General features: G+C 36.0%; 3 protein-coding genes across 18 annotated transcripts; 2 read left to right on the plus strand and 1 right to left on the minus strand.

Annotated features, from left to right (window-relative positions):
• Positions 1-3,355: 3,355 nt before the first annotated feature.
• Positions 3,356-36,101, plus strand: LOC127845097 (uncharacterized). 7 transcript variants are annotated; one of them, XM_052375792.1, is made up of 14 exons: positions 12,921-12,983; positions 19,105-19,164; positions 19,913-19,957; positions 20,674-20,748; positions 21,372-21,431; positions 23,281-23,340; positions 25,184-25,219; positions 26,726-26,755; positions 29,107-29,241; positions 31,841-32,007; positions 33,158-33,243; positions 33,810-33,941; positions 34,416-34,550; positions 35,166-36,101. In XM_052375792.1, the coding sequence occupies exons 1-14, from the start codon at positions 12,948-12,950 to the stop codon at positions 35,252-35,254; spliced, it is 1,146 nt and encodes a 381-aa protein (XP_052231752.1). In that variant the 5' UTR covers positions 12,921-12,947; the 3' UTR covers positions 35,255-36,101. The 7 variants fall into 7 exon arrangements, with proteins under 7 accessions (XP_052231755.1, XP_052231748.1, XP_052231749.1 ...); XM_052375795.1 differs by lacking the exons at positions 12,921-12,983; positions 19,105-19,164; positions 19,913-19,957 and adding exons at positions 3,356-3,598; positions 11,268-11,457; XM_052375788.1 differs by lacking the exons at positions 12,921-12,983; positions 19,105-19,164; positions 19,913-19,957 and adding exons at positions 9,520-9,754; positions 11,268-11,457.
• A 6,065-nt stretch (positions 36,102-42,166) lies between these two features.
• On the plus strand, positions 42,167-68,964 carry LOC127845326 (uncharacterized). Of its 10 annotated transcripts, none has more exons than XM_052376176.1 (13): positions 42,176-42,477; positions 48,115-48,158; positions 49,763-49,786; positions 50,333-50,455; positions 54,255-54,296; positions 55,483-55,629; positions 59,629-59,652; positions 61,341-61,451; positions 63,917-64,051; positions 64,957-65,203; positions 65,987-66,121; positions 66,580-66,762; positions 67,812-68,964. In XM_052376176.1, exons 2-13 carry the CDS (start codon positions 48,141-48,143, stop codon positions 67,907-67,909), a joined length of 1,287 nt encoding a protein of 428 aa, XP_052232136.1. In that variant the 5' UTR covers positions 42,176-42,477; positions 48,115-48,140; the 3' UTR covers positions 67,910-68,964. The 10 variants fall into 10 exon arrangements, with proteins under 10 accessions (XP_052232139.1, XP_052232138.1, XP_052232136.1 ...); XM_052376177.1 differs by lacking the exon at positions 42,176-42,477 and adding an exon at positions 47,764-47,781; XM_052376179.1 differs by lacking the exon at positions 59,629-59,652 and having other exon boundaries at positions 42,167-42,477.
• A 3,634-nt stretch (positions 68,965-72,598) lies between these two features.
• On the minus strand, positions 72,599-100,843 carry LOC127844917 (uncharacterized). Its single transcript, XM_052375466.1, has 12 exons — positions 100,684-100,843; positions 87,787-88,004; positions 85,235-85,341; positions 84,777-84,947; positions 84,032-84,143; positions 83,341-83,424; positions 81,620-81,657; positions 80,045-80,086; positions 78,369-78,507; positions 77,350-77,470; positions 75,419-75,556; positions 72,599-74,869 (listed from the first exon to the last, which is right to left on the minus strand). The coding sequence occupies exons 2-12, from the start codon at positions 87,871-87,873 to the stop codon at positions 74,706-74,708; spliced, it is 1,203 nt and encodes a 400-aa protein (XP_052231426.1). The 5' UTR covers positions 87,874-88,004; positions 100,684-100,843; the 3' UTR covers positions 72,599-74,705.
• Positions 100,844-144,179: the final 43,336 nt, after the last annotated feature.

The raw sequence follows: 144,179 nt of genomic DNA on the forward strand, positions 1-144,179 counted from the left end.
TCTTTTGTTGATGCTTACTTCCCTTTTTATAAAGATCAACACGAACGACCATATGGAACAATTTAATTGGCTGACTAAATCGTGGCCACGAGTTAGTTAAGTCGGGATCTCGAGATCTCGAACTTCTCTCCTCTTTTGTTTAATGCACCATTCCTTTATTTACTGCACTGCTCTTTTTTCATTGCGCTTCTCTTTTATTTAGTTTTGCACTCCTCTTTTTTTTCTCTCTCGTGGCCACGACATAGCTAACTCGTGGCCACGAGTTACTAAGTCGAGGCAACAAGACAAAAAAAAGATGCCACCGTAGGAAAGTCTTCAAAACAAGAACTTAGATTTTATAGTATTATTCCAACTTTAAAAACGTTTATTTTCTTCAAGTACACGTGTATAATGTGAAATGACTACTTATTCTGAACGATAATTCTATGCTTTGTAGGTTGAAGGAAACACAACTGTACGTATATGGGGTGATTCGCAGTGGCAGTTCGAGGACTTGCGGTTGGGAGGGGGGGGGGGTAGCGTAAACGTTAATCATTTCACAGTTGTAAACTTATTCCAGCGACAAAATTAGTGCCTGTGTCAGAGAGAAGAATATGACGCTGTTGGGACAATACACCCTTGAATCGGACGAGCAAAGATGTATTTACAGGCCTTTGCATTTGTAATAATGGATACTTCATCAACACGTGATATTACACACGTGTATCTTCCGTCTTACATATCAATAATTTCTAAATTTTAAGTAGTTCTCCCTTATTTAATGACATGCCCTTGTGGACAAACATCGACGATACAGCATTTAATCGATACTGTCCTCATTTGCACCAATGAAATTCTAAATAACAATAAATCTCAAAGTTGAGTTAGCCCCTTGTATATTTTCTCTAGTCACAGGCCGTTAATAGCTATAATACAATATATACTTATGATTTATTTTGACCTAAAACATGCATCCACTACACTTGCAAAGAGCATCTGCCAAATGAGGCTTTTTCAGGTTGTCTGATTGACGATCTGAGACTATTCCGTGTCTGATATTTACGCTGCTTCAACCATAAGGAACCCATCGAAAGTTTTTTTGTAATCGTTCATGAACACGGTGAGTTTATAGTTTAATACTTTAAAATTTAACGCCAACTGTTCAAATCGTCACGGTTCGGGTTGTTCGCCAAATCATCAAAATTCATTAGGAACGTTTTTGTCACCTATCGATATTGACGCATTATCTTCAGAAAGCCTTCTGCCAAATTTCTTGATACTTATTCCCCCGAGCAGATCCTGCAGTATAGCACGATGATGTCGATTATTTGTACACAACGTCGCTAGTGACTAAGGGCATCTTCGGAGAGTCTTCTGAAAGGCTTCGTTACGTTCATTTGCTCTGAGGGTACCAGAACACTTCAACTCGTCATCTTCGTGGAGCTTTCTGCTGTCATTCCGCATCTCAGGGTTTGACACAACATTAAGTAGCCCTGAAGAAGGCTGTCCGAAGTTGCCGAGACAATAGTGACGGGTTTCAGAACATTCCGAACTGTTTCATTTAGAGTTTTCAAACCAGTTGTTATACTTACTTTTATTTGATATTTATTTCAAATGTCAAAAACAACTTTCATACTTTTTGTAGCGATCATACTTAAATATATCTGTCAATAATTCAATTCGGGTTTCGAAATACAAGTCGGACTAAATTGAGAGGAAAAGATTTACATTCTTAAATGCCTTGTTTGCTAGAATTCTTTCGAAGGAACAAATATCTTTCGGCGCCGTGGGTCGCTATGTTTTCAGGCAATTTAAAAATCGGAAAATCGAGCGTTGTATCCAGAGACGGTGAAAGAAGCAATGCACAACAATTATTTTCAGACTCAGTTGTTTTTCATGATAACAAAAGCGATCATCGAATGACACGCGTGCAAATAAATCAAGAACACAAGCAGAAGAATGTTGCAAGAGGTTATTTAAATATGGATGATATAAATAAATAATATATATATATATATATATATATAATTTGTTACGAATTTTTGAAGAAATTATCAATAATAAAGATGTAGGCTGCACACAAAAACAAGTTATATTCATCTAATTTGTAAAAAGTCACTTTTAAGTTTTTATTTTTTTTTTCAAATAAAAATCGCTCATTTAAATAATTTAAATTAAAAAAAATGTATTTGTTATTTTTCTGCTCGCTCTTTCCATTAATTTGTAGATTAAATCCGATGACCAAGACTTCACTTTGGTGTGGCCTTAGATATTATTTTACGATCTATGTGAATACTTAAGCACCAATGTATAACTTTTGATACGATTAAGTTCACACATACAATAGGTATTAAAGTGATTTACTTCCAAATAATCCGCGCCCAATTGGACAATAAAGAGCAAATATGGTGACTTCATTAGGCTGTCATATTCACAAAGTAGAATCTGTATTATGAATACCGGTATATTTCGTCTCGCTCTGGGAAAACCAGTTTTATTTCATGTGCGTAAAGTGTCGTCCCAAATTATCCCGAGAAGTCCGCACTTGGACTACACTTTCTCGACTGGATTTTCGTTTAGAAGAGACTCCCTTAAAATATTAAATTCCATTAAAGCGGAAAGTGTCGTCCCTGATTAGCCATGCGTACTGCACAGGCTTATCTGGGACGACGTTTTACGCACATGAATTACATCACGTTTTTTCCAGAGCGGGGCCCGTTTTTTGTGATTTTCGTAATTGGCGTCAGCATGGGTGGGATGTTTTCCTCGTCAGGCGAAAAACGCATCATTGATTCGTGTATGATCGTATGTGAGTCACTTAATTACAGAATGTTAAAATGTATTCATTTCGCTGAGACACGTAGACTTATTAAATGTAAGGTCATCATAAAACAACATCAACAACGCACCTCATAAAACTATAATGTTCAGGCTGAATAGTGATATATAATCGTTCAGGCTGGTAAGGTTTCGTGGTCTGATTAACGCACAGGGAAGCTCCTGACCAGACTGAGCGGCTTCGCAGGCTGAGCTGGAGCTACACTCGTCACATATGGCATAAGACCCATTTTCGCACAACGCGGCTCATTTCTATAACTTCATAAACTGCAGGTAAAGACAAAATTAAATTGTGTAAAAAAAAGAAACATATTACGAACACTGAATTAAACCATTAACATTTATTTTAATGCACTAGACCTTACATATTTGCAGTCTCTTTCAGAAACATGTGCATACTGATATATACCGACGCTAACTTGGCAGCCTATGAAAAATCTGTAAATATTGTCACTAATTATGAACACTAATTTCAATCATTGAAGATTCAACAAGTTATAACCCATTGAATTACCCCTTTAATTTAAAGCTATTCAGGAATTAAACACGGGTCTTCGATATCGGCAATATTTATTTACGTTAAGGCTAAAACCAACTTACCGTTCTGTGTAAACGGTTTTTGATTGTCAAAGAAAGTTAAAACCAATCGAGAGTGATTGATCTGAACTCAGAAGAAACATTGGATATCTTAACAACAAGGGAAGTAGATACTACTGCAAACAACATCTCCAACAATATTTCAACTTACATTTGGATGTACATGAATTGGAATAGTTTTCACGTAAGTTGCTGCTGATACTGTTTGATTTCATGTGTCGAATGTTTATTAAAGGTCTGACTGTTTGCACCAAGTTTAAATCTTCATGCAGACACTTGATATCTTCTCGCTTTGGTAAAACAATAGCGGGCCACGTTTGGTGTAATATTTTGTTCACATTCATAAACTGTGACAGTGTGTCCGGTGTACAAACACTTAAAGAAACTGGTATACATTTCTAGACATAATAGCTAAAAAAACATCAACGATACACTTGTTCCAATGACAATTTTTAAGTAAATATAATTTCTGCAACTTTGTTTCAAATCGTTCGAATAAACAAGGTTGTTGTTTTATTTCTAAGACAGATCAACCATGCTTATTATTTAAGCCGCGTTATGTGAAAACTGAACTTAATGCATGTGCGTAAAATGTCAACCCAGATTAGCCTTTGCAGTCTCAACTGGCTTATCAGGGACGAAACATTCCGCTCTGATGGAATTTTTCGTTTAAAGAAAGTTTCTTCTAAAAGAAAATCCATTCTGGGCGGAGAGTGTCGTCCCAGATGAGGACTGCACATGCTCATTTGAGACGACATTTTAACCACAAGCATAGCGCTCAGTTTTACCAGAACGAGACCCATATAAGAACGTTTTGCATATCCATGTCCCAAAAAGGTTGAGGGGAATATCTATAGCAAATAAACATTTTTACTTGTGCTCTAATGTTTGAAGAAACACGTATAGCGATAGACGATGTTCAATGACTCACAACATCGCATCAACTATTGGTTATAAAGAAGAGCAAACGAAGCAAAAAATCAGGTTAGAATCAACAATAAGACCAATAGAAACGTTATGAATTCGCACACTGAATATGAAGAGTTTTTGTGATCTATCAGCTGGTATTGTAATTTGATAACATTTTATCATAATACTTTATATGCCTTATCACTTCGTACCGATGGTATAAAAGATTATGCTGTTAGGATACAGTTTTGTTTGACAAATATTTTAACTATTTGCTCGTTGTCCTTGATAAACAATTATGAATTGTTTCTTTTCATGGCAAGGGAGTATATTTCACCCATTTATGCCTAGTGGACTTTCCCATCCTTTTAAATTGGATCAATTTATTTCCAAACTTAGGAATGTCTAGTATATTTATTTCTATATTTAGAATATTTCTTACAGAAATTCCTTTAAGCAAGCATCATGCGGCGTCTCATCTGGTCTACGCTGTTTGCCAAGGCCTTTTTTCTAGAAGCTTGGCATAAATGGGTTAAAGGCACGGAACATAAAATAAAACGTAGCGATTAATGAAAGGTCTTTTTCTAAATATTTAGACATAAACGCTAAAAAGTAATGCTCTTTTTCCAGTTAAAACACCATTCATGTAGTTTGATCCATGCGCATGTTAAAACGCTCCTCTCTTTTACTCAAACATCGATTCATCTTTATGAATAGCTTCATACCTTCACCGTCAAATTGAAAGTTGCAGGTGGACGTTGAGCTATAAGATTTGCATTAATCGATGATGTCAATATTTTGATGATTGCACACTGAAGCTTTCTTTACAGACTCGGCTTAAAGGGGTATACCGCTTTTTAAAGAACAATAGAGCCCCTCTCTTGGAAAGCCGGGCTTAATGCCTGTGCGTAATGATAAGCCTGCGCAGTCCGTCAATGGTAACATGATTTTGTCCCTAGTGTCGAAAGTGTTTTTTCACGAACGTCAAGAGAAGACATATTATCAAAGAATGACAATGTATGAAATGCTTTAAATAAGAGGCAGTCCAAAAGTCCTTTCAAATATCAATAAAAAAAGTCATTTATATCGATATCTGTTTTTTTATATTTGATATTTACTTCGAGTGTCCAAAACAGCTATTATCTTTTCTTTGTAACGACCGTACTGATATATCAGTGTCAATAATGGAATCCGGGTTTCGAAAGTCTATTCGAGCTAAAATCAACAGAAAAGATTCACATTCTTGAGCGCCTTGTTTGCCATTCTACTTTAGAAGGACCATATATCTTTCTGCGTCTTGAAGTACCATGTTTTCATGCAATTTGATAATCGATCGTTTTATCAAGAGACAGTGATAGCGGCAATTATATTTTTTTGGACTCAGTCTTTATTTATGATAACAGACACGCTTAACAAAATGACACGCATTCAAATAAAATAAAAACAACACCGACTGCTTTATGGCGGCTTATTGAATATGAGATATATTTAAAAAATATGGTTTATTATAAATAAAATAAATGTATAAATAATTTCGGAATTAGGTATATTTAAAATGTATAAACTGTATTTCTATTTTATCACCGCGTGCAAGAAAAGACTTAAGTCATGAAAAATGAACGATGTTCAACCATCTTTAATAATACATATCTTAGGTCAATGGAAAGCAGTTTTAATGTATTGCTATACATGTATCATTATAAAACTGAGGTTATCGCGCTTATCGTACTGGCAGTTATAGTTTTTTTGTATGTATACTGTAGCCGATAAAATTGAATTGCAAATTAACCACTTCAAATGTGTTTATTATTATTTGATGAAGTAAAACTTTAAACGCAAGTCCTCAAAATATCAAAACAAAGTGTTTACACCCATTTTACCAAATAAACAATATTAAGAAGCAAACTATCCCTTATACTAGATACACAATCCTCTGCCGTTACATGGGATTAATGTGAGGTTATATCCTTGCGTGAAATACATGTCTGCGATTTATTAAATTTTTAAATATGATATTTACCCGATTAGCTCGATAACGCTTATTATAGCGCGATAAAAGGTCGAAAATAACTGGCAGGTATGGCGTGAAAGATTTGCAGATATTTCAATGTACAACCTGTAACATGATATGCACACGAAAAATTAAATCACTGAAATGTTACAAAAGTGTTTATAAATCAAAGATCAAATTCAGATCCGTTCATTGCATTGTACACTAGTCGTGCAATAATATTTATATCGCAATATGTCAACGGCCGTAAGATATGGGTAAAAAAGAGCAATACGACGAAATGACAGCTGACAGCGCTTTAACCTACAGCAAGAAATAAATATCTAAATCACAATAAGAATTTAAATCTATGCACAATTTATACCAGTACCCCATGTAATCTAACACTTAGCCGCACAATTTATACCAGTACCCCATGTAATCTAACACTTAGCCACGCGTCAAGATGGTTCACAGCAAGTATTGAGCAGTGTACTATTAGCCACTCTTGCGGCCTGCCGGTGCTCCTCGTAACCGGGCTTGTTAAGAGGAGCTTGTTTACAAACAGATAAGCGTGTGTACTTTTTGCTTAACAAATATAGGCCTTGGTTCGCCACTGCGAATGTGCTCATCTTGTGATCCGCGACAACGGCACAAACACTAACATTACAGTAAAAATAGAGATGAGCCTCGCTCTGGGAAAAAGGGGCTTAATGCATGTACGTAAAATGTCGTCCCAGATTAGCCTGTGCCGTTTGAAAAGCTAGTCAGGGACGATATTTTCCGCCTTAACGATATTTTCACTAAGATGAGGCTTTCAACGAAAAACACCATAAAACCGGAAAGTTTATTCCCGGATTAGCCTGTGTAAAATTACAAATAGAAAGTTCTAGGAAGAATGCCCTTGATATTGACTCTAGTACATTTTTTATTATAAATACTGGTTGCAACAACTGTTAGCATTGCGATATTTATAATCGTAAACAGAAGGTTTTATGCCCCCCCGAAAGAGGGCATATAGTGATCGCACAGTCCGTCTGTCCGTCCGTCTGTCAGTCTGTCCGCCTGTCCGTCACACTTTGCGTTTAGGTTTCGAAAACTGCTCATAACTTCAATGTCGCTTCAGATGTAACATTCATATTTGGTATGCATTTGTATATGGACAAAGCCTTTCCATACGCACACACATTTTGACCCCTTTGACCTTGACCTTGAACTTAGGGTCCGCATTTAGGTTTCGAAAAAAGCGTTTAGGTTTCGAAACATGCTCATAACTTCTATCAAAGCGTTTATCGGGGGCATATGTCATGCTACGGAGACAGCTCTTGTTTATTAAACAAATTGTTCAACAAGAATTCCTTCATACAGTTAACTGCAGCTGTGCACAAATATAATTCTTGTTGTTTGTATTGCGTTTTGACAAAAACATAACCTATACAAATGTTTATTTAAAAAAATATGTTTGTATCTTGAAGTTTTGAAGTATCTAATGCGACTTCAGTTCGCTACGAAATATGCCGCCTCGTTTAACCGGATTACTGAATTTGGGAGTGAAACCTGTTGCAGGATCAGTGTCATAATCATATCTTATCTTTGTTCAAACTTAATTGACCGTTCTTATCAAAATATTTATGTTCAAATGGGATAGAATCATGCCTAAAAACGTTTCTCATATTGGTAAATACGTGACTGGATTAACGTAAAAATATGGAGCCTAACAACGCGGCTGTAAATATTTATCATGAGAAGGATGAATTTTTAATAAAATCGGGTCATTTGCATAAATCAAAATAGGCAAATTGCATTTAAGAATAGGCTTGTGATCTTTATAGTCATGGGCACAGAGCCGCTATAGGAGTTGTATACGCACATTTCCACTATAAGGTTTGTATGCGCACATTGCCGCTATAAGGTTGGTATGCGCATATTACCGCTATAAGATTGGTATGTGCACATTACCGCTATAGGGAAAGAATCCGCACCAAACTCTTATATGAGTGGACATGCTCACACTGCCGCTTTAGAAGACGACATGCGCAACCAGTACGGCTATTGGAGAGGGCATGCGCACATTACCGGTTTAAGAGAGGGAATGTTCGAAAAGTACTGCTATATGAGAGGGAATGCGCACATTGCCGTTATCAGAGTGGGCATTCGTTTACTGCTGTAGGCGAGGGCATGCGTACATATCCGCGATAGGAGAGATCATGCGCACATAAACGCGAAAGGAGTTGGCATGCGCAGAAAATCGCTATATGGAAGGTCATGTCTAACGTTGTAAAGGCACATGAAAGGCTCGGTCAAAAATTGAATAAACAGATTGGTTGTGTTATTTACTCACAATAATGGATCTTAACACGAACAAAGAAGCATACAATACCTAGAAATTCAGCTAAACATTCAAACGTGAACATAACATGATCAAACACAACGCAAAGAAAAACACAGCAATACATACGAATGCGAAAAGAGCGTACACCAATGTTTCTTTCAAAAGTAACATTAACCTATGTATGCCTAGCGTCTAGAAAAAAGGCATTGGCAAACAGCGTAGACCAAGATGAGACGCCGCATGGTGCGGTGTCTCATCAGGGTCTGCGCTGTTTGCTTAAAGGAATTTCCGGAAGAAATATGATAAATACAGAAATAAATATACTAGACATCCCTAATTTTGAAAATAAATTGATCCAGTTTAGAAGGATTGGAGAGTCCACTAGGCATAAATGGGTTAATTCGGCCAGCTGTCCGTGGTGTTGCTTCTTTCGTTCGGCTTATCTTACAACGACGTGCTTAAGCACGCCATGTTTATTTATGTTTAAACCACGCGGACTTGTTACTCTTCGACATAAATATTTAACCACTTCATCAGTTGACAGCAGAAGCCATTTGTATCCCCACCAAATCTCTAAGTGACGGGCGCCTAATAAAGGAGATACATCTGATTATTCTAACCCTCTTCTTCAGATCTTATGAATCAACATGATCTTTATAAATGGCTACTCCTACTTCTTTATAGATGGGTTTCTTTCATCGCTTTCAAATCATCTTCATTTATTACTGGATCTATGAATGACATTAAATATTGATGTTTGATCCACACAACTTTTCTTGTCAATAAAATCAATCCTTTACTGTTTGCTCGGCTTTCGGAAAATTCCGGAGTTGTTATTTTAAGAAATATAAATCTGAATAAAACGAGCATATCCGCATTTCGTATATTAAGCCCAATATGTAAGGTATTGTTGAGAGTGTTTGATAATCTTGTGTTTATTGATAGATGCCCTAGATACAGCGGGTTAGGATTTTAATTAAATTACTTGAACGGCTGTGCGTGTAGATCTAGATAAGACAATACGAAACAATGGAGGACAAACCTAAATTGTGGAATAGTGCATATGATTATGAAAAATATGAACAAGAAGGTTACAAAACACCAGCAAGGTATAGTCACATGGATCAGTAGTTGATAAAATATACGACCGAGTTTCATTTGCGATGATAATAACAAGTGATATAATCATAATTATAATTTTAATCAAATATCTAATGATATCATTAAGTTCGAGGTCATGATGTCATGATGCGTAGCACAGTCACTTTCACGCTTGATTTGATCAATGATTTAAAGGGGCCTTTTCACAGATTTTGGCATTTTTTAACTTATTCATTAAATGCTTTATATCGATAAATGTAAACATTGGATCGTAAAAGCTCCAGTAAAAAATCAAGAATAAAATTAAAAAAAAGGAAAAGAACATTGCCCGGACCAGGTTTCGAACCAGTGACCCCTGGAGTCCTGCCAGAGTCCTGAAGTAAAAACGCTTTAGCATACTGAGCTATTCCGCCGAGTAGATATACTTCAAATATTTTATACCTTATATAAGCAATCTTCGTAATTTCACAAAATTTAACGACAAAAACAGAACTCTCCAAATTATTCAATCGTTTCGCGTTGCAACGCTTTATAATTTTTAGGTTTTAAAATCGTCAAAAGATGCATATAATGGCTATATTAGACCATGGTAAATGTTCAGTATTACTGTTTCCTCACAAATATCATAACTAAAACGAAAATTTGCGAATCTGAAACAACTTTTTTCAATTTTGTCAATTTACCAAAGCGTGAAAAGATCCCTTTAAAAGAGTCTGTGTACTCAATAAATTGTTACATCCTCACGTGACCACTATGTCTACAATTTTTTTAGCATTTGTAGTAAGTTTACGTACGGCGTCCGCCGTCATGTTGGGTGATTCGCGTGGGCCAACTTTTAGCTCGGTAGTACAGTTTTCGCACAGGAAGCAAATTTTATAACTAACCCTCGATAAACATTATCAGAGTTTTTATTTTGAGAATATTAATACCATGTTTGAATCGGGGTCAAGTGGGGGGTAAAAACTAGGTCACCAGGTAAAGTCTAAAATCGGTGTACCTAGCTAGAACTCAAGTGAGCGCTTTATGGCTATAGTGGACATCGTGTTTGTAATAAGTTCGAATGTGAACATTTTATATTAAACATACAACACTATGCAAAATATGAAGAAAATACAAAAAACACCTTTTAACTGATGTTGAACGTCCCAGAAGGGTCAATGCACATTAAAATGTAAACCGACTTGAAACATTTAACATATACAAGTCATTCAACTCCAGATTGGAACAACACACTACTTGTGTCACTATATATGGGTCTTGCTCTGTGATTACGGGGCTTAATGCATGTGCGTGAAGTGTTATCCCAGATTAGCCTGTGCAGTTCGCACAGGCTAATCAGAGACGACGCTTTCCGCTTTTATGACTTTTTCGTTTAAATGAAGTTTCTTCTTAGAAAATATCCAACTTAGGCGGAAAGTGTCGTCCCTGATTAGCCTGCACGCTAATATGGGACGACACTTTACGCACATACATTATGCCTAATTTTCTCAGAACGCGACTCATATATATTAATGTGCACAGTTTCAGTACAAAGCGAACACTGAACAATCAAGCGCCGAGGACAGCACAAGCACACGCGGCCGAGCGTGGACCGGGAAAGAAAGGAACTCAGTCTCTTAGGGAACAGTCTCGCTCTCCAGACGACAAATTAGAAGAATCGACCGATCGAGACGCAGAAGAATCGACCGATCGAGACGCAGACATGTCTAATGTAAGCAATCGTTGTTTAAATTGACATGTAGTAGACAAAAACGTGCATGATTTTTTTTATGATTTTGATAGATTTTCCGTTTTCTGTCCGTCCGTCCGTCGGGGTTTTGCTAGAGTGATAACAAGTGACAAACACATCAACCAGCATGTGAACTTGTATAACTGTTTTTTACTAGTGTTGGGCTTAACCGGAAATTTTGGCTTTTTCGCAAAAAATGACGATTTTGAAAACCATAACTCCTGTTACTAAAATAAAATTGCGCTGTAACAGTCAAAAAAACTTAAATATATATTAAACTACAATGGAACATGTGCACATTGATATGTTGGTGCATTGTTTGCAATGCAAGTGTTATTTCTAGACAAACGTGGAAAACGTGGAATGTCCAGTTTTTTTAATAATATAAATGTTTACAATTCTCAATTCTTCAGTATTTCAAACATCAACTTGTATTCATTTCAATATGATTGAAATTGTAACGCTAAAAGTAATTATTAATATCAATGTCCTATTTCTTATTTCTGAAAACGCATTGAAATAACTTATTTTCAGGTATTGCCTTTATGTATAATAGCGGCTCAATAATAAGATTTTAGGTTTTTGGTAAAAATATCCTCATGAAACCAAGTCCATTTGGATTTGAGTTGGCACTATCAGATCGTTAAGAATTATTTTAAATGGACTGTTTCATAATGGCAAATATAAATATAGCAATACAATACATTTATTTCATTTGCAAATGGTGGGAAAAGGTATCGAAATCGTTGACAATATTGTAAATCTTTCACAACGTTCATGATATGACATAATAAGAAGCCACTATTCAAATTATCTTACCCCTTTTATATGAAAGGATCATAAATACACATAGATTTGATATAACTAGAAACTTCTCTTAGCTTTGTCCGCAATGATAACAAAAGCGTTTCTTCAAGTCCTTTATCTGAAAGATTTCTTCTCAACTGCACTATGTGTTGGCATTTGGTACCACCTATCCGCTATTGAAGAATTGTAAATGTTAGCTTTGAGAAACGGCTTAATCAAACAAATGAATCTAATTATCAACTTGGTTACAGTAAATAAACGGTACACATTTAAGGTCATCCTCTTGAAATCAGTGTCAAATTACTGATTGTTCAATTGGTAGCGAACAGAAAGTGAACTGCATATAAAGCTGTTTGGAAGTCAGTTTATATTTTGTTGAATATCCAGCATTGTTGCTGAAAGATAGAACGAGTTAATAAATTGAAGTGAATCAAAATGATACTGTCGTAAGGTGCTTTACTAATTATCATAAGCAATTATGTTATTAAACTAAATTCTTTATGTTTAAAGTTTCCACACTTCAATGTTATTTATATACATGCATACAAATGCTCTCTCGTAGTATATTGCTTACCTAGATTTTAGTTAGTTCATTCGAGTTTTGCGAAACGACAACAAATGTTTACATTGTGATATTTCAGCCATATATAGATAAAGGCTACTCGATGCCGTATCAGATCTCTCAAAACAAATATAGGGAGGTTTGTATGTGCACGTCTTTACTGTGACGTCATGTGTGATGTCTAGAACACAAGGGTAGGCTTCTTTAAATGTGCACTGTGACGGTATGTGTGATCAATAGAAAACTAGGATAGGCTCTTGTAAAGGGGCACTGTGACGTCATGTGTGGCCCATAAGACACTAAGGTAGGCTCCTGAAAATGTGCACTGTGACGTCATGAGTGGTCAATAGAACACTAGGATTGGCTCCTGTAAATGTGAACTGTGACGTCATGAGTGGTCAATAGAACACTAGCATTGGCTCATGTAAATGTGCACTGTGACGTCATGTGTGGCCCATAAGACACTAAGGTAGGCTCCTGTAAATGTGCACTGTGACGTCATGAGTGGTCAATAGAACACTAGGATTTGCTCCTGTAAATGTGAACTGTGACGTCATGTGTGGCCCATAAAACACTAAGGTAGGCTCCTGTAAATGTGCACTGTGACGTCTTGAGTGGTCAATAGAACACTAGGATCGGCTCCTGTAAATTTGCACTGTGACGTCATGTGTGGCCCATAAGACACTAAGGTAGGCTCCTGTAAATGTGCGCTGTGACGTCATGAGTGGTCAATAGAACACTAGGATTGGCTCCTGTAAATGTGCACTGTGACGTCATGTGTGGCCCATAAGACACTGAGGTAGGCTCCTGTAAATGTGCACTGTGACGTCATGAGTGGTCAATAGAACACTAGGATTTGCTCCTGTAAATGTGCACTGTGGCGTCATGTGTGACCCATAAGACACTAAGGTAGGCTCCTGTAAATGTGCTCTGTGACGTCATGAGTGGTCAATAGAACACTGGGATTGGCTCCTGTAAGTGTGCACTGTGACGTCATGTGTGACCCATAAGCCACTATGGTAGGCTCCTGTAAATGTGCACTGTGGCGTCATGAGTGGTCAATAGATCACTAGGATTGGCTCCTGTAATTATGCACTGTGACGTCATGAGTGGTCAATAGAACACTAGGATTGGCTCCTGTAAATGTGCAATGTGACGTCATGTGTGGCCCATAAGACACTAAGGTATGCTACTATGTTAAGCTCGTAAAAATGTTGAATGTAGCACTGAAGCGTCATATCTGGTACATGAGCCACTAGTGTATATGTGGTGATGTAATATACAAGGAGGATGCAAACATTTTTAAAGAGAATAATGGTAATCATGAAAGTGAATGTAAAGTAATCAGACTGAAACAGGACAATAGCATCGATTTTGACTTTAAGTATTGCGAGTGTGAATTCAGTGTTCAATATTTTAAACATGCATTTGGGCCGTGCTCTGTGAAAAAGGGGTTTGATGCATGTGCGTAAAGTGTCGTCCAAGATTAGCCTTTGCAGTCCGCACAGGCTTATAAGGGACGACACTTTACACCTAAACTCGAGTTTTATTAAGAAAAGACATTCTTTAAACGAAAAATATCATAAACGCGGAAGGTGTCGTCCCTGATCAGCCTGTGCGGACTGAATAGGCTAATCTATGAAGGCACTTTACGCACATGTATTAAACCCCTTTTCACAGGGCACGGCCCATTTTTAATACAGTGAATTAATTGGTGAGGGTATCGAATGCCTTTCGTAGAAATCGAATTATTCATCAAAAGAAGCATGCTTTTCATTTACCATTCTAATGCGGCTATCGTAGTGTTTACCATAATTTTATGTTTAGTGTCGTTTTGCATGTTTGTCCTAAATTAACAATAATATATTCCCTTTAATATCTTTTAGATAGTTTCATTTATTAACAATTAAACACTGGAATGCATTAAAGATTAGACACGGTCTTTTATTAAGCATAATACAGTGTCATGTATTAAACAGTAAACGGTGTCATGTGTTAAACATCAGACGCTGTCAATTATTTATAATTAGACCGTTAAATGTATTAAAAATTAGAAAGTGTCCTTTATTAAACATGAGACATATCATGTATTAAACATTAGACAGTGCCAAGAATTAACCGTTAGAGTGTCATGTATTCACAACAAGACAGTGTCCTGTATAAACTGTAAAAACATGTCCTGTTCATATCATAAGAGATTGTTCTGTATTAACTTTTAGAAAGTGTCCTGTTTTAGGAATTAAACAGTGTCATGTTTTAACCATAGAGCAGCGTCCTGTATTAACCACTGGAGAGTTTTCTGTATTAACCATTAGATATTGTATTGAATAAGCCATTCGAAAGTGCTCTGTATTAATCATTATACAGTGTCCTGTATAAATCATTAGATTATACATTAGACAATGTCCTGTATTAATCATTATACAGTGCCTTGTATTAACCATTGGGTAATGTCCTGTATTAACCATTAGACAGTGCACTGTTAACCATAAGATAGGGTCCTGCTTTATTCATTAGACAATGTCCTGTATTAACCATTCGAAAGATTCCTGTGATAGGCATTCGACAGAATCCTGTATAAGAGAGAGAGTCCTGTTTAACCCATTTGACTATGTCCTGTATAAATCAGAAGACAGTGTCCTGTATTAATCGTTAGACAGTGTCCTGTATTAAGTGTTAGACAGTGTCCTGTATTAATCGTTAGACAGTGTCCTGTATAAATCGTTAGAAAATGTCATGTATTAATCATTATACAGTGTCCTGCATTAATCATTATATAGTGTCTTGTATTAATCGTTAGCCAGTGTCTTGTATTAATCATTAGCCAGTGCCACGTATTAATCATTAGATAGTGTCCTTTATTAATCAATAGACATTGTCCTTTTTAAATCATTAGACGGTGTCCTTTATTAATCATTAGACAGTGTCATGCATAAATCATTAAACAGGATCCTTTATAAATCATAAGACAGTGTCTTGCATTAATCATTAGACAGTGTCCTGTATTAATCATTAGACAGTGTTCTGTATTCATCATTAGACAGTGTCCTTTATTAATCATTAGACAGTGTTCTTTATTAATAATTAGACAGTGTCATGTATTAATCATTAGACAGCGTCCTTTATTAATCATTAGACAGTGTCTTGCATTAAACATTAGACAGTGTCCTGTATTAATCATAAGACAGTGTCCTTTATTAATAATGAGACATTGTCATGTATTAATCATTAAACAGCGTCCTTTATTAATCATTAGACAGTGTCTTGCATTAATCATTAGACAGTGTCCTGTATTAATCATTAGACAGTGTTCTGTATTCATCATTAGACAGTGTCTTGTATTAATCTTAGACAGTGTCCTTTATTAATCTATACACAGTGTCATGTATTAATCATTAGACAGTTTCCTTTATTAATCATTATACAGTGTCCTGTATTCATCATTATACAGTGTCCTGTATGAATCTTAGACAGTATCATGTATTTATCATTACACAGTGGCATGTGTTAATCATTAGACAGTTTCCTTTATTAATCATTATACAGTGTCATGTATTAACCATTAGACAATGTCCTTTATTAATCATTATACAGTGCCCTGTACTAATCATTATACAGTGCCCTGTATTAATCATTATACAGTGTCCTGTGCTAATCATTAGACAGTTTCCTTTATTAATCATTATACAGTGTCATGTATTAATCATTAGACAATGTCCTTTATTTATCATTGTACAGTGTCCTGTATTCATCATTAGACAGTGTCCTGTATTAATCTTAGACAGTGTTCTGTATTAATCATTATACAGTGCCCTGTATTAATCATTATACAGTATCCTGTATTAATCATTATGCAGTGTCATTAATTAATCATTAATATACAGTGTCATTTATTAATCATTAGACAGTGGCATGTGCTAATCATTAGACAGGTTCCTTTATTAATAATTATACAGTGTCATGTATTAATCATTAGACAATGTCCTTTATTAATCATTATACAGTGTCATGTATTAATCATAAGACAATGTCACGTATTAATCATTAGACAATGTCCTTTATTAATCATTATACAGTATCCTGTATTCATCATTAGACAGTGTCCTGTATTAATCTAAGATAGTGTCCTGTATTAATCATTATACAGTGCCCTGTATTAATCATTATACAGTATCCTGTATTAATCATTATACAGTGTCATTTATTAATCATTATACAGTGTTATTTATAAATCATAAGACAGTGCCCTGCATTAATGATTATACAGTGTCATTTATAAATCATTAGACAGTGTCCTGTATTAATCTTAGACAGTGTCCTGTATTAATCATTACACAGTGGCATGTGCTAATCATTAGACAGTTTCCTTTATTAATCACTATACAGTGTCATGTATTAATCATTAGACAATGTCCTTTATTAATCATTATACAGTGTCATGTATTGATCGTTAGACAATGTCCTTTATTAATCATTATACAGTGTCCTGTATTAATCATTAGACATTGTCATTTATTAATCATTCGACAGTGGCCTGTATTTATCATTACACAGTGGCATGTGCTAATCATTAGACAGTTTCCTTTATTAATCATCAGACAGTGTCATGTATTAATCATTAGACAATGTCCTTTATTAATCATTATACAGTGTCCTGTATTCATCATTAGACAGTGTCCTGTATTAATCTTAGACAGTGTCCTGTATTAATCATTATACAGTGCCCTGTATTAATCATTATACAGTATCCTGTATTAATTAATATACAGCGTCATTTATTAATCATTATACAGTGTCCTGTATTCATCATTAGACAGTGTCCTGTATTAATCTTAGACAGTGTCCTGTATTAATCATTATACAGTGCCCTGTATTAATTATTATACAGTATCCTATATTAATCATTATACAGTGTCATTTATTAATCATTAGACAGTGCCCTGCACGAAACATTAGACAGTGACCTGTATTAATCGTTAGATAGTGCCCTTTATTAATCATTAGACAGTGTCCTTTATTAATCATTAGATAGTGCCCTTTATGAATCAATAGACAGTGTCCTTTATTAATCATTAGATAGTGGCCTTTATTAATCACCAGACAGTGTCCTTTATTAATCATTAGAAAGTGTATTGTATTAATCATAAGAAAGTGCCCTTAATTAATCATTAGACAGTGCCCTGTATTTATCGTTAGACAGTGTCCTATATAAATCATTAGACTGTGTCCTTTATTAATCATTAGACAGTGCCCTGTTTTAATCATTAGACAGTGTCCTGTATTAATGATTAGACAGTGTCCTGTATTAATCATTAGACAGTGTCCTGCATTAATCATAGGCTGTGTATTAATCATTTGACAGTGTCCTCTTTGCGAGTGCGAACACTTGGAAAATGCGATAACATTAAAAAATAAAACTATATTCAAGAGCACAATTAGGTGTTATTAAACGTGGCCATCTTTATTGCAGAAGTTTAAACTGCTCTAAGTTTGTGCCGCCAAGTTCTTCCACCATTCTCAGGCAATTGATTGAAATAGGAAATATATGTAATCATTAAGACGTGTAGATTTGATGTGCAAAACACAGTTTTCACACTCAGCGGTCAAATGCGTTTTGATTTGCTCGTAAAAAATCGGTGCGGAGGTTATTTTTAGTCAAGTTGATGAATAAGCCCTAGTAGATTTTTGCGAGCGGACTTATTTGAAAGACGCTTCTGAAATATGATATCCTATATTTAATTTCAATTTTCAGGTGCTTAAATTAGGGCTTGTTTTGGTAGAGGATTGCGTTCATATAACTGTTATACGCTAAAGTGTGTTTAGCAATTTGTGTTGGTATTATAAAATAGTCAAATTTGTGTTGTTTGTTGTTTTCATTCACATAATGGAGCGTGACGACATATATCTAAAACACATACTAACTTTGAGAATCAAAATAGGGCAACACTAATAACCTAAAAACAATTGTATATTATTTCACCGTTAAAACATTTCTAACATGTTCAAGTATCGGAAATTAATGAAGTGGATGTAATTTATACATATATAGCCATTTGTAAATCGTAAATAAGTCATATTATAGATTCCTGGTTATAAATTCTTGCGAATCCACTTGATCTATTTTTAAATATGTTATAGCATCGCTAATATGTGCCTTTAATTTAAAACAAAAACGCTTAAGTATATCAATTTAAATGAATTATATAACGTACATGTATATACGATATTTGTTATTGTACTTTCTCGTCCGTGCGTTACAGCAAGTATTCGGAGAAACAAATGGTCAACAAGGTGGTAAACCGGAGCCACTGGACGGACGGGTAAACATGTGTGCATTTATGATTTTGTTTGTTGTGTCTATGAATATAAATTTGTGTTGGTCCCCGAACAAATGTTTCGCTTGATGAAACTCTTTGTTTGCCATATGACCATCCGTCTGTCCCTTTACTTGAAAGTACGAAACGTTTTCCCTGTGTACCTCCGTCTGTTCCCGAACCATTGTTTCACTGGAGAGAACTCCACTTTGCCGTGTGTTCCCCGTACCAATGTTCTACTGGATCGAACTTTAAGTTTTTCATTTGACAATCAGTCTTTTCCCGTACCAATGTTTACACACATGAGTAATTACAGGATTTCAAACTTACAGAACACATGCATATAAAGTAAGGTTTACGCGCAGCATGATTTTCAAAAGAGATAAAATGTTTGCTGAATTATACAAAAGCAAACAACAACAAAATATGGCACATTTATGAGCATCCTTCTGTGAAAACCGGGCTAAGTGCACGCTCTGGTTTTATTGTATTGTTTGTTTCAAATGAGGTCTCTTCTAAAAGAAAATCAAGCCTAGGCGGAAAATCGCCCATTATTAGCCTTTGCGGAGACTCATATATGTGAACATGGCATCATTTCCAAAATTTAAATACCAAAGATTGCAGGAGAGGCAAAATAAATTATAAACGTATATTAAGAGAAAACACGAACACAGTATTTGACAACGTTGAACGCATGTCATACACGGCAGTAAGCCTGTCACTTCATCATTTCCTAAAACTTCTCTGATTTTAGATCCATCCTCCCAGGAACTTCCGACCGAACAGTTACACTTACGGCGTAAGAACCTCGCACTAATGCACATCGAATGTTTACTTCTTAAATTTCGTCTGCGATAGAAACTATTTCTCACTTTATAATGCGGAATGATTACTGCTTTTGTGAGTCTATGAACTTCAATCGTCTCGATTTGAAATGAACGTTTTTATGAGTAACTGTAGAAATAATGTCGAGTAATGTACGCGTAATGTACATATTTAGATAAAATAGTGCTTTGTAACTTTACCAATTATGAATATCAAAGTTAAAAATTGATACATGAAAAATGTCAAAAATATTTTGCATAGTGATTGGTGTAAAAGCAGACATCTGCCTTAATTATCTTGTAGAGGTGGTGATTATTGGGTGTTGGTATGTGATATTTCTTTCTATATCCTCGCTCCTTCCTTTATACTGTTACCCTATCTTTACAATGGTTTCAGGTGTGAATTCATAGGAACCTCCATCTATTTCAAAAACTTTAAAACCAATGTATATTCGTCGGCACAATATGTATTAAAAAAGGAGAATTTTTGTGCACACGTACATTCGCGGTTTTCTGACTTCGGAAAAAAATGAATATGTGTCCGTAATTTTGCGATGTGTTGGTTTTAAATGTGTGGATACACCCGGGAAAGTAACGCAAAGTATTGTCCCAGAATAATAAAGATACCACAGAAGATAGTAAGCAGTTATCCTATCTTTTTTATTATTGTTGTATTCTTTGCTTTTTGCAGGATCGCCAAAAAGAGGAGCAGCTGTACTACCAGCAGCAACAACAGCAATCTCCTAGACAGCAGTATGCGCCAAGGGTAGGTATTTGGAACACTCGATCACTGTCCAATTTCAATTTTTACCAAGTATATTGGTTATACTCGTGTTATGGTCAGCATGTGGTTTGCGTCAATTTGATAAAAAAAATGGTATTCCTTTTCGTAACGGGAAATGCTTAAAGATTTTTTTTTAATCTTACTAAATATTTTTGTAATGTTTTGAATTGTCTTAAATTATTAAAATGGCAAGAAAAAAGATTAAAGCATTTTTCATCCCAGGATTTAAAACCGGGTGTGCTGCCACTGTGCACAGCGAATTATAATAACATTATTAGTAATAAACGTGCTTACTAAAAAGCTACCGAAGAAAAGCGTTACACACGCTTTATTATTTAACAAACTTCAAATGACGATTATCGATCGATGAACCAATATTTTTAACATTTTTCTTTGACAGAATTTCTCTTGTGTAAACATAATGTTTACATTCTTTTGAGGTTATCTATGACGATTTTGTTTTTTGAAAATCGTCCTCTTTTTCCGAACTGTGAACAAGTCCCTTTATGTTTATTTGTGTCATCTTAAAATAGGACAGGCTACGGCATCAACAAAATCAGTTCATTAATTAATTAAAAAATCTTTGTGGACACGCTTGTTTTCAGACGTATCGGTCGGGTCGGCCCGATATGGGCTTCGAACCCTTATCGGATATCCACGTGCCGGTGAGTCTGTCGCACTGTGCCGTTGCTTATTGTTAACACGTGTTGATTTAGTGTTACTGTAGAAACATGTACACAGGCACGCTTGCGCAGGGATTTAATAGTGTACGTTAATAATAGGCTTAAGTTTTTATAGAAGTTTGAAACAACGATGATTGAATATAAATCATATGCATAGAACTAACATTTACGGAACACTGTTTGCAATTTATTTGCTCAATCATAAATGCAGCAATCGTGTATAATTTTGGCTCAAAAATGACATTTTCATTGACACATTTTTTGCATTTCTGATTCGGAAAAAATAATGAATTTCGTTGGTGATTTTCCGATGAGGTTGCTTTCGATTCGTGGATCGGTCAATACACGAAAACAACGAAAATATGTGTACCAATAGTTTTGAATGACTTTACAATATGTATTTTAACTATTTGTATTACTATCACTATTAATATCATTTACCGTATAAGATATAAGATTCGGTATAGTATGACACTAGTACTACTTTACCGAATGAAATTAATAAAAGTTTTCCGTTTTATGTTCTTCACTGTATAATGTATAAATGACATCATTTTCATTAATAATATGTCTGTCACCATCATAATATGTTTAAACTATCGCGAGGAAAAGACCCACATTGAACTTTAGTTCTTACCCTTGTTCCATAATGTATGTATGGGAAAATGTATACATTGTACAATGTAATTATTTGCTTTTGGAAGTAAAATATGTTTTAAGTAAAAGTATTTCTGAAGACGGCTTCTGTCTTAAAATTACTAATAACAGTTTGTCTAAATATTAAATAAAGTGTCATCTCATCATCGCATTCAGCATGTATTTATCAACGAATCATCAAAGTAAATTAAACACTTTATTGTTATGTATTTATGTTGACTTCACAATAGTTGGCAATAATATATTCCTAGAATTGCCACTAAAAATAAATTAGAAATATTGGCATGTAAAATACTCGTAGAGAGGACAGTCACTAGCAGTAGACACTAACAAAGACAAAACAATGAATTTACAACAACATTTTATGTGTTTTAGATAAAATAAACGTAAGTCGCACGCAAATAGCAAAACAATAGACCACTGCTTCATTGTTTGTGTTTTTATTTCCACTGTGTTTTGAAATTTGTTATAAGTCTTTAGGTTATGAATCGCCATAAATCTTTACGGACTAGATAGTTGCATATGGAACAATTAAAAACAGTTGTTGAAATAATTTTTCTTCATAATTAAAGTGTTATCTAAGAATTGTGTTTTATTCACAATCAAACGTCTATTGCTGTCCTGTACGTGTATTGTTTGTTTTTAAATACGCCGTGAAATACATACTATGACTTGAAAACGATGCGTTAATTATAAATAATACATAATAAGGCAATATTTAGACGAGCTTTATTTACATAATAAAGCTTCTTAGATTTTATTTTTTTCAACTTGATAGATCGCACTGCTAACTTTACCAATAAGCATTCATTAGGAGAGTTTGTATAGTAAAATTGTTGTACTAATGTATAATGGTATCTGCAATACATGCGTGATTTAAGCCGCGCTCTCGTAAAACGTGTATTAATGCTCACGCGGAATGTGTCGTCCAAGAATTATCATGTGCTGACAGCAAAGGCTAATCAGGGACGACGCTTTCTACCTGTAGAAGGTTTTGTTTAAAACAGACTTCCTTTAAACGAAAAAAAATCCTTAAAAGCGGAAAGTATCGTCATGGATTAGCATCTGCTGACTAAACAAACAAATCTGGGACGACACTTTACGCGCATGTATTAAGCCCGGTTTTCCCAGAGCAAGGCTCATTAAGGCAGTTGCTTATCATTTCCATTTCCAGTATCCACAGGAGCCCATTAGGCGTCGCCGCAACGAATACGAACAGCCTCCGGATATTGGGGTAGGTTGGAGTGTGCTCTCTTTATATTCATTTTATAAACAGCATATTCATGTGTTATGAATAAGACATTAGCCTCGCCCTAGGAAAATAGGGCTAAATGTTCGTGCGTATAGTGTCGTTCCAGATTAGCCTGTGCTGTCCGCAGACACTGATTAGGTACGATACTTTCCGCTTTTATTGTATTTTTCGTTTCAATGAAGTCTCTTCTTAGCAAAAATCGAGTTTATGCGGAAAGTGCCGTCCCTTGTAAGCCTTTGCTGACTGCACAGGCTAATCTGGGACGGCGCTTTACGTACATGCATTAAATCCCGTTTTCCCAGATCGAGGCTCACATGTTTGTATATGTTTCATATGTCTCTATGTATTTGTCTCGAGGCTTACATGTCTCTATGTATTTGTCAATCTCTTTTCGAGAAAAAAGCACCATTGGCAGATGTGCATTAGCAAAACTTTCAGACGTTAAGAAAACACGAAAGAACCATATAGGTTGTACTGAATATTTTTGCGAAGTAAATTCTGAAAGGGTTTATGTAGCGACTTTTAGTTTGGCTCTAAACATAATAGTATACCACGTGCTTAATGTTTAAACGTTTATCTGTTCTTAAAATTGCTATGCAACTCACTTAAAAACAGTATGAAACAAAACACAGCAAATGTTTGTAAATGCTTTGTGGAATGTTGTTCCTATTTGATTTTGAATGCCATTTGTTCTTGAGCGTATTACCGGTACTTCTCAAAAAAAAAATATACATAAAGTACGACTATATTTTTGATTTTCTTGTTACACGTTTACAGTACGGAATAAAGGTATCAACATTTATATTTATTTTGGCTCCAACACATTCTGAAACCTTTTCCATACCTTTCAACACCTGACATTTCTTAGTTTTCTAATCGTTCAAAATTAAGAACTTTCGTAGATATTTTGGATTCTTAACTTACATATTCCCGTAGATTAATGAAGCAACGAGAGCTGCTAATTCGCTTAAATTTGCGATTCCCAATGAAAAGAACTTATGTTTGAAATATTATTATAAGTTACACATTTGAGAACAAAAACGTTCTTATTTATTTCTGTCTAAACAAACTTAGTAAGGAAGCCATATTATACTTACATCGAAAATTTAACACACTCAGATGTGTATTGCACGAAGTTATGAATTAGTGGGCATACAGATTGTTTAACATTAAAATGAGTACTGATTAAGGAAACAGCATGTATTAATCTACATGTTAAAGTTTGCATGAAGACGTGTTAACATTACGATAAGTCTAGAATGCAGAAGTTGTTTGAATGAGTTTTTCCATTAAAAAGTGGACTGCCTTGTGAGCTACATAGACCATAGAATGCTTGCTGTACATTCTCTTTCAACGCATATTCAACAAATGCAGAATAACTGTATTTTTAGTAATTTAAATTTATAAATAATAAACTATTTGAAACCTAAATTGAACAGTTTTATTTCAATACAACTTTGGTGCTTTCATATTAATTTTTTATATTGTTTTACAAATAAATTGCCTTGTGAATTGCATGCATCGGGTATTTGTTATGTGTTTTTTTCACTTATGTAAAACTGTATTCCTTTAATATGGGAACTCATTGTTTAGCTAGGTTACCTGCAAATTATTGTTGCTATTAAAACACAAGTAATTCAATAAGTGTTACATTTTACAATAACACTATTACTTCTGCGGATTCTTTAAAAAAAATCGTATAAAATGTACTTTCTGAAAATCGATTTCCGAACTTTATGCTATAAAATATAGCCTGTATCTTGATATAATAAGTATTGCTCTTTGGACGCTGTTCTGTGTTATGTATCGTGATTTTGTTTTACAGTACGATCCATACGCTGCCGAACAGCAAAACTCTAAGGTAAGGACGATTACACAGTCTTGTATTCGAGGCTTGCCTTTCAAAAAAAACAGGCGTAATGTACGCGCAAATATTGTCCGAAATCAATCTGTATATTTCAAATAGGGAGATCCGGCACGACAATTTCCGTTGTTATGGCATTTTCTAATTTAATCTTATTACTTTGAATTAAAATTCAAAGTAGGCGGATATTTCCTTTGTGAATCAGCCTTTTTCGGACATTAAAAAGCTGACTTTACCTTATGGTCAGGGATAGCACAAAATAACCGTGCATGGAGTTTGAGTTTCATACGTCAACCCTTGTTTCTTGTTTACCCATTTATGCCTAGTGGACTATCCCATACTTCTAAATTGGATCAATTTATTTCCAAAATTAGGGATGTCTAGTATATTTATTTCTATATTTAGAATATTTCTTACAGAAATTCCTTTAAGCAAACAGCGCAGACCCATCATGCCAAGGCCTTTTTTTCTAGACGCTATGCATAAATGGGTTTATGTATGTTAAAAATATTTGATGGCATATAACCAACAAAAAGCAGATACATTATACAAATAACCATATATTTGAAAGAACACAGCAGTAATTGTCCATATATTGAAACAAAAAGAATTCGCACAATATGTATTTTCGGTAAATCAAATCTATATCGTTTATAATAGCTTGTTTCTCATTTTATTTTCTTAGTATGACTCAGTAAGTATATACCACTTCAGTCCTAGGTCTGCGTCTCCTTCCGTACCCCCTCCCTGTAATTTATTTACCTTTTTTACCATGGTTCGGTAATTCTAACATGTCTTTCAATAGAAATTAACCTGCGTCTTCATCGATAGAACATCATTCCAACTGTCAAACTGTCTGTCGTTGAACATTATAATAAATAACTAATAATACATATGAGTCGTGTTCTGAGAAAACTGGGCAAAATGCATGTGCGTAAAGTGTCGTCCCAGATTAGCCTGTGCAGTTCGCACAGGCTAATCAGGGACGACACTTTACGCTGTTATGACATTTTTCGTTTTAATGGAGTCTCTTCTTAGCAAAAATCCAATTAAGGCGGAAAGTGTCGTCCCTGATTAGCCTGTGCGGACTGCACAGGCTAATCTAGGACGACACTTTACGCACATGCATTATGCCCAGTTTTCTCAGAACACGACTCATATATTATACATAATATTATAACAAACCATATTTCTCTATATGTTGTTCGTATATCTTGCAGTGCTAGTAATATACTATTTTTTGTTCATGATATATTAATAACTTTCGAATTGAATACTTTGTAGTTAAATTATTATTAAATCATTATTTAAATTTGGTAAAGATCATATTTATAACATACTCGAGCCCAAACGAAATACCGGACTTAAAATTCCGTACCTCTTTACGACAGCTCACGAAATTTACGCAACGCATTTATGCACCGTAACTATGAATGCGGTGTTATATTAGTCGTAAGTTTTGTCTTTAAATGTAAACACTTTTCTGACATTTCGTTTTAATAGCGACGTGACGCATCATCAAAAGGGGGCGAAGTAAGTATATGCATGGGTAATTGGGACATGCTAATAAACATATAACCTTCTTTTAACGTCAATAAACTTTTTTTTCTTTCTTTCTTTTAATTATCACTGAGCAAGGCATATACTTAGACTATGACATGGTAAGAATATAATATGGTTTCATTATTTGAATAATTATCACTGCATTATAAGTATTATTAAGTCAGAAGTGCTAGCCTATATGCATATTGATATTAAGATATAAGATGTGATGTCTTGTTATTTAGGATGACATGTATTAAGTATACCGGTACATTTCAAATGAAGACGTATACTCAGAAATCATGCCGTAAAATTTAAGACATATTGTGTTGAATGATACTTTAGCTATTTCATCGTTGAACGATTCTATTAAGGCATGATATTGTTATTTATGTAAGGTTGTCATAAAACATTTTTTCTTACTCAACAAACAAATAAATACTCTGCCGTTAACTCATTCTAAGCACTATTCATTTCTCATAAAAAGTATCCTGTCTTATTTACGGATCAGTGATTTCTTGACCCCGTTATTGTTCTTCCGTGATCCCGTCGGCGTCATTTATCTGTATATGTCAGTCTTCTACCATTTTCTCCAAGTCTTCTCGCGATCTCTCGCTGTCTTCTCGCGATCTCTCGCTGGAAGATGGGCATGGAGTGAGTATGAGCAAGCGTGTGTCGTGACGATTATAACCTACTTATTCGGAAAATGTTCAGCTAGTTATTTAACAAAACACAAATTTATATATTCATTTCCTGAACACAAACACCAAGAACTCGCACAGCTGTGGACATGTTTGGTACAAATTGCGGATGCTTCATGACTTGTACACAACAATGGAAATGTGTGATTTTGCAATTTAATAGAATAGTTTCAAAGGGCATAAATAAATGAAAGTGTCTTTCATTAGATGGTGGTGATGGACCATAGCTGAGTTTGGGTGTGAACAACGTGTTACTGGCAGAAGTGTACGAGTGTTGATAGAGTGTGCACCCAAATGATGATATTGTGATACAACTAGAATGCCAACTTAAAATAATAAGCATTTCATCTAGTCTTATTACAATGTATACCGTTCGGTCTTGTTGTTTTTAAGTGTTTTTTTATGGTAATAAACTCTTCTTTAACAACTATGAAGAAAGTTTCATGCTTTTGATTTCAAGCCTAACTCTTATCGCATCTTCTTTTAATTCGTGAAAAAAACACTCATATGTTCATAGACCTTTAACATATATATTTACCAAAGCAATCAATCATACGTTTGCATCTGTGGTAATTTTTGGAGTGTGTTTTGGTTGTGGTAAATACATTTAAATTATTTTCCATGCCATGTGTTACAAACGATATTTATTTTTATAATGAATGATGGTACTATGATTGTTTAAATTCTCGAAAGAAAGTCATATAGATTTGTTTGGCATTTTATCTCTTCCTTTTGTAAGCCTTCGTCATCAACGTATCTTTATCCAATAATGTATGATGAATGAAATGTTCATAAATACGCTTTTATCACTGCTATCGTATTTTGCATTATACATTGATTTAAATCATATTGAAGAGTACGCCATGCATTCATTATAACAATAAACATACATTTGCATCCACCACATATTCATTACATGTCAGAACCATTGCACGTTGTGGCATATAAAGTGATGATGAGGTTCTTAAATATCGATACTTCTTTGACCAGTCGTGCAGCCATGATTCATTACACGCATGATTTTCTCAAAGTCAACATACACATTATTACGGAATCCAGATAGTGCCATCTATAATCTCGCACTTCTTTCATCAAGCGCGACACTAGACACACGAAGCGATACTTGATCTTTTTCTTGACAGTCGCGGCGATACTTGATATTTTTCTCAAGTATCAAGTATCGCCGCGACTGTCAAGGAAAAAGATAAAGTATCGCTTCGTGTGTCTAGTGTCGCCATTGATGAAAGAAGTGCGAGATTATAGATGGCCCTATCCGGATTCCGTACATTATAGCACTCGCCACTCTGAATAAGCAGACGATCTGTGAAATGAAATTTATCTTACGGAGAATTCCGAAGATATTCGATGTATCACGATTGATCTAACGGAAGATTCCTGATATATTCGGTGTATCCCGATTGATTTTAATGAGATAGTCGGTGTAACTTTATTCATGTTATGGAGGATTTCGGAGATAGTCGATGTACCGCGATTTATCTTACGAATGTTTCCGGAGATAGTCTATGTATCACGGCATATCTTACGGAGGATTCCGGAGTTAGTGGATGTTTGACGATTGATATAACGAGGGAATCCGGAGATAGTCGATGTATCACGATTTTTGCACTGACCTCATTGCAGCCTCATCCCGGTTGGATCCTGCTTCTCCGCTTCCATCGAGACGGTATCGCGCAGGTGAAGCGGGCTCTCCTCATGTGTCAGAAGCATATCGAACAGGACATGGGCAGAATCATGGGCATAGCTCTCTCTTATGGTGTAAGTAAAATCATGGGCATAGCTGTATCTTATGGTGTAAGTAGAATCATGGGCATATCTCTCTTTAATGGTGTAAGTAATATCATGGACAAAACTCTCTCTAATGGTGTAAGTAGAATCATGGGCATAGCTCTCTCTTATGGTGTAAGTAGAATCATGGGCATAGCTCTCTCTTATGGTGTAAGTTGAATCATGGGCATAGCTCTCTCTTATGGTGTAAGTTGAATCATGGGCATAGCTCTCTCTTATGGTGTAAGTAGAATCATGGGCATAGCTCTCTTTAATGGTTTAAGTAGAAAGATGGGCATAGCTCTCTTTAATGGTGTAAGTAATATCATAGACATAGCTCTCTCTTATGGTGTAAGTAGAATCATGGGCATAGCTCTCTGTAATGGTGTAAGTAGAATCATGGGCATAGCTGTATCTTATGGTGTAAGTAGAATCATGGGCATATCTCTCTTTAATGGTGTAAGTAATATCATGGACAAAGCTCTCTCTAATGGTGTAAGTAGAATCATGGGCATAGCTCTCTCTTATGGTGTAAGTTGAATCATGGGCATAGCTCTCTCTTATGGTGTAAGTAGAAAGATGGGCATAGCTCTCTTTAATGGTGTAAGTAGAAAGATGGGCATAGCTCTCTTTAATGGTGTAAGTAATATCATGGACAAAGCTCTCTCTTATGGTGTTAGTAGAATCATGGGCATAGCTCTCTTAAATGGTGTTAGTAATATCACGGACTAAGCTCTCTATAATGGTGTAAGTAGAATCATGGACATAGCTCTTTCTTATGGTGTAAGTATAATCATGGGCATAGCTCTCTCTCTCTCTCTAATTGCCATAATGTTGGCAGGATCATGGGAATAGTTCTCTCTTATGGTTTAAGTAGAAGTAGTGACAATACAATATTTATCCCACTTTTACAGCGAAATCGGTTGATTAAAGCCCCGTTGATTAAATTTCATCTATAATCAACGGCAAGGCTATAATCAATGGCACGAAATGACGTCATCAACTGCCGAACCGGGACTACTTTTTCCCACGCACCTCGTCACCTGTATTTGCCAAGTGCATCAATAATAAAAACAATCTCAAATGTTTGTCAACCTTAATGACCTTAAAACAAAGGAAAGTAGCAAAAACGAGTTTTTTGTCATTTATTGTCATTAAAACCTAGTATTAGGTAAATTTAACACTATGCAAATAGGTTCTGTTGTTGTTGCTCCCCTTTGAAGAAGTCAGTTCGAGTTGCTCCCCTTTGACCGTAGAAAACAATCGTCTGGACCAAGAAATCCTGTGTTCATTTACAAGCTGTACTCGGATATGCGTCCATCTGATTTTTCTTCAAAGCATCTTTTCTACCTGGTAATACGCACAAATGACACTGCATCCCGGTGATTCTTGCGTCAACAATTGGGTGTCAACAAGTTAGGTCAGATGCTGAAGGCCATGGCAAAAGACGCCGGCTTTCTCAAGCACAAGAGAATAACGAACCACTCAGTTCGCAAATTACTGGTCCAAAAACTTCGAAATGCAAACATTCCACCCACTGAAACCATGGCCATAACAGGGCACAAAAATGTCCAGTCCATAACCAATTATTCCAACATATCTGTTGAACAACAGCAAAAGTGATCATTCTTGCTCAGTCCAGTAAATGTTACAATCCAACAGATTCCTCTTGTTTACCTTCATGCACCGAAACTATGGCCGAAATGCAGCCCAGACAACCACTGTCTACCGTCGAACAAGTTGATCTTGATGTTCGCCCCACCCAGTCACTTCACCAGCAAATGTCTTTCTCTAGTTCGAACAACTTTGCCTCACAATTCTTTGGTGCCACTTTCAACATTCAAAATGTTAATGTATATAATTAGCTTAAATCCAAGTAATCTTTGTTATTTCGTCACGAAATAACCACATATTATAACAAAGAAGCAAATATTGTGCACCTCGTGATCGACTCGATAGTTTGATATCGAAAGTGAATTGTGTGTGGTGTTAGGCTACGTTGTAAACAAATGTAGTTCCTTGTATATAACAACTTAATGTCATATTGATATCATAAAACTTAAAGATTTGCAATTCAATATGATTAAAATTGTAATTAATAACGCTCGACACTTTGTTACAGAACGATATTCTGATTTAAAAAAATGATTATTTGATCAGCGGTTATTTTTGGAACGCGGAGTAATACACTGACCTTGGTTACACTACAGTCATTATCAAAGTACGACAAACACTCATGAAAACTTATTTTGTTTAAATAAAAAAAGTTTACTGAATAAAAAGTGGGATAAATAGAATAATAGGTTAGTGTTGATTATAGATCAGGTTTATCATGCTCGGCACGAAAACGAAAAAGCACTCGCCAAGGCTCGTGCTTTTTGTTTTCTAAGCCTCGCATGATAAACCTGATCTATAATCAACACTAACCTATTATTCTCTATTTATACAATATTTTTACCATGCAATACTCTACAAACAATTGAGGTGTGTTTCGCGTTGGGAAATTTCGCATACGATAGGGAGGTGACAATACAATCTTTATGCAATACAATTATTAACAAAAAATGGAGGTGTGTTTCGTGTTTTGAAGGTTCGCATACGAGAGGGAGGCGACGCCTGGGTGACGTTCGGGCGCATGCGTCATTTCGGGGGCGGAAACTGGGACGTCCAGCAGTCCCCCACCCAGGACGAGACCAACTACTGCGTCCTTGCAATATACTATCCGTCCTTGACCAGAGCAATACAATGGTTCGACAGGTAACTGAATTGGTGTTTCGCGTTATTCGAGGATCTGGTTCTGACTGGTAGTATTGTACAGTTTCCTACGGTGACATAGAGGGACATTCACTTCTCTTTTTTGACTGTTTTAAATTACACTCCTCTTGTTTCTATCTCGTTCCCACGGCATACTTTCTCGTAGGAACGACTTACTAACTCGTGGAAACGAGTAAGCTATGTCGCTCGAACGACTAAAAATGTCGAGGGAAAACAACAGAAAAAAGGAGTCCAACACTAAATAAAAGAGAGGTGCAATGAAAAAGAGCGGTTCAGTAGATAAAGACGAGATGCATTGAACAAAAGAGGAGAGAATTTTACGTAACTCGAGGGAACGACTTACTAACTCGTGGGGACGAGATAGCAATGCCGTGGGAACTACTTACTAAGTCGAGGGAACGCGATCGAACAAAGAGGAGTGCAAAACTAAATAAAAGACCGTTGCAATAAATTATTTTGTTTTATCCACTTTAAAAATCATTTACTAGATGGTCAAATGATATCATATATACTAGTCATACGACAAACTGACCGAGACGCAGCTGAGGTCAATGTGTTTGTGACTGTTGTTATGGTCAGGGAATTTGAGTTACTATTATTTAGCCTCTTGCTTATAACTGTTTATCAAGCCACGTTATATGTCAGCTTTTACCAACGCTACACGACCAACTTTTTGTAAATAAACAATAACATGCGCACCAATCATTGTTTAGCAATGACGTGGTTATTGTTTGTCCTCACTGCATTCTCACAAACGGCATCCTAAGGTCTGGCAACAGTGACCAATGCCAGCAATATTAAGCCCCGTCACAATAAAACATTTAAATCATTTGTACGTAATGTATTTTATGTAGCCGACTAAGTGTTTGATTATTTACTTGCAAATAAAATAACAAAATGCAACCAATCTTACTAAGCCCCCTAACTAAAAAATATAATACAAATAAATAATGAAATCAATAAACTACGAAAGGACACAAACTAATCAATACATTATCGCGATATAGCACAAAGCTATCATTAGAAAACCCCAATAATATGAAGCTTAAAATTGAAACTGTATCCTTGACAAATTGAATAAATAATATTCTTTAAGCGTGCTATCAACAGGACACCGTTTGATCATTTTCAGAGACTCGATGTTCAAACAGAAGGATTTCCCAACGCCTTACACGACTGACTGCATCGCTCTGCCTCTCAACTCCAGTGTGGACACAAGTAGGTGCTTTGTTAATAATTCTGGGCAAAGTGTGCGGTTCATCACTTTGGACACAAGTATGTTTTGGGTGAATAGTTCTGGGCAAAGTGTGAAGCTCATGTGGACGCAAGAAGGTTCTTTGTGAACATTCTGGGCCAAGTATGATGCTTATGTGGACGCAAGTAGGTTCTTTGTGAATAATTCTTGACCAAGTGTGAGGCTCATGGCGACGCAAGAAGATTCATTAAACAAAATTTGGCCAGGAGGGCTGCTTATTATGTGGACACAAGTAGGTTATTTGTGAATAATTCTGGACTAAATATGAGTTTCTTTCGCCCGGATGAATCCGACTTGGATCATCTGTTCTAATGCAGTTATGCGAAGGATACGATTTACAGATGGTAAGCAATGTGGTTTGGGATAGTGATTGTAAGATGGTAGATCCAGTATTTGATGCCTTTTTGGGCGATCTAAAGGACGCTCACAATGTATGGATCAAACCGATGACCTCCCAGTCGCTTGGCGGACATAATATCCACTTCGTCTCAGTGACCTTAGAAATTTAACTCTCCTATTTTGTTTCCAGAGTTTAGCAAGACGCTTGTGCTGACGGAGTATCCACGCATAAGCCATCCCGAGTACTTCAGGGACAAGTTCTCCATCCCGACGGAAGACATGATGCGGACCAGGTTCCGGTCCACGCCGTATGTCGTCAAAGGTACGCAACTCCCAAGTATCTTAAGAAGATTCCTAAGATTCCCAAGATTCCCAAGTGATCTCCCTTAAAGATGAGAAAAATCCATTGTAGTATGGGCGACAACTGTGTGATTGTTACTCGAAAGTACAATATTCTATTACCAGATTGCAACGCTTGTGTAAGGTATTTTACTTTTGGGTTAACTTATTAAATACATAGGAGGGAATCCCGTATTTTTTTGTATATATGCTATAATATTATATAATATATACACAAAAAATAATACGGGATTCCCTCCTGTGATTAAATATGTGTCTAGAATTTGACATACGTTGCGTATGATTCGATACAAGTTTCGGCCATTTCCAGCTTACGCAATTATTGTAGTTTAGTGCGTGTTTGCGTTTAAATGGAATAGTTGACTAATGCGGGACGACTTTTTACGCTTATGCATCAAAACCATTTCACATCTCAATTTACCTCTTCTTGTTACAGCGACCTCTATCCCGATTGACGACCCACGGCAACGCGTTGCTAGGCACCTAAGGGGTTGCTGGATCAAACGCAACAGCATCATCACCGTCAGCATGTTCGACTCTATGAGCGAGGCACACCGATACTTCACAGACCGTAAGTAAAAGCGAAAAAGTGAACATAAAAATTTGATCTACCATTGCCCGTATACATCAACATATTCGTACACTTAAGAATTGAGAACCAAGAAAAATATGTCGATCATTTACAGGTTTTTACTGTTGATTATGTCATTAACAAACAGTTCCACATGAATAATGATGAAGATAAAAGTGGTTTATGCCACGTTTGACTAAATATTTAAACAGTTCTTGAACGATCCATTTCAAAGAATATTTCAAAAAATAGTCTTTATTCGTAGACGTAAGTCTTAAGTCTAAAAATTCTTTGGTGAATACTGGCCCTGGTAAGGATTTCTTCTTTTTAATTGATTATGAATTCATCAATGTCCAAACCAATATTTATTTGAAAAATAACAACAGAAACACTGTTTTGCTTTTTCGTAAGATTTACGATAACATAATTTTAATACCACTCTGTAGGGGAAAAATACAAGTTGAAAGTGATTTATGTTATGCAATTTTCAGTTGCCTTTACAACCTCACGTGAAACATACACAGTTATAATACATTACAGAAAAATATATTATCATTATTGGATAAAATAAACCTGGTCCTCGTTATTTTTCATTATTTGTATGTTGTTCACCAGCTGAATACTACAAATGCAAGGAATGTCAGGACCGTGTGTCCGCCCCGACCACCGTCATCATGGATCTCGAGGATTGGCGGAACCTGTAGTAAACACCACGTGACACGCGCGTTGCACGATTTCAAAGGGACGTAACTCGTGTATGCGCAGGGGCGAGCACTACATAGCAGATTAACTGTGATATATTTTATTAAATTACATATTTTCTCTTTATCATTTGTGATATGTTGACACTTTTTCTTAGACTCGTGTGTGTATGCGACTGAATTGTTTATTTCAGAAAGTAGATTTGGGAACTCATTAATTTTAAAGGATAGTTGAATAATTATCATTTATTTATAATTTTATAGTATTAAACGCAATTATGTATAAAGTACTATTTTTCATATTTAAATTGAAGAGAAATAATTTAATATGGACGACAAAATGTATACATAAACATCTGTACACATTTTTTCCACACTGTCAATACATATAAACAAAAAATTGTTTTCTTCGGATTAATATGATGATGCATTGATTTTTTAAAGCGACGTGTGTCTAAACGTATGGTGGCTTTGGGGACTAGATTGTAATGCGTGTCATGTCAATTGACCTACGTCATGCGAAAATAGGTCTTATTCCATATGCGACCAATGTAACTCCAGACCAGCCAGCGCATTCATACAGTCTGATCAGGAGCTACCCTGTCCTCTATTGAGACCACTAAACCTTATGTATCTTCATATGGGTCTGAGTAACTACCGATCAGATTGGACAGTGCATAATCGCAGTCTAGTCTGGAGTTACGCTCGGCGCTTATGGCATAAGGTCCATTTTCGCATGACTGGGCTCAATGTGCAAGTGCCGTGATGCATATATACTCGTCTTGCAATTTGTAAATGTCACTTTATATTTGTGTAAATAGATGTAGAAGAATAAAGGGATTACACAGAGGGTTGGCTTGTTGAATTAGAATAAAGCATGTATAGCATTTTTATTATCGTGTAGTGTCTAACATCAAATGTTTTTCGAACGATTGATTTCAGTTTGTGTTCCTATCAGTAACAACGAATAATCATGCACCTCACATAAAGCCCAAAATCAAGTCTTCCAACTAGATAAGGGCATTTCTTGTAATTAAGCATTTCATTGCTAACTTTTTTTGTAGAAAAAGCTCAGTACTCGTAATCAATGTGAAGACACATAACGCATGTATAAAGCGTTCAATGTGAAGACACATAACGCATGTATTATAAAGCGTTCAATATGAAGACACATAACGCATGTATAAAGCGTTAAATGTGAAGACACATAACGCATGTATAAAGCGTTAAATGTGAAGACACATAACGCATGTATAAAGCGTTAAATGTGAAGACACATAACGCATGTGTAAAGCGTTCAATGTGAAGACACATAACGCATGTATAAAGCGTTAAATGTGAAGACACATAACGCATGTATTATAAAGCGTTCAATGTGAAGACACATAACGCATGTATAAAGCGTTAAATGTGAAGACACATAACGCATGTATAAAGCGTTCAATGTGAAGACACATAACGCATGTATAAAGCGTTCAATGTGAAGACACATAACGCATGTATAAAGCGTTCAATGTGAAGACACATAACGCATGTATAAAGCGTTCAATGTGAAGACACATAACGCATGTATTATCCCATCATCAGACGTGCATTGTCGAAATAAACCACTGTGAAATAAATTTACCTTTATTTCAGCAGTGCTGAAATATAGCTGTCACGCGCGGCGAAGAATGTTCATATTACTCGGAATCAACTATAAAGTAATCATTTTTAGTAAAATCGAATCAGATTCAACAAAACAAACAATTTGATACCAAGATGTAATATAGTTTTTACACATAATGCAACTCAAAAAGCAAATAAACATTATTTACAAATATTAAGTGCGCGTACTCGTGACGTCATTATTAATACGTCATACGACACAATGCATGTTGTTTCACGCTAAAGATGCAGTTGTTTAGTGTCTTTTTTTCATTATTTCTTAAAAATCGGGGACGTAGAGGTATGATAAACGAAAAACAGGTTGGTTACTGATCTTTTTGTAATGTATTAGGCTCGACACGATTAAAATAATGAAACAATGTTTGCTTAAAATATCTTTGGGATTTTCCGTCTAGTTCGATTTTCCTATTCTATGTTTAAAGAAATAATTTACGTCTAAGAAAATTGATGGGATAAATCGAATACTAGGTCGGTGCCGAATAAAGCAAAGTTTATCTTGCTCGGCACGAAAATCTGAACCACTCGCCTTTGCTTTATTCGGCACCGACCTAGTATTCTCTATTTATAAAGCGTTCAATGTGAAGACACATAACGCATGTAAAAAGCATTCAATGTGAAGACACGTAACGCATGTATTATAAAGCGTTCAATGTGAAGACACATTTCGCATAAAGCGTTCATGATGAGCAAGAATCCTAAAGCTTGTGCCAGTTGACTACGACTACTAAAAGTATTGGTTCAACTGTGATGCATGATAAATGTACGACAGTTAACTTTATAAAAGAAACAATGCTAATTTTCACAGAAAAGTATACCCGGTAGTCAATATCTTTCGAACTGGTCAATTTGAAAACGATCTAATTAAATGACCGAGACAGAAAAGTTGAATTGTGTTTGAAGCTTTATGAAACTTAACATATGAATAAAGGGTTCACGTTTAACCTATTACAACTTAACTGACTACTTCATGAGCCTCGATATGAGAAAACGGGGCTTAATACATGTGCAGAAAGTTTTGTCCCAGATAAGATTGTGCAGTCCGTCCAGGCTAATCAGGGACGACACTTTCCGCCTAGACAGGATTGTCGTTCAGAAGATCATTCTTTTTACAAGCATATAATAACCGCGGAATTTGTCGTCCCTTATTAGTAGGGCTGTCACGATACGCCGTGAGCGTACCGCGGTATATCGTGGTACGGCAACACTGTATCGCGGTACGTACCGCGATATTTTACAGAATATGTATCTGTAAAGAAAACAGTTTACAAACTTTATTTAACTCAATAATCAGAAAACACTGGTATCATAGTATGACTAGAAACTGTAAAAGAAACTGTAATAAACTTGATAGAAGTAGTCATTGTTATTGTTATTCGCGTCTTTTTCTAAAATGTCCGCCATGTTGTTTACAATAGCTGTGACTACGACCTGTGTAAATCGAACGCTTCAAGGGCATGTTTAAAATGCGGAGTCAGCAGGCCCAGTATTGAAAATCCGTAGCGTTCTGACTCTTCCTCGACTTATTCATAATCTTAAGATAACATGATTTGGAAGTGCCATGCTTTGAACGATCGATATTCTAAAGAAAGAAAATAAGAAATAGAGTAAACATCTTTTGGATAATTATGAACTTATTTGCAAAGGAAATCTAACCCAGATTCCAAAAAAGGTACGGACCCATACATCGCCGTATTTTAAACGTGAAAGTTAAACATCTACCAGTGGAAGCGCTTGCTTGACCTGGATATTAACGGATTATTTATTTAGCCCTTTTGAATCGCTTCTACAGTTTTCAAAACGATATCTGTATCAAAATAATTATGTAATGTATTTATATATGTGCAAATTTAAAATATTAAAAAAACCGGTGCGGCAACGCCGTACCGCGGTGCGATTTTTTTCACGACATGCACCGCGATATACCGGTATACCGGTGAATCGTGACAGCCCTACTTATTAGCCTGTGCGGATTGCACAATCTAATCCGGGACGACACTTAAAGCACATGCATAAAGTCCGGGTTTTTAATAGCGTGTAAATGTATCAGTTTCGTGTAGAAAAATGCATGATCGCTCTTCGATTTAATAGAACATGCAAATTGCAAAGTACAAAAACATGAAGAATCCACGTGTCTATATATTGCATATTGATTGACCGAAACACAATTGTAAAGAGTGGTTACACCGTTGCTTTTGTTTTAAATTTAAGATTGGGTGTTCCATATGTATGAATGCTTGCAACTGTGTCATTCGTTCCTCATCTTTAGCAAATATACGAACAATGTATCATTTATGACCATAGTGCAATATAATCAACACTCCTAATAACTATCACGCGATTTGGTGTGAACATATGATGCTATTGTATTGCTTTGTACAGCCGATGCCTTTAACGTTCCCATTTTACTCCATATAACGCTTGTTTTCTTCCATGTATTCGATTACAGCCTTCAAGACACACCGCGCTTTTCATTAACCCTGTCGGTGCTTCAATTATTTTGCCTGAGTGCTATTGTGTGATATTCATTTGTTAATGTTTTGCAATCGGTCACTTGCAATTGATAACGTATATCATGCTGCAAATGAGCCCCGTTCTGTGAAAATTGGGCTTAATGCATGCTCGTTAAGTATAGTCCCAGATTAGCTTGTGCAGTGCTCAATGTACAGGCTAACTGGGACATCACCTCGCGCACATGCATTAAAATATAAAGAAGTGAAAGCCCTGTTTTCACTAAACGAAATAAACTAATTAATATGGTGTCTGCTTAGCAATAAAACGTCTTGGAAAATAACATAGTAACTGAAATTGTCTTACGATGTTTAAGAAGACGGGCCCCTGGGCCGCGCTATGGTAAAACGAGGCTTAATGCATGTGCGTTCAGTGTCGTCCCGGATTAGCCTTTTCAGTCCGCACAGGCTCAAGGGCGACATTTATCGCTTATATATATATATATATTCGTTAAGAGAAAGTATCTTTATAGCAAAATTCCATTTGAGGCGGGAAGTATCGTCCCTGATTAGCGAACAGCACACGCGTGTCTTGAACGACACTGTGCGCATATGCAATAAGCAACGTTTTGCATGACCGAGGTTCACTGATGTTTCATATACAATTTACAAGCTGAAATGCTTGGTGCATTGATCGTAGGGCAATAATACAAACACAATCACCATCCTCTTCAATTACATTTATAACACTAATAACATGTCATTAAAGCTAAAAAAAACACCGGAATACTTTTTAATGGGGTTTTAAAAATATGGAGTCAACGATGAAATGCGTTTTTGTATTCAATACTGCTCCAGCAGCTGGAGTTTCACTTCTTTATATTGATGTGTAAGTAATATGTTTTCAACTGTGCACTTCCACTTTCAAGTGTTTATTGTAGCCTATAATCCAGCTAAAACATACGTTTTGCATTGATCGTTCCATGCCGGTGATCGAAGCTCCAATAATATTAATGCAGATAATTGTGTTGCTTAAATTCTTATGTCATGTAAAGATAACATTTGGTCGTTAGCCGTAAATACAAGAGCAGTGGACCGTAACGAGAACCTTTTTTCTCATAATCTTGTTTCATAAAGGTGATTAGAGGCCCATGTATGCACATATAGGAATAATAAATCCCTATAAATGTATGAATATATAGGAGAAATTGGTCCTCATAAGTGAATGAATATATAGGAGTAATTGATCCTTATAAGTGTATGAATATATACGGACTATTACGATAGTCAATTGTTCCAAGAGTTTGTATCCCTCGAGTGGCTTCTGTGATGACGCCTCTCGTGTGATGCGAAATAGCACAATCCACGTTTTGAATTCGTTCAATGTTTTAACAAATAGTTTACTCTTAAAAAACACCACTTCCGACAGGTCCTTAAATTCGATAGAGTTTAGATAAAACTATTGTGTTTCGTCACAGAAACGACGTCACACGATGTACTACGTAATATATTTCGTAATAAAAAATATTTATATTTTCGGTGCGCGTAATGTGACGTCATTAAATGGGTCGAAGTAGTCCGGCTAGTATGGTAATACGGAATTGGAAACAGCGAGTAGCGTAGTACGGGATTTTTTATATCAACGATTGATACAACCTGTATTTTGTTAAAAGCATTAAACAGGTATATAATAAATAGGAATAATAGATCCCTATGAGTGCATGGTTATATAGGAATAAAAGATCCATATAAGTGTATTAATATATAAGATTACTATATTGCTGTTAGTGTATGAATATATAGGAATAAAGATATAAATAAGTTTATAAATATAGAGAATTAATATATATAAGTGTATGAATCTAGAGGAATAAGATGTATGAATATATAGGAATAATAGATCCATGTTACTGTAAGAATATATAGGAATTATAGATCCATGTTACTGTAAGAATATATAGGAGTAATAGATCATTGTACGTGTATGATTATTCATGTATAGGAATAATAGATATATGTAGGTGTAAAGAAATACTTGAAACATATAAGTGTGTGAACATATAGGAATAATAGATCCATGTTAATATATGGGAATTATGGATCCATATACGTGTATGGATGTATAGAAAAACTAAAACCGTATAAGGGACACTTTACTCGCCATCCTAAGATCTGTTGCTAAGTATGTCGTTAAAGCAAGTCGCCATCATAAGATCTGTTATTCGGTATGTTGTTAAGACAAGTCGCAGTATAGTCTGTTGCTCAGTATGTTGTTAAGGCAAGTCGCCATTGTAAGTCTGTTGCTCAGTATGTTGTTAAGACAAGTCGCAATTGTAAGTCTGTTGCTCAGTATGTTGTTAAGGCAAGTCGCCATCCTAAGTCTGGTGCTCAGTATGTTGTTAAGGCAAGTCATATCCAAAGCATGCTGCTCAGGATGTTGTTAAGGAAAGTCGCCAGTCGCAGTCTGTTGCTCACTATGTTGTTAAGGCAAGTCGCCATTGTAAGTCTGTTGCTCAGTATGTTATAAAGAAAAGTCGCCTGTCTCAGTCTGTTGCTTAGATTGTTGTTAAGGCAAGTCGCAAGTCTGTTGTTCAGTATGTTGGTTAGGTGAAGCGATCACTTGCATATTTATGACAAGAAATACAAAACATAAAACATAAAACTGGGGCACTGTATTGCTGTTTCTGTATCACCGCAACTACTTCTGTCACCGATTAACGCTTTGTTTTGAGTAGTACAAATAGTTTGCTCAGTGTTCCAACGCGGTGAGCATGGTCCTTGTGACCATTGTGGAACTTCTATTATTGGATAAATTTAACCCTATATAAGCGCATTAACAGGTCGCTAAACCGCAACTTTGTAGTATTGTTTAAACCGTTGTTCCAAAACTCCCGATATATCTACATTGCCTACCGCTAGCAGAATAGAAGTGTCAAGTTTTGCTCTGTGAAATATTGTCAATTGTGTAAAATAATAAGAGCAGTAGTAAGAATTTGTTGTGCAATTTGACAAAAGGTGTGTGCAATTATTTATTACTCAAAACCATAAAACGAGTGACGGACGAATCGGGTTTTGTGGGAATATGAGCGGCATTCTTTGTTGATAGCATTGGTAAGTTTTAACTTCATATGCACTGTTATATTGTTTATATATTTATTAAATGTGATGAATATATATACACAAATATATACTTTAAAGTGTAGTAAAAATGTAGGTATATTTGTAAAAAAAAAAACCTGTTTAAACTTCAGTTAATATTTCATTTCTATGATCGTGATAAATAATATTAAAATATAAGGTTAGTTATAATACAAACATAGTTCAAGATATAAAAGGCCATATGCAGTTAGTTCATACACCAGACCGATGCTGAAATTATGCAAAATAATAGAAATAATAGAAAACGACCACTACATGTATGCATATCAATAAAAAACGTTCATAATGTATAGCTTTAAAAAGTAATCAAGGTCTTTCTCTTCAATTACGGGCGACTCATGGCAACCTATTCAATTACAAAACCGAGGTAATCGATACATTTAAAAGGCTACCACGTTTTGTGGCTAAAACAATACGCTAATCAACACAGCCATTGGAGCATACATATTTCAATTGTATTTTGTGTCAATGTTACACGCAAACTATTCGTCGTATCTTAGTTAAAGGTATTTGAGCCGCGCTTTAGGAAATCGGGGCTTATTGAATGTTTGTGATGTATCGTCCAGACTAGCCTTTGCATTTCGCACATACTAATAAGGGACGATACATTCCGCTTTTATAGATTTTTTGTTCAAAGTAACTCTCTTCTAAAGGAAAATTAAGTTTGGATGAAAGTATCGTCCCTGCTGAGCCGGTGCTGACTGCACAGGCTTATCTGGACGACACTTTACGCATATGCATTAAGACCGGTTTGTCCAGAGAGCGGCTTATATTAATTGAGATAGTACTCCTCTTAAAATCCCAGAGCTAAATGCCTAAATCCTTTACTTTGGTTTGTTTGAATGACACTTAACAAATCCTTCACCATCAAATAGTTTCGAACGGATTGCACATTAATTAAGAAAAAGAAAATGATAAAACAATCCAAAAATGCGATTTACAGTTCAGAACTGCATGATTGATAAACTCATTAATAGTTTTTATCTCAGGTTGGATAATGATTTATTATCTGATAACAATCCAATAAGAATACACCAGTATATATCTTTTCGATGGCTTATCGCGATTATTGTGTCTGCTATCTTAAAGCGGGAGTTCATAAACATGTACAAATGACAAAACGTTTTAAAAGGTGTCTCCTTAAGGATAATGTTCAGATCAAGACAAGTATAGAAATATTGAAACCTTAGAAACGTCACCCGGTGACAAAAAAATATACGTTTAATATTTAAATAGACACGTTTTCGCTCTGTAGTGAACCACTTAGATACGTATTTTGACGCATTTGTGGTCCCTCAGATAGTTACATTTAATTAAATACCTACTAAATTTAAGTATGAAAGCTTCATTTCTGACCCTCGGTAACTGACGAGCAGCAAACAGCATAAAACCTGAACAGACTGCGAGTTACTCAGGCTGTTCTGGTTTTATGCTGTTTGCACATAGCCATTTTCACTTTGCTTCTGAATGGGAAAAGGGTTAAATCGTCGTGTACGCGGCAGCGAATATTTTATTTCGTAGAAAGCTTTGTCAAAGATGTTTATTATTTAGTACTTTTCTTGAAACAATTACAATTCTCAGTAAAATAAACATTATTAACTGATTGCAATAAAATTCACTTTAATATACCATATGGAATGAGGTCGTGAAAAATGGGAGGAATTCCAGAGATATGCTATAGTAGACCTAGTATTGTGGTATGAACATGGAATCCAATAGCAAAAGAAGTTTTGTGAACACTAAAAATAAACTTACGCGTGTTACATGCTAAATGCTCTTTTACTTCACTCAAAGAAATTAACAGTGTCTTAAAATCCTCGAAAATATATTCATTTGCGACATCATTGGTTTGCTTAAACGAAACTAAATTATATAGATCACAATCATAATGTAGTTACCGGTATATTATTTGGATTGAACAAAACAAACAGCTCTATCAAAAAAAGAAGAATAACTTAGATACATCAAACAAACTGTCAGCATAATAATCGGCTGTCTGCACCGGCTGATCTGGGACGAGACTTTACGCACATGCATTGAGTCCCTGTCTGCACCGGCTGATCTGGGATGAGACTTTACGCACATGCATTGAGTCCCTTTTCCCAGACCGAGGCTCATTCGCGCTTTGTTCGAAGGCGACGCGAGGTTTAATATGTTTCAGCAGCGGCTTGTTTATTAAATATTTCCTTCATGGCAATACGTACATTTTGTTTATAGAGCTCTGAATAATTGATATACTGTAGTGCAACCGGTGAGCATAACATGTTAAATAGTACTTTCTATTGTCACCCTCGTTTGTAAATTTGAAAATAAAGTATTGTTACATTTTCCGTAGGGAGTGTGGCGTAACTATTCGTATCATTATGCATATACAGATATCAAGAGAAGTCTAATATAGCGTCTTCATTTCATAATAAGACGTTTGTTAAGAACGTCAATAATTTATTTCACGGGTTTTATTCACAGCACTGTCAGCACAGTCAGTCTAGCATGTGGATCTTTCATTAAAGGGGCCTTTTCACAGATTTTGGCATCTATTGAAGTCTGTCATTAAATGCTTTATATTGATTAATGGTAAACATTGGATCTAAAAAGCTCCGGTAAAGACAAGAATAAAATTAAAGAAAAAAAGTAGCCGTCAACTGGGCTCGAACCACTAACCCCTGGAGTAAAAGTCTATCGCTTAGACCACTCGGCCTTCCGTTCTCATACAATGAGTGATGTATTTTATACTTTATATAAGCACTCCTCGTAGTATCACAAAATATAACGATAACAATAGAACTCTTCAAATTATCAAATTGTTTCGCGGTGCAACGCTGTATAATTTTCAGGGTTTTAAATCGTTAAAAGATACATTTAATGGATATTTTAGATTATGGTAAATGTTCAGTATTACTGTTTTCTCACAAATATCATAACTTCAATGAAAATTTGCGAATCTGAAACAAGTAGTTTTAATTTTGTCAATTTAGCAAAACGTGAAAAGGCAAGACCGGAGATCACTCTTGTTTACCCTGTGCGGAAACGCCTTTAAAATCACGTTGGTAAAGATTTATTATTCAGTGTCGTGTTAATGTTTGTCTTTACCATTGAGATTGCACGCAAATCGACAGGAGATTGTTTGTGTTTCTGCAAAAAATAATGCACTCTCATGTTCAGATAGATGGATACTTATGTATCTCTGTAGCGTCGAGACTTTGTGGATTAAACAATTCAGTACATTTCGATTTAATTTGTTACAACCATTCCTTCTAGCGATTTTAGATTGATCATCAGAATTTAATATAAGATTAATAAATATGTGTGTAAGACAACTTGAGCCGGGATTGGTTTGTTCAGCGATTAAATGAGACGCATTTCGGGAAAATGTGGCTTAATGTAAAAAGTCGACCAAGATAAGCCTTTGCAGGCACACAGACTAATCAGGGACGACACTCTCTGTTTTATGGATTTTTTCGTTAAAAGGAAGTCTCTTCTTAGAGAAAATCGAGTATAGGAGGAAAATTATTAGCTGTGGCTAATCTGGGACGACATTTTGCGCTCGTACGTTAAGCCATGTTATCAAAGAACGAGGCTCAATTGAAATAAAACACAACCATGTACTATCAAAATAACAGACCATTTGATTTCAAAAACAATAAAATCTACACAAAAGCAACGGCATCCACAAAACAACGAAAGCATCTAAAACAATTAAACCCATAATTTTAATGAAACGGAAAGAAGGGCCAAATTTTAGAGAACGTCGTAATAACATTTCGAAACGATTCAAGAATATTTTTATACCATTCAATTGAATTTCATTACGGTTGACTCGAAACACTTCTTTCGTAAGTTGACGTATTTAATTTACAGAGCAATAAGTATAATTGTTAAAGTTGAAATAATACCCCACTTAAACTACAAGTGAAATACTTTATTATTGAAAGAGATCAGGGAATTAATAGTGACCATAGAATGTTCAATTGACAGGCTACAATTGAGCGTTTTATATAAACACTTATATTTTTAAATAATTAAATGTTTCATAGAAGTTAAAATCAAAACGTTTTCGCTTTTGTTAAGTTAAATATCAGGTCGCGGAATTCGACGTCTTGAGATGAAATTAAGATTGGAACCGATCATTATTTGCGATTATGACTTTCGTAACTGAAAACAGCGTAAAATAAAATGCTACAAAGTTTACCAAGTTTGTCTACGACCTAATTAAAATGTTTTGGTGATCGGATCATTCATGTATTTTTACATGTGTTCGCTCGGTTAGAAAATGTACATATTTGATCTATTCGAATTAATAACTCTGAAACTATAATTGTGTCTCACGTTGACAAAAAAATGGTGATAGTTTGAGAAGTGTCCTCCTGTATTAGCCTGTACTGGCTCATCAAATACGGAACTTTCCTACTAGACTGGATTTTCGTTTAAATGATAATTTCTTTAAAAGATAACTACAATAAAAGCGGAGAGTGTCGTTCTTAACCCATTTATACTCAGTGGACTCTCCCATCCTTCTAAATTGGATCAATTTATTTCCAAAATTAGGGGTGTCAAGTGTATTTATTTCTATATTTAGAATATTTCATAAAGAAATTCATTTAAGCAAACAGCGCAGACCCAGATGAGACGCCGCATTATGCGGCGTCTCATCTGGGTCCACGCTGTTTGCAATGTCCTTTTTTCAGGACGCTAGACATGAATGGGTTAACACCGAATTGAAACGGACTTTAACATGCCTTAATTAGTCTTGAGCTTAAATGATTATGATAACACTACAATTCAAAAGAACTTTCGAATAAATATTCCAGGTGTACCATTTAATTATTAAATTCGGTCAAGCTTGTTTGTTTTCGAACGTCAATAGTAACGATCTTTAAAACTAGTACAATTTGACTCTTACTGAACTTTGAATGTACCGGAAAGGCTTTGTGCCATTGTACTTTACGACCGGTTCGTTTGTTAATATATTTGCATTTAAAGTGTGTATATTGAAGGAACTTGTTCACAGTTTGGCAAAAAGAGTATTCCTCAATTATTGTGAAAAGGACGTATGCCGAATATTCAGACAAGCAAAATAATACAAATTTACATACAAATGTTTAAAATATCGTGTTTTTTTTGTTAATCGAAATCTGTCCAATAATAAAGCGTGTACAACTTTTTTATCGATGATTTGGCAAGTACGTGTCTTACGGCGTTTCAAATACCCGTTTATATCAAAAGCCAAAGATTTCAGGTCTGAGTTTGCTAATAAAGGTTACTACGTTCGAATACAGGGAAATGCACTTATTTTTTTAATTTAACTCCATTTCATTGCCTTTAAAATTATATGTTACTATTCCAAATATAAAAGTTTTATAGTAAATGCATTGATTAATATTGTTTAAACATACGAACATCAGTTAAAAAGTGACTTTAAAGAATTCTTGCGGTTAAACCTAATGTTTGCAATCTGTAATTGCAGGTCACACTGGCTTTTGCGATGATTCAAACGTAGTATAATTGATATGCAAAAGACAAACAGTTACTTTATGCATGAGTGATTCTGTGGTTTTATCGGTACATCTCGTTTATTCATTTTAATTGCAGAGTCAGAGACGCGGATTTAATCCAGGATGAGCTACCTTAACCCGGTGAGTGAAATTTATTATTTAAAAGGGACTTGAAAAAAGACATTTTGAATGTCTTTAGTAACAACATGGAATTGCCACATTTAAACATATGAAGTGAAGAGGTCTATGATAATAACAACAAAAGTTTTAGAAAGACAAATATTATTTGTCCCCACTGTAGCGCAGGTCAGTTTTATTTGAAATAAATATATATCGTCGTATCAAGCCGATACTATCTTTAAATGCTAAATATAATCCATCCACGTGTTGTAACACCATTTAAGGAAAACAACATAAACATTCAAAATGGTTCAATCGATTCGCGTTTGTAGCGCTTTTTAATTTTATCCGTTTTAAATGGTGATTTTTTCTTAACCCAATTATGCAAAGCGTCTATAAATAAGACCTTGGCAAACATCATAGACCCACATGAGACGTCGCATGATGCGGCGTCTCATCAGGGTCTACGCTATTTGCTGACAGAATTTTCTGTAAGAAATATCCTATATATAGAAATAAATATACTAGACATCCCTAATTTTGGAAATAAATTGATCCAATTTAGAAGGATGGGAGAGTCCACTAGGCATAAATGGGTTAAACGAATCTGTATTCACAGTTCGAGTGTAGGTCAATAGTAAGATATCGATCCCTGACGTCGAGTGTTGTTTCATTTTCTGTATTTGTGACACACAATATAAAAACTGCATTTTTTATATTTTTTAACGAGTCCCTTAAATAACTATCAGCACAATATATTTGTGTATGAAATGTACGAATTGAATTGATTAGAAATCTGCTGAACTGTACATAAATAATACACCAGCAATTGGCGTAATCCTGTTCAAGAATGTTCACATTCACGTCTGGTATCCCTCGACATTTTATCCAATTGTTTGGCATGGCCACTTGTTTGAGTTAATTTAATAATCGTAGCTGGTAGTATTTCAATTGTACAATACTTAAACAATATAGCATAGTTTATGTGAGGTGCAGAAAAAAAACGATTTCCGTATGTTTCATGATAGGTAAAGTGCCTATATATGTAGTGCTTTTATCTTGATAGAGGCATTTAGAACGTTACTTCTGACGTATGCTCTCAGACGGATCGTTAGTCATGGTAATGTTTATGATGATTGTATCAAAACACAAATCATACTTAGCATGTTAAGTCGATTTTAAAGATTCTAAAATTGAAAATAACTTTTCAAATAACATTAGACAAGGTATTTGATAATATAGGTAGTGGTAAATTAGCCTAAGCGTGTTGCTTTTGCCATATGTGTCACCAATCTTCAGACAAGTGCCCCAATTTAACCCATTTAAGCATACTGGACTCTCCGTTCCTTCAAAATTGGATCAATTTATTTCCAATATTAGAGATGTTTAGTAAAAGTATTTCTTTATTTAGAACATTTCTTATATAAATTCCTTTAAGCAAACAGCGCAGACCCAGATGAGACGCCGCATCATGCGGCGTTTTATCTGGGTCTACGCTGTTTGCCAATGTCTTTTTTTTCTAGACGCTAGGCATAAACGGGTTACTGTTTAATGTAATCAGAGAATAAAATAAGTAAATAACTAAAAAACATAAGTTGAAAAATATGGGTCTTGTCTGATTTCAGGAACGTTACGAAGCAAAAAATATTGTAAGTATAGTTAAATGAACATGACCGTTCCCAAAAGAAGTCTTGGGACCTGTCAGTGTATAATGTGATACTTTGTAGCCTAGGAAAAGAATTGCGTAAAGGTTCTTACACAGTAAAAATGGTGGTAGGAAATGTATTGTTTTTTTAACTTTTTATGATTTATGTGGCATATTGTACTAAAAGCTCTTTGAATTTTGATTGACGATGATTAGGGAACATGAGTGCCTCCATCTGAAAAAAACTGAGCTGAATGCATTGGTCTAAAGTGTCACCACAAATAAGCACGTGCACTCCGCATCGGCCAACCAAGACATTGTCCGCCTAAAATGGTATTTTTTTTGACACCCTCATTAAAATCTATACAAGCGAAAAATGTCGTCCGTGATTAGTCTGTGCGTACTGCACAGGCTAATCTAAGATGAACCTTTACGCACATGTATTGAGCTCAGTTTTCATAGAATGATGATCATGCAGAGAGCATGCAGTTTTATTTTTATTAAAGTTTCCTGAATTGACCTCTTTCTCCCATCTTTTCTCCCATCCCAGCGAGATCACCGAGCGAACCCTCATCGGGCCGAGTATGATCCCCGATATAACCCCAATCCGGCCCCTCCCACCTATCAAAAATTCCCGCAGCCCATTTATTACGACCGTAATGAAAATAACTACGTAAGTACGGCGAGAGTGTTAGCGCTAAAAGGAAGTCTGGCTTGTGCTTAAATGACTGCTAACATTTGTGAGCTTTTATACATTTCATTAATATAACTCACCTAATTTATGTAGCGTGCAATAGCATTTTAATTCACATCATTCGAAAGCGTTTTGATTTAGATTTGTCTGACTGTAAAATAATTAATTTTCGTGGGATATTAATTTTCGCTAATTTCGTGTGTTGACCGATTCACAAATTTTATACAAACACTTCGACGCAAATGACGGACGTAATTTCTCAATATTGTTTGCCAAAATCAGAAATCCACGAATGTGTGAGTCTGATAAAAATTTATTAACCCATTTATGCCTAGCGTCTAGAAAAAAGGCTTTGGCAAACAGCGTAGACCCAGATGGGACGCCGCATGATGGGGCATCTCATCAGGGTCTGCGCTGTTTGCTTAAAGGAATTTCTGTAAGAAATATTCTCAATATAGAAATAAGTATACTAGACCTCCCTAATTTTGGAAATAAATTGATCCAATTTAGAAGGATGGGAGAGTCCACTAGGCATAAATGCGTTAAAATCACGAAATGTCACGACGACGAATATGAATGATTCTACAGTAATTCAAAAAGTTGCTTAGATCACAGTGTTGATGTTGGGCACGTTTAATGTACATAAGCAAGCTAACAAAATACCAGTAGTTTTACTAAAGTGACTAACTAACTAGCTTCGATTGCTTTGTGTCAGCTATTTAGACGTGTTTTCCGTTGTACTTTGTAATAAGCGGCAATGCATAATCTGTATGCTTTACTTTGCCATGCGGGGTCAGTGTGAGTTTAACTGAATTGTTTGCTAAATACAGTGCAAAACATAACCTACAGCTTAGCCTCCCGCGTACTTTTAAGAGTTAATACGCTAATATTAAAATATTTAAACGATAAAATTGGGTCAACATTGCTAATCCGAACATTATTGTCAACACAGTGCGTCCGTCATTGCAAAAATTTATAAATAATATGCATTAAGGTGTATTGATATAAAAAATGGTTTTAAGTTAATACAATAAAGCTTAATTCGTTTTATTCGTGAACAAGCGTTTAGCTTGTGCTTTTTATTTAAAGTTCATTAAAAAGTAATTATTGGCTTTTGTAAAATCTGATAAAAAAAACAGGCATCGAAATAAGTCGTGTGCTTAATAAACAAAGGACAATAGATCGAGTCCGACTCGCCAGCTGTTTACCGACCCATGGGCAGGTCCGCCGGATATTTATCAAAGGGCCTATAGGTACGGTTCCTACCCCTACCACACCGACGAAGAACCACGCCATTCACATAATCACCCACCTTATCCCTATGGCGACAGGGTAGGCGTAAGTGGATCGAGGAATCTCTAACACATGGCGTTCGCTGTACTTGGGGTGTTATGCTTGGAAACGTTTTGACCGCTTAGGTTTCGTAACGTTGCGTCAACTCATTTTTTTCTGAATGACTTATATCTTGCTTACCGGTAATGGATTTCCATTGCGTTTGCTGTTCTAATTGTGTGAGGCAATTCGTAATACATAAATGAAACAAGTCGTTTGTAATAATGTGTGTGTGGGCCATTTCTGGTTACAGTTATGTAACATGGCGGAAGCTTCTCTAGACGTGAGAGATTGTCTCACGTCCAACATTTACCGGGACACCTGCTATTTTAGACATGAGAGAAAAGCATTGCTACATTGTTCCATGACGCTTGGTGTTCTAGAAGCTAGAGGCCTACTAATTTTATTACTCTATGTAGTCTCGTCTAGATACTTTATCATGAGCCACGCTCTGGGAAAACCGGCCTTAATGCACGTACGTTAAGCAGTGTCTTCGCAGATAAGTCTGTGCAGTCCACACAGGCTAATCAGGGACGACATTATCTAATTAAGGATATCGCTATAAGAGACTACATTAAAACGAAAAATTCCATACAAGTTGAAAGTGTCGTCCCATACATTATCCATTTGCATTAAGCCCCGATTTCCCAGGGCGAGACTCATATACTTGTGATGTTTGATTTTTTTTTCAGGTGTCCTTATAGTATTTCAATGTCAACCTGGCATCAGTTCTAACCTATGATGTTAATAAACAATATCATTTCATGTACTCGACATATCCTCAAATTATAATAACAGATCACTGTGTACTTTTATAAAAAGAAAACATCATACGTATTTTTCAGCAAAAAACAACAACAGACAGAGCATGTATAATTACTTTCGATAATTATTTGTCTATTTTAATAAAAAATCATAAAGATATCGGTAATACATACTCGCTTGTACAATATATGAACTTCCATTCACCGCTTGGCAACGTACCTTTTCTCTTGAGCATACTTATATTATAACGTAGAAGTGACAGTGAAAATGGAAGTGGAAGTTAAGGAGCGAACTCTTGTAATCATCGCGAGATGATATATTTATGACAAATTACCCATAGCCACACATGGACACCAATACATCAGAGAAATCAATAAAATCTCTAGGTGTTAAAAAACTTAACTAATACACATTTTATTATTAAATTAAGGACTATATTCGAGAGACGTTGGTTTTCCATAAAACTACAGACAAGTCAATTATTGTTTTAAAACGTAAACTAAGTTGAACAACTGCTCTTGCAGGAGAGAATATTTAATACAGCATGTTATCCTTTTTACGGGAAGTGACACATTGCTAAGAGTTGTTACACATCACAACAAAACCTAATTTACCACAAAACACACACAAATGAATTAAAATAAGTCAACCGTATAGCAGAACTTCATATAAATTTAAGTATAAGAGCACTTATTTCAATGCATTTAAATAATCTTATCACAACCCAAATGCAAGTTATGCACATTTTGATTACGGCCGTTTTATGTTTACGTTACAAAGTTAGAAAGGAATATTACTATTTGCAGAAGAATCGGTCTTCAAAGCCAACTAAAACCGACTATGAGCTAGAGGCAGGATGCGCCAAGCATTCTCCCTGTATCGCCTTTACTTTCTGCCAATGATTATACCATCCATCCATTTAGATCCTCTTTGATTGGCCATGTTCACAAGATTTCTATGCTTACATTTCACGCTTCAAACTTATTGTTGTTGTTGATGTGAAATGGTTCTTGCTTATATTTATTTGAGCTCACTTTAATCATGCAATAATACATTGTTAAAGCCTCTTTAACGCTCAAAATTAACGAAAAGTTCGTAAAGTATTTCGTAAAATAAAGTTAACCTAAACAATCAGTGTTCCTTATAGCAATAGCCTAAATTTCAACGCTAGATGTGGTATGATTACATGGATTGTTGTACATACAAAATGCTCGTTTTTATTTATTTGTGACACAATTAATTCCATTTTAATTTCCCTCGAATATATCTATTCATACGACATACGAATACTAAAATGGTACCATGATAGTGTTCATGTGTCGTATGAATAGATATCGTTGCGGGAAATTAAAATGGAATTAAAAATGCAAAGCAATAATTAAAACGAGCATTTTGTATCTACAAACATCTATTTTACCAGACCACATCTGGCGTTGAAATTTCGGAAATTGCCATCAGGAACACTGGTTTTAAATTATTTAACTTTGTTTTACGAAATATTGTACGAAATTTTCGTTGATTTTGATAGTAATGGGACTTTAATAGTATATGCCATTCTAGCTACTTTCATTTATTGTGTACATATATTAACATTCACAAAAGCAACTATTTGTACACAGCTACAATATCTCAGTATTTGGACTTGTTATGAATATCTAGCCAATAAAATCACACTTTGCAGCGGGAACCCTACGTGGCCCCGAAGTTCGACTTTCGAACAGATGTAAGTAGCAAGCACTGTGCACCGGAATGATTTTATTTCAGCAAAATTGATCATGTTACTGGGAAAGGAAAATCGGGCTTAATTCATGTGCGTAAAGTATTTCCCAGAGTAACCTGTGCAGTCCACACATGTTACTCTAATACACTTTCAGCCTAGACCGGATACTCGTTCATAAGACATTATTTTAAATGACTAATTTTAAGAACACATGCTAATCTGGGACGATACTTTTCGCACATGAATATAGCTAGCCCGATCCCGAGCGCGGATCTATTCGGTGATACACTGGATTGTCTCGTAATACATCATAGCTTGAGACTGTGCAGAATAACTTGTGTAGTCTGTAGTCTCAGTAAAAAATAAAAATAATGAAATTCAAGAAAAGAGACATTACAAGGAGAAACAAGTGTAATACATGCTAATCTGTTATTAAATGCAACTGAAAAAAGCCAAAACGAATCAAAACAGGACAATACACAAAACCCGACAGTACACATAAAAAGGACTTATTCTGACGTCACCGATAACATAGCCTAAAATCATCGCAATTCAAATAATAAAGAAAACAACAACATAAAATTCAAAACGAAAACAACTAGGATTACTAGAATTAAATTACTTTATGGTTTAATATCCACCGAAGCAACCGAAATACAACTCTTCAGTTCAAATATGCAAACGAACATGGCGTGGGTCACTCACTATATTCTATGAGGTGTAAATACCAGCACAAACTTATTTTTGGAAAGTCAGTTTATATCTATGGAACAATTATGTTTATAAGAAATCTAATTACGGACACGTGACCTTATATAAAATATGCCTTACAATACCAAAAGACATATTTCTTTTTTCCAATCCGTTCGCCAACTGTCTTTCTATGCTTTCAGCACTTGGATTAGTGTTGATATGTACTAAAACGTTACAGTCCGTTTGCTTGCTGTGATTGTAGTGGTCTTATTATAGACATGGCATATCTGTTTGTCAAAATTACCACATAATACACATTTTTGTTAAATTAAAAGGCATATTTACAAGTCTAAAAAGCGTAGTTCTAATAGTATTTACTTTTCTAATACGGTAGATGCCCATTTGGATATTATATGCGTTTATCAAACGTTGCAAGTGATTTTTTTAAAACAAACCTTATACCAAATACCAAGCAACCTTACTCCCCTGTCTCTAGCCTCGTTTTCACCGCGAGTACCCTCAGCAACAGCAGCAAGCCCCGCTCCCTCGCCAGTCCGACCAGTACCGGTCTTACGACGACCATGACCGGCCGGCCGGCGACCATCAGGACTTCTTTCAGCAGACCCATCGGGACGAAGACACGGTAAGCACGTGGCTCGAGTAGTTACGTTTCTATAAGCTTTGCATCCTAATATTCAATCTTGATACATTTAATTCATACGGAATTTTCCGTAAGATCAATCATTGAACCTCGGCTATCTCCGGAATCCTCCGTAAGATCAATCGTGATATTCGTGATATTCGAATATCTCTGGAAACATCCGTTAGATACATTGACTTTTTCAATAAATCGTCTGCTGATCCAAAATGTCCAAAATGTACAAATATGTGTATTGTAGGTCAAAAAGATGTGATTGCCATAATTAAGCTGGATTCACCACAGGATTAATTTGTGTCTTTTGTCAGATATTTTTTCATGGCGATGAGATTCTATTACATTTAACATGTGTGATGAGTATGTGTGTTTAATTTGATTTGTATACAACGAATTATAAGAAAATCAGATATGTATGGGTATTTCTATGTTGTGTTGGTTAAATTTGGATTAAGATGAGTATCCAAACATAAAGGAGCCACTAATCCTGTAGTGCGTTCAGTTACAGCGAACGTTCGCTATAGTTCGCGAACGGTCGCAAACGTTCGCTACTGAACGCTCGGTTCGCCGCGAACGTTCGCGAACCGAAGCGAACCCTCTTGGGAGGTAGTTCGCTAGCGAAACCAAGATGGCGGACAAATAAATATGTTGTATTTGTTCAGTGTAACTTCGATATTGTTTCCTTTTTTTGTAGTACAAAAATGAATTGAACAATAAACAAAGTGTATATGAGGTTTTGGGGATTCCGATAATGACGTCGCGTTTGCGCATCCTCAAATTTTGGCCGTCAACACTGCGGCCATTCTGCTATTGTTTGCGTTTCATGATCCGCATCGTGATAAGATTTCAATCATATTCGCGACCCTTTTTAAGAACAACAAAATACTCAGAAATTGAAATTCTTTCAGATTAAATAGAATCCAATGAATGAACACAAATAAGGACGAAAACAAACAACAAATTGATTGATTTTATGTAACCAACATAAAGAAACTATTTGAACCTATATGTCCGTAAAAACTTACCTTGTTGCAGATTAACCAAGAAATATCTTTAAAAAAGATATACGGCGTTGATTGTGGTCGATGTTTATGAACGATCAAAAGTTATCTCCATGAGATAAAAAGTAGCGGATGCCTTTTTTTCTGCGCAGTTCTTAGCTACATCATAAGCAAATCAATTACGGGGTGTTGCGCCAGATTTCGTGGCTTATTTTGCTTTATGTGATATTATTACTCAGATATCTATATTTACAGAATAGAAAAACACAAGAAACATGAAAATAAACGAGTGCATATAGGTCAGCCGGCAATACTCGAATCTTATTTAATTGCATAATTATAGTATAGTGAATTATTGTGCTCATGCTTAATAAACTGGTCTAAATGGATAAATATTTCTAATTAATTTTATAAAAATTGGTCCTTATCATGCAAATGTTGAAACCATATTAAAAATCGATGATTGACATACCACAATAATATCGCCGAATATCTTTATTTAGTATCTTTCTGATCAAAACAGACTTCAAGTGCACAAAGTTTACGAGACGGCGTTTATATAAAGATTTCTGCAACTGACCGCAAACTGACCTTGATACCTTGCGGATTGAATGCAATGCATTACAGTCACTACGTTATTGTCAGTAAGACCGGTGTAACACAATGATCGCAACCCCTTCTGCGAACTCCGGTGATGAACTGTATATAAACTCTGACTTTCACAAATGGCCGCGAATTGACCCGAAACCTCGCGGGTTGAAATGCAATGCAAGTAAGTACTAAATATGACAACATAGCCTTTAGTATAAACGCTTTTGCGCTGGTAATTCTCTGAAAATAAAAGGTGAACGCACAAACTGTATTTATTTGGAAAATTGATTGTAAAACTGTTCTATCTATTGAGCCTTTTCATTAGAGATAAAATTGTTTCATGCAGTAAAACAGTGTTACAAAGACGCGGATATGTTTCCAATGTTCTGGTGTTATACTCAAATCAGCCAATGGAATAAATGAAGTGTATTCATTCGTACCTAGCCGCGGGAAATTTTATTTGAGTATTATTGGACACTTACAAAGGTCAAGTCAGGGTGAAAAGCTGGCTTAATACAGCTTACGCCGAATAAATCCTCTTGATACATGTAAATGTTTTTATTTAATTGTTCACACCAATTTTGACACTCCTTATTTCAGCATGTTTAACCACCCATTGTTTAATTGCCCCTTCACCACAAATCGATTATCTCGATATGATCGGATACTGTCCAGACAATTACTAAGAAAACAGGGTGTCATAAACCCAGGGACCTATATTTGTATGACTCAGTATGGGGTCATTAACCACATGTGTCTGGTCGTTAAACACAATTTATGATACCTCCGTGTCATCTCTTGGCATATTAAGCCAAACACTTAACAGTTGCTTTAATAAAACATTTGAACATATTTAAAAAATAGGCGTACATTTGTCCGAAATGGATTAACAGGAACTATTAAGTATGTATATTAACCAGTTTAAACATAACACTTAAGTGTTTTATAATGAAATACATTTAAAATATTGTAGAAATTTACTGCTACACAATTATCGTATTTAACGGGTACCTGCAAATGTAAACTCCGATGTAAAAACGTGTAAAGATCGTGCGTCTTTGCAGTGTTCGAAACATCATCGTGAAAACAAGCAATCGCGTTTGATCATAAAACGGATATAAAATACTTGGGTAAAATAAATGTATAGATTATGGTATAATAAAATGCCAGATTTGTATCCCTCATTATCACTACAAAAGAGTTTTCAATATAGATGTGCATTCAAAGAAAGTTCAATTCGCAAAATATGCAGGTGTTTTTTTCCATTTGAATGCTAAAATTTATTAATATTTTCATTAAATGTAAACGAAATGAAAATTCATTCAATGTAAAAGAAAATTACAACCACATTTGAAGATTGTAATGTATTGCGCTATTTTAGGGCTTTGTTTTATAACTGATTCAATGCACCTCTTACACTAAATTTCGATCGCTAATGAAAAATAACACTATCGCATCCACACCACTTATAATTATAATAAAATTATTATAGGTTTTATTATTTTTGAAATATCTGTTAGATAAGTACTTTCTGTGTTATTAGCGATTTCCGCCATCAACATCGCAATCAATTTTCTGGGAGCCGCCATCTTGAAACGTTCGCGCCGAACTTATAGTTCAATAAGACCGAATCGCAAACGAACCATCATTGGCGAACGTTCGCTGTAACTGAACGCACTACAAGGCTTCATTTTTTGTTCGAAATGAAATATTCCATGATAATAGTTTTTACGCAATAGGAGTATTTTTTACAATTCTCTAATTGGTCTGCGTGCCGGGCTAAATACATGTCCGTAAAGTGTCGTCCCAGATAAGTCTACAGTATGTAATCCGCACAGACTGCACAGGCTACTCTAGGTAGACATTTTACGCACATGCATTTAGACGAGTCTTTCTAGAACGAGTCTCGAATAATTCGATGTCAATCCACTCATTCAGCTCAAAGAGTGTTTGTGCGCAATTTAAATTTTTTATAAAAATTCCGAAAAACACAACAAATTGCCTTGTCGTGTATTGATGATTTGCGACCGGTCCCATTCATTTGTAGACCAATTCGTATAAAGACGTGTCCAATAAATACAGCAAATGTTCAGCTTACAAATTGATGTGCAATTAAAATCATGCTTTTTTTTATTGACTATGCATTTTACCTATAATTATGTCGCTTGTCATATGTAATAAAAACAACAAAACGAGACAAACGAAAAGAAGGCAATGCGTGTTGCCTTGTAAACACAATTTAACATGTTTTATCTTTGCAAAATATCATTGTTAGAAATTAATTTTTATTTCTTTGAAAACTGTATTATTATTGGTATTTAAAATTTTATTATCGTTGTATTGTATATTTTATTTCTACTGGTATTGTATGTTTTATTGCTATTGGTATTGTAAGGGCGCGACGCGAAAAGGCTATGACGTAAGTTGCTTTGCCTTATTCTTGTTTTTCTTGCTTCTTTATATTCCTGCTTGTTATCCGATTTTATTTCAATGTAGCTCAAAAGCTCCTGCTTTCGCAAAAATGTGTGTTCGCCTTATTCTCAGTTTATCTTCCAAATTTGAACGTTTTTCTTGGTTAATATTGTATGGTACTGTAGAGTCTCTGTTTATTTTTGAAATCAGACAAAGTGTTAATTAAATTGACGATTGCATAGGGTAACACATCGTTGGAATTTAAAAAAAAATTAAAGAAAGATAGTTTTTAAATTTAAAATATTACTTTTTCTTCATTTCACATTGTACATGTTGTAGCTTTTGTTATATTTTACAATATTTTATTTCTTTTATGCAATACATCAAAGAGAACATATTTTCCTCGTTCTGGAATAACTCTGGAATAACTGGGCTTAATGCATCTGCGTAAAGTGTCGTATCAGATTTATCCATGAACTCCTCACCGGCTTTTCGGGGCGAAACTTTCCGCCTAAACTGGATTTTTGTTTAGAAGAGACCTCCATTTAACAAAAAACATTCACAAAAGATTGGAGTGTCGCCCCTTATAAGCCTTTGTTGACTTCACAGGCTGATCTGGCATGACACTTTAAGCACATGCATAAAGCCCAGCTTTCCCAGAAAGCTTCACATATGTTCGTTGTTGCAACTAACAATACCCACACAGCGGTTACACGGATACCATATTGGAATAGTTTGGACCTGTTACTACATGATGTACAACGGAGTGGAAATTCAAGAAGTCGGACCAATATATGTGCGCTTCAAAAAATATTATGATCCAAAAACAACCACAAATATCGAATAAAAAACTTACATGTAATGAAAATGGCATGTGGTCTATGGATGACACAGCACATGTTTGTGTCAGTCCATCGAAAAGATTGAACATTATTATATTTATTAATATTCTCTAAAAACACGTGTTTAATACAAAACAAAATTGGTGCATTTGGCAGTGTGTTTGACGAATATTTCTGTATGGTAGCCGTTGTGCCATTGAACACTTAACATCCACATTGCCTAGTTTTCACGCTATTGTGTTACTTCACGCATGTATTGCTCCCATATACTTCCTGGTTTTCATACTCCTGTGGACCTCACGCTCACATTGCTCCAAGCCTTGTATTTGTCTAAATCTCAAGAAGTGCACGGTAACATCACGTGCTTTGGTTTGATTGCCAAATTTTGTAACGATTTCCAGGTTTTTTTTGCCTTGTGTCTGTGTGAAAATTTCTCTAACAGATCAATTTAAAACACTGAATATTAAACAACGGTATTTTTGCCGTCCTCATAAAAATAACGCAATAGAGTGTTTATTAAAATAAGAAATAAATTCATTATCCATTTGAGCCTCGGGACTCAATGGATGTACACAGGCTAATCAGGGACAACACTTTCTGCCTAAACTAGATTTTTACTAAGAAAATACTTCCTTTAAAGCAAAAATACAATACAAGCGAAAAGTGTCGTTCCTGATAAGCCTGTGCTTAATACAGGATAATATGGAATAACACTTTACGCAAATGCATTGAGCTCCATTTTTGCAGAGCAAAGCTCGTATTTACTGTTAATCTAAGCAATGTGGGCATGTATCGTCTACCTTGTATAAGCGTGTAGCGCTTCTCTTGTTCCAACTCTGGTGTGTTTCTCAAGGAGGTGCCGCGGGCGGGCAGGGCCAATAAGTACACGACCCGGATCACCGACCTACTAACCTCTATCACAGACCCTCCCCACAAAGATGACCACTTCCATCGGACTATGGAGGCAGGTGGCGTTTCCTACCTCTGTGAATTTGAGTCGTGCTATGGGAAAACGGGGTTTAATGACGACACTTTCCACTGGATCTTCCCTAAGAAGAGACTACGTTTTAAACGAGGAACTCTGTAAAAGTGGAAAGTGTCGTTCCCGATAAGCTGTGCAGACTTCACATGGTAGTAATCTGGGACGACACTTTACACAAATGCGTTAAGATCCCTTTTCCCAGAGCGATGCTCATTTGTTTTCTTTCTGTTTTATGTGTGCACATAGAGCAAGTCTTTATATCGTGTATCCATGTGTATACACTTATGTTTGTACATTATAGTTAGTTTTGGTTAAAAGCTTGGATTTGCATTTTCGCTATCGCATATGTGTTTCAAAAGATAACGAAAAAGTTTTTCCACGACAATTTGAATTTGAATTCCAATAAGCATTATTATAGGCAATCTCCACCACCAGCAGAAGAACTTTTTCCACATAAGGCATAGGCTGTCAGCGGTGGTTTGTGCTATTGTTACTTACATATTTACATATTTATCTATTTTCATTATCAGACATACTTCTGAAAGGTGGTGGCAAGTAATAAATAGTTGCACATTATCTAGCAGGCCAAATACCTTTTAACGTAACGGTGGTGGCATTTCGAACACGCTCATTGTACTCAAATAAAAGCTTACAGGGGCCTTTTCACCGATTTTGGCATGTATTGAAGCATGTCATTAAATGCTATATACTGATAAATTTAAACATTTGCCCTAAACATCTCCAGTATAAAAACAAGAATACAAAAAAAAGTAACCCTCCACACGGCTCGAACCACTGACCCCTGGAGTCCTGGAGTCAAAAGTCTCCCGCGTAGACCACTCGACCATCCGTGCTCATGCTTTAAAGAACGTATTTTTTTTACTTATTTCAGCAATCCTCGCAGTTTCACAAAATATAACGACAACAACAGAACTTTCCAAATTATTCAATCGTTTCGCGTTGCAACGCTTTATAATTTTCAGGTTTTCAAATCGTCAAAAGATGCATATAATGGCTATATTGGACTATGGTAAATGTTCAGTATTGGCATTACCTCACAAATATCATAACCAAAACGAAAATTTGCGAAGGTTTTATGTGTTATTATAAAAACAAATTCTGTAAATTTAAACGTATGCGCTTGGTTTACATTTATAACTGTATATAGTTTTTTGAGTGGAGTGGCTTTTTATACCGTATAACAAAACCTATTACAAGTCTGTTTAATAACAATGTGCGAGTACACATATCGTTGTTTTAGTTAGCGCTAATTGATTTATGGATAATGTTAAGTATTAAGGACGAGAACATGTGTCTTGGCAGCAAATAGCCGCGTTCTGTAAAATCCGGGCTTGATACATATACTTAAAGTTTCGTCCCAGATTTGCCTGTTCATTCCGCACGGGCTAATCAGCGACGACCCTTTCCGCTGTTATTGAACTTTTCGCTTAAATGATGTTTCTTTTAAACGAAAATTGAGTCTAGACGGAACACGTCGCCCTAGAGTAGCCTGTGCGGATTGCAAATGCAAATCTGGGAGTACACTTTACGAACATGAATTAAGCCCGGTTTTCACAGACTATTGCTCATATATTCAAAGAAGGATGATAAGCATATCTGGTTCTGGAAAGACGAATGTCTTACCATAGTGTCATTTTAAACTTCTGGTCATATATACCAAAGTCACGCTAATGTGTACGATTCGAACCCTTGTATAGTGATAAGCTTTTACAATTTTGAGAAAATGGGTTCTGCGTATCGTCGAGTCTGTTCTTATTATACGTTTTGGTTCTTTAACGACAATGTGCAATCCAACATTCTGTAATGCTTATCCGATAGCATGCGTCTATATTTTATTAAAAATGTATTATATATTTACGAGATAATGTTTGGTTGACAAGTATTGAACACATGTGTTATTTTGTTTGGTGGGTCTAATCGTACTATACTTTGCTAAAGTACTTTTCTTTGGAAACTTTATTTCAATTAAACAAAACTTAAACTTTATATGATATAAGACACTTGCAAAAATCTCAAAACTTTTATTTTGGGAATACATGGGTCCGTTGTACAATTAACAAATTTTGATAAAAGTATATTCCAGCTACATGTATAACATAACGAGCCACGCAATGTAAAAACTGGGCTCAATACATGTGCGATAAGAGTCGTCCCAGATAAGCTGGTGCAGTCTACAGGTTAATCTGGGACGACACGTTCCGCTGTAACTGAATTTTCGCTAAGAAGAGACATCGTTTTAAATACAGTACAGGCAAAATGCGTCGTGTCTGTTTTGATTGTGGTGACTGCACATACTAAGCTGGGACGACTCTTTTCTAAGCTGGGACGACTCTTTTCTAAGCTGGGACGACTCTTTTCGCACATGCATTAAGCAATTTTTTTCCCAAAACGCAACTTTAACGTGCCTCCCGGACCGCTCGTTTCAGGCCAACAAGGGCTACTTGGTAATGATGCGCTTCCTACCTCAGGATCTTTCCGAGGTGATCAATGCCGTCCAGGAGAGTGTCAGCTCCATCGCTGCGCATGACGGATATGCAATCGGCTTCTCGGAGCCCGGCATGGTGAACACTGTCTTTCAGGGTTTCACTTATATCCCTTTGAAAAGTTGTTAGGGTTTAAATAATGTCCGTTTGAAGACTTTTCATGGTTTTATTTATGTCCCTTTGGGAATGTTCAGGGTGTCACGTATGTCCTTCTGAAGAGTTTTTAGACATATATGATTAAAAGCGTCTGTATCAGCGTTCCGCTAAACATAGTTTGGTCTTCATGTATATTATTAATCATATATTTGTGTTATACCATGTAAAACGTTACTGTTCTATACAAATCACATTCATTTTCGCATACTTGATTAAAATATTAATGAGAAAATTCTCCAATTCTAGTTGCAATCCCATGATGTTCTTACTTACATGCAGTGAAACTTCAGCATTTAATTTTCCCTTTGAAGCGTTTTCAGGGTTTTACTTATGTACATAATAAAGGCATTATAGTAGTGCTCTCAGTATTTCATTTATGCCCATTTGAAGAGTTTTCAAGTGTTCACGTATGTCCCTTTTAACTTAACGTGAAAACTTGAACACTTAAAAGTTTAAAGAGTTTTCAAGGTTTCACTCATATCACTTTGAAGCGTTTGTAGGGGTTCACTTATGTCACTTTTACGAGTTTTTAGTGTTTCACTTATGTCCCTTGGAATAGTTTTCAGATTTCACTTACGTCCTTTTGACAAGTTTTCAGGTTAAACATATGTCACATTGAGGAGTTTTCAGGGTTTCACTTATGTCCCTCGAAGAGTGCTTTCCCTTTCTAAGTCTTTTCAATTACGTTTAACATATGCATTTTCTCGGATCACCATAAATGGCTCAAATACGCTTATAAAATTACAATGTTTTCTGTTGTTAATATAATTGCGAATAGCCCAGTGAAGTGTATTGTCTGCTAACCCAAATGTTCAATCTGCCTAAAGGTGAAAATCTTGCTACCGAGTCATCAGATGATGGCCAAGGATCAGTGGTACGACCCGCGCCCCGGGCACTCCGCGCGCTTCGCCGTCGCCTGCTTCTGGTTCAAGGACGCTATGGCGGCCCGGGTCTGCTTCGAGAGCACGCGGCGCTTCAAGCAGCCGGACTTCCCGAACTCCAGTCCGCCGCAGATCATTGCTGTACCTCTGACGTACGGACGAAACAAGGACGCCGCACCGTTCAGTCCAGAAAGTAACTCCGCTGTTATTTGCTTGGCCTAAGTCACACGAATCGCACTTTATTACAAATGTCAGAAAAAGCTTATGACCCGGTTTAAACACCGAACGCTTAGTACTGGCAGTTCCAAGGCGTTGACCATAGGTTGGATGTTTTTTTTCGGTTTTATATTGTGTTTGATGCATAGTAATGCATCGTCTGCCACATGTCGTGCTATAATGGGTTTTATACCATATGTGGCCGGATTAGCTCCAGCCCAGCCTGCTCAGTCTTGTCATGAGCTTTCCTGTCCGCTTATGATATTGAAAACATCTCGTACTTTTTTAGCGGATAGCGTAGCTCCATACCAGACTGCGCTATTGTGCAATTTGGTCTGGAGCTATTAAGACGGTCGCACATTACGAAATACCCATTTTGCATGACGCGGGACGTAAAATACTAGCCGATGGTAACACGAGTTTCTCACCTGTTGAAGTCCCAGGTGTTTCATTATATCTTAAAGGTTTCAAATATCTCGTGTATACATCCAGCGTGTTTCTAAGATATCCATATATTACTTATTCTCTTATTAAAACAAGATTGGCCTTAAATATTCGCAACGATCTAAGGAAAGTCCTTATATAATATTGTAAAAAGCATTTTTTCTGTGATGTCAATGGTTATATAATATTTGCAATATATTTGAACTTCGTGAAAGTCATAAAATGTCGGTATAAGCATACTATAAATATATTCCTTCTTAACCCAGACACGACCTGAAAGCCATTAATAAAATAGTGTTTCTTTACCCGTCCCCAGGTGACCACTTGACACTGTTCTGGACTGAGTATCCGGCCATCTACGAGCGCTACAAACACGACTTCCTTTCCAACTACTCCGAACCCACCCGCTCGCTAATCAAGCAGTATGGAGGAAACCCAAACATCGTCGTCTGTAAGTAGGGTTTAGCGTATGTGTAACGAGACTAGTGACCGCATTGACTAAATTTGATTCACAATGCGCAAACAATCAGGTAATCGTTTGATTCACAATGCGCAAGCAATCAGGTAATTGTTTGATTCACAATGCGAAAGCAATCAGGTAATTGTTTGATTCACAATGCGCAAGCAATCAGGGAATTGTTTAAAGCAGGATATCCAGGAAAACCATCTTCTGCGGAGATACAAACAACGCTGACCAAATTTATGTTAGAAAGGCGCAGTCGTTCAAATAGTTATAGTTGATACAGTTTGTCGTTTTAAGAGGAATTACAATGTGTCAGCTTGGTTTGTACCCCCTCCCCTTTCCCCCGAATTCAGTTGCTTTTCAAAGAATCTAGTTCATTCCGGTGTGAGTCTTTTCGATGCAATCGTGTGCCATCGCAGTAAAAGTGCCGATGCTGTTCTCTTCAGGCCGGTACAAGCCGGGTTGGGACCCGGATCTGAACAAGTTTGGCACACCCGGATACGCCAGGTTCGAGGTTCATCACCAGCGGGTGGGACGTTCCATCAAGAACGGTTGGCTACTTCCGGACAACTTCGTCACCGTCAGTACCTTCCCCAGTGAGAGGGCGCTTATTGACTTCTACAGAGACGGTTCGTTTTAGCTCAAACATGTTTATCTTTGCTCGATTTCATTGAAAGCATAAGACTTATCGAAACACGTAAGTCCGTTTCCTGGGAAGAACCAGTACTTGTTATCTGTATGGGGCGATCTTATGGGCGATTCGACAGTCGGGATCGAACCCATGTCCTTCCGCTCGCTAGGCGGACACCATATCCACTACGGCGAGCTCTAATGGTCGGATTGTTTTACCTTAAATGTACTCCCAGAGAACGTTCTTGTTTTATCTTTACCAAGGGTCGTTTACATGAGCCTTGTTCTACGAAAACTGTGATTAAACATGTTAGTAAAAGCGTCGTCCCAGTTAATCAATTGCAGCTCGCACATGCTAATAAAGGACAACAAAACATGTTAGTAAAAGCGTCGTCCCAGTTAATCAATTGCAGCTCGCACATACTAATAAAGGACAACACTTTCCGCTTTTATGGTATTTAACGTTTAAATAATGGTTTTTCTTAGCGAATCCAGTTTGTCTGTGAGTGTAAGATCACGATGGCAATCTAGTTATACTACATAGATACGTTCAGGTTTGACAATCAGATTCAAATGTGTATTTTGTTTCACACACACGCCTGTTTGGCTTATATAAAAGTTAATGTCGAAATATTGAACCGAACTGTTCCAGTATTATCAAACATATTTTGATAATGCCCAAGTCTTCGTTTGTCACCAATGGCGCCCCTCTGTTGCTTCGCATCAATGGCTCGCTTATCTCTTATTACTGAGGTCACCTGCATTGTGTAAAGGAGGCTTATACCCCACTCTGACTTACAATATCATGGCAAAACGTAATTCATAGTCAATCCGCTACATGAGAATATGGGTCTTATACCTCATGCGGCCATTACAGCTCCAGACCCGTCTGGGCAATCGCGCACTTTCGTAAGGAATTACCTTGTCCGCTAACGACTTAATATGCGGATGCGCAGGCTGGTTCGGAGCTACGCTGCCCGCTAATGACGTAAGACCCATTTTCACACGATGCAGGTCATTCAGTATGAGCATTTACCTATCATTTCAGAGCGTTACCGCACGTTGCTGAACACCCTGCCCCAGTATGCCGATCCGGTCATGGTCGCCATTACGCTTCACCGCGTGCGAGGTACCAGTCGCGTGTAAGGTGCGGGTTCCGGAAAAGTGTAAAGGCGGTCCGGAAATACAGTGCATCATGCGGAACATATTTGGGCTTATATTTTATGGAAGTAACCGTGTAACATTAACGTTTCAAAATATTCGTGTGTAACTCTTAAAATAATAAGATTTGGATGAAAGTCTACACAAGTGACCATAGGAGCATATGTGTGAATATTGCATTCATATCCCAGGGTGCAGAATCAACGGGGTTTTCAGGGGCTCACACACGGACTGGACAGAATGTAAACACACCGTAAATAACTTTATTTTTGCAAATATCTCAAGTTATTGAAATACATTTGCAAAAATCTTAATTGCATAAGACAGTTTTTCTTTCAGTTTGTGTGGATATTTTAAGGTATAAGAAAATATCCTTGAATACGTCTGAAATCGTTGACAAAATTTTACCTTGCCTTATTGAGTGATGCATAGCCGTATACGTGAACGAAGTAACAACATAATGTTTTAACAAGAACGCATGCTTATGACATAAAGCAATTCTGGTGTATTTCACGTTGCCATAAGCAGCATAAAAATCTGTCTTTATAAATGCACTTGTTGAAATTCTTAAGAAAAATTGTTTTAAAAATGTATTCAGGGGCGGCTACAGGATTTCTGTTTTGGGGGGGGGTATTGAAAGATTTGCTGGGGGTCCAGGGGGCGAAGCCCCCGTAAACTCCACGATTTTAGTGATTTTGAAGGCTTTGAAAAGATTAAAAAATAGGTGATAGTTAAGTGTGAAACATCCAATTAATTGACTTTACTTTGGCGATTTTAGGGGGCGTACGCCGCGTCCGCCCCCCCACCACTTCACCCGCCTATGGTATTGGGGAAAAAAAGCACCACTTACCGGTCTGTTTAATCCATTAACGTTTAATTGGGAAATCTCACAGGCACGTGATCCTGCACCCTGATCTAGTATGTGTATCATGCGGCATTAGGATTGTTTACAGGTATAAATGTTAAACAGATTGGATTTTTCAAAGACGATTTCATTTATTTGTTTAACTTCTCGGCACAATATATCAACATATATGCGTCGCATAGTCCGTTTTGCTGTAAGGTGTAACAGTTTACCGTTTTCTATATAATCTAATAATCCTTTTAAATAGAATTGTATACATAGGTCTTCATAAACATACTTTGTTCACACCTACATATAGATATCTCCATAATATTTGCACCGGTTTGTTTTTTATTCGTCCCTTTTTAATATGACGCAATATTTCATGAAGCACTCCAACTACGTAACGGCGTTCAGGGAAAACTGGTCTTAATGCATGTGTGTAGTGTCGTTACAGTTTAGCCAGTTACTCCGCACAAGATAATCAGGAACGACACTTAACGTCCACACTGGACTGACTGGAGTTTTGTTTAATAGAGACTTCCTCTAAGCGAAAGAGTTCATAAAGGGAAAAGTGTCGCCCCTGATAAACCTGTGTGGACTGCACAGGCCAATATTGGAAGACACATCCCTAATAAGCCTGTGTGGACTGCACAGGCTAAGATTGGAAGACACGTCCCTGATAAGCCTGTGTGGACTGCACAGGCTAAGATTGGAAGACACTTTACGCACAAGCATTATGCAGTTTTCCCAGAACGAGGCTCTGAGTTTCTATCTTAACATTCTCTCATCGTTTGCTCAAAACTGATCTACAACAATAATACGTCTATATCTGATGTGAAACGTTTTATGAAATGGTAAATATGGTAAAGGAAGCGAATGCACTTATTGTATTTCACATGTGTTGATATGTATATTTATTATAAAAAAAATATAATCGCTTTCAATTACACTTGTTTTTTTCTATAAGACTCTTCACAATATTTGTAAACTACTATTATTGATGAAACGGCCCCAAGTGCGGAAGAATATGCATCACATACTGATTTGTAAAAGTAAAAAATATTGATTGATACTAATTTAATCAAATATTTATAGGATAAAAAATTAAAGAAAACATAAAATAGTTAAATACAAATATACAAAATGTATATATTTTACACATAATTTATAACAATTTGTATATAAATGAGTAAAATAAAGTCATACTTAAAGAGTATAAAGATATATAAATAACACCTATCACACATACAACCCGTCTAATAAAGAGTTTAGATCACAATAAGTAGAAGCACGTTAACTAAGCCATATCTGTATTTCTCACACCAATGTTAACACAATCTATTTTTATTTATATAAAATACCATCTGTACCATCTGTCCTAGCATAATGTCATTTCGCAATAGAAATACAATGAGAATTAGGTAATTATGTAAAATCTTGCTGTTGTTATGCTACCATCCTTCATACTAACCGCGAGACTCTGTGGTTTGTAAAGTTATTAATGATTTATGTTTAGCCTATATAAACTAGGGTATGTACTTTGATGAGCTTCAAAAAAATACAAACAGTAAAACAATGGTAAGAAATTTACAATGTTAAATTTTACAATGTATTGCACAGTTTCATAAAATAGTTTTGATAGAAATAATATTTCCTATAAAAGACGGAAAAACAAATATGGCTTTACCAAGAAAAACAAGACTATTGCCAAGCAATATATGTCCCCTATTGTCAGATTTTTTTAAATTTGTTGCCATAGCAACCAGAATTTTCAACGAAGGAACAAAATGAAATGACATGCATAATGTCCATATTGCCATCTATCCATGTTTCAAGTTTCATGAAAAAATATGAAGAACTTTTAACGTTATCGCAGGATCCAGAAAAGTATGACAGACAGACAGACAGACACACAGAGCGCAAACCATAAGTCCCCTCTGGTGAAACCAGTAGGGGATAATAATAATTAAAAAACAACATCAAAATTGTTTAAACAACAGATCTTTAGTATTGTCTGTACAAAAATGACCTGCAGATAGTAAAACAGCATGTCATAAAATATGCCCATTTAGAGGTCTGGGTTACATAGATTTGTAAATGATTTATTTATTTGTTGCACAAATGATTGCAGTGAAAATAATGGATACAACCAGAAACATGACAATGTGACGTAACAAGCTCTTCAATATTTAACATATTAATCTTATTTAATCAAATCAAACACAAGTACAATCAAAAGTAAGGTCTGCATGTATGCAACCTACTCACACAATTTTCGCAAAATGAATCAATCCAAACTCAAGTACTTTAGCAGACGCTCGTTTTCTATTATTAACAACAGCAACTTTGACGTTTATCAAAATGGGGCAAAATGCAATCCAAACTGCTAATCTGCAAAAAAGCAACCTACACAGAAAATGTCCGTCAATTTCCCGCACTGAAACTCAGTTATAAGCAGAAACTGTTTTTCAATTTCTAGTAACAATGACCTTGACCGTAACCTACTTCCCCGTTATGGAATCACAAGCTTGTTCTGCAGGTAAGCTACCTATAAACACAGTTTCCATGTAGCACCTCCTTTTAAACCAATCTTATTAAGCTGAAACTGTATTTCTATTGTTATATTTACAATGATCTTGACCTTGACCTAAGTAATCACATATGAAATCTCAAGCTGGGTCTCCATGTAAACCACCTATACTAAAAATTTAATTAAAATGCAAAACCTTAAAATAACCCCAATATAAACTGTCATATTGAGCGGAAACTGTATTTCTATTTTTATGTTACAATGACCTTGACCAGACCCCCCAATTCAATCCCAGGCTAAATCTCTATTCAAGCTTGTTTAATCCAACATGCCATTAAGATTGGTTGATGCATTCTTATATTATGGCGAGAAAACCACCTATGAGAGAACAGAAAATATTAATTTGGTGATGTCGGAAATCTTGAGCGCCCTACATCAAAAGTGTTTCATGTAAGATGGCTAGTGACATTTGGTGTTCTCATTTTAAGCAGTTTTTTTTAAGCTTGAGTGTAAAAATGAAATGAGACAACCACAATAATTGATATGACAGACCTGCCTATATTCCTAAATATATCGAATTTCACATAAGTAATAAACAAGAAATGTGTTTGTCAGAAACACTATGTCCCCTTCTGCGCCGCTTTGACTTTTTTTTTTGACCTTTGACCTTGAAGGATGACCATGACCTTCCACCACTCAAAATGTGCAGCAAATTGTTATGCAAAATTGAGGAGAAGTTGCGCACCGAATCTTTTATATGCAATAATAAACAAAGGGAAATATCGCCATTAAAATAATAAAATCCTGAATAATGCAGTGTAGCTTTTAAATATTTTACTCTACAAATGTTTCATAACAAAAGCACCGCCTTGCGGGTGCAGACCGCTCATCTATTTTCTTTTTAAAGGTGAAGGGACTCTCAATTTCAATCACAAAGGAGGGAGGGGTGGAGTGAAGAGGGGTGTATAGTGTGGGGGTGAGACCATTTATTACATTATCTTCCAAAAATGCGAAAAAATGCAGAAAAAAAAATGCAATGGGGGGGGTGGGGGGGGTGGGGGGGGGTGGGGGGATTCTTGGGTGCGATGGTTGGACGGTATTTCAAAAATAAAATTAAAAAATAAACATTTGTGTTTTTTAACCATTTCATTTTGGGGGTGGGTTGGGGGTGGGGGGGGTATAGTGTGAGGGTGTGAGGGTGTGGCTGTCATTTGTGAGATGATCTTAAAAAACAAAAACAAAAATTAACAAATAGTGGGGGGGGGGGGGGATTCGGGGGGGGGGGGGGAGGGGGGCATGGCAAGGGGATTGGTTTGGGTGGAGTCTATTGTGGTTTGTCAGGTAAGAGTAGTTTTGTCAAAGTATCAATCAAATCTAATCATAAATAAAGAAGTTATGGCAATTTTAGCAAAATTTAATAATTTTACCTTGAGAGTCAAGGTCATTCAAAGGTCAAGGTAAAATTCAACTTGCCAGGTACAGCAACCTCATGATAGCATGAAAGTATTTGAAGTTTGAAAGCAATAGCCTTGATACTTTAGAAGTAAAGTGGATCGAAACACAAAATTTAACCATATATTCAAAGTTACTAAGTCAAAAAAGGGCCATAATTCCATACAAATGACAACCAGAGTTATGCAACTTGTCCTTTTACTGTACCCTTATGATAGTTTGCGAGTGTTCCAAGTATGAAAGCAATATCTACGATACTTTAGGGGTAAAGTGGACCATAACACAAAACTTAACCAAATTTTCAATTTTCTAAGTATAAAGGGCTCATAATTCCATCCATATGCCAGTCAGAGTTACATAACTTTGCCTGCACAGTCCCCTTATGATAGTTAATAAGTGTTGCAAGTATGAAAGCAAAAGCTTTGATACTGTAGGAATAAAGTGGACCTTAACACAAAACTTAACCAAATTTCCAATTTTCTAAGTACAAAAAGGGCACATAATTCTGTCAAAATGCCAGTCAGAGTTACATAACTTTGCCTGCACAGTCCCCTTATGATACTTAGTAAGTGTTGCAAGTATGAAAGCAATAGCTTTGATACTTAAGGAATAAAATGGACCTAAACACAAAACTTAACCAATATTTTCAATTTTCTAAGTATAAAAAGGGCAAATAATTCTGTCAAAATGCACGCCAGAGTTATCTAACTTTGCCTGCCCAGTCCCCTCATGATAGTAAATAAAGTGTACCAAGTTTGAATGCAATAGCATTGATACTTTCTGAGAAAAGTAGACCTAAACGCAAAACTTAACCGGACGCCAACGCCGACGCCAAGGTGATGACAATAGCTCATAATTTTTTTTCAAAAAATAGATGAGCTAAAAATGGCAAAAAATATGTGGGAGTGGCACACACAATGTGGGAGTTGCAAAATGGGAATATTAAATATGTTATTGTAAACAAAGGGTAATAACTCTTAATGAATACCGTAAACGCAAATCCTTGATCATAAGTATTGTATCACTTTGAGATAATTATTCTGTAATATGTTGATGAAATCACACACAAAATGTAGAAGTTACCAAGAGAAAAATGTGACAGAAGGAAGCAAGAAAGCATGCATGTACATATATGTAACGATGCCTACCATTTCAAATCCTCTACGCATATCGGCAAGGTATAATCAATAATTATATTGGAAATTTAAGTGTTGAAAGACATTGTAATATAAGTTTGGGTTATGCAGATACACGTACATTAAAAATACAAATACATGATAATGCTACACGTAACTAGCTGAAGATATCTATATTTTATAATTGTAAGACACAACTTTAGCTAATATATTTGATCCTAAGCAAACACTAGTATGGAATAAATAAGGACAGGAAACATCAGTGATTTGGAAAAAATGTGTTAAAAAGTGTACAACAAAAATCGTATATATGAATGTCTAAATGTAAACCTGTATTATTACATACATTACCTATTATGATAACATTACCTACGGGTGCATTAGTGTACGTAATATTTTAAAGCTGAGGCACTATAACTAGAATTGTTCCCGTAGGTTAACTTATTTAAAGCTGCGCCTATTCCATTTTATTTTGACCCAAATAATAAAGGATACATTTAACTATATGCTACTGACAAGAAAATGAGGGGAGTTATGAGTAAAACAGGGCTTTTTAAATGTGCATTCGCAAAGGCCAATGAATCAGGGATGACATTTCCTGCTTGAAGTCTCTTCTTAACAAAAATCCAAACTAGACAAAAAGTTTCTTCCAAGATTTGCCAGTGCAAACTTCACAGGCTTATCTTGGATGAAAATTTACAAACATGCATGAAGCCTAGTTCACCCAGAATGACGCTAACATATAAAGGTCTTTTGTCTGGACAAGTTATGGGTTGGAACGCCTGTATTTCTTCGCTGACCTGTGCAGGTGTGACTCTAGCAGCTGGTTTGTACCAGGTGTGGCGAGGGTTTGACCACCTGCAGCTCCTGACTGACCCGCGCAGGCTGCAGGCTGGCGAGGTAGCTGGTCAGGTCAACATTCAGGTCCTTGAGGCCAGTCAAGTGCTCAATAGCGTGCTTGTCCTCTGCAATCTTCACCTCTGTAAACATATTCAAGATAATCAGGGAAGACATTTTCCGCTTTTAAAATCTATCTCTCCTTGGCAAAAATCCACTTTAGGAGTGTTGCCCCTTATAAGCCTGTGCGGAAGAGCATGTATAACCTAAATTATATTGAAGTCCGCACAGGCTAATCAGGGACGACACTTTACGCACATGTATTAAACCCTGGCTTAAATCCCAGAACAAAATTCATATAATATACGTAATACATGCTTTTTCATCCTTTAACTAAGAATATTGTTGATAATGGATGACAAGCTAAGAACATCGTTTGTAAGCACTAGCAACTGTTTTAAATCAACTCTTACTTGCTACAACGCCATTTGAACAGTAATAACAGAGATCTCAGGCACTGTTGGGGTTCTCCAGCAATAAAAGAAATTCTAATAATTTACACAAGCAAGGAAAATTAGGAATATCATTTATAAGAACCAACTAGACGGATCACTGAATAATGTATGGGACAATACTATATTGATCACATTGAAACAATGCACAACAGAAACATGAGCGGCAATTTTACGTACCTAGCCTGGTTACGGTCATGAATTCCCTCACAGCAAGGCTCTGCTCGTGCTGCAACGTCTGCAGTCGGAGTTGGTGCGTCTGCTTCATGTCCTCCACACGCTGCACATGCGCCTGCTTGTTCAGCTCCATCTCCTGCCCTGCAGACAACAGCACAAACACCACACTGACACAACAGCTCTAGCAAGGTGTATCTAGAAAAACAGGTTACTGCTCTATCAGTGTGTAATACATCAGGGGAGGCTCAGAATAAGAGAATGACGAGGCTTGTCAAACTGTTGTTTTATTGGTGCAAAGCCAGATAAAATACACAACAATTGGCAGTAATATGTTTTTTTCTGTTCATCAAACATCTATGGCCCAATTTAATAAGAAATTATAAGATATAATCTCTGTGGCGCTGCATTTTAAGCGGGAACGAATATGATTTTTACGCTTGATGTGTTAAAAATGATGTAATGAGCACATGTTTTCACTATATACATATAGAGAAAACTGCCCCCCCCCCCCCCCTGGCGGCCGTGTTTTTGTCACCGATCTGAACCATTTTTTAACTCGACCGTCGTATCCAGGAAACAAATGTTCTGACTTAATTTATTGAAGATTGGACCAAAACGTGACTTCTAGAGTCGGCCTTCACGTTTTAACTATAAACATATAGAGAAAACTGCCCTGCCCCCTTGCGTCCATGTATTTCAACGATCTAGACCATTCTCAAAGTTGTCCGAAAAATTGTGACTTCTAGAGTGTGCACAAGGTTTCTCAATAGCAATATAAGGAAAAATGCAACGCCCCATGGCGGCTATGTTTTTCAACGGACCGGAACCATTCTTGAACTCAACCAACATATCATTAAGACAAACATTTTGACAAAGTAACATGAAGATTGGGCATCAAATGTGACTTCTACAGTGTTCACAAGGTTTTTCTTTTTTTTTTACCTAGTGACCTATTTTTTGACCTCATGTGACCCAGTTTTGAACTAGACCAAGATATCTTTGGGACAAATCTTCTGACCAAGTTTTATGCAGATCAGACAATAAGTGTTGTCACTAGAGTGTTCACAGGGCAAAATGTTTACACAAATTACAGACGACAGACAAAAGGTGATCCCAAAAGCTCACCAAGAGCACGTTGTGCTCAGGCAAGCAAAAAATGATCACTTAATCCTTGACTCCTAGTAACATGACCTACCTCCAAACTTTTACTGATATTTTAACTTTCGTTTGACGTGCTTTTAAAATATAATAGTCAGCTTAATGCAGATGTCAATGTATTGGTATGATAACTTTGCTTTTGTTCAAAATTTAAATGTTTTCGACAGTCATACACTAGCGGTCAGTTAACCTTCTTGCAATCTTCTTAGGTTTACAGGTAAGTGCACTTAGTTATACCAGTAACTGACAAATGACCTCCATGAATCAGAGGTAGAGGAAAATGGTTATAGAAAGGATTTCAGGGCAAGTCCCCTGAGGCCAACACTAGTAAAGATTTGTTGCATTTTAAGTTTTTACTTAATCAGGACAGGGGTATTGAACATGCGTAAATAAATTAACACTAATTCCGCACATTGGGCAATATCTTAAAATAAGCCACACTCTGAAAAACTGGGCTTGATAGTAAGCCTAAAGTGTTGTCCCAGATAAGCATGTGTAGTCGGCACAGGCTTATCAGGGACAATCTTTTTTTCTTTTATTGAATATTTCCTTTCAAGGAAGTCCATTCCAATAAAAAATTAAGTCCAGATAGAAAGTTTCAACCCTGATAAGAATATGTGAACAGCACAGACAAATCTGGGATGACACTAAGCACATGCATTAAGCACAGTTTTTATATGTTCACACCATAAATGTTTTGTTACATGAGAATTTCTACTAACTGAGTGATATTTACTAAAGCTTATTATTTTTGTTACTATCAAATTCCTACTCACTGAGTTTTGCTCGCTCCTGTTCCTTGGAGAACCTCAAGTCCGCCAGCAGCTGTTTCTGTCCCTCTATCTCCGTGTTGAGTCGCAGCTGAGTGCGGGACTCGATAGCGCTATTCTGCATTGCCTATGTGAGTAAAGGAGAATATGTACCCCGTTCTTGTAAAACTGGGCGTACAAGAGTGGGGGAACAGATCGTAACACAAAAAGCTGAGTACCGGTCTGCATTTGCTAATCAGGTACAACAGTTTCTGCTTTTATGCAACTTTTTTATTAAAAGAAGCCTATTTTAAACGAAAATCCAGTCTAGGTGAAAAAGTGTTGTCCCTTATTAGCCTGGGCGTAAAGCCCAGTATTTCAAGAACGAGGCTCGTATTGTTACAGGAACAGCTGAGTAGGGGACTCAATAATATCGTTATTCTACATTGCCTGAATGGAATCTGCGAGACAAAGAAAGTAGGATACAGGCATTTTAACATAAATGTCTCAGAAGACTGCTCCACATCTCCGACACTGAGCACAACACCAGAACATGACTGTAACACTTGTTGCCCAACAAAATACCCCTTCTAGCGACTGTCAAATGACAAAAGCTTGCTTGGTTCAGACACGCCACCAGGCATGACTCTCTGTGCAAGACTGGTCTCCAGGGCACGCTAGAGGGTGGTCGAGGTCAAGGCCGTCAGAAGAAAAGCTGGATGGACATCCCTTCCCATGGATGAATTACTCTCAGCAGCACACTGATCTGACTGGAGGAGGATTTCTGTTTCCTTGTCCATCATTTCTGCCTAATGGCAAAACCAGTCAAAGAAATGATGATTATGATGATGATCGCTAGAGTGGTTCCCGACTTACCTGGAGCAGATTGATAGAGTGGTTCCCGACTTTACTGAAGCGGATCACTCGAGTGGATCCAGACTTACCTTAAGCTGATCCATAGTGTGGTTCCTTAATTACTTGAAGCTGATCGCTAGAGTGGTACCTGACTAATCTGGAGCAGATTGCTAGAGTGGTTCCAGACTTACCTGAAGCTGATCACTAGAGTGGTATCCCCTGAAGACAATCTTTTGCAGCTGGAAGCCGATTCTAGAGGCCCATTGGTCAAGCTGGGGATAGGAAGTCAGATGACTCAGCTTCTCTGATTCGCTCAGGAACTGAACGAAACTGCAGCGGGGAGCCAGTTTGAGCAAAATGTAAGTAGTTTTACAATATATGGGAAAATGCATGTTTCCCTAGACTGGATTTTCATTTCGAAGAGACAGATTTAACGAAAAATTCTACAAGAGCCGAAAGTCTTATCCATTATTAACCTGTGCAGATTGAACAGACTTATCTTTTTGAATACTTTGCTTGCATGCATTATCCCAGATCTTAACTCAAATCTATCAAATGTACATCCGGAATCGGCTTTACAGTGTCAATGGGGTTATGTAAACTAAGACAGTCGGTATCATATAATTGTGAATAATTAGTATGAAGTGTTGAATTTATACCATTTCCCAAGGGTGTTATTGACAAGTGGGAGTGGCATTTTCTAAGTGTAGATTAACATAAATTCCCCGTTTTAAAACGTTATTTATTTTACAAAACCTTTTTTTGTGCAGCACTTTCAATTCTTACCAATGATTTTATGTCTTGTCATCAATGTTAAATATGTGCTTAGGAGTGTTAACATATAACAACACAGGTGATTTTGATACCCGCTCTGCGAAAATTACAATAATGCCTATTTTAAATGGCTTTTTCATGTCAGAAAGAAGTGAAACAATATTAAGTTAATATTTGCAAAGATAGCATCTGTAAATTTACTTTGTTGAAGTGTTATTTATTACTAATACTTCCATTTTGAGTGGTAACTAGGGGGATGTCATACCCAATAAGACTTACAAGTTACTAACTGTTCTTAATCCCTCAATTGATACTTTTGACAACATCTGCAAGCCAGGAGTCAACGACAGGAAGCAAATAATACACATTGTGCGTTCCACCCATTGACAATATCTTCATTTTTTAATGCCGCATTTTTCATCATCAAATTAAAACTTTATCCAAGAAAGCGTGTTAAAAATAAATGTATGCCGAAGTTCAGTATCTCAACTATGACATTCAATGCTTAGATGTAAATGTTTCTTTGTTGTAGAGGAAATATTCACAACAAATCATTACGGTTATGGACTACCTATATTTATGTCAAGCACAACTAAAATTGTTTACAACAGTAAAAGTATCATCATAGTTGTTACCAGAAAAAAAGTTTTTTAATTGACACTCAATCCGCGCAAATGACGTGACGTTGTGCATATCCGCATATAATTCCAGCTCCTTTCTTTCAAAGCAAACAACTCAGTTAATAAAGAACATGAGAAACGTAATTCTAAATCAGGGCTCGTGTTGCCTTCATGTGAAATATTAATTAATCATCGAACAGGATTATTTTTACTTTTATAGATGCATGTGTATGACCAACTTCAAAGTTAATTACATTGAACAAACCAATCAGTTCTCAAATTACAATACTATTGAAACGTAAAGCAAAATTAGAGCTATATTCAAATTTTTTAATATTATTTTAGTATTCGTGCAAGTACTTAGAATAAAGATTTCTGAACATGTTTACATTACAAATATTTTAAATAATGTCCTGTGAAGAAATTACAATAAATGCAAAGGTTTAAAACTGGAGTTTTTCAATCTGAATTACCTCAATTTTCCAACAAAAGATATGACGTCGGCACACATGGCGCTGAAAAAAAATTCAATTGTAAAATTGGTGAATGTACATCTATATAATTTTTACTAAGAACGACAGAGATACTTTGTTGCTTAGTACTTATAGTTAGAGTAGTAGTTTAAGTATGAGTTCAGGGCGTTTTTTCCTGTTTTTGTGAAACGGCTTTGGCCCCCCCCCCTTCCCATTTTGTGAAAAAATGAGTTGCAAACTGTTCAACATTGTGAAAATATGAATTCCAAACTTTCTAAAATTCTAAAAATTTTGTGAAAAAAATAGTTGCGAACTGTTCAACATTGTGAAAATATGAATTCCAAACTTTCTAAAATTGTGAAAATTAGAGTCGCAAATTTCTTGAAATTGTGAAAATTTGTGTCGCAAACTTCTTAAAATTGTGAAAATTTAAAGTCGCAAATTTTCCCAAAATTGTGAAAAATGGCCATTCTCACAGAGGGAAAAAAGCCCTGGAGTTACTTTTACTCTGTAAATGTGATGTACGCCTATGACTTTCTCAAGTTTACAGTAATGTAATCAGGCGGCCCGATTATTGGTTACATATCACTTTAGAACAATAGATTACAGCGACACATAATAAAATATGATAAAAATTAGTTAACTCATTTACAAAAGTAGTCCCTGTGCCCTTGACCTTTGATTTGAAAATCATAAGGAGTCATCCTTCATCAAAACTAACAACACAGTGAATTATCAGATCATACAATTTTTAAGATATTGTGTTGAAAACAATTTAATGATACAAGCCCCTGTGGTCTTCAAATTTGATCTGATGACCTCAATTAGATAATATGCATATTAATTTCCACAGAAGTAACCATTATACCTGCTTGCATGATTGAAGGTCAAAGCAATTTCAAGATATTGTCTGGAAACAATTTCCTGATACAAGCCTTGTGACCTTTGACCTGCTGACCTCAACATCAGTAGGTGTCATTCATTCCTCTCCAATAACCAGCAAAAACGTTAATATGATCGTAGGTGAAAGCATTCTCTAGATATCATGAAGACACCAATTTCCAAGCTCATGTGACCTGGACCTTTCACTTGGTGACCACAAAATCAAAATGCGTCTTTTTTTTCTCCTAAGTAACCACTAAACCACTTTGAATGATCAAAGGTCTTAATGTTAAAAATGCTTCAGCGAATTTCCTGTTACAAGATCCTGTGACCTTGATCTTTGGAATAGTGATTTCAAAATCATAAGGCTTCTTTCCTTTATGAGAAGTAAGCACTATGCAAATGTTCATAATCGTAGGTCAAAGCATTCTCAATGTATCTTTTGGAAACAAATTTATGCAGACAATCCCCTGTGACCTTGACCTTTGACCTAAAAAACTGATAGGCATCTTACTTTTCTCACAAGTAACCATCATACAGATTTGCATGGTTGTAGATTGAAGCGTTCTGTTGATATCAGGCAGAAAGTATTTTCATCAACAGACCTAAAGAACAAATGCAAGGCAATAAACCACCACTTCTTCGAAGGGTTGAATAAAATTCAGTTTTTAGAATGCATAACTGTCAACTTACTTGATAAGATCAGCGATAGGGTCGTGGGTGGTGTCAAGCTGTAAAGAGATCGAAAAGCCAAGTTTCTGAATATGCCATCAAGGGAATAGCAATTATGCATGTGTTAAGAGTTTATTTGTATTATATCAGATCTCTCTCAACAGTGGCTGCATTGTATGAGGGTATGGGGTATGTCTCCCACCTTAATATATACCTTAAGACTCATTGAAAGTCTCAGATTATGCTGAACAAAAGAGGTCATAACCAGCTATGGATTTCACTTGAATTATTTTAATGTCGGTGTGGTCTTGTTCTATGAAACCCGAGTAACTACAGGAAATCTTCAAGGCATGGTAAGAATCAACCAATCCTACATGCAACACATGCACTTTGTTTATATTGGAATGGGAATGTTGATAACCAGGCTGATTAGTTGAGAAGTATACCAACAGCTACACTGTGGAAGTCAGTCAGCAATGCTGTAACATTGTTCATGTATTAATAACTGCTTTGAATTCGCAGTTAAGAATAGAAAAAAAACTATTGTTTTCTTGTTGTTGTTGTTATGTTGTTGTTATATTTTAAGGCACATTACTTGCTTCACATAGAGACGCATTCTTACTGAAAATATATTTATTCATCTTAAGCATATTGCATACATATCTGTACATAGATGTCTACAGTATAATTTGCACAAACAAATATTCTGTTTGATCTTAGAAGATAATTGCTGTGTTTCAGTTATGACTTGTTCTGGGAAAAAAGGCTTAATGCATGTGCGTAAAATTCCTGAAAGGATGCTCATTTAGAAGAGACTGCGAAAATACCATAACAGCGGAAAGTGAACTCTTCCCTGATTAGCTTTTGCGTGCTGCATAGGCTAAACTGGGACGACACTTTACATACATGCTGCATAGACTAAACTGGGACGACACTTTACATACATGCTGCATAGACTAAACTGGGACGACACTTTACATACATGCTGCATAGGCTAAACTGGGATGACACTTTACATACATGCTGCATAGACTAAACTGGGACGACACTTTACATACATGCTGCATAGACTAAACTGGGACGACACTTTACATACATGCTGCATAGACTAAACTGGGACGACACTTTACATACATGCTGCATAGACTAAACTGGGACGACACTTTACATACATGCTGCATAGACTAAACTGGGACGACACTTTACATACATGCTGCATAGACTAAACTGGGACGACACTTTACATACATGCTGCATAGACTAAACTGGGACAACACTTTACATACATGCTGCATAGGCTAAACTGGGACGACACTTTACATACATGCTGCATAGGCTAAACTGGGACAACACTTTACATACATGCTGCATAGACTAAACTGGGACGACACTTTACATACATGCTGCATAGACTAAACTGGGACGACACTTTACATACATGCTGCATAGGCTAAACTGGGATGACACTTTACATACATGCTGCATAGACTAAACTGGGACAACACTTTACATACATGCTGCATAGACTAAACTGGGACGACACTTTACATACATGCTGCATAGGCTATACTGGGACGACACTTTACATACATGCTGCATAGACTAAACTGGGACGACACTTTACATACATGCTGCATAGACTAAAATGGGACGACACTTTACATACATGCATTAATACAAGAGAGCAGCTCAATTAAAAACTCCATAAGTCCATACCATTTTATGACTTCATAAGTCCATACCATTTTATGAATGTCTTTCAGCTGATAGAAGAGCATTAACTTCACTGTAATCATTGTGTCATCGTTGGTGCGTACTTCCTTAACCTGCAAAATGATAATCAATGTAATTTTATCTTAATTTAATAATTCAGAATAAAATTATCAAAAAAGCATGTGTTCTCATTTGATTTAAACACTTTTTAAAATGAGTAACACAATAAACCTATTTCATTGTATCATTATTAATTTATTACTGATTTTCTGCAGATCTTTCTCAGTCCAAGAACATCAATTTAAATTGTACATGTACATATAAGTTAACATTTGTGCTTTGACAATAAATAAAGCCAAGGTATGAACTAGGTGTTTAATTTACATGTTTGTTTTCAACATCAGTTTAGGCTTGAACTATGGGTTAATTAACAACATGCATTATTCTAAGCAAACCAAATACAAATGCGTAGCGCTATGGGAAAATGGGGCTTATTGCACGTGTGTAAAATGTTGTCCCAAATTAGCTTCTGCAGTCTGCGCAGGCTAATCAGGGACAACACTTTCAGCATAAACTGAATTTTCCTTTAGAAGAGACTTCTTTAAACAAAAACTTTTATAAAAGCTGAAAGTGTTGTCCCTTGGTGGCCTTTACAGGCTAATCTGGGACGACACTTTACGCACCATAAAGCCCCAGTTTCCTAGAGTGGCGCTCACTTACATTGTAGTAGAACTGCTCCGGTATAGCAGCGAGCTGTTGAAACTTGTCCTGGCCAGGGATCATTCTTGCCTTGTTGTCAGGATCAGAGCCATGCCACTTGAAGTCATGGAGCCTGACAATACACAAGTACAATTATATATCAAGGGTTTGATATGTCAAATTGGAGATAATCAAATTGAAGGAAAAATGGTCATTTTGGAGGAAAAATGGTCAAATTGGAGGAAAAATGGTCAAATTGGAGGAAAAATGGTCATCTTGGAGGAAAAATGGTCCAAAGCGTAAGATTATTTAAGATAAAGGGCCTGAAGTCATGTGCTTACAATTGCTGCATCAGCCATATGAACATACAGAACCATTTAATGATACATGGCTGTATTAAGGTCAAGTTTTTTTATCACCAAGAAGTTATTTTATGAAATCTGGGTCAATAAGTTTTATCAGTGTTTTTTTTCTTCAAATTTTGGGCCGTTATTAGGACCCATTTCCAATGGAAAAAGTTTATATTTTTCCCAAATGGGAACTTAAAATTTCAAATCAAAAGGTTTAAAAACAACAACAACAACAAATTAAATAAATCACAATATTGAGTTCGCCCATATCCCATATTCATTTTAAAAGCATTTGTAAAAAACACACACACACACCAATTTCCCAATTTTAGTCAAAACTACAAGATTTAACCAAATCCTAAGGGTCCTGGCCTTACTCCAAAATGGTTAAAAACACCCACTGTTGATTCACATACCATTCCTCTGCTTCGGGAACAAACACACATGGTCCCTGGATGATACGTCGCTGTACGCTGGAATCCTTCAGACGTTTGTACACCACTATCATGTGGTTTGCATCCAGTTTTATTGCATTCATAACTGTTATGGACTCATGCTTTATAGGGTTGAGGAATATGTCACATGGCCTGAAATCACAGCATTAATACCACAAACTATTTACAATCTACATAAAAGACATTGCTGTATGCCTAAAACTAAAGATCTGCAGATTGATATTGCATCAATATTACTAAAGCATAATTAATGTGATTTTAATACAACTTAAATGTATTCAAATGATAATTCTTAAGACTAATTCTTTTTCTACCCCAAACAATTCAAACATATAAAAATACCATGAGCTAAGGAACTGCAAGAATTTAAATAAATGAAATAAATGGGGATAAACTCCACCACATCACATAAGACCTACCCAGGTTTGTGTGTCACAATGCCGTCAATGTCTCGAATACTCAGATATTCATACTGGGATGCTGTGTACCGCACCAGCTTCTTAAGAGTCTCACGAAATAAGAACACCTGCAAATTAAAGGATTTAAAGAGACTGTAAGAAAATGTTATAACAATTGCAACAGTAATATAAATTTTTAAACCTTTTTTATCTCTCCCTTGTTTTTTTTTTATTGAGATTCATAAAATAGCCTTAAAAAGACAAAAAATAGTTTAATGATTTGAATAGCTATCAAAATAGTTTAATGACAAATGCCAGTGATTAAACAGGGCTTATTTGGGGCAAAAATGCAGCCCCATTCCCCAGGAAACGTCTTGAGGGGCATACCTTAGTAACACGATGGATGGTTTAACAACTAAAAAATTTCAAAGGGCCATAACTCTCTAAATAAATCATCTAACCAGAACCCACAAATAACATGCGCATCTCTTCAAGGTAGTTAAGCTTTCCATAAAGCTTCATTGAATTCCAGTCAGTAGTTGGGGAGAAATAGCCTGGACAAGAATTGCACTGTATGTACAGTTTATAGTAAATTTCAAAGGGCCATAACTCTGTGAAAAATCATCCGACAATAACCGGCTGATAATATGCACATCTCCTGTTGGTAGTGAAGCTTCCCATAAAGTTTCATTGAATTCCCATAATAAGTTGCTGAGAAATAGCTCGGACAAGAATTGCACTATATGTACAATGGAAAATTTCAAAGGGCCATAACTCTGTGAAAAAACATCCGACGAGAACCGGCTGATAATATGCACATCTCCTCTTAGTAGTGAAGCTTCCCATAAAATTTCATTGAATTCCGGTCATTTGTTGCTGAGAAATAGCCCGGACAAGAATTGCACTATATGTACAGTTAATGGAAAATTTCAAAGGGCCATAACTCTGTGAAAAATCATCCGACCAGAACCCGTTGATAATATGCACATCTCCTCTTGGTAGTGAAGCTTCCCATATAAAGTTTTATTGAATTCCGGTCATTAATTGCTGAGAAATAGCCCGGACAAAAATTGTGCACAGAAGGACGATAAGACGGACGGACACACAGACATACGGACGGACAGACAAAGCGGCGACTATATGCTCCCCCCCAATTTTTTTTTGGGGGGGGAGCATAAAAACCCACACTGCTTCCTGAATATAATATTTGATTTCATTTCAAATGCTGTTGGGTGAAACCACTGTTTTTTACCAGTATACATGTACATGGATATCTACCATATAACGCAATTGTAAAGATCCATTGCCCTCAGGGCATTCATATGCCAGGTTTTATGACCTTAATCCAGTTGTAAAAAATTCATGATCGAACGGTACCACATAAACAGGGCAGAAAACTAGTAAATTTGCACTGTAAAATATACCAGGGGTTTTTTTTAGAGAAAGGGGAAGACGCTGGACGCTGGTTGAAAGGGGAAAAAAAGAGTGTGAAAGAGAGATATTAGGGGAAAAAATAAAAACTGTTCATTTCAATGTCTATAACTCATCAAAAGAGACTTGTCTCTGTCCTTTTTGTTCTTAAACACATTTAACAGGTATTAAAGTCAAAGTCCTTAATAAAGTTGCAGGTGTAGATCTAATAATGGGAAATGTTTTCAACTATATTTTTGTACTGGGGCCGGGGAACGATGTCAATTTTGTGATTTCAATTTCATGATGAATGGGTTGACGATCTTGATTTGCTACAGTATTGGAAGGGAAAGGAGCGGCAGCTGCCGATTGTCTACTTTCACTTTCACAATGTTCGATGTTGATTACCTCGGAATCCTGCTGGGTTATAACGGTTTTGGATGATTCTTTCTTAAAAAATGCCTCGATGCGTTCAGTATCTTCCGAGTTCGAATGTTTTATTTTGTTTGTGTAAGAACGCTAATTGTGAGACATTTTTTTCTGTTTTCACGTTTATACCTCGGCTTGCACATAGCCCGGATGAAAATTCGACTGGTTTCCGGTAATTAATTGACGAAACACCCTTCTCGCGCAAGACCGGTATCCAGTAAAATAGTCACATGATTATTACGATTTGTTGCCCAGTTTACATGACGTTATTTAAGAGCTATATTTAGAATAACTGGGATTCCCAGATGTTGTGTGTTCGTCTGGAGAGAGAGCGCGCGAATTCGTTGTACATGGTGCAAATTGGATAATTGTCGAATGCCCCAAGGAAAAATAAACAATTCTTTGAGAGAAAATATTATATTTTGGTGAAAAATGATATTTTTGGTGGGGAAATTGTATTTTAAGGGGAAAAATTCTGGTAGGGGAAGACGCCGAATATCGGCGTCACTTTCTTAGTAAAAAAAACCCCTGTATACTGTCAGAATAATTGGAATTGTTAATTATGGATGAAAACCCGTATGTCTGAATATAGTCACATTTTTTTTTCATTTTGGCTTAAAAGGGGGTGTTCTTAAACTTTAGAGTGTCCGAAAATCTAGAGTAATTACAGAACGCATACTTGTATAAAAAATGTTTTCCTTGCTTGCCAGCAATGAACATTCAATACAACATACCCTTTGTGGTCCAATAACAAGCTTCCCTTCACCAAGATAGTTGTATATCACAGCTTGTTCTCCTTCTAAAACTGTCTTAAACTTCATTTTGAAAGTTATCTGGAATAAGAGGTTGTAATGGTGCTATCCATAAGGTGTCCACCTTTCAAGGAAGGCCCTTGGCTTGATCCCCAAGCGGGAAGCACACTCAAGACCTCAAGATGTTCTCAAGCCGTTTACTGAAAATACCAGAATCTGACTAAAACAAGAGTTCCGCGGTCGGAGACATATGCCCCCCAAACAGCACTTTGAACTAGTGACCACAATTTCAATAGGGGTCATCTACTGTCCAAGGCCAATGCACATGTGAAGTATTAAGCCAATCGGTCAATTCTTTGACGAGTTATTGATAGGAAACAATGTTCACACTAACTGTGAAAGTGAACGTGACCTCATGACCCCATTTTCGATAGGGGACATCTATTGACGAAGGCCAACACACATGGGAACTATCAAGCCAATCAGTCGATTCATTTACAAGTTATTGATCAGAAACAATTTTCCAACTTATGGTGACAGTGACCATAACCTTTGACCAATTGACCCCAATTTCAATAGGGGTCATCTACTGTCCAAATCCAATGCACATGGAAAGTATCCAGCCAATCAGTCAATTTGTTGACAAGTTATTGATCTGAAACAATTTTCACTTATTGTGACAGTGACCTTGACCTTTGACCTAGTTATCCCAATTTCAATAGGGGTCATCTACTGTCCAAGGCCAATGAACATGTGAAGTTTCAAGCAAATCGGTCAATTAATTAACGAGTTATTAATCGGAAGTGATTTTCACACTAATTGTGACAATAACTTTGACCAATTAAAAAAAAAGTGACCCCAATTTCAATAGGGGTCATCTACTGTCCAAGGACAATTCACATGTGAAGTATGAAGCCAAAAAGTCAATAAGTTGATGAGTTACTGATCGGGAAAGATTTTCACACTTATTTAGACAGTGACCTTGACCTTTGACCTAGTGACCCCAAATTCAATAGGGGTCATTTGTTGTCCAAGGCCAATGAACATGTGAAGTATCAAGCGAATCGTTGACAAGTTATTGAACTGAAACGAACTGGTCTACCGACAGACAGACCAACAGACATCCAGCAAAACAATATACTCCCTCTTCTTCGAAGGGGGGCATAATAAACCAAAATGGACATTTAAAAGTTATATTTTGTACATGTCATTATAATTAATCATTAAATAGACCTAAATTAAGCTATTCAGTAAGATATTGTATATAATCAAACTCGATATTCTCTCGTTAGGCAATTCTGGCCGTATATTGTTTATAACCCCTGGCTTTTGTTTAAAAACAAATCTCAGCAAGCTACTTGTTTAATCTGCAATCATATTTCTTCCAATATATGAAACTTGAGAGTTTTGGTCAGTTACAAAATATTAGACTATGCTTGAAAATAACTCTCAGATGTTTATTCAATTTTGTTTCTCAATTTCCAATTATTTGAAGTAATATTAACTTATTTGATTGTTTCTTAAGATGGTGTGTCAGATCATTGTTTATTCAAGTTAGATTTAATCCTTTGCAATATAACCTATTCACCATGAAAGTACTCGACCTTATAATAAATTAGAGTGACGGACAGTGGTGTTGTTTTTGTTGTGACTGCAGTTCAAATTTATGGATTTTCTATGTAAAAAATAAATTCTGAAATGAATCAAAGTCAACTATGATTGTATATTTAATCATTTATCTCCAAGATATAAAGACAGTGTTTACACACAAATGATTATACCTTTTATAGTACCACGAGAATACTGTGCTGCAGGCTACATATATGACTCCCAAGTAATCACTTGAAAGCCTATAGAAGCACTCGTTAGATTAAAATCGCCAAAATACAAAAGACAAGTCCAATATTACAGTGAATTTATTAGCATTATTTTATGATTTAAAAATAACACTCTTCATATAGTATATTGATAATAAATTTAATAATCAATAGTTGTGCTGATATACATTATTCATTAACAAACTTCTTTATTAATTCAAACTTCTTTATTAATTAACAGTTATACGGGCAAAAGCCCGCGAAGCGGGCGTTGACCGTTCATACATATGGGAATTTAGACATTAACTTACATAGGAATACCACATATGGATACGTCTCAAAAAAATTTGCCACGCGACATATATTTTCGCGATGCTATTTATGAACTTTAACAAATCAAAAACACTTTGACATATGCTAAATCACATGTAAATACATACCTCAGGAAAAGTTATATCAATGACATCATAATTGTGTAGCGAATCGCACTAAATATTCTCGCATTATTTGTTTTTCTTCGCAACCGTTCCAGAATTAAGTCATTACTCAATTATCTCCCCTGAATGCTCTTCTTCAGTGGGTATAAGCCGAAGACTGGTTCACTACATATAGTGACAGTCTTTACCAAACACAATTTAGGTGAACATAACCCGTCTTTCATATATTGCCGAATCTCAGATTTCTGTCGAATTTATTTGCTTTGATCTTTTCGATATCTTATTGTTATTATTATCCTGACAAATCACAAATGCTTGTTAAAAAATTATTTGTTTTAAACATTATAGTTGGCATCTCTATTCTTCCAGTATTCTCGCGGAATTTAAATAACGACACCCTACTGTTTATTTGTCAGAATATGTGACGCATTTTCCATTCGCTCTCAGAAAGCATTCTATACATAGATGGTGACGTCACTTCGTTATCAGTAAGACCGGTGTGTACACAATGTCTCAGAAAGAAGTTTTACGTGTGATCATGAGCAATATTCTGGCAAGTTGTCGTTGTTATCCACCAGAAACACATTTATTCACAAAATTTAAAGATATTCCGATCTAACTTTTTAGTCTTTTAGCTTTAATTTTTAACGTATTAACACCTCGTCTGCTCGCACTTTACCGAAATCCCCGAATGGTTACATATCACTATAATAAGTTCATGCCTAAAACCACAAAATCCGATACCGTTGGATGTTCGTACCACAATCTTACGTACAAAATCTCCCAGATTCGAAATCAACAAAAAACAAGACATTTATAAATTGTCTGCATTATTGATCAAATTTTAAGATATTTGTTGGTTTTCCGTTTTTAGAAGCTGTTCTGCCAAGGCAAGAGCTGGGCATCATAAAAGCCATTCTATCCAGCAAAACTGACAGTTTTGGTTTACAGAAATCAACAAAGGAGGGATTCCTGAACTATCAAATTTCCAAGCTATACACACAGTTATTATCTGTGGTGATCTTTATTGGTTCTGTTTGTTTACTTGGATGGAACATGTGTGAACTTTTATAGAACTTTAAAAAGTCTATATATGTCTATCTATAAACAAAAATCAGCTATTGTATAATAAGATCAGATGTGCAAACAATGTCAAAGGGTTGTTAAATAAACAAATTGAAGGCAATTATGCTGAAAAAATATGAGAGTTCCCATGCAAATTTTGTCTGTATATCAACAAGTGTCTGCCGATAATTGTCAAACTAGCAATACAAAACTTACCACACGTATGTAAAAGCACTAAGTACCTGTGATCATTTTTAGTAAGATAGTGTAATTCTAAACAGTAGCAAATAGCTTGTTTAGTAAATGCATAATGCAATTAATATGATTTCCGTTCTATTGTGTAATTAATAAATTGGTTGTTACTTGTTAATCCATGATAAATGTTTTATGGCTAGTACAAAACCAGCAATGTTAATTTAGTAAAAGGTAATACAATAACACCACTTTGTAATTTCATATACGTAAATATTCTTGAAATGTAGGTTGATGAGAGTGTTTTAGTTTTACTTATTTTGTAACTATTATTTTATGTGCAAATAAATGATGTGAAGTGTTTTGTATCTCCACACAATACCACATACCTTTTTATATATGTACTGTGTTATTTGAATGTTTAAATAAAAAATATGGATGATATAACATGATGCATTCTAATATTTGCATTCAAATTGTAACTATAGAGCTAAGTGTATGCAGTTTAGACTGGTATTTTAGAATTGCTACAAAATGGCTATTTTTTTAGCGGCGACAAAATTTAAACTATTCAACAATAGTTTGCGAAAGAAAATTAGAAACCTGCAAGATACCTGTATTTATTAAATATTTTAATTGCGAATCAAGTATGTTGTTATGCTATTACACATAATTATACATTGATAATGAATAAGAAGACAATTAGTGGTGTTAACGTTTCCCAACAGTAGAAATCATTCTTCTGATGAAGTCAGTGATATACAGACGAAAGCTCCAGGTATGGCTTTCAATACGTAGTGTGTGTTATTTGACAGTCTAAAACTTATTGGATTAAAAAAAAATCCTGTCAAATTTGTCAATCAAAATTGATTCGACACATCACATGATTTTGATTATGTTAAATCAGTGTACTGTATGCTAAATGCAACTGCTTTAGCAAGCTGTCAAGTTGAATTGAGACATTTGATGAAACAAACTGTTTCCTGGGTAGGACCAGTACTTAGTTTCTATATGACGTACCATGACGTCGAAAGAGTACAAGACCTACTCAGTAGAACGAGAAATGTACTTCGACGTACAATTTTCACCGACCCTTGAGTGTTAGCCAATCAGAGGACACCTTACGTCTGTTGTTTAGAGATTTTTGACATTGAACATTATTGTTATTATTATTTATACCGAATTATGCGACTATCAACCGCTTACTCATTGATATTGTTCGTATTTATTAAACATTATTATTATTATAATTTATACCAAATTATGCTACTATCGACCGCTAACTCATAGATATTGTGCGTATTTATTGACCTGGCGTGGCGAAATTAACCTCTGACTTATGCTAGTTATGGTTATCACAAAATACGACCAACGGGGAGTTTATAATAAATTATTTATCCCATTAATGCTTGGTAACTGGTTACCGTTGGAAATTTCCTACACAGTAATGCGCTGGGCGGTCGTGATACTCCGCCCCGCATGATCATTTCATACACACAATATGCTGAATAATTTTAATTTTAAAAAGGTAGCAATTGAATCTTCCTCAAATTTGTATATAATCTATTTCAATGCATTAAATACTTGAAACTTCTATGTGTTGTTTTTTTCCATTCTGATATTTTTATTCATTTTGTCCTCAACCAAAAAAGAGATTTTAAACATTTATTATGAAAAAATCTGCAGGAAAAGCGGCTCAAGAGACTAATGTTTTGATTGGCTGTTCAGAAAATGTGTACGTAGAAGTACAAATATGTATGTCGAAGTACAAATTGTACTTTGACGTACAAATATATACCAGTGGCCCAGATAATTATTTGGGAAATAGGGTTTTCACCCTTTGATTTTGAAAAATAGGGTTATTTAAAGAATGCTCCCACTTAAAGGATCAATACAGAGACCTCCACGTGACTAAGCCTGTTAGCAGACACCCCATCCACTATACCAGACACCGAACCAGCTATAAATTCCTGTGGCAAGAAAAAAATAAAAATAAGATGCTAGATCTTTAAGCTTGGAACATGTAACTCGTTTTAAGATTGATATTTTTGGATGCATTACTCAATTATTGCAACAATTATCATATTTTGAACACAATCATGTCCATATATTTATTACAAATACATGGTTATCAAAAAAACTTTAAAAGCTTTTGCCCGTAAATTAGGTAGCACCTATAATCATATTACGGGCAAAAGCCCGCGAAGCGGGCGTTGACCGTTCATACATATGGGAATTTAGACATAAAATTACATAAGAATACCACATATGGATAAGTCTCAAAAAAATTTGCCACGCGACATATATTTTCGCGATGCTATTTATGGCCTTGAACAAATCAAAAACACTTTGACATATGCTAAATTACATGTAAATACATACCTCAGGAAAAGTTATATCAATGACATCATAATTGTGTAGCGAATCGCACTGAATATTCTCGCATTATTTGTTTTTCTTCGCAACCGTTCCAGAATTAAGTCATTACTCAATTATCTCCCCTGAATGCTCTTCTTCAATGAGTATAAGGTTACAATATACTAAAATATTTTGGAGTGCAATGCTATACTCTCTAAAAACATGAACATCATTTATAAGAAGACACAATTCTCTGTAGGGGCACTTGCCATGGCTTTATTTTAGAATGTTTCTTTGTGCATGTGGTAGGGAAAACATTGATGTTTAACAGAAATGCACTCTTTTGCTTGAAGGTTGGAGACTACATGAGACTTTGACAGATGGCGGGAAACCCTTCTCAACTGGTACGAAGCCGGCAAATAGATGGCCATAAAACAGTGACCGCTGATTCGCGTCGAGTTCTTTCTTGCATAACGTATGACCCCCCTTTTTTATTGTTTAAATCATTGCGGCTTGGAATGCTCTTTAAGAAAAGGTATGGTTATGGGGATGTCTATGCGCAAAAGTTTGACTTTATTTTTTGTTAAAGTTATTGCTTTCACATTGAATTTGTGTAGGAAATCTTTTAGTATATTGTGACCTAAACTACATTTAGGTAAAAATGAAATATCATCTGCAAGTGCAAAATATGACTGTGAAAGCTGATTTTTGGTCATTTCTTAGCAAAAGAGAAGAATATAAGTGCATTAAATGCATGAATTCAGATTATTTGACCTGGAATAGTTGTTTTTCAAGTTGACCCCCACCCTTATATAGCTGAATAAGGGCTAAATTGCTTTCCGACTTAAATTCAAAGGCATTTTGGTTGACCGTGTAGCGTTAATGTGCAACATGAAGTCAGAATTCAAAGCCAGGGACTCCGTGATCCAGTAACGCAACAATAGCTTGTGCGTAAAGCATGAACATTCAAACAGAGCCCCATTTCACCGACATGAAATGGCGGACATTTTTACAGTTTGGACAGTGCAGCAGACGCTTAACTGAGCCAGCTTTCATATTTAGTTCAATCATGAACATAACAAGCTTTATCACTTGCTATGATTCATAGAAATACACATAAAATACATAAATGCATTTTCTTTTTTCATTTTATACCTATTTTTTGGGGGTATTTTGACCTTTTCAGGTAGAGAAATGTCTGGGACTTAGCCGAGGGCAACTGGAGAAGGGTTGTTGATGGCAAAACAGGCAATAATACTAAATTATTATCATGTACACAAGCAAATAAGCATAGTTATGATGTTTAAGGTGTGAAATACTGTCATAATATGGTTTGTGGTCACTCAAATCCTTGCCGTCGTGCAATTCCCCGTGCAGTTTGTATTGATAGCTCCGCGTCCTGACACGTAAAGCTCGTGCTTTGTTGGCAGCAGAAGTTGGCACTTAACAGGTTTATCCTTGCTCCTAAGCATGTATGCAGTACATCTGAGTTGATATGCTACTTGTAACCCTACAATTAGCTTGTGTTTGGTATTGTTTCCTCACAATATGCTTACAGTCATGGTCCCGGCTTGAAAGGATGTGGCGTCCGACTTAAACATAGGATTGTTGTAGCAAGTGTCCCCTTCATCATTTACCTTAGAGGGATCTTTTTGCCAAAATTTGGCATTTCAGCAACCAGTTTTGTTTTTTATTTGGTACATGCTTCTCTCATTCAGTGATTTAAGGGAAGTATTGACCTTATTCCCTTGTCTTTGCATACAAAGGTGACATGGATCAATGATATTTGTTGTGTTGAGAATTCTGCGGGAAGCTGTGTCCCCAAAAGAAGTACCAGAAACCCCTTCCAGGAAGCTTGCATTGATCTGAACTGCCTTTCTGCCCCTGTTACAACATGAAACCTCATTTCTAAGCTTATAATGCTTTCCTACATGTGTGTGTCTTGTTCATTTTAACCTTTCCTTCCATTCTAAACCCCAAAAATGAGCATTTTTGTCTTTGGCTCGGTTATGAAGCACCATTTTGACCAGATTGCCACCATCAAAATAGTCAAAAGTACTTATTTTGTGCCCAAAATATGAAATTTTGTATTCTCTTCAACCTCTTAATGAGAGCTGGCAGTGAATATTGACCATCTTCTTCAGTTTAAAGGCACCCATGACATTATATGCTAGAATATATAATTGGCAGCTGGTAAACAAATTGGCTCCGAGCAACAAGGCGCTTTCAAGATTTTACACTTTTATTGGTGCGAAACAACAAGTTATTGGAAGCTTATGGATTTCTACACTTCAAAGTATCTTTGATCTTTCATTTTCACCAATTTGCTTATTGTCTGTGATGAAATTGGATTTTTTTTGCTTTGAAATTGACATTTTTGGGGTGATTTAAAAAAAAAAGAACAAAAAAGGCATTATCAAAATTGCTTTGAGTGAAAATATCTAACAAATTCATTCTTTCCCCACCCCGCATAAGCCCCACGTGCCTGTCCATTTGGTTTGTTTTGGTATTTTGTTGCATATATTGAACACAACAACTTTAAATCTTAAAGGGACATTTAAGCTTTAACAGGCCTAAAATTGCCTTCTTCGGACCGAAAACACCCGCGTGTGAAAATATGATATAAAATGGCCAAATGGACAGATAATCCAGCCAAACCTAATATTTTGCTGCAATATGCATAGGAAGATAATAATATGCAAGAAAAACACATTTTAATCAGAATAAATTTCTCCTTTAGGTTACAATATACTAAAATATTTTGGAGTGCAATGCTATACTCTCTAAAAACATGAACATCATTTATAAGAAGACACAATTCTCTGTAGGGGCACTTGCCATGGCTTTATTTTAGAATGTTTCTTTGTGCATGTGGTAGGGAAAACATTGATGTTTAACAGAAATGCACTCTTTTGCTTGAAGGTTGGAGACTACATGAGACTTTGACAGATGGCGGGAAACCCTTCTCAACTGGTACGAAGCCGGCAAATAGATGGCCATAAAACAGTGACCGCTGATTCGCGTCGAGTTCTTTCTTGCATAACGTATGACCCCCCTTTTTTATTGTTTAAATCATTGCGGCTTGGAATGCTCTTTAAGAAAAGGTATGGTTATGGGGATGTCTATGCGCAAAAGTTTGACTTTATTTTTTGTTAAAGTTATTGCTTTCACATTGAATTTGTGTAGGAAATCTTTTAGTATATTGTGACCATAAGCCGAAGACTGGTTCACTACATATAGTTACAGTCTTTCAATCTCCATGCAGAGTTGTCGTTCCTATGCTGGTTCCCGTCAAATCACTGCGCGGAGGTTGACAGTCTTTACCAAACACAATTTAAGTGAACATAACCCGTCTTAAATATATTGCCGAATCTTAGATTTCTGTCGAATTTATTTGCTTTGATCTTTTCGATATCTTATTTTTATTATTATCCTGACAAATCACAAACGCTTGTTAAAAAATTATTTGTTTTAAACATTATAGTTGGCATCTCTATTCTTCCAGTATTCTCGCGGTATTTCAATAACGACACCCTACTGTTTATTTGTCAGAATATGTGACGCATTTTCATTCTCTCAAAAAGCATTCTATACATAGATGGTGACGTCACTTCGTTATTGCGAGTAAGACCGGTGTGTACACAATGTCTCAGAAAGACGTTTTACGTGTGATTATGAGCAATATTCTGGAAAGTTGTCGTTGTTATCCACCAGAAACACATTTATTCACAAAATTTAAAGATATTCCGATCTAACTTTTTAGTCTTTTAGCTTTAATTTTTAACGTATTTACACCTCGTCTGCTCGCACTTTACCGATATCCCGAAAGGTTACATATCACTATAATTAGTTTAGGCCTAAAACCACAAAATCCGATACCGTTGGATTTTCGTACTACAATCTTACGTAAAAAATCTTCCAGATTCGAAATCAACAAAAAACAAGACATTTATAAATTGTCTGCATTATTGATCAAATTTTAAGATATTTGTTGGTTTTCCGTTTTTAGAAGCTGTTCTGCGAAGCCGAAGGCAAGAGCTGAGCATCATACAAGCCATTCTATCCAGCAAAACTGACAGTTTTGGTTTACAGAAATCAACAAAGGAGGGATTCCTGATCTTTCAAATTTCCAAGCTATACACACAGTTATTATCTGTGGTGATCTTTATTGGTTTTGCTTGTTTACTTGGATGGAACATGTGTGAACTTTTATAGAACTTTGAAAAGTCTATATATGTTTATCTATAAACAAAAATCAGCTATTGTATAATAAGATCAGATGTGCAAACAATGTCAAAGGGTTGTTAAATTAACAATTTGAAGGCAATTATGCTGAAAAAAAAAGGAAGTTCCCATGCAAATTTTGTCTGTATATCGACAAGTGTCTGCCGATAATTGTCAAACTAGTAATACAAAACTTACCACAAGTATGTAAAAGCACTAAGTACCTGTGATCATTTTTAGTAAGATAGTGTAATTCTAAACAGTAGCAAATAGCTTGTTTAGTAAATGCATAATGTAATTAATATGATTTCCGTTCTATTGTGTAGCTCTAATTAATAAATTGGTTGTTACTTGTTAATCCATGATAAATGTTTTATGGCTAGTACAAAACCAGCAATGTTAATTTTGTAAAAGGTAATACAATAACACCACTTAGTAATTTCATATACGTAAATATTCTTGAAATGTAGGTTGATGATTGTGTTTTAGTTTTACTTATTTTGTAACTATTATTTTATGTGCAAATAAATGATGTGAAGTGTTTTGTATCTCCACACAATACCACATACCTTTTTATATATGTACTGTGTTATGTGTTATTTGAATGTTTAAATAAAAAAAAATGGATGATATAACATGATGCATTCTAATATTTGCATTCATATTGTAACTATAGAGCTAAGTGTATGCAGTTTAGACTGTGATTTTAGAATTGCTACAAAATGGCTAGTTTTTTAGTGGCGACAAAATTTAAACTATTCAACAATAGTTTGCGAAAGAAAATTAGAAACCTGCAAGATACCTGTATTTATTAAATATTTTAATTGCGAATCAAGTATGTTGTTATGCTGTTACACATAATTATACATTGATAATAAATAAGAAGACAATTAGTGGTGTTAACGTTTCCCAACAGTAGAAATCATTCTTCTGATGAAGTCAGTGATATACAGACGAAAGCTCCAGGTATGGCTTTCAATACGTAGTGTGTGTTATTTGACAGTCTAAAACTTATTGGATTAAACAAAAATCCTGTCAAATTTGTCAATCAAAATTGATTTGACACATCACATGATTTTGATTATGTTAAATCAGTGTACTGTATGCTAAATGCAACTGCTTTAGCAAGCTGTCAAGTTGAATTGAGACATTTGATGAAACAAACTGTTTCCTGAGTAGGACCAGTACTTAGTGTCTATATGACGTACCATGACGTTGAAAGTCTGCAAGACCTACTAAGTAGATCGAGAAATGTACTTCGACGTACAATTTTCACCGACCCTTGAGTGTTAGCCAATCAGAAGACACCTTACGTCTGTTGCTTTTAGAGATTTTTGACATTGAACATTATTATTATTATTTATACCGAATTATGCCACAATCGACCGCTTACTCATAGATATTGTGCGTATTTATGAAACATTATTATTATTATAATTTATACCAAATTATGCGACTATCGACCGCTAACTCATAGATATTGTGCGTATTTATTGACCTGGCGTGGCGGAATTAACCTCTGACTTATGCAAGTTATGGTTATCACAAAATACCACCAACGGGGAGTTTATAATACATTATTTATCCCATTAATGCTTGGTAACTGGTTACCGTTGGGAATTTCCAACACAGTAATGCGCTGGACGGTCGTGATACTCCGCCCCGCATGATCATTTCAGACACACAATATGCTGAACAATTTTAATTTTAAAAAGGTAACAATTGAATCTTCTTCAAATTTGTATATAATCTATTTCAATGCATTAAATACTTGAAACTTCTATGTGACGTTATTTTGCCATTCTGATATTTTTATTCATTTTGTCCTCAACTAAAGTTTTAAACATTTATTATGAATAAATCTGAAGGAAAAGCGGCTCAAAGGACTAGTGTTTTGATTGGCTGTTCAGAAAATGTGTACGTAGAAGTACAAACATGTATGTCGAAGTACAAATTGTACTTTGTCGTACAAATATATACTTTGAAGTGTATTTTATATTCATGTCGACGTACTTATTGTACTTCGACATACATTTCTCTTTTTAACGTGTAGGTCTTCTTGACTTTCAACCCAAATGGTACGCCATAGTATGTCTTTAGGGTTATCTAAAGAATGCTCCCACTTAAAGGATCAATACAGAGACCTCCCAGTGACTAAGCCAGTTAGCAGACACCCCATCCACTATACCACAAACACCGAACCAGCTATAAATTCCTGTGGCTAGAAAACAAAAAAATATATAAGATGCTAGATCTTCAAGCTTGGAACATGTAACTCGTTTTAAGATTGATTTTTTGGATGCATTACTAAATTATTGCAACAATTATCATATTTTGAACACAATCATGTCCATATATTTATTAATAATACATGGTTATCAAAAAAACTTAAAAAGCTTTTGCCCGTAAATTAGGTAGCACCTATAATCATATTATACTATATAAACGTAGTCCCAGAGCCTTTGATCACTTTTGCTACCTATGGTTATGAAGCTGAGAGTTGAATTATTGCAACTAACAAGTAACAAGGTACAACTCAAAATGACCCGACAATATGATGCAGCGGTTTGAACACCCATTACTTCATCAACTGTGCAGCGAATTCCATGAACTCGGTCTTGTTTAACGCAGAACTGACGTTCCTTTCAGGAAATGTAAATATCTCGCAATATTTTTACAAATGCTGGGTCAAATTTTATGATTATTTGTTTTAATTTGATTATTGTTCATTCAAAATTATGTTTTTACTAATTAATATGCCAACCAACTGAACCAAAAAAACTCACCGAGTGAATTACTGAAGATGGAATAGTTAGTCAATCGTCGATTTGTTTAATTCTAAGGCGTTATAAATATTATGTCAAAATTAGTTGATCATATTTATTATATTGGCATTTCGCAACACCTGGTTCCGCTTTTTAAATGCAATACCTTAGTCATTTGTAAGAATAAATGGAAACCAATCGTTCCTCCATAAAGTCATAACGGTCCAAAATTAGCAAGCGAGATACCCGGGACAGGTGTCGCGTGAGAATTGCAAGACCGTGAATTTCTTAAGGTAAACCGGAAGTCTTGCATTTCTCACGTTACCCCCGTGAGAATTACAAACACGCTGACCGTGAAAACATTAAGACCGATGTCCGATACAAGTAGCACTTATTTAATTTGAATTTGTAGTAGTTTTGTTAATATTAAAAGTACAAAATGACTTTTTACATCAAGAATGCAAAAACTACTGTTCGGATTGTTGTTATTTCCGGACATTAATGGTGAAAATTATTGCTGGTAAAAATTAAACGGTCCCGAGGTTAAACGGCCTGACAGGTTAAAACGGTCAGTGTTTAAAATCAATGTGCTTACAACCGGACCCAAATTTTTATGAATATGTTTATACTGAAGTGTTACCACAAGTGTACTTAAAACGTTTAGCTATCGCACATTCTGTGAACGCTTATATGTAGAAATTATGGTTAATTCTTTAGGTATTAAGTGTCTGTAAGTGTTTAGATTGAATTATAATGATTTGTTATCTTGGTAAATTAATTTATTAAAAATCCTGCCAAAATTACTTAAGATATGGGAACCAAAATGCGAATATTGTTTTATTGTGTAATACATTTACAGTTATTTCATCATTCGTCAAGTTATTAACCAAAATAATTGTGCTGGTGTTGGAAATATTTTATATTTCTAATGGCTATTTCTAGCTTTTTCCAACTTTTTTTAATTTCCAAAATATTGTTTCAAATTATAATTGTGGTGATGTGTTGTATGTATTGTCTATAGCAAGTAATACATTTATTATAATATATAATTACATTTGATTCATGTAAGACTCACTTTAATATTGACTGAAATAATGATATTGGTAACTTGGTAGCAGTGTATTATATTTTTCATTGCTTGCAAAAATATTTGCCTTCTAGATTTGCAAAACCAACATACAAACTGGCATTACCAGCTGATAATAATTGTCCTTGAGAAGTGAAAACCTAGTAATTGTCTGAAATAATGATATTGGTGGTGGTTGTGTCTTATATTTGGCTTAAAAATCTAATACTTATTGCAGGTGAGAAGTGAAAGAACAATCATATGTCTAAAAAAATGAAATTGGTGGTGATTTTATCTTAATTTGCCATAATTATCTTATACTTATTGCCAGTGAGAAGTGCAATACCAAGTAATTGGCTGGAAAATGATGTTGGCATTGGTAATGTGTCTTATCTTTGGCTTGACCAGCTGATAGGAATTGCCAGTGAGAAATGCAAGACCAATTATTTGTCTGACATATTGATGTTGGTGTTTCTGTTTTATATTTGGCTTGACTTAGCTGATACAAAATGCCCCCCGAAAAGTTCAAGACCAAGATATTGTCTGAAATAAAGTTATGTTGGTTGTGGTTGTGACTTATATTTGGCTTGACCTGCTGATACTGGATCAGAAGTGAGAGACAAAGTTATTGCCTGAATTGACCTTTCGACAGCGAGAGTGAAGCCACGCCCACCGATTTCAAGGGGGGTCACTCCGCCGAAGTCCGTCATAAAAATGGCTACGCGAATCGGCCGCATAAATGAACCAAAAAGGCCTCATGGTATACCAGAAAGGCCATACAATAGTTTTTATTATCATTGAATAGTGGTGCTGAATATAATTATCATATCTATTAAATAGTCAAAACTTTTTTATTAGTCTACTTAAAAGCCGTTAAATTTATCATCAAAGTCGGCAAAATTATCGCCAATTATCGCATACAGTATGAATTGTTCGTTAGTCACAATATTTTTCCTTGAGTAATAGACGTTTCAGTTTTTTAATTAAAAGCCGTTAATTTTTGCAACCGATGGCAACATCGCAAATGTGGCACAGGTAAGTAAATTTATTATAATAGAAGACGAAGAACGTTTTTATTGAAATCCGATATAACACATATCTACAATGCGTTTGGTCAAAATGACCCATGCGCATTGTTATAATCGTATAACAAAGTCAAAGTCGTCAAAAAAGTCACATACACAATATATTATTATATATTATTATTTCCTCGAAAACTATCTTCTGCAATGTTTAAAATATAAAAAGTTGAAAGAATTTTCATGTACAAAAAAACTCGCTAATCAGACCGGGTTTTCAAAGGGTCATTCACAGTTTGCGGCATCTGTTTTGATAACGGATTAGTAGAAAGCCCACATATGGTGTAAAATGACACTTATTGGCCCCTATTGATAATTACTTGCGCATTTGAAAATAGTTTCTTAACTTACATTAAATTTGGAAGACTTAAACCGAAAGAAATAAAAAATGTTTTATTCTATGTGATATTATTAAAAATAATAACTGATTGTCTTTATTATTACGATTTCATTAGCATTAAAAAAATCTAGCAAAGTTTATAATGTCTTATTTATTTGCCGACTGCATTAGAATGTCAAATTTATTTAACGTTGGCCACCTTTGAAAAATGGTTTTAAATGTTCCTTTCTAATTTGTCTATAAAGAGGATAAACAAGTACAAAGTTATACTCTTTTTTATAACGTGTCCGTTGCAAAACTTACATTTTCTATTTTCGCGTAGTATCTTATTATAACGACTGTGTTTTGCTTTCGGGCGATCGCTTAATATGTTGAGATTAAGCTGTTCGTGTGGACGACCACAAAGACGAATCCAACGTTTGAATTTTTCAAGATTAGTACCCGGTTGAGGGAACGGAAAAAACGTACTTCCATCTTTTAACCGTTCTGGATACCTTGTGTCTGAATAACAAGTGCCATAACAGCACCTTTCAACCATTTTCTTTGTTTAAAACACAGAATTACGTATAAGCTTATGTGTCGGACAACGGCGAGTTTGACGGACAAAATGGCGGATAGTAACGGGCCTAATCTATGCTGTAATCTGATTGGTTAATAAGCCTGTCAATCAATCGGCTGTCGAAAGGTCAATTAAGGATGATGGTGGTGTAACATAACGCACACAAAACGCACATTTTGGGCATTGTTGGATTTATATAATGATCGAAATTTGTACCACATTTCATACAATCTTAAATAGGCAGCCATCTGGATCAACAAATCATTAGCCTCGGGTTATAATTACCGGACACGAATATTTGCTTACCGTATGTGTCAATCTTCGGTCATTTCCGTATGTATTCGTTAGGTGTCCGTTGCATACGTATATTTAGGTTGCAGACACGTGACTTAACATACGGCCAATCAGAATTGTACATGTAGACACGTGACGTTACACAGCCAATCAGAATTGTACACATAACAATTATCAAAGCTTTCGTTGTTTATATCTATATTTATGGACAGTCTAGAGAGCTAGTTTGACAATCGAGTAGAGTAGTCACGCTTTCTTGACGTGGCGGCCAATAGGCCGCCGCGCTGTAAAATTGTACTTCATGAACATTAGAAGCGTTGTGTTAGAAATTATTTAACAGAAATAAATCTCGATGAAAACAGAAATGAACTTTGGTTGTTACTGTGTGTTTTCCACGAACGATACATAATTACGTGACAATTGGCTTGAACAGCTGTTATGTTTTGCCCATGAGAAGTGCAAGACCAAGTCATCGTCTAAAATCATGAAATTGGTTGTGGTTGTGTCTTATATTTGGCTTGACCAGCTTATATGTATGGCCTGTGAGAAGTGCAAGACCAAGTATTTGTTTCCAATAATGATGTTGGTGTTGATGGTGTCTTATCTTAGGCTTGACCAGCTGATATGTATGGCCGTGTGAAGTGCAAGACCAAGTATTTGTTTGAAATAAAGATGTTGGTGGTGATTGTGTGTTATTTTTGGCTTGACCAGCTGATATGTATTGCCCGTGAGAAGTGCAAGACCAAGTATATGTTAGAAATAATGATGTTGGTGGTGGTTGTGTCTTATATAATTGGCTTTAACAGCTGTTATGTTTTGCCCGTGAGAAGTGCAAGACCAAGTAATTGTCTAAAATCATGAAATTGGTTGTGGTTGTGTCATATATTTGGCTTGACCAGCTGATATTTATTACCCGTGAGAAGTGCAAAACCAAGTTATTAATAAAATCATGATGTTGATTGAGGTTGTGTCTTATGTGAGGCTTGACCAGCTGATATGTAGTGCCCGTGAGAAGTGCAAGAACAAGTATATGTTTTGCAAGACCAAGTATTTGTTTGAAATAATGATGTTGGCGGTGTTGGTGTCTTATTTTTGGCTGACCAGCTGATATGTATTGCCCGTGAAAAGTGCAAGACCAAGTATTTGTTTGAAATAATATGTTTGTGGTGGTGGTGTTATATTTTTGGTTTTACCAGCTTATACCTATACCTATTCCTTGAGAAGTACAAGACCAAGTAATTGTCTAAAATCATGAAATAGGTTGTGGTTGAGTCTTATTTTATAAAATAATGTTGGTTCCTCACATCGAACCGTGTAACAATACAGTCCTGCGATCGTGTACGGAATAAGGGTGGGCAAGGAGAGAGAAGATCGTGAATGCCAAGATGGGAAAGAGCATTTCATTACTTCAGTCGTAGTTCGCGAAGCGCTGTAATGACAACGTGTTTGGTCATCGATAGGCTGAAATGTAAACACATTGGAAAAATGTCGAGGAATCGGAACACAATAATTATTATATTAAAATTATAATGTTGGATATTTAACACAGTTGAAATAGCGTTTCATCGTTTATGATACCAAGATATAGTTCAGCTCAATGATGGTTATGAACACTGGGGAGTGTGAATATTGTCTAAGGGTTTTGAACACTGGCTGGAGGTTGTGAATACTGTCTGAGGGGTCGTGATAACTCTCTGGTGGGTTGTGAACATTGGCTGGGGGTCGTAAACACTGTATAACATAAGTTTTATTTAGTAATACAAGGCCTCCGGCCCAAAAAACAAGCTATGTTTTACGTTCACACAATGTTTCCGTTTACGAAATTAAACTATAAAGGTACAAACAGTATATATAGAAATATTATACAATTATGTTTAAAGCTTCTATGATAGTTCAAACGCGCTTTTCAGAAAACGACTTAGCGCATAAATGCCTCTCTGAGAAGAGTCTGACCTTATACGAATAAATTATGCTTCTGATGGATCAGAATGAAGCCACTCTTCCAGAAAGTATTTATGTCTAAGCTGTTTAACTTTTTCACATACTAATAGGAAATGCAATTCATCGTCTATAACATAAACATTTTTGGTTTGACAGTATTGACAAAATCTGAACTGGCGGTCAATTTTCATGTGACGCCCTTTCTCGATCATTAGGTTGTGGCTAGAACAACGAAAGTTTGATAGCGTTTTCTTCAAAATGTAGGTTAAAGGTATAGAGAGGTATCTTTCTGGGTGTAAGTTGCTTTTGTAAAGTTTATAACTAATCGCTTTTGGTGAGGAGTTTATACTAGCCAATATTTTCTGCTTAGCACAGTCTTTTAGTCTGTCTTGGAAAAGTTTCAAGAACGCCACAGTGTTTCCAACGTCTCCGTGTATCCACGCATACCCAAATCCGTATTGGAATAGTAACCTCTTCACTTGCGTAGCCCATGTAGTGCGTCCAGCCTCGTCTAATTGTGTAGCATATTGTAACACCGTTTCGGGTATCGATTTACTGGCATCTGCGTGAGTTTACACCAGTATTTCACACATCTGTTCATATATGTTACGAATAGTGGCTATCTCCCACATTCACTTAGCGCGAAAAAGTCGGCCACATTTCTATTAAGACAAGCTATGCGTTTACAAAACCTTATTTGCACGTTTTCAATTTGCTCACGATACTGGTATCCCCACACCTCTGCCGAGTACGTAAGTATAGGTTTCACTACTGAATCGAACAATTTAAATGCTTCATGGTGGTGAAAATAACCGAAGTGTTTCTGTTGGTTAAGTATGGAGTTGACTGCCTTAAGCGCCTGGAGGCTAAGGATCTCTTTTGTTTTAGTCCATAGTAGTTTTGGCGTAAAGTAAGACCCGAGATATTTATAAAAAGGGACTGTTTCTAATTCCACTCCTTTATACGTCCAAGATTCGTATGCCCGTAGTGGTCCTCCGTTTCGAAACACCAAGATTTTCGATTTGTCAATGTTTATTTGCATTCCTGTTGAATCACAAAAGGAGGCCACATGCTTAATAGATCGCTGAAGATTGATGACAGTATCTGCTACGCATGCGACATCATCAGCAAAAAGAAAACCAGGAATCTTTTCATCGTAACCGGTTATTTTTACCCCGCAATCACTTGCAGATTTCAAGTAATCTATAAGGTCGTTTATATAAAGGGAGAAAACTATTGTTGAACTAACACAGCCTTGTTTAGTTCCCTTTTCACAACAAAATGCATCGGTTAGATAGTTTCCGATTTTAATACGCGATTTCAGTTGTCTATACATAGATCGAAATACTCGTAGGAATTTACCGTCTGCATTTATACCCTTCCTTATTAGACTATCCCACAGTTTTGGATGTGCACAGTTATCGAATGCTTAAAAAAATGCGATATAAAATACATATATTCTGCCGCCTTTCTTGGATAAGTACTTTTGTATGACGGATTGCAAATTGAAAATATTGTCCACGGTCGAATAGCCTTGCCTGAAACCAGCTTGGGATTCGTCGATCAAGTTCGTTTCTTCTGCCCATTTGGTCAATCGCGTACTTAAAACTTTCATGTAGATCTTGCTTATACTGTTCACAAGCGAAATGGCTCTATAATTGTTAGGGGAGTTAGTGTCACCATTTTTATGCACTGGAGTTATGATACTTTCGCACCACTCTACCGGAAACTCGCCCGAATTAAGAATTTGGTTGAATAGTTTGTTGAGATAAGGCAGAGTTTTTTCTATGGTAAACTTGAACATTTCAATGCAAGTACCGTCTATTCCAGATGCACACCCAGAGCGCAGAGATTTTACACTGTTGGTTATTTCGTCGTCACTGATTTCTAAATCTAATAATGTGTCGTCTGCATTGTACTGAATGTTCTCAAAAATGTTCGTTTCCGGTTCCGTAGTAGTACTTGTCGAAAACCAGCCTTGAAAATAGTCGAACCAATCCGATCCCGAAATATTAGTGTCTATTATAGTAGCTTTTTGTTTCATATCTTTTATACATTTCCAGAACTTATTCGGATTATCGCGACAACTTATCAGTTCGTTTCTGCGTTCTCGTTCTAAGACGAGGCGTTTTGCACAAGTCATGTTTTTAAATATGTTCCTACTGATTAAATACTGGCGGTAGTCACAATCGGAGTTTGTAGACCTGAACTTACGTAATTTTGAGTACTTGTTGCGTTTAGCAATGTCGCATTCTCTATCCCACCATATCGGCTGACTTTGACTTTTTTAATATAGTGCATTGAATTTCTTACTCTCATACATTCACCAGCATCATGGGATAACTTAATAAAGTCAGTACGTTTTTCTATTACATTCGTTTCATTTACTGTATCGTTAAACTTCTGAAGTCTAGTGCAGAAATCGTAGAGAAATATGGACTGCATAGAGTCTTTCCATTTGTTACGTATGTGCTGTTGTGATAAGTTGTGTTGTTGTTTTGGTCCCTGTAAGCTGTTGATTGGAGCATTACGAAAGGGGTCTATCTCTAGAGTACAACATATGGGAAAATGGTCCGAAAAGTCTTGGACGTCAACGTACATATCGATCACTTGTGAAAATAGAGATGTAGACATAAGAAAATAGTCCACAACACTATTCCCTTGATTGGCGGAACACGTATAATCTCCGTTCGGATCACTTTTAGTACGGCCGTTTACTATATGCACGTCGTGAGTACAGCAAAGTTCAATTAAAGACTGGCCAAAACTGTTAAGCACTGTGTCTCGGCTTTTTCTCAGAATTTGAAAAGTATCACCTGGATAATCAACGGAATCGTTAAAAATAAAGTCTAAATCATCAGAGGGAATATAGTCCTGTAAATCCTTTACGCGCGCATTTAAGTCTCCCGCGATAACAAACGACGCATTTGGCAAGTCAGATGTAATAGCTGTCAATTTCTCTTGTAATATGTTTATACCGTTTCCATTCCGGAAGTCATACATCGGCGATCCTTCAGGAGCAATGTATGTGGCGTATAGTACGATATCCGTTTTGTTATTGTTAAGGGTTTTGTCTATAAGTAATACAACACATTCTTTGAATTCACTGTATATTTGTTTTATAAGTTTATTTTCAACTAGCCACGATTTAACGAACACGCATATTCCTCCAGAACCACGGCATCCTTTACCAGCCGGTCTAATACTTTCGAAGTTAACGAACCCCGGTAACATGTCTTTGAATTGGTTGCGTTCGATTTGCCAAGTTTCATTTAATTTGATAATATCAAAGCCTTCACAATATGATACAAAGGTGTAACTATTTACAAATTTATTTAATCCTCTTATGTTCAAGGAGCACAGTTCGAGCTTGTATTTTGGACGTTGGCCGGCACCCTATGTATTTGAAATTTCGGCATTCGCGGGTAAAGAACCCGGTTCGATAAACGCTGTCCTCTCTTTTCGCGGTTCTGGGACGAGTACTGGTATTTTGAGTAACGGATCAAAAACGTACTTTTTACCTTCTACTATAAGGTAGTCATACTTGAAATAGGCCTGCTTGTGATTGTCGATACTCTCTTTCATTAGATGATAAAGGCCGGATCGCGCCTGGGCTATGCGCTGTGGGAGGTCCTCGCCGACACGGATAGATAGGTTTGCTCCGCTTTTGCGTTTATCTTTGAAGATTTTCAAAATTTTATCTCTTGTTTTGGCACTGCTGAGTTCAATAAATACGGGGTTTGGCGAGTTATGTGAGGGAAGCCGGTAAACGCGCTCCATGTTGATCTCCGACTCCGAAATACCAAGATCACGTGTGAGGAAGGATTTTACCTTTGTTTCTGTTTCCTCAGCACTCTCATTTGGGGATTGATCTATGTTATATATCTTTAGGTTTGACCTTTTGTTTTGCCACTCTACGCGCTCTTGATGTATTGCATTTTTTGAGACTTGCGCCAGTAGGTTTTTCATTTGATCCTTTAACACTGACACTTCTGTTGTTAGCTTATGGTTCTGCTCTGTTAATTTCCGATTTTCTTGTTTAATGTCATTTACCGACTCTTCTAGAGTATCGAACCTTGAATTCAATTTTTTTACGTCGCGGCTAATTTCCATTAAAATAAGTGTTGGGTTTACGTCATCAGAAGTAAAAAGGGTGTCCTGGCTGTTTTGCAGATTAAATTGGGTATTTTCACTGTTATCACAACGTAACCATGTTGATAATGAATTCGGCTGTAGATCGGCGGAAGAAGAACTCAAACGCTGGCGTCCTGTTGATCGAAGTTCACGCGGGTCGTTCCCTGTGTCATGAATTGTAGCACGCGATGATCCCGAAGCTGGTCCATGCGTCTTGTTGGTTTTTGAGTTTGGTCCTGGATGAGGTTCGACGCACTGCGCAACAAGCATTAGGAAAAGAGCAGTTCGAATACATAACATGACGTGTTTAGGCTTCAGTGTATCCATGTGCGTTTTCAACTTCCGTGGCTGGGTGAATGAACCGATTCTAGCTCGCCACTCCATTAATGAGTTTTCCATGGCTCAATGTTATTTCGTGCGGGAGTTCAATTTCAATAGTTGTGCAGTGTTGAGTAGTGATGCGTACCCCTCTAGTTAGTGCGTGCTGTAACGGTAACGGTTTACAGTTTACAGTCAAACACTGATCATGCGTGACGGTCAAACTGATAGATCGACGTTGAGCACAAATCGCCTAGTTTTTTCTTCTCCTGTGGGATGCCTCTCTCGTTTTTTTTTCACAACGAAATACAACAAAGGAATTCAGAAGATGCTTACAAAAGTACCTTTTGCTTCAGTTGATCCATTTGAAGTTTTCAGCGATTGTGTGAAAGACGTTTATCTCGACGTTAAGTCCATTTTACCATCCATAATATCACTATGAACGCACTTTTGTCTCCGTAAATTTCATGCTGTGTCGTTCAAACCGGAAACGGAAACAATGGGGTTTGTGAACTCTGTCTGTGTGGTCATGACCACTGTCTGGGTTATTGTGAACACTGTCTGTGAGTTGTGAACACTATCTGTGAGTTGTGGAAACTGTCAAGGGGGTAATGAACACTGTCGTTGGGGTTGTGAACATTGTCGGGTGATCGTGAACTCTGTCTGAGGGTAATGGACACTGCCTAGGGGTTGTGAGCTTAAGAGGCGTATATCTTTCCACCTAAGTATTCAGTATACTATAGTTTGCATGATTGTAGGTGCGGAAACGGATTTCCTGTTTTAAGCCTACATGGCATCGATCTATGACCTGTTGACATTAAAATCAATAGGCATCTTTATTAACTCCCAAGAAACCAACATAGCCATTTAGATGAATATAGGGCACAGCATTCGCTACTAATTTAAATATTGTGTTGAAATCAACCCCATGTGACCATGACATTGACCTGATGAACTCAAACTGAATAAAATCAATCGCTACCCAAATAACCACTACACCAATTTGCATGACTATTGACATAACCAAGATATTGTGCGGAAACAAATGTTTTGTTATAAGCCAATCTGACATTGACATTTGACGTGTTGAACTCAAAATCAAATTGATTCATGCTCCCAAGTAACCAACACACCAATGTTGGTCAAAACGTTCACTAGATGCCAATCACAAACTGAGTTCTTGATTCCCGCTCGTGTGACCTTGCAATTTGACCCATGTGTCAAAGTAATCACTCGTTTTTCCGTCCATGTAACCACTATATCAATTCTCATTGTATATCATAGCGTTCTCAAAATATAGTGCTGAACAGAATGTATTGTTCCAATACCTGACATTGAACTCGGTGACCCCGAAATCAAAATTATTCTTCCTTTTTGCCCAAGCAAACACTATATTAATTTGTATTCTCAAAACACAAATCATTCTCAAGATATTATGCTGAAACGCATTTACTGTGCCCCTTTAACATTCACCTTTGAGTTTAACCTGTTTACCTCAAATATTGCACCTACCACGTATTTGACATGTCGTTGATACGAACATACTGTACATGCCACTTAAAGAGCATTTTGTTGATACGAACGTATTCTGTACATACCACGTATACGGCATGACATTGATGCAAACGTACACTGTTACTATAACATTTATGGGCTAACGTTGATAAGGTTGTATGTACAAAGTACGTATATGAGCTAACGTTGATACGAACGTACTTTTATAACCACGTATAAGGGTCTTATGTAGATACGGACGTTTGTACCTACTGGGAATGCGGCCTCCCATTTATATGTGCGTATGCACATACAAAGAATACGACCTGGCGTTGAAACGAACGTACTGTACCAACCACGTATACGGCCTAATGTTTATACGAACGTATGACGACGTTATTGACGTTCATCTTCAAAGTTACTTGAATGTCGTTGTGACCTTGCAGTAATTTGATGTAGGCCGCAAAAAGTGTGGATCAAATGAAAATGTAATTTCCTTTATCAGTCATTCCTCCGAGAAATTCAACAAGGACAGTATAATTGAATCCAGCTTTTTTCGGATTTGCATGGTGATTTTCTAATATTTTGCTAATGTTTTTATTTCATTATAGAGCAATCAATAAAACATATATACAATGAAAATGCAATTTTATGTAATTACCTTTTAATATAAGGTGTAAAGGAAATACTTAGGTCAGGAAAAGTATTAATTATAATATCAACACACACGAAATGCTTTTTAAACAAAAATGTTTTGTATTGTTTGCAAAATAAATGTGCATGTTCTACAAAACGGTAGCAAAAGCTTCAAACTACAGCCATAATGTAGCACCAAAAGTAACCAGTTTGTTAGATATTTAACAAATATAAATCAAATAAAGTTAATACGCACTTTCGTTCTGAGCTCATTTTAGGGTTGTATTCGCATGCTGTATCGTTTTCAGAGGGGTGCCTGCATATGTAATAAAAAATAGTATGTAAATATACGCAATCAATTTATTTATATTATAAGGCTTGAAGTGAAAGCGTAAGTGATGGTGACGGTAATTGTAGATTTGGTATATCTAGTAGGTATATTTGTGTGATATTAAATGGCTTTCTTTTATACCTAATGAAAAAATATGACATTTCTGCAGTGTAATAACAGCAGTGAAAATAAACAAATTGTTATTTTCAACGGTGAAAACACTAGCAATATTTTATGCTCAACTTTGTTTGCTTATTTTAGCAAGGGCAATACAATGTTAAAACCTTTCAGCTTTGCTATGTATACTCGTAAACCTTAAAATATTTGACTTTTTCTTTCGACGGAGGATGATGCAAACACTAATGACGTCATTTTGTGAATTGAAATGTATTGATGCACGACACGGGAGAAAGGGTAACTTTTCAGCGAAAGGAAAACAGATGTTAATTATTTTTTTGAAAAAGGGTCATAAAAGAAACATAAAATATGTTCATGTCAGTGTAAGATCGTTTGTTATTTCACGAGTGATCATAGCAAAATATATTTTCTATGATCACTCGTGAAAAAACAAACGATCTTACACTGACATGAACAAATATCCTCTAAAAAGATGTCTAGTAGCTATTAGTGTGGTATATCTAGGAGCTATAGATGTGGTATATCTAATAGCTGTAAATGTATTCTACTAGAATGTATAGATGAGAAACATCCAGTAGCTATAGATGGTGTAGATCTTGACCTAAAGATATGGTGAATCTAGAAGCTATATATAAGGAATATCATGTAGCTTTATATTTTGTATGAATCCTTTTAGAGTTATTTAAGTGTATAATGCATATGTATTCATGGATGAACGAGTAACCGTCGTTGGGGTCAGACCCGGTGGGACTGACGTACAGATGGAAGTTTACGGCACTCACCGCCAAAGGCAACCCAGTGCAGCTAGGTACGTACACCACACTGTTCAACATCTCCACCATGGACACGCCACCGTGGACAAATAACTAAAATAAATGAAACCTGTTGAATTTATAGGCATACGGAAGAGGACTTTATGCACGTAAGCAGTTACATCTATATACATACTGGATGTATGTCCGTCCTGACGGTAAATTTGTATCATATAGTACATTCACTGAGCTTCCTATAAACACACACGCATTCAACCCCATTTCTCCGAGCGAGACTTATATTAATTTGAGAGTTCGCATCGGTGTGAGAGTATAAAGAGCCTTCGCATACCATTTGAAATGGGACTTTCGCGTATTTGCAATAAATGCCTCGAGAAGTTCCATAAGGCCGATTTTCGTCACTGAACCAGTCTGTGCTAAGGTTTATTGCACTTGTTCTTGGTCGCATTTAGTTATTTTTTTTATTGACGTTTATTAAAGAGACTTGTTCACAGTTTGTCTAATAACGCAATTTGAACATAACATGTCCGATTCAAAAAGCGTGGTAAGCGTACTATTCAAATAAGCAAAATAACACTTATGACTGAGACAAATGTTTAACATGTCGGTTGGTTTATGGATAATCGTTAATCGACTTTTATTAGTGGTATCAAAATTTGCCTGGTATTCTATATATGTACGCGTTGTTATACATGTGTTTATGTCGAACGAAACACAAGTAAATGACTGAAAACTAAACACTTTAACATTAAATGACGCCATGTTAACAAAAAAAACACTGCATGTTTTAGGGTTATGTCAAGATTGATGGAAACAACAATTTAACAGTTATGATTTTTAATATTTCTTAAATGCGGATAAGGTGATGGAAGAAAAACTAGATACGAAAGCTGTCATTCCCATAGGTAACCATGCCAGGTCATCAGTCTCTAAGAACGGGGTTCGCATAGGGAGCATAGCCATTGTAAAACTAAGTGTTAACTTAACCCAACATGATGTTACCTTAACCCAACATATTATTTACGTAACCCAACATGATGTCAACATAAACCAACATAATATCAAATTAACCCAAAATAATGTTAACTTAACACAACATTATGGTAAATTAATCCAACATATGTCCACTTAACTCAAGATACTGTTACCTTAACCAAACAACGGTTACGTAACAAAACATTGTCACCTGAACCCGACTTAATTTCAACTTAACACAACGTGATGTTAACTTAACCCAATATAATGTTAACTTGACACAACATAATGTAGACTTGAAAAAAAAACAAGGTTAGCTTGACTCAACTAAATGCAAACAAACCAAACATATCAGTTTCTTTAGACAAAGGCAGTTTTGGCGTTCCATAACACCGTCCGATTGTGTAATTCCCTGATAGCTTAAAAATAGCCCAGGTAGTCCCGGTCCACAAGAAAAACAGTACTCTTGATAAGGGTAATTATAGACCTGTTAGTATATTGCCCATTGTGTCCAAACATTTTGAAAGATCAATTAATACTCAGCTTACTGACTTCTTCAATAATCACTTTAATACTTTTCTATCAGCCTTTAGGCCAGGTTACGGCTGTCAAAGCACTCTTCTTAAGATAACTGAGGACTGGAAAACATCTTTAGACGAAAATAAATATGTGGCAGCTATACTTATGGATTTTCGAAAGCGTTCGACTTCCTCCCCCATGACCTTCTTATCATGAAACTTGGATGTTATGAAGTCTCAGACCAAGCCCTAGATCTACTCTCTAATTACTTGTCAAATAGGGAACAGTGTGTCAAACTTGGATCCAACATGAGTTCTTTCAAAGATATTTATAAAGAGGTGCCCCAAGGCTCTATTTTAGGTCCGGTAATATTCAACATTTTTATTGATGATATTTTTAATTATGTACAGTATGTACATAAATGTGACCTTTATAACTATGCAGACGACAACACTTTATCCTGCAGTGATGCAAATATAGATAATGTTATTGAATCTTTGGAGTCTGATAGTCAATCACTTATAAACTGGCTCTCGGACAATCACATGCAAGCCAATCCTGACAAATTTCAGGCAATTGCCATTGGTAAAAGGACAAAAGATCAAAATATTAACTTTAATTTGAATGACAGTACAATCACATGTGATAATCTGTGTAACTTTTGGGGGTCCCTTTTGACTTTAAACTTAAATTTGTTTAACATATATCCAGTATCTGTAAGAAGGCATCAAGGCAGCTTAAGGTACTCAAAAGAATAGCAAAAAATCTATGTAAACTAGGAAAATTAAATATATATTACTCTTTCATTCTTTTAAATTTCAACTACTGCCCACTTACTTGGCATTTCTGCGGGGAAGTATTTACTAAAAAACTTGAGAATATTCAGGAAAGAGCATTAAGGTTTATATATGATGACTACAATTCAGATTATGAAACTCTCTTAAAGCGGGTATATACGATTATTGATATGTGTTTAACACAGGTGGTTAGCGTGTGGCTATGATATTAATTAGTGAAAACATCATTTTGAATGATAAATAATCATATTATAACGAAAAATTAACTTTTCTGAAAAAAAAAATTTCACTATCAAATATATATATAACAAGGTATGCAACTCAAAATCACCCCATAACGGGGTGCATCGCTTTGAACAGCCATATCTTCATCAATTGTGCAGCGATTTTCACGATCTCGGTCTTATTCAACGCAGAAATGAATTTCCTTTCTGGAAATGTATATGTCTTGCAATATTTTTACAAATGCTGGGTCAACTTTTAAGAAATAACACGATACACAACACGCATGACCCAGTTGACAGTGATCATGTATTCTTTATGAATGAAATCTACAGTTGTAAAGACACACCTCCGCATTGGACCAATGAAATCACTCGTATGTTTAAAATGTCAGTTAGTTGAAATGTATGTAAACAAAGGTTTCAAACGGCGCTGGACAGTTAGTCTTGATGCAGAATGTAACGACAAGAACGGTAATAATGTTTTTTCATACGTTTTATTGAATTATGGTATCGAACTACATGAACTTTGTAGGGAAGTTGCCCTTTACTCCGTGAAGATTTCAGTCTTAAAGACAGCATGATCACTGTCAACTGGGTCATGCGTGTTGTGTATCGTGTTATTTCTTAAAAGTTTACCCAGCATTTGTAAAAATATTGCAAGACATATACATTTCCAGAAAGGAAATTCATTTCTGCGTTGAATAAGACCGAGATCGTGAAAATCGCTGCACAATTGATGAAGATATGGCTGTTCAAAGCGATGCACCCCGTTATGGGGTGATTTTGAGTTGCATACCTTGTTATATATATATTTGATAGTGAAATATTTTTTTTTCAGAAAAGTTAATTTTTCGTTATAATATGATTATTTATCATTCAAAATGATGTTTTCACTAATTAATATCATAGCCACACGCTAACCACCTGTGGTGTTTAATTGTAATATATTGATAAAATATGTTACAATAACATAAAATGGGAAAGAAAAATTATACATTAAAGCCGAATTTCATAAAATGCAGCAAAGACAAATTAGCGCCCCGAGCGGATTGTGACGTACATATTTTTCTACAATAACCGAAGCATTCGTCTTTGTATTAGGATCGGAGTTAGTGTTCGTGTGTCGTATGAATAGATATCGTTCCGGGTATTCAAATAAACCGTTAAACAAAGTTTAGATTCACATCGTACATGTATGGTATACATGCTGGCGAATTCGGCTGTACAGCCGTTTTCAATTTCAGAATTAAATATCTGGCTTATTTCGCATTTTTCGACACATGTTCTTCTTAACTTTTATTTTAATTTATATTGAAATATATATATATAATAATTTTTTACGCATTTTATATAAATTCATAAATATTTGACAAAATCGTATATACCCGCTTTAACTAAATCTAAATTACCTAATTTAAAACTAAGAAGAATTAGAAAAATGACACTAGAAATTCTTAAAATTATTCATAAACAAGGACCAACTTATTTACATGACTTAGTTACTCTTAAATCCCATTCTTTCAATTTTTAGGTATAAAATGTAGCTACCATACCACAGGTAAGAACTACTAGTTATGGCAGCAACTCTTTTCGTTCCTATGCACCTAAACACTGGAACTCCCTCCCTCAACATCTGAGAGAGGAGGTTAAATACGACCGCTTTAAAAGTCTGATTGGGTCATGGGACGGGGAGAGTTGCTCATGAACTTTTTGCCAATAAACCTCTGTTGTCTCATTCTAGTCCTGAACTTCTTGTGATGCATGTCGTGCATGTATATTGTATTTTTATGTATTTATCTTGCATTCATTCTTGCAGTTGCTAGTCATAGAATGAGTTATGTCATTAGTTCAAAATCCTTTTGTTTTTGCATGGCATTATTCCTTATTGCGTATAATTTGCTATATGTGTCAAACTATGTTGCCTCTTTGTGACATGTATGATGTGATAATGTTTCTTTATAGTGTGAAATCTGCTTTTGCTTTGCATGACATTATCCTTATTGCGTATAATTTGCTATATGTTTTCAAACTATGTTGCCTCTTTGTGACATGTATGATGTGATGTTGTTCTTTATGGTGTGAAAGCTGCTGATCAGTTACCTTCAAATCTGATTTGAGGTGATAAGTTCTTAAAACTTATTTTAAGTGTCGCACTTTTGTGTTCTATTTTTCTATGTCAGTTTTTTAGCCTCTCTCCTTTTATGGCAGTTTTTAGACCTTGGGTCATGGGTCAAGATCAGCAGCTTTAACACAGCTTTTAAATAAACTAATTTATTACCCTCTTTAAGGATTTTTAGATATTTTTTATGTATGTTTCTCACTGTGATTCTACAACGTGTTTTTATAAATTAACTTATAATTTGCATGTCCATGTAATTTCTTAACTTTGTGTTCTTATGCTTATTTGTTATATTGTTATGTTTGTAATCTGTCGATCAAAGGCTATTCATAGCTTATGTTATAATGTTTGTTTATTATACCGACAATAAATAAATATTGATTTGATTATATCGATCGATAGCTGATAACTACCCCGTTTTAATCGTTCACGGTTCTACTTTATCCTTTATCAACATTGTTATCATATGATGCGTTTCCGTTACTTTCATGTATAACTCTACACACACGCCACGTTCGATATTAGAAAGTACTCTGAATTGTGAGCTATTAAGTAAAACTGTAATGATGATTTATTTGTAAAGACATGCATATGCTAGAAAATCAAAAGATGACAGTTTGCAGTGTATAGGCTAAATAGAACCTGGTACATAGCATCTGTTTAATAATCAGATCGTATAATCAGTTCTAGTGCGTCGAGCTGAAACTTAACAAGATGGCGGACGGGATAAACACATTTACGCCGTTTCGAGATGGGTCTGACATTGTTCTAGACTATTGTTGCTATGTGTGTGAACAGAACGGCGTTCAAAAGGAGGCCACACAGCACTGTAAACAGTGTTCGAAGTGTTATTGTGACACTTGTGTACCATTACACGACCTGATGTCTAAGACGCACTCCTTGGTTGGGCGGGCAAAGATGGCCAGTTGCCAAGACAACAGCAGATTATCTAACACGGTGTCAGGAACACAGCAATCAAATTATTACCTTGTTTTGCGATGATCACAATACGTTATGCTGTCTCAAATGTATTCCAGAAAATCACAAGTGAGTTATGAAAACGTATTTTGTTTTTTTAATTTCTTATCATGTGCATAAACCATTAACACGCCGGGTATGCGGATACTTTGATAACAGATGGCACTTCGATATCAGATAACAACAAAAGCCACGCGCGAGAGTTGAGTTCTTCAGCTTTTTTGCATGTATGTTATGTTCGTTTAATTTTTTAGACACGTAACGTTGTTTGGTCGATTAATGGTAAAGTTCTTCGTATTGCGGAGTAAAAAAATCGTAGAAAAAACAGTGGATTATAATAAAAAAGATAAAATTCCATCGATAATCATTATGAATTCGATGATCAGTACGTATTTCAACAAAATAAAAATACTTGGAAATAAAGCAAGAATGTGCCAACTAATCGAAATAAAAGATCAATATGTCCATTAATGTTATGACATTTTAAATTTTAGTTAACTAACGTATTTGAGGAATATAAACTGTTTTAAGAGTCGGATGCAAAAATTTTCATGGACACTTGTTTTACCGATCATCTCAAAGACAATGGCACTTCGATTCCAGATTAATCGACACTATTTACCAGAAACATCAATCTCTATTTAGTGAATCAGAATGCAGAATTCGCTGTGGAATACTGTTATAATAAGCAGGCAACAAATAAAAAAGTATGTAATGACGAAAATTAAAAACGAATTACCGAAACATGTTTTAATCCCTTTGGAATATGATAATGATTTCGTATAAATGTGAGAGACCCACGTGAAACTAATTCGATATGCCTAATTAGTACAGTCTTTATTACCATAAATTTTCCAGTTTTCGAGTCACCCAACAGCTGGATCTTCGCATAGTACACAAACTTAAACAATTTTAATTTACATTTAAAATGTAACTTATCAGACATATCGAAGATGTTAATTTGAAATTGTTTAACCTCATGTACTATGTAATTTTAAATTACATTCTGTGTAGCGAAACGGCTGATCTAAAACACGTATAATTATGTCCTAATGAAAGAACTAGGCCATTTATTTATATACTAGATAGCGTGTCATGAAACATCATTCCGCTAAAACTGCTAAGAGCTAAATTTCAGCAGCGATGCAGGTCCGAAATTCGATTAGAACTTTTTGGCTCAATGCCATGAAATAAAAAAATAGCAATAATGGTACAGGCGATCAATTTAATCACACGATGGTGACATAATTATATAAGCAGAAATTAGCATTTGAATCTTATTTAAAATTTGCACTTACACTATCCATTATATAAATTAATAGTAATAAGATTTGTGAAAACGAACAACGACATTGGTTATATTTCATATGTGTTTGTAATAACGATATGCATAGATACCCAATTTGTCGCGCTTGACAAATCAAATTGATTCGTACTTCAATATGTTTGGTAAGAATAGCCATAATATACATAAATGCATTTCATGTAGAAGATAAAACTCGGTTATTAGAGTGCCCAATTTGTTGAAAGTCTCTGTTATCCGAAGTGCCCTATATCTGGAATCAAAGTATCCGCAACATCATGAATACCACCTATTAAAACATGCTGTATCTTCGTTTATATTTCATTTAATACTATCAACATTTCAGTATTTAAAGCACAGTGATTACCCTACATGCTGGAATATCAAACAATGTCTTCAAATATTTCTAAGCAGTTTTATTTTGTTGAAATGTTTACTGGTCATCCTGTTAATACTGTTTTCCCACCGAATTTACTATTTTTGGGAGAAAAATCTACCATTTTTCCAGGATCGTTTTCTATCCAATATAACAAGGACACACCATTTATAACCTCGACCATGCGCCTTGTCTAAAAAGCTGATCTTTATGATTATAACTTAAAAAAACTGAGGAACTTACCTCTCGCGCGTGTCTTTTGTTGTTATCCGGTATCGAAGTCCCATATGTTATCAAAGTATGCGCATACCCAGCGTGATTAACAAAGTGTGATTATTGTCTGGTAATGTTAACAATTCTAGGTCAGATGTAAAGAGCCAGATTCTCTTAATTTCCTTCTATAAACAATGCCAAGAAAAGTAGTTAGTAGTTCTGCCGATCATAACTTAAAACCATGCTTTTTATGTTTTTAGTACTGCGCGAAATAAAGTTATGGGAAAATACGTGTACAAAATCTACCAGAATGTGACAATCGATCGACATGCACCTTTAGAAAAACTACTCAACCGGGCTATTCAATGCAGAACTTACATTATATGCAGGGGGCCAGCACAATATGATTAATGAATGTCCTACACATATATAGCATACCTTTGAAAAATATTGCTTCAACACACCTCTAAATAACTGTCTCTTTATACAATGTGAAGATTATCGTGCAAAGCAATGAACTATTTATCTTTCGAAAGAAAATAGAAAACTATAGATTTATCGCACTCGTGCCTGACACACGTTTTTTTATTCAATCAAAAGGAATAATAGACAAAAATCAATATTTTAACAAAGTATACGCTGGTCGGACTCCAATTATTAAACATAAAATGCAAAACGGCAATGGTAAGATTCGTTGACTTTAATGATCTCGCGGTCAAGATCGATTTGTTAATATTCGAATGAATCTCTCGTATCGTGGTCAAACAAAAATGGCGGCCTAAATGTACATCGTAGGCCGATTAGGGAATTTGACCGTTATTGTTCGATGGCTATTTCGAGTCACTAAACGCGCTGCATTTCAAGAATTAACATACTTGTTCATACACTTATGTCATTCTTAGAGTTCAAATAATTGATTGATAGCGTGACATACATATATCACGACTCCGGTAGTCTTGCGGGACTGGGTCAGGTTGAATATAATAAGGAATCTGCATGTTCTTTCAATACCACAACTTTAAACTGCTATGTAAGCTTTTTTAGCAGTTTTGAGTTTCTAAAATTGTTCGTTCAAATAAATTTTGTATACATCAGTATTGAACAGAGTTGTATAAATTTTGTATTTATTCGATTTTTTTTGAAAACGAAGCAAGTGCGTCCCTCTTTGATAATGCTCCATCAGGGAAAACACTGAACCGGTATATGGACTTCGTATTATTAAAGCTTTCATATACAAAATATACCTCGACAATACTTTCACTTTATGCTTTGAAGTGGTATTAAACGAAAGTCTTTATCTTCACCTGCCATACATGAGGGTTGAGCGTTAACCTTTACATGTTTATAACATACATATCTTTTAAAGGTTAAGGAAATTATAGGATATCCCTTTTCAATTTTTACAATTCAATTACAATATAAAAGTACATCAAACGCCTTTGAAAACTTTGATGTTTTTACTTATATGCGATACATGTTTAAGATAATATTTAAATTACATTTCTCAACAATATGGTCACTTGCTCTTGCTTGAGCCAGAAATCCTATTTGCAAATAGTGTTTAAATAATATATTTTACTTCTTAGTGATTATTGTAACATAATAATAAAAATACAAAATTTTAGCATGTTTATATATGCAAGATGTCGATTAAATACTCTATAAGTAGAAGGATCGTCTTTGTCACTAAACTTTAGAATAAGCGAAAGTAATCCGATTTGCAAATAATGTTAAACATTTTAACATGTTAATTTTTGTTTACATTTGAGTTATTGTTGTTACCTTGTATTAAGACCATATATTAATAAGGATCGTATGTGAAACCAAACTTGAGAAAGGCTACAGTTCTCCACTATTCCATTTCGATGTGTAACCTCCCTAGGTAAAAAACACTTAATAATGATATTTTTATACGCTACAGAGTCTATGCATTCTTTACAGGCAATGCAGCAGCGTCCGGCTTATTTCCGAAGTACAAAAGATTTGAAAACATCTAACCTGCCAAATATATTTAATGACATTGCAGCTATGACTCAACAGATAAACAAACTTAAAAAAGACAGGGTGGCCAATATACAAACATTAAAAAATTCCTATGAAAACATACTTGGGGAATTAGTAATAATGCGGCAGAAAATAAATGATGCATATGAAAAGTTGGAAAAGAACACGATTGCGAAACTTGACTCATTGCGCATAGAGTTGTCTGATTCCATTCAGATTGATATAAGAGAATGTTTGAAACACACTGATGAAATGAAATCCCTCAGTAACGTTGTAATGGAAATCGGACAAAAAGATGAAAGCTTGTCATTTAAATCCCATCAAAAATGTTGCAAAGAACTATCGGCGTCAAATGAGCTGGTAAAGGAGTTACGTGAAGTACACGAATATTAAATGAAACTTGATATTCGTCAAGATATCAATCACCTCGTATCTTCATTGTCCAGTCTAGGCGAATTAGCACAGTACAACCCAAACAAAACGCAAGTTCGAACGCGACAGCCATTACTACGAAAGTACAGAAAGACTCTAGCGAGTGTTCTATAAGAGGAATAAGTTTGTTTGCTGATGATACCACAGTGATTGTTGACCGCGATAATAAAAAAATTAAACTGCTTGATAAGGAATTCAATGTACTCTTTTATCTACACATCCCAACTTTTGCATGGGACTTAAGCAAGGTAAGTCTCGATGAAGTTGCTGTTACCATCGATAACGACAAAATCCACGGGGTGGAATTCTTTTTAATAAAGAACGGGAATATCTTCAAAAAGATGGCTTTATATTTTCCTCATCGATGCCGTGGTGTAACATACAGCATGGGCTGCCTTTACATAACTTCAGGGACCGCTCTGTATCAATACTCAATGACTGGTCAACTGCTGAAAAAACTATATGAAGACACATCAGGAGAATTTACAGGTAATCATGTCAGTTAAATATCAGACAATTTATATACACATAATTTTGAGTATGGATGTTACCAATTTATCGGTAACAATACGCTGTTGGTTAAATCATCCTTGTTTAAACAATTGAATAATAAATACTGAATGTAATTTATCTTCACAGTTTACAAGACGGCAATATGTGCGGGTTAAATTTACGTAACAAATAGTTCACATCACAAGCTGTTCACACTTTCTATGGATGGAACCCTGCTATCCACATTTACCGACCAAGAACTAAAATGGCCTAAGGATGTGCATGTTACATTGGCGGGTCAGGTTTTGGTGTGCGGCCAGGGCTCTAACACCATCTTACAGATAGATGGGGATGGACAGAGGAAACTTACAACATTGGCGACTAGTAAAATTGGCGTTCAAACCCCTTGGTCTCTTTATGTAAACCGAGATTCTAATCAACTTATTGTTTGCCAGGACCATTTACTGGTTTTATATATTTCATGAAAAATAATAAGAATAATAAACTTATTCAAGAAAGTGCATTTATTTCAAATAAAATATAAAGATGAAGTATTTGTTACCATAGTATTACAAATGGTCGAAAACGGTACATGAATCAGAGTAAACTTGAAATATTGGTTTCGCACGGTGGATATTGTGAATAAAAAATAGCAAATACCCGGTAACTAACTAACTGAACGCTCACGGAGTTACGGTTTGTGTATGTCAGTCAATGACTGTTTTGAATAACGTTTGAATATATCACTGATGCCATTAACGTGACTGTTGTACTTGTATATATTGTCCGACATATATTATATTTCTATCATTCTTTTTTGTTGCGAGGTTTATGCACCGATTTAAATATATCTCAAACTGTACAAACATATTTTAATTTAATGTTTACATTCATAACTTATTTCAATTTGTTTTTTTAGCTCGACTATATATATATATATATATATATATATATATATATATATATATAGTTATATAGTGGAGCTATCCTACTCACCCCGGCGTCGGCGTTACCGTGAGCGTTGGAATGTTAAAGTTTGCGTACCATTTCAAATATTTCCTATGTCCCTTGACATATTGCTTTTATATTTTGCATACTTCTTTACCAACATGACCCATAACTTCTTTATTTATGATCAGATTTGATTCATACTTTGAAAAAACAACACTTACCTGACATACAACAATGGACTCCACCCAAACCACCCCCACGCCCCACCCCAGAATCCCCCCTCCCCATTTTTTTTTCTTTTCTGTTTTGTTCTTATTTTTGAAAGATCATCTAATAAATTACCACACAACCACATCATACACCCCTCTCCACCCTCCAACCCCCCACCACCCACCAAAAAAGATTTTTTTAAACATGGTAAAAAAACACAAATATTTATTTATTTTATTTTTGAAGGACCGTCCAACCATCCCACCCAAGCTATTGCTATTAAACTTGAAATACAATCTTATTAGTTTGTTTTATGTCTTTACAAATGTTCAATAGATTGTGGAAAATATACCTCAACTCAGAATCGTCTATAAAGTACTACTTCTTTAAAACATAAGCGATCAATATGTTTCAATTATGGTCCTCTTCCACTTAGAATATGACTATATTACCTTGACCTTATTGAATATGAACACTTTCCACATGATGGCTTTCGTTACACTATCAAGCACTCGAATAGTCGAGCGCGCTGTCTTCTGACAGCTCTTGTTTATATATGTTTTTGTTTGGAATAGGATTCAGTTATCTGTAGAGATTGATCTCTCTGTAGAGACTTTTCGATTGATCGTTGTTTATTTGCCATTAAACAAATGATTTTATGTGTTTGAATAAAACCCCAAGATGTAAAACGGGGATGTTTTTAGAAAACACATCAAGGACGACACATACTTATGAATTTATTTATTGATTTGATTGCATTTTTTCTGCATTTTTTACGGGGGTTCTAGTGAATTGAGTGTGCTTTCTGGAATGCGTGAGATTTAAGAGGGTGGTATCCATTGAATGCATAAGATTGAACATTCTCCTAGCAGAGTTGTCGTTCGTTCCTCACCATACATGCAATGCGTGAATGCAATGAACCGCAGTGTAAGAGAGCGATGATTGAACTGTGTGCTCTCCAATGAATGTGCGAGCCAATCTCTTGCACGACGGTCACATTACATTCACCTCTGTGTTGGGAGGCGGAAAACTACAACGGGCGAGGCATGGTCAGGGGTGATAACCCCAAAAAAGGGTTAGGGTAAGGGTTAGGATTAGGGGTCGGGTTAGGGTTAGGGTTGGGTTTAGGCTAACCCAAACCCTAACCCGACCCCTAACACTAACCCAAACCCTAACCCTAACCCTCTAACCCCCCTTGCGCAATACCATACCATGCCTCGCCCGTTGTAGTTTTCCGCCTCCCCTCTGTGTTGGGCTCAGAACGGACTATTGTTATGAAAGCGTTTCATTCATGTCATGATCATTCCAAGCGTTCATCATTGAGGTTACAGTATACTAAACAATCTCTTGCACGACGGTTACATTGCATTAACTGCATTAAAGAAAACCATCTCATACCATGATATCTTATATCAGTCTTAATTAATTATTATAAAATTGATATGTTTTTTTATGTTAAGAAACCAACATACATAAATACGTCGAAACAATGCCTAACGTCACTCAATAAAAAATATGTACAATTGTTCACATTTGTGAAGTGCGTGGAATGATTACATCTGTGTAAATGGGCAATAAAATAGTTCCAAAGAGTTGCATTAAAACTCACAAGTTTTTGCACGATTCATCGTTCATTTAAAAGTCATATTTCTTAATTAAATGCATGCGATCTTAAATATCCACACAAATATACATTGTATGCGTTTGTTCGGTTTTAGCTATTTGGTAGACAAAATGGCGTGCTGAGCCTTATGCAGAGTTATATGTGAGAGCAAGGAACGACAACTCTGCGTGGAGATTGTGTGCGAGGGTGAAGTGATTGCTTTCTCTTGAAAGTATAGGGGATAAAAATAACGCTCTTATTTTAATGTATGAGATTGAAGTGAGTGCTCCCATTGTTTATATCAGAGTGCAGCTAGTGTTCTCCATTTCATGATTATAAGTAAAGTAATTGCTTTCGCTTTAAATTGTTAGAGATAATAACGTACTTTTCCTACTGTATATGAGATTAAAGTGAGTTATTCTCTCTTGAATGTGTGACAATAAAATGGGTGGGCTCTCTTCAATCATTGAGAGCGACGTGACAGATTGGCTTTGAATGAATGAGAGTGAAATGATTGCTGCTCTGTAAATGTATAGGAGTGAAGTGATCCTATTGAATGCATTGAGTGAAGTGAGTTTTCTACCTTGAATCTATTGTAGAGAAGTGTAGTCAGTGCTTTCCATTTAATGCATGATAATGAATTGATTGCTTCATTGCGTCATTTTCCTTTCTTTAATGTAAGAAAGTGAATGGAATTCTCTTACTTTAATGTATGAAAGTGAAATGATTTCTGTTTCTGCACTTTCTATGCGTGAAATTGCAACGAGTGCTGTACCTTGAATACACGAGAGTTCATTGAGTGCCTTCCTTTAATTTATGTAGATAGGAGCGATAACTCTCTATTCAATGTTTGAGAGTGAATCGATTGCTCACCCTTGAATATGTGACAGTGAAGTCTTGTTTTCTGTTTCATGTTAAGGCCCAGTCTCACTATGATGCCGGTGGAGCCCCGGTGCTCTTCCGGGGCTCCACCGGGGACAACCGGGATGAACCGGGGACGACCGGGAACAACCGGGGCTCCACCGGGAAAGTATTAAAATGTATAATACCTCCGGGATGAACCGGGAGTCACCGGGAAGGACCGGCAACGACCGGCGCGGCATGGCAACAACCCGGACGGCACCGGGAACAACCGGGATGGCACCGTTGCTCCACCGGGGCCCATACAGACCCCGGCAGAGCTACGGCAACGCCCCGATTGTCGCCGGTGTTGCCCCGGTGGAGACCCGGTGAATGCCGGCAGAGTCCCGGTATAGCTACGATACATCGGTAAACCGGCGCTCTGCCGGTACGCCACCAGCATTCACCGGGGCTCCGCCTGGGCATTACCGGCAACGACCGGGGTTAAACTGGGGCGTTGCCGTAGCTCTGCCGGGGTCTGATGCCGGTATAGCCCCGGTAAGTGCCGGTGGAATTACGGTATACCGGGGCTCTGCCGGGACGCTGCCGGCTTTCACCGGGGCTCCACCTGGTCATTGCCGGCGACAACCGGGGCTTCACCGGGATAAACCGTAGCTAGTCCGGGTTGACCGGGACTCTGCCGGGTTATTGACCGGCTTCAACCGGGGCGGCACCGGGAAATAGTGTGATCCCGGTTCTCGCCGGTCGACCGGCGTTAGCAAACCGGTATGGACCGGGGCTCTACCGGCAATAGTGAGACTTGGGCTTTAATGAGTAAAGTAAGTGCTCTGCATTGAATGTGTGCAAGTAAAATGATTGCTGTCAATTTAATGAATGTGAGTGAAGTGATCGCTGTTCCTTGAATGAGTGAGAGTAAAGTGAGTGCTCTACCTTTAATATATGCAAATGAATTTATTTCTCTCCCTTTAGAATATGGGAGTGAAATGATAGCTCTCCATTTAATGCGTGCGAGTGAAGCGAGTGCTGTGCATTGAATGTATGAGAGTGAAGGGAATGCTCCGCCTTGAATATGTTACCGTTAATGAGTGCTCTATCTTTAAAGTATAGGTGTGAAGTGAGTGCTTAACTTTTTATGAATGATAGTGAAGTGATAACTGTCCCTAGAATGCGTGAAGGTAAAATATTGGTTGTCCATTGAATGTATTAGAAGTACTTGCTCCCACTAAAATGTTGGGGTTAAATTCATTGCTCTCCCTTTAATACATGGGTTGAATTTGTGACAGTGAATTGAATGGTTTCTCTTCAAAATATGAGTGTACTACGGAATACCGTTAAAGCCATCGTGGTTACACATTAAAATCCAGAGGGCGACAATGCGATAGTACGATGGCGACAAAGCGATAGTACGATGGCGACAATGCCTAACGGCCCTAACGGTATTCCGTAGTGTATACTGCATGTTCTCCTTTCAATGTATCGGATTGAAATGTGTGCTTTACCCTAAATGAATGAGATTAAAATGAAAGGCCTATCTTTAATATGTAAGAGTGAAGTGAGTTCTCTTCCTTGCATTTATGAGAGGAAGTAAGTGCTCTCCTTTGAATGTATGGCAGTTTAGTTATCGCTCTCCATTGAATTGTTAGAGTGATATTAGTTCTCTTCCTTGAGTGTTAGGGAAGGAAGAGAGAGTTTACCCTTGAAGGTAAAAGGTGAGCGCTTGCAACTGAATGTCTTGGGTTGATTTGAGTGGTTTCTCTTTATGTATGCGAGTGAAGTGAGTGATTATATTTGAAAGTATGATAGCGAGGTGAGATCTCTATCTTGAATATATGAGAGTAAAATTTGTGTGATCTCACTTCAATGTATGGCAGTGAAGTGATTTCCCTGTCTTGAATATATGAAAGTTAAGTGACTTATACCCTTAAATGTATAAAAGTGAAGTGACAACTTACGGTTCTATTTATGAGAGTGAACAAAGTGCTCCATTTTTGAATGTATGAACGTGAAGTAAATAATCTCCCTTGAAGTTTGAAATGGTGAAGTGTGTTCTCCTTGAATGTATTAGAGTGAAGCGAGTGACCAAAATACGAGAGATAATATTTTCAGAGAAAGGACAAGTTCATTCGGTCAGCACATTTTCAATTTATTTTTTAAATGTTATTATATGCATAGATAAATAGGACTATCATAGGTGTAAATCTTGATGTGATAGTTATTGCTTGTGTTGTAAAAGAATTGAAGCAAAGTTTGCGCAACAAAGCGAGACTTTGCGCATGTTCCTGGGTTAAGGATTTCAATGACCGTAATCTTGTACTAATAAAGCAATTTAATTAAGTTAAATCATTTCATCTTATAAAATGATCTTCGGAATAAATATGCCCACTTTCATACTGAATATAGCGTTTCAAAGTTCCCAAATACTATGGGTCCTTAAAATGGTTTTTAATTAACATTTAATAAACATCCCAATATAAATAATAACATTCTAAAAAAGGGCCTTTTCACGGTTTGGTAAATTGACAAAATTGAAAAAAGTTGTTTCATATTCGCAAATTTTCGTTTTATTTATGATATTTGTGAGGAAACCGTAATACTGAACATTTAACATGCTCTAAAATAGCCTTTAATTGCATCTTTTGACCATTTGAGCATTGGTTTTTGCCCACCAATTTATTTCTTCATAACAAGTTTGGTAATTTCAATGAGAAACAAGTACATTACTTGGGCCAAAGGTCAGGTTGCGAGCTGCTTGATACCGGGCTGGAATCCTAATGCTTTCCATTGACCGACGCCATTTTTGTGTGTGTGCGTGTGTCTTGTCTACAATATTTGTTTTGAGCCACTTTGTTTGGCAATTGTTTCCGTGCCATAAATAAGGGCCGATTTTAATAGTAAGGTTTCTTTCCTGTTGTGAAGCTTAAGGTTCACTTTGTTCATTCTTGTGATAAAACTTTTGTTAGTTCATAGCCGATCTAGACTGAATATTAAAATAGTTGCGGGTTGATATATTTTCCAAGATGCTGCTTCTAGTGAGTGTAACAGATGGTTTTGGTAACGTGTCTTCTGGGTTTTAAAGCTTCTATAACACTGATGGCTGTTAGAATATGTGCTTTGTAAGCATTGTTATGGAGTCAGTTTCTGCTGACACAGAGACCATTTCAGGGTTAAACATATTTTGAAGTTACAACTAAGCGAAAAGCATAACATATTTTGAATGAACACGAAAGAAGTTCCTCATGAAAAGCCCACAGTTTAACACAATCACGCTCTCTTCGCAACGGAGACGACTACGTCATTGTATCACGGCGGACACAATTATATTCCCGTTCCTTTTTACCCTCTGCCATAAATCAATGGAATTCCTTAGACATAAATATTCGAAACAGCAATACTATTTCACATTTAAAATCCAACTTGAAGCGCGTATTTTTCGCAAGCGAAAAGATTCCCCAATATTTTTTACTGGAGATAGGAAATCATCCATATTACATGCGAGATTAAGAAATAATTGCAGTGACCTTAACTCCGACTTGTTCCAAAACCATTTGACTACTTCGCCTGTTTGCTCCTGTGGCAGTTATTTTTTTGAAAACCTGACAGTGGACAGGCGATATTATTACAGCGATATTTGAACAGTACAAATATCGTGCGTCGCCTCGACTGTCGCACAAAATATCGAGTATCGCTTCGTGTGTCTAGTGGCGCGGTCTGAAATTGGACCGCGATACACGAGATTCGGATAATATGGGCGATATATGAAAAATAAAATATCGAGCGTCGCCGCGACTGTCGCGCAAAATATCGTGTATCGCTTCGTGTGTCTAGTGTCGCCCTTTGAACGCGACACTAGACACACGAAGCGATACTTTGTACTTTGCGCGACAGTCGCGGCGACGCACGATATTTTTCTTGACAGTCGCGGCGACGCACGATATTTTTTTTGACAGTCGAGGCAAGGCACGATAGTTTTCTTGATAGTCGCGCCGACGCACGATATATTTAACACGATATATCGCCTTTTGGGCTACCTACACAAGGGCGATATATCGTGTTAAATATATCGTGCGTCGCCGCGACTGTCAAGAAAAATATCGTGCGTCGCCGCGTCTGTAAAAAAATATATCGTGCGTCGCCGCGACTGTCAAGAAAAATATCAAGTATCGAAGTGCGAGATTATAGATGGCACTATCCGGATTCCGTAGAACAATTGAGGCAGTCCTATAGCTAAACTTTTACTCATCGACATCGAATTACATGTATACTGCAATCTGGTTAAGGCATGAATTTTAATCAGCCAGGGTGTGGTGTGATAAAGTAGTCTAATGTTGTCAGACTAACAATAATGGTTCATATACAGTATGCAAGATAACACAAATAAATGTCATAAACATGTTGATTCGCAGCAAATCAGTATCTTAACGTATTCATTTAAGTGTTTACCTACGAGCCTCGCTTTTGGAAAACAGAGCTTAATCTATATGCTGAAAGTTTCCTTCGCGTCAAGCATGTGTAGTCCGCACATGCTTATCAGGGATGATTAGCCTGTGCGGACTGCACATGACTTGCGCTTTTATCGCATTTTTCGTTAAAAGGAATTATCTTCTCAGCAAAAATCCATTTTAGGCGGAAAGTGTCGTCCCTGATTAGCCTATGCGGATTGCACATGCTAATCTTTACACACACGCATTAAACTCCTTTTTCTCCGAGCGAGAATATTGATCTGGGTGCAGGATCACGTGACTTTGTGGGAACCGGTAAGTGGTGCTTTTTTCGAATAACTTTTTAAGACAAGTTTTCTTAAGAATTTCAACTAGTGCATAAAAGACTGATTTTTATGCTGCCGATGGCAATATGAAATACATCAGAATTACTTTATAAAATAAGCATGTGTTCTTGTTTAAAAATTCTATGTATTCTGCATTCATTTATACGGTTATGCTTCATGGATCGTGAAATTGTGTAACCTATTTCAGGCGTATTCAAGGATTTATTCTTATACCTTTAGATATCGGCACAAACTGCAAGAAAAACTGTCTTTTATGCACTAAAGTATTTTGTGAATGACACAATAACTTGAGATATTTGCAAAAATAAAGTTCTTAACGGTGTGTTTACATTCTGTTCAGTCCCTGTGTAATGCCCTGAAAACCCCGTTGATTCTGCACCCTGTTAATTATATTATATTATTGTGAGTGTTCGCATCGGTGTGAGAGTATAAAAATACTTCGTTTACCATTTGAAATGGGACTTTCGTGTACACGCCGGGTATGCGGATACTTCGATAACAGATGACACTTCGATACCAGATAACAACAAAAGCCATGCGCGAGAGTTGAGTTCTTCAGCTTTTTTGCATTTATGATCTGTTCATTTGGTTTTCAGACACGTAACATCGTTTGGTCGATTAATGGTATAGTACTTCGTATTGCGGAGCAAGAAAGTCGTGAAAAAAATGGATTATAAAAACAGAGATACAATTTCATCGATAATCGTCATGAATTCGATGATCAAAACGTACTTCAACAAAATAAAAATACTTGGAAATAAATCAATAACGTGCCAACTAATCGAAATAAAAGATCAATATGTCCATTAATGTTACATGTTAAATTTTAGTTGAATAACGTATTTGAGGAAATTCAAATGTTTTAAGAGTCGGATGCCAAATTTTCATGGATACTTCTTTTACCGATCATCTCAAAGGCAATGGAACTTCGATTCCAGATAACTCGACACTTTTTACCAGATAGTACACACTTTTCAATTAATTATATAACTTTATATTTTTGCCTTTACTATTTATATTGTTCGGACTCGCCTTTACAAACCGCGTAAAAAATAATACGGGATTCTATGTCTATTGACAGTCTAACAGGCATGTTATATGCAGATATTGTACATTTTAAGACTTTGTTCTTCCCATTAACATTTAAAATATTTACATTTGACGAATTAATTTACACAAACACAGCGCAAGTTTCTACTTTCGTGAATGAAATGTGGTTGTGCACAAAATGAACAAAATGTTACGCACTCTTATAAATAAAATAATGTTTTGAAAACGTATATATTATTGTAAGATAATACTTGTTACTAAAACTAATCAAAGACCATACTCTTTACCTCTTGCATAATCACTGAACACGCTTCCTTGACGAGGACGGATTCTGTGTACGATGAAACTAGTCTGGAATTCAATATAGAAATGGTATTGGTTTTAATTATAATAAGTTTAAGTTAAGTTTTTAACAAATGTTGATGGCAGTCTCGATCGAGCACGACCTTAGATGTATATCTTTCTACATACTAATGTTTAACCTTTACAAAATCGGTCATATGCAAGATTATGTTTATTTTTTACTTTCTAAATCCATTGTAAACGGCCCAATGATTATGTTATGGCTGACTGGAATAGTTCATGAAAAAAAATCAATACTCAATAAAAAATATAATACGAAATACCTTTTGTTCTTCTTGAAAGCTGATTTCAGCTTTTCGTTAGCTACGAGCTTTACCAAAGGGTGGTTCCTGTAAATGTCGTCATTGTTGACAGTTTAAGTAAGCAATCAATTTCCCATGTTTTGTGAAATTTGTAAGAAATCAAAGAAAGGGAAAGTTTTACGTTGTGTATGGTACCGTTTGTCAGGAGAAATTGTGAATAAGCGAATAACACATATTTTTTCTTTACAATCGAACCTCGACTTTTATCGTTGATTGATTCAAAATATTTCGGCTCTTATCCTAAATATAAAGTGGTTATATAAATAAGGGAACACAGATAGCTTTCAATATAATTGGTATTTTGAATGCCAAGCGCTTATGCAATATACAGTTGCCATTGCTAGGCATTGTACTGTACTAAGTGCCTGTTCGTAATGCAACCGGATCATTGTGATACTTTTGTCTTTACGAATTTCTCATATAGAGTTTATCTATTTCGTTCGGAGCTCATAGAATTCGAAGTAGCTCTTGACTTTGGGCAAGTAACAGACGCATCAAGACCAATTCCACAACACCGTCACAAATAGGTTTCGGTGGCAAGACCGAGTTCGAATACTACGCCGTTTACAAAGCTTTTTGCTGTTAAAGTCAGTTTTTGTAAGCATTAACGCACATTTTGAAGAAGCTTAGTATATCAGTGCCTTGAATTTAATTGCAGAAAAGCTACCTTATTTATGACAATTACAACTTACCCGTTTTCTGAAAAGGAATCTTGGATGTTTTTCTCCACGACAGTCAGTGCCTGAATTACATGAGGAAAAAACTGATAAAAAAGAACCAAATGATTATAGCATGTACACTGTTTCAAGAGTATGACAATACGTTAATGAAATTGTGCACTAATATTTGAATATGATAATCAATAGGCATGCAACGGAGAGTAATGTATGAATCAATACCTCTAACGTGAAAACGCCAAATCCATATCCGATGGAACTTTTTGGTGCCTCGTCTACGTTTGTAATAAATTTGCACTGAAATATATATAAAAAAGATCGGAATGAAATGGCGATAGAACTTCGACCAAATTCATGTGAACTTATGTGATCCAATGGAGAGTAAAATATATATGACTTTCTTTATCAATATTGTAACCACTGGAACATGTAGAAATCCTATGAAACCATTGCTCACCTGTTTTCAACCGTCAATGTGACAATGGAAAAGCACGTTTTGTATGCCACAGGGACCTAGATAGCAGAAAAAGCAAACAATGTATTGGCTTCGAATAATAACTTGACACTCGACACCAACATTAAGTGGATAATTCGCGCATAAGTCTACACTGTAATTTCTCTTAATTGGAATACACGAGGAACTAAAATTATGCAAACATTGAAATGATTGAATTAATTTGCAAACTATTCTGCATTGTGTCAGATTCTATGCAGAGTTCACTTTACGAACCATTATTAAAAAAATTGCTTGTGGTATTTAAAAAATCAAAATATATTTAATGTAAAACATTTTGTAAAGTCGCAGTGCAATCAATATAATTAACACCATTTCATACATTCAGATCTTTCAACAAATATTTCTTATGAACGTTCATTTATCGAAATGAATCTTCGAAACGATGCGATTGATATTTACAGTCCGTGTAAAATAATTGTCAAGCCTCAACGGCTATTGCAATGAACAGTATGACGATTTAATGAGAAATACAATTTATTACTTTGCCGACATGTTGTTTCCTCTTAATGGTCGTAAGTTGTTTATAAAAAAATTATTTATCTTTAAATGGGTATTCATGGAATGTGGCTTTTACAAATGAAAGTAGGTACAAATATATTATCCATATCAGTTTCACTGCCACGTCCAACGTTATGAGAAAACGCTCGACATCTTCCGGACCCAGGGGTTACTGTTGCCATAGTCGACCTGCAATTAATAATATTGATGATATTTCAATGGTAAATTACTGTGGCCTAATTCGACCAGCAATGATTATTATTCATGATATTTTAAAGGTCAATTACGGTGGCAATATTCGAAACAACATTAGTCGTATTTCAAAGGGCAATTAGGGTGGCCATAGTTGACTTGCAATAAAGAACATTGGTTGTATTTCAATGGGCCATAAGTGTGGCAATAGTCAACTAGCAATAAATGACATTAATGCTATTTCACAGGTCAATTACTGTGGACATAGCAAACTTGCAATGATGAACATTGGTGATATTTCCAAAACAAAAAATAAATACCGTGGCCATAGTCGACTTGCAATAATGAACAGTGGTGACATTTTAAGAGTCATTTACTGTGGCCATAGTCGAATTGCAGTAATGAACGATGGTGTCATTTTAAGAGTCATTTACTGTGGCCATAGTCGACTTGCAGTAATGAACGATGGTCCCATTTTAAGAGTAATTTACTGTGGCCATAGTCGACTTTCAGTAATGAACGATGGTGTTATTTTAAGAGTCATTTATTGTGGCCATAGTCGACTTTTAGTAATGAACGATGGTGTCATTTTAAGAGTCATTTACTGTGGCCATAGTCTACTTTTAGTAATGAACGATGGTGTCATTTTAAGAGTCATTTACTGTGGCCATAGTCGACTAGCAGTAATGAACGATGGTCTAATTTTAAGAGTCATTTACTGTGGCCATAGTCGACTTGCAGTAATGAACAGTGGTGACATTTTAAGAGTCATTTACTGTGGCCATAGTCGACTTGCAGTAATGAACAATGGTGTCATTTTAAGAGTCATTTACTGTGGCCATTGTCGACTTGTAGTAATGAACGATGGTGTCATTTTAAAAGTCATTTACTGCGGCCATAGTCGACTTGCAATAATGAACGATGGTGTCATTTAAAGAGTCATTTACTGTGGTCATAGTCGAATTGCAGTAATGAACGATGGTGTCTTTTTAAGAGTCATTTATTGTGGCCATAGTCGACTTTTAGTAATGAACGATGATGTCATTTTAAGAGTCATTTACTGTGGCCATAGTCTACTTTTAGTAATGAACGATGGTGTCATTTTAAGAGTCTTTTACTGTTGCCATAGTCAACTTGCAGTAATGAACGATGGTGTCATTTAAAGAGTCATTTACTGTGGTCATAGTCGAATTGCAGTAATGAACGATGGTGTCTTTTTAAGAGTCATTTATTGTGGCCATAGTCGACTTTTAGTAATGAACGATGATGTCATTTTAAGGGTCATTTACTGTGGCCATAGTCTACTTTTAGTAATGAACGATGGTGTCATTTTAAGAGTCATTTACTGTGGCCATAGTCGACTAGCAGTAATGAACGATGGTCTAATTTTAAGAGTCATTTACTGTGGCCATAGTCGACTTGCAGTGATGGACAATTGTGACATTTTTATTGTCATTTACTGTGGCCATATTCGACTTCCAGTAATGAACAATGGTAACATTTTAAGAGTCATTTACTGTGAACATAGTCTACTTACAGTAATGAAAAATGGTGTAATTTTAAGATTCATTTACTGTGGCCATAGTCGACTTGCAGTAATGGACAATTGTGACATTTTAATTGTCATTTACTGTGGTCATATTCGACTTCCAGTAATGAACAATGGTAATATTTTAAGAGTCATTTACTGTGGCCATAGTCGACTGGAAGTAATTACCGGTGATGTCATTTTAAGAGTCATTCACTGTGGCCATAGTCGACTTGCAGTAATGAACGATCGTGTCATTTTAGGAGTCATTTACTGTGGCCATAGTCGACTTGCAGTAATGAACAGTGGTGACATTTTAAGAGTCATTTACTGTGACCATAGTCGACTTACAGTACTGAAAAACGGTGTAATTTTAAAATTCATTTACTGTGGCCATAGTCGACTTGCAGTAATGGACAATTGTGACATTTTAATTGTCATTTACTGTGGAAATATTCGACTTCCAGTAATGAACAATGGTAACATTTTAAGAGTCATTTACTGTTGCCATAGTCGACTGGAAGTAATTACCGGTGATGTCATTTTAAGAGTCATTTACTGTGGCCATAGTCGACTTGCAGTTATGAGCAATGGTGTCATTTTAAGATTCTTTACTGTGGCCATAGTCGACTTGCAGTAATGGACGATAGTGTCATTTAAAAAGTCATTTACTGTGGCCATAGTCGACTTCCAGTAAAAACAAATGGTGTCATTTTAAGAGTCATTTACTGTGGCCATAGTCGACTTGCACTTATGAACAGTGATGACATTTTAAGAGTCATTTACTGTGGCCATAGTCGACTTTTAGAAATGAACGATGGTGTCATTTTAAGAGTCATTTACTGTGGCCATAGTCGAATTGCAGTAAAGAACGATGGTGTCATTTTAAAGAGTCATTTACTGTGGCCAAAGTCGACTTGCAGTAATGAAAGATGGTGTCATTTTAAGAGTCATATACTGTGGCCATAGTCGACTTGCAGTAATGAACGATGGTGTCATTTTAGGAGTCATTTACTGTGGCCATAGTCGACTTGCAGTAATGAACAGTGGTGACATTTTAGAGTCATTTACTGTGACCATAATCGACTTACAGTAATAAAAAATGGTGTAATTTTATGATTCATTTGCTGTGGCCATAGTCGACTTGCAGTGATGGACAATTGTGACATTTTAATTGTCATTTACTGTGACCATATTCGACTTCCAAAAATGAACAATGGTAACATTGTTAGAGTCATTTACTGTGGCCATAGTCGACTGGAAGTAATTACCGGTGATGTCATTTTAAGAGTCATTTACTGTGGCCATAGTCGACTTGCAGTTATGAGCAATGGTGTCATTTTAAGATTCATTTACTGTGGCCTTAGTCGACTTGCAGTAATGGACGATAGTGTCATTTAAAAAATCATTTACTGTGGCCACAGTCGACTTCCAGTAATAAAAAATGGTGTCATTTTAAGAGTCATTTACTGTGGCCATAGTCGACTTGCACTTATGAACAGTGGTGACATTTTAAGAGTCATTTACTGTGGCCATAGTCGACTTGCAGTAATGAACGATGGTGTAATTTTAGGAGTTATTTACTGTGGCCATAGTCGACTTGCAGTAATGAACAGTGGTGACATTTTAAGAGTCATTTACTGTGACCATAGTCTACTTACAGTAATGAAAAATGGTGTAATTTTAAGATTCATTTACTGTGGCCATAGTCGACTTGCAGTAATGGACAATTGTGACATTTTAATTGTCATTTACTGTGGCCATATTCGACTTCCAGTAATGAACAATGGTAATATTTTAAGAGTCATTTACTGTGGCCATAGTCGACTGGAAGTAATTACCGGTGATGTCATTTTAAGAGTCATTTACTGTGGCCATAGTCGACTTGCAATTTTGAGCAATGGTGTTATTTTAAGATCCATTTACTGTGGCTATAGTCGACTTGCAGTAAAGGACGATAGTGTCATTTAAAAAGTCATTTACTGTGGCCATAACCGACTTCCAGTAATAACAAATGGTGTCTTGTTAAGAGTCATTAACTGTGGCCATAGTCGACTTGCACTTATGAACAGTGGTGACATTTTAAGATTCATTTACTGTGGCCATATTCGACTTCCAGTAATAAACACTGGTGACATTTTAAGTGTCATTTACTGTGGACATAGTCGACTTACAGTAATGAACAATGGTGTAATTTTAAGATTCATGGACTGTGACCATAGTCGACTTGCAGTAATGAAAAATGGTGTCTTTTTAAGTGTCATTTACTGTGTCCATAGTCGACTTGCAGTAATGAACGATGGGGGCATTTTAAGTCATTTGCTGTGGCCATAGTCGACTTTCAGTAATGAACGATGGTGTCATTTTAAGAGTGATTAACTTTGGCCATAGTCTACTTGCAGTTATGAACAATTGTGTCATTTTAAGAGTCATTTGCTGTGGTCATAGTCGACTTTCATTAATGAACAGTGGTGACATTTTAAGAGTCATTTACTGTAGCTATATTTGACTTGCAGTAACGAAAAATTGTTTCATTTTCAGAGTCATTCACTGTGGCCATAGTCGACTTGAAGAAATGAGCAATGTGTCATTTTAATAGTTATTTACTGTGGCCATAGTCGACTTGTAGTAGCGCTCATCACATGCACGCGCACTATCAAGTTGCTTGATTATATATTTATTATCGATTTACATTAAACTTAAAAAACATACGTGTAGCGTATTTATTTATTAAGTACACCATACACATCCATATTTGAACAGTGCAGATAGAAGACTAGTACCAGAATATATAATTTCATTCGTATTTAAGAATGAAATTTATGTTATTACTATTTACTATTTATCTTTTAGTCCTCCGACGTCTTTCTAAAACTAAATGTTCTATAACCGGTCTTTCTCTTCCATAACCGGTCTTTCTCGTCTATGGCTATACAATTATTTTCCATAGCCGAAACAGCCAATAGAAACAGTCAATGGAAATTCAGGAAAATAGAAGAGTGTTTCCCGTTATTTATGGGAAACACTCTTTTCCATTTTATTCATTTTCCATTTGATGTTTCGATTGGCTGATTCGATTGGCTGTTTCGGCTGTGGATAATTTAGGCCATAGCCATGAAAGATCGGTTATGGAAGATTTAGTTTTATTTCCAAATCCGAGAAAGACGTCGGAGTACTAAAAGATAAAAAGTAAATAGTAATAACATAAATTTCATTCTAAAAGACGAATTATATGTTATTAACTATTAGTAGTCTTCTATCTGCAATGGTCGAATATGGATGTACATGGTGTACTTAATAAACTACCCGTATGGTTTACAAGTTTAATGAACATCCATAATAAATATATAATCAGGCAACTTGATAGTTCGCGTGCATGTGATGAGCGCCACAGTAAATGACTCTTAAAATGACACCATCGTCCATTACTGCAAGTCGACTATGGCCACAGTATTTGACTCTTAAAATGACACCATTGTTCATAACTGCAAGTCGACTATGGCCACAGAAAACGACTCTTAAAATGACACCATTTTTCATTACTGCAAGTCGACTAGGGCCACAGTAAACGACTCTTAAAATGACAAAAATTTTCATTACTGCAAGTCGACTATGACCACAGTTAATGACTTTTAAAATGACACCATCGTTCATTACTGAAAGTCGACTATGGCCACAGTAAATGACTCTTAAAATAAAACCATCGACCATTACTGCACGTTGACTATGGCCACAGTAAATGGCTCTTAAAATGTCACCATTGTTCATTACTGCAAGTCGACTATGGCCACAGTAAATGACTCCTAAAATGACACCATCGTTCATTACTGCAAGTCGACTATGGCCACAGTATATGACTCTTTAAAATGACACCATCGTTCTTTACTGCAATTCGACTATGGCCACAGTAAATGACTCTTAAAATAAAACCATCGATCATTACTGCACGTTGACTATGGCCACAGTAAATGGCTCTTAAAATGTCACCATTGTTCATTACTGCAAGTCGACTATGGCCACAGTAAATGGCTCTTAAAATGACACCATTTTTCATTACTGCAAGTCGAGTAAGGCCACAGTAAATTACTCTTAAAACGACATCATCGTTCATAATTGCAAGTCGACTATGACCACAGTAAATGGCTCTTAAAATGTCACCATCGTTCATTACTGCAAGTCGACTTTGGCCACAGTAAATGGCTCTTAAAACGACACTATTGTTCATGACTGCAAGTCGACTATGGCCACAGTAAATGACTCTTAAAATGACACCATCGTCCATTACTTCCAGTCGACTATGGCCACAGAGAGTGGCTCTTCAAATGACACCATCGTTCATTACTGCAAGTCGACTATGGCCACAGTAAATGACTCTTAAAATGTCACCATTGTTAATTACTGCAAGTCGACTATGGCCACAGTAAATGACTCTCAAAATGACACCATCGGTCATTACTGCAAGTCGACTATGGCCACATTTCATTTATCTTACAATGACACCACTGTTCATTACTTCCAGTCGACTATGACCACAGTGAATGACTCTTAAAATTACACCATTGTTCATTACTGCAAGTCGACTATGGCCACAGTGAATGACTCTTAAAATGACACCACTGTTCATTATTTCCAGTCGACTATGGTCACAGTGAATTACTCTTAAATTGACATAATTGTTCGTTACTGCAAGTCGACTATGGTCACAGTGAATGGCTCTTAAAATGACACCATCATTCATTACTGAAAGTCGACTATGGCCACAGTAAATGACTCTTAAAATGACACCATCGTTCATAATTGCAAGTCGACTATGGCCATATTAAATGGCTCTTAAAATGTCACCATTGTTCATTACTGCAAGTCGACTATGGCCACAGTAAATGATTCTTAATATGACACTATTGTTCATGACCGCAATTCGACTATGGCCACAGTAAATGACTCTTAAAATGACACCACCATTTATTACTTCCATTCGACTATGGCCACAGCGAATGGCTCTTAAAATGACACCATCGTTCATTACTGCAAGTCGACTATGGCCACAGTAAATGACTCTTAAAATGTCACCATTGTTCATTACTGCAAGTCGACTATGGCCACAGTAAATGACTCTTAAAATGACACCATCGTTCATTACTGCAAGTCGACTATGGCCACAGTGAATGACTCTTTAAATGACACCACTGTTCATTACTTTCAGTCGACTATGGTCACAGTGAATGACTCTTAAAATGACACCATTGTTCGTTACTGCAAGTCGACTATTGCCACAGTAAATGACTCTTAAAAGGACACCATTGTTCATTACTGCAAGTCGACTATGGCCACAGCGAATGGCTCTAAAAATGACACCATCGTTCATTACTGCAAGTCGACTATGGCCACAGTAAGTGACTCTTAAAATGTCACCATTGTTCATTACTGCAAGTCGACTATGGCCACAGTAAATGACTCTTAAAATGACACCATCGTTCATTACTGCAAGTCGACTATGGCCACAGTGAATGACTCTTTAAATGACACCACTGTTCATTACTTTCAGTCGACTATGGTCACAGTGAATGACTCTTAAAATGACACCATTGTTCGTTACTGCAAGTCGACTATTGCCACAGTAAATGACTCTTAAAATGACACCATCAGTCATTACTGCAATAGACTATGGGCACAGTAAATGCCTCTTAAAATTAATCCATCATCCATTGCTCCAAGTCGACTATGGCCACTGTGAATGAATCTTAAAATGACACCACTGTTCATTACTGCAAGTCGACTATGGCCACAGTAAACGACTCTTAAAATGACACCATTTTTTATTACTGCAAGTCGACTATGGCCACAGTAAATGACTCTTAAAATGACACTATTGTTCATTACTGCAAGTCGACTATGGCCATAGTAAATGACTCTTAAAATTACACCATCAGTCATTACTGCAAGTCGACTATGGCCACAGTAAATGACTCTTGAAATGTCGCCATCGTTCATTACTACAAGTCGACAATGGCCACCGTAAATGACTCTTAAAATTACACCATCGTTCATAACTGCAAGTCGACTATGGCCACAGTAAATGGCTCTTAAAATGTCACCATTCTATATTACTGCAAGGCGACTATGGCCAAAGTAAATGACTCTTAAAAAGTCACCCTTGTTCATTAGTGCAAGTCGACTATGGCCACAGTAAATGGCTCTTAATATGAAATCGTTGTTCATTACTGCAAGTCGACTATGGCCACAGTAAATGACTCTTATAATGGCACCATTGTTCGCTATTGCAAGTCGACTATGGCCACAGTAATGTACCTTTGAAATATCATGAATATTATTTGTTGCTGGTCGACTATGGCCACAGTATTTTCCATTAAAATATCATCAATATTATTCACTGCTGGTCGACTATGGCAACATTAATTTACCATTGAAAGAGCACCAATGTTC

The sequence above is a fragment of the Dreissena polymorpha genome, chromosome 9 (genome assembly GCF_020536995.1).
Source record: "Dreissena polymorpha isolate Duluth1 chromosome 9, UMN_Dpol_1.0, whole genome shotgun sequence".
Classification (NCBI taxonomy): Eukaryota; Metazoa; Mollusca; class Bivalvia; order Myida; family Dreissenidae; genus Dreissena; species Dreissena polymorpha.

Bases quoted from the DNA above. Each gene is read 5' to 3' on its own strand.
- LOC127845097 (XM_052375788.1), top strand. From the start codon at position 9,675: ATGGAGGACAAACCTAAATTGTGGAATAGTGCATATGATTATGAAAAA. The intron at 20,749-21,371 runs GTAGGTATTTGG...GCTTGTTTTCAG, and splicing joins GACAGCAGTATGCGCCAAGG to ACGTATCGGTCGGGTCGGCC. The intron at 33,244-33,809 runs GTAGGTGCTTTG...TTTTGTTTCCAG, and splicing joins CAACTCCAGTGTGGACACAA to AGTTTAGCAAGACGCTTGTG.
- LOC127845326 (XM_052376176.1), top strand. The intron at 59,653-61,340 runs GTAAGTTGCTTT...GTGTTTCTCAAG, and splicing joins CGACGCGAAAAGGCTATGAC to GAGGTGCCGCGGGCGGGCAG. The intron at 66,122-66,579 runs GTAAGTAGGGTT...TGTTCTCTTCAG, and splicing joins AAACCCAAACATCGTCGTCT to GCCGGTACAAGCCGGGTTGG.
- LOC127844917 (XM_052375466.1), bottom strand. From the start codon at position 87,873: ATGAAGTTTAAGACAGTTTTAGAAGGAGAACAAGCTGTGATATACAAC. The intron at 85,342-87,786 runs GTATGTTGTATT...TTTAATTTGCAG, and splicing joins TTGTTATTGGACCACAAAGG to GTGTTCTTATTTCGTGAGAC. The intron at 84,948-85,234 runs GTAGGTCTTATG...CTGTGATTTCAG, and splicing joins ATTGTGACACACAAACCTGG to GCCATGTGACATATTCCTCA.